This window comes from Brachycentrus maculatus, unplaced genomic scaffold, assembly GCF_059751285.1.
Source record: "Brachycentrus maculatus isolate JH-2025_06_01 unplaced genomic scaffold, ASM5975128v1 h1tg000226l, whole genome shotgun sequence".
In the NCBI taxonomy this organism is placed as follows: Eukaryota; Metazoa; Arthropoda; class Insecta; order Trichoptera; family Brachycentridae; genus Brachycentrus; species Brachycentrus maculatus.
The window spans coordinates 988,476-1,132,654 of NW_028280977.1; the positions used below are offsets into that span (position 1 = coordinate 988,476).

Genomic DNA, 144,179 nt, shown 5'->3' on the forward strand with positions numbered 1-144,179 from the left:
CGATTTTTTTATTTATGACGTTCTTGAAAGGAGTGAGCGATATGACAGAGACACCGATTTCCGCCACTTGATGAACGACCAAAAAACGACAATGAACGGACCGCCCCAAAATATATGACTGACAGGAAATACTTTATACTTATGTATATTATTAATATAAAATACAGTCTGTTAAAAATTAGGGAAAAATATTGCAATCAATGTTAATAATGGCAATATTAAATCAATGCACCGTTGTGTCATTACCATTCGAATCGTAGAGCCTATTAAAACTATTTTATGCGAGTATTTTGTCTTGTGGACGTTCATTTGGGTGATTTAATTTTTTTTAAATTATGAAGTAAATCTATGAAGTAAACAAATAATTGTTCCCATCGAGTAACTTAACTTCATTAGCGCCCTCAGATATTTTTTGCTCTTTTTAACATACTGTGATGCAATTTTTACCGGTATATATGTTATGTGTAAATGTAAAATAAAATTACAATATGATACGAGTATTTTTTTTTAAATTTTGACCTAACGATGACCACATATTATATACTGCAGGACCCATCTAGCGGTAGAATGCCGTACTACAGTACAGTAAGTTGATATCGAAAATTCCCCATACTACCAACATTTAAAAAAATACTCTCAAAAGTACCTACTTTTCATGTGAGTAATAAGTACCTACATACATACATATACACTTATTGTCTATGGTTGTGATACCAAATTTACAAACTAAAAACATTGACAGGCGCTGGATTCTGAATGAACTTGAATGTTTCGGGCCGGCACCAGCTGGCACGAGTGCGAAGTACGAACAAGTCTAAAATAATGGAATATCCAGAAGAAAGCGAATTTTTGACTAAAGAAAATAATAACTTTGAAAGGAATCTCGGGAATCAAAACAGTAAGTTACAGTGATTCATTTATTATACGAGTATGATATGTTTTTATAGTCTTGAATTGAGATAATTTCATCTGTAAATGTATTTGTAATATATTGCATAAATAGCATTAGTTTTTGTTTAGGTTAGGAAATTATTGAATAAAACAAAAGTGAAAAAATAATCAAACAATAGGGATTTCTCATGATGTTTTATTGGCAAATAAATTAATATGAAAAATCAAAAGACTATCGGTACGATTCTTATTGAAATATCTAGATAAATAAGAGAGATATGAAGGTTTGAACTCTTGATATTTTAATAAAACGAAAAACGGACACCGTTATACGTCATCGGGTGTATTTTTGGGCGTATCCCTTTAAGTGTCTGCTTTATAGAGCTCTAATAGTAGTAGTGTGGATTCGTTTCTGTGACATCATTCGTTACCAACTTACAAAAACAACGTTTCTGAAGAAGGTGAATTTTGCAAAAGAAAATAATTAATGAAAATATTTATTATATGGGCTGTTATAAACACAAAACTAATCTTACACAATCATTTAAAGGTTGAGTATGTTAAATTAGATTTTCCTCCCGAATGATAATACCCTATTCGTCATACTAGTAGTGTGTAATATCAATTACTGAACACAATTAATTTATTCCCAGTGCGAGATGACAGTCGTAACAATCAATAAAAGCTTTTATTGAAACCTTGACAATTTTAAATAAATTGTTTTAGCATAAAGTTATTTGACTGTCATAAGTTGTACAATAATTTGTTGAATAGTTCCTCTGTGGGATCCGTCTCGGAACATTAAGTAAAGGGTCCGCCAAATAACTTTTTTTTTTTTAAAACAGGGCGCAAAACATCGAGTGTAGCTTCGGCTGTGTGGCACGTAGCGCCGTCCTGTTGAAACCAAATGTTGCCAATATCCTCCTCTTCAATTTTTGTGAACAAAAATCCGTTCAACATGGCCCGATAACGATCGCCATTGACTGTAACGGCCACTCCTTGCTCATTTTCAAAGAAAAATGGCCCAATTATGCCTCTGGACCAAAATCCGCACCAAACAGTGACTCGTTTTGGGTGTACCGGCTTTTCAATGTATGCGTGCGGGTTTTCTGTGCCCCAAATACGACAATTTTGCTTGTTTACATACCCGCCAAGATCAAAATGAGCTTCATCCGAAAAGATGATTTTTTTGGCAAAATCGGCATCTTCTGTAAGTCGATCGCAGGCCCACTCAGCGAAGCGAAAACGCATTGGATGGTCAGTTGGCTTCAACTCCTGAACCAATTGGACTTTGTATGGCGTCATACCAAGGTCTTTATGCAAAATTCGTCTCAATGATGTCTCCGAAATGTTCAATTGTTGAGAACGACGGTGAATTGATGTTGATGGCGCTTCACGCACACTTTCTGCCACAACATCGATATTCTCGGGTGTACGCACTGTTTTTGGCTTTTCACGCTTTGGTTTATCGATGAGGATGCCAGTTTCTTTCACTTTTTTCACAAGATAACGAACATACGGAGCTGACGGTGCTTCTCTTCTTCCAAAAACCGTACGCAATTTTCGCACACATTCTGCAACATTACCATGATTTTCAAAGTAATGTCGCAATATTTCCCAGCGTTGTTCAAGCGTATACACAACCATATTCGCTCAGCGGAAGGATAAAACTAATTATCTGTCAAATCAGACATGAGCTAAGTGTTACCATTCACGAAATAAGCACTAGTTGAAAAAAAAAACTTTAGATGGCGGACCCTATATTATTTTTAAAATTGTTTTTTGGATAACAATAACATTATTTAATACTGCATTACTTTTACCACCCCAATCAATAACCCCATACTGTAGACTGACATAAAGCTTAGTGATTTTTTTCTAATTCTTTTATATTTAGGATATTACATGTATATTTTAATTCTATGGTTTTAAAGATGTATGTTTTTTTGTTGTATTTTTAGTTTCCAAATCCCACGTCATTATCCATTTATTACTAGCTCTTTTATAAATTCCTTGTTGAATTTATATCTTTTTTTATAATATTGATTCATCATACGTTCTAAACGCTAGGTCCATTTTTTCTTATTGTTTCAACTGTATTTTTTAAAGCTTATTGTAAGCCAAGCAGGATTTAAAATTTCATTTCTTGTTTTTTAATTTTCATCCAGTGAATTTTATTTTTGAATTTATACACCATCTGTGTACCAGCCTAAAAAGTAATCTTGGGGTACTTGAACATATGTGTGATTATAAAAAATGTCGGTAGGTGGCGAAATAAACTTTTGAGTTTGTCGTACGATAAAATAAATTTGTGCATGAAAATATTGATATCAATGAATAATTCAATTTGAAATAAATATACTTTTGAACGAAAAAAAAACAATAAGAAATATTTATGTCAGGATAGGGATTCGATCGTAGTTCCAAAGTATATGTACACTATTTTTGCACTGTTCTAAAAATGTCGGTAGATGGCGAAATAAATTTTTGAGTTTGTCGTACGATAAAATAAATTTGTGCATGAAAATATTGATATCAATGAAAAATTAAATTTGAAATACTTAAATATATTTTTGAACAAAAAAAAAACAATAAGAAATATTTATGTCAGGATAGGGATTCGATCGTAGTTCCAAGTATATGTACACTATTTTTGCACTGTTCTAAAAATGTCGCTAGATGGCGTAATAATTTTTTTGTTTTTGAGTTTGTCGTACGATAAAATGAATTCGTGCATGAAAATATTGATATCGATGAAAAATTAAATTTGAAATAAATATATTTTTGAACAAAAAAAAAACAATTAAAAGAAATATTTTTGTCAGGATAGGGATTCGATCGTGGTCCCTAAGTATATATACACTATTTTTGACACTGTGTTCGACTGGAAGCGTGGCGTCTTCTGTAATCCGGCTACTCGGAGGTCAGGTTTGGAGGATGGTCTGAGGTCGGGGGTTCTGCGGCTGAGTTGCCCGCGTTGACTGGACGTCCGCACTAAGCTTGCCATCAATATGGCCGCCCGAGAGGAGTCTCGGCCGGCCAGGTTGGCTAAGGAGGGGCGCACCGGGCCAGGGGGGAAACCCAGCAGCCAAAAGTCCCCGTGGGAGGCAGTAGTGGGATAGCGTCCGGGAGCGAAGCGCTTAGTTGTAGCCCGACCGACACGGCCAGACCCAAACCTTTTGCCAAAATTTATGAAAAACTTTATATTGTTGGGTAATTTATCAAAAATTAAACACGGTTAATGAATTTATTTACATAAATATGATAATATGTAACGCGTTTCGTCTTATTAAGACATTATCAAACACATGTGTATCTATCGTTCCTCGAATAATCGTTTTCCCGGATGTGTCGTTTATTTCTTCTATCCCGAATTAATTTCATACTAAACTAAACCGCATCGATCGTTTCTGTATCACCATTTACCGCATGTATCGTTCGAATTAAGCTGCATATTTGATACATTTTGCCTGTTTTTTTTTACATTCTTTTCAATTTTCTTACATTCAATGGCAACTTATGGAATAGAAACTATCGAAAGCTTGTGTAACCGATAGCAGGAGAGGTCGATATTGATGAAAAGGAGCCGCTGTACCTGCATTTTCAGAAGCGTGCACACTCTTTGAAAGAAAACTTTCTACAACGCACATTCAATAACCGATGCTGAAAAAAAATACTATTTGCAAAGCCGAAAATATACTATTGACTTACGAAAATAAAACAGTTAAAAAACAAAAGTATTTTATAAAATTCTATTCAGGTTTGTATTTTTTTTAATAAATACATTTGCATCTGAAACATGTATTCTACTTAGAATTTGAGCCTACGAATGGTTATGCAGATTGGGACGACGGTATCTTTACTCGGTCGTATCTATTTGCGTATTGACCTCTTAATCCCGCATTCATTGTTTACCCGCATTTATAGTTTATTTTAATTGGTCCCTTTAAAAACGATAGATAGAGGTTTTACTGAATATGTAAATAAAAGTAGAATTCAATAACCGTGTTTAATTTAGGATAAATTACCCAACAATTCAAAATGGAATTTTACCAACTGTCTGCAGTTACAATAAATATCAAAAAAAATGTTTTTACTTTGCAAATTAATGAAATCAACTATATTCGTAACAAACATTGATATCTGGAGCTGAATACTGAAATGAGCATATAAACAGAATGTCAGAAGACAGACTTCCACGTATCGCCCTTCAAGTAAACCCTGAAAGACCTCCAAAAAGGTGGAGAGATAGCTGGCAGTCAACATCCCAAGAACGACAGGCGGCGGCACAGACATATTTTGAGGAATTATAAAAAGAAGAAGAAGAACTATATTCATTCTGCCAACTTCTACTGGAAAGACGAAGCATAAATGTAGATTCAGCTGTTTAATAATAAAAAAAACTATTCAATTAATTTATTCATGAATGTGTCCCATATGTTTCTTTTTCGTAGAAATGTTTGCTATTATGCTTTTATACGGATACCTATGTAATTATTTTATCAGTACCTTTGAGATAGTATACAAAATCCTCTTCCACCGCTTTCGGTAGAGTAAGTCTAGAACTACACAAATAAAGCAGTGATGTGCTTGGGGATTTAAAAGATAATAATATTTGTCTCAATGATATCTGAATAAACACAATAATACAGCACGTATAATTTTGTATTTCAGACACCAGACTACCGTATAGTCACTCGCTATAATACAATAAAATTGACAACTGTTTCTTTGCAAATTCTTTGGGAATTGCATCAGTGCATTCATTACCTTTGTTCTACAGAAAAAGTGTGTTATAAAACAAAAAAGTTCTCATATACCTTGTTTTTCAAAAATGGCGATTAAAGGTATTTTTTATTTTATTATTATTTATTAACGAAATTTTTTGAGCATGCCAAAATTTCCGCTAACAAATGGTTGATTCGCTTTACTGGCAAGTCATTTATATCAACGTTTTGTCAATGCCTGAGCATAGATAACGACTGTATTTAGATACAATGGATCTCATAAAAAATATCAATAACAAAATGTAAAAATTATGGATATATTTCCAAATGTTTGTTTTTAAAATTCTGTTAGTAAATTTATTGATAAAAGACGAATATATTTTTAAGGATATGGAAGTCTAGTTATTTACAGGGCTCACAACTTGTCATTCGCTGGTTTAATTGATTCCAATAGTAACATTTACCCATCTTACCACGACTAACAACTACACTACTCATATTTCAAATAGTTGTATTTATGCTTGTTTATAAAATTATCATCGCAATATACCGTAGTTGCACCAAATGATCGCTAAGCGATTAATATATTTATATAGACTAGCATCCCGACCCAAATATGTAAATATTTATGTTTTACCTGAATATTGCTCGTATTCTGGAATGTCATCAAACATAACGACATTGTATCAAATGCATCTGCGACCGTTTATTCTATAGTCAGCTAATATATGTCATTTAATTTAATGGCAGTCAATGTTTGATATATGGAGAGGATAACATTCAAACATTAAAAAAAATTGGCTAGGATTCGAAAAAGGGTAAATAAATAATCTCCTTTCAACACTTATCCGCGCCCGATGGTGCATAGGGCTCTGCATCGTATTAGTGCAGTGTAATCTTGATCAATACTTACTTGAAGGCAATGTGATCCCTCCTGCGCTTTAGGGACCAGCCCCAGGGTAATATTAAATAAATATTAGAGTGTAAAATCACTAATATTTATTTTCACCCCCCCCCTGGGAATCGAGCCCAGGACCTCCAGCACGGTAGCTAAACACGCTAACCATTACACCACGGTGGCGGACTAAATAAATGATCATCATATTATTAAAACATTATAATGATATTAAGCTCACGTGATTTTTAGATAATTGATTATACTAACCGGATGAGGGTAGCATAAAAAGGGTGAGGACTGTCCTAATACATTTTTGTCACAATATCAAATTATACGGGCATATGTATGTAGTATATATATATATATGTAGTATATATATCGCTCACTCCTTTCAAGAACGTCGTAAATCAAAAGTCGACAATTTTCAGTTGTGCATGTTTTCGGAATGCCAAGAAAATGTCCTAGAAAAAGAGGCATATTTTTAACTTAATATTTACCAGCTACAGGGCAGAAAGTGTTGTTTTTGCATTTTGAAGAAAAGGTTATGTTTAACTATTTTTTGAAAAATACCAAATATTTTTCAAATAGAGAAAAAACCTTCAGGTTTACCCTAAAAAGATATATTGCACAGTAGAAAGTTCAATAAGTGGCTTGATATTTATTTTGAATAAATTGTATTTTATATTCTAAAACTTTCTCCTGAAAAATCAAGTTTTTTGATTTATGACGTTCTTGAAAGGAGTGAGCGATATGTGTCACCTACTTTCAAAATCAGCCAGATCCAATTTTATAATATTTAAAAATAAATACTCTATCGGAATGCCAATTGTGGGTTTTATTGTTTAAAATATTGAAATACTTGAAAACCCTGCTAAAAATACTTAAAAACAGCGTTGTATTTCAAACTCAGCTATATTCATGGAACGTGCCTTCTGACCCATATCGGCCAATCAGAGAGCGGGGATAAATAAAAAATTAAGATGATATCATTATCGGTGTCTCGTGTTTTTTTTTTATTCTGAAATAAAGTCCAAAAAGAGGGAAAATTCTCCATTTCATAATTTTTTATCTAATGATAGGCAAATCTTTGTAACATAAATGTTACCCGGAGAATTTGCATTTTTCGTAAAATCGACTAGCATGGATCTGGCGGATTTTGAAATTAAGCAACATATGTAATTGAATATAACGTATATATGGTTTAATTTATAATTAAAATGTAACTTTGTTTTAAAATCACTATAGATATTTTATTGACTGATTATGACTGATTATTTCTTCAGTCTTGATAAAGAAGCGGTTAGCTTCGAAACCGGTAGACATTATAATAAAATATTTATAGTGATTTTAAAACGAAATAACATTTTAATTATAAAATGAAAAATGACATAGTTAGTGCTTCAAATGTAAATAATATGATTTAATTTATATTTGAGGCACTAACTTTGTGATTTTCCATTTTACAATTAAAATGTAACTTTGTTTTAAAATTATAATGAATATAGTGATTTTAAAACTAACTTCCATTTTAAGTATTAAATATAATTTATTGGTGTCGTGGCGTAGTTGTGTAGACGCTCGACTGCGAAACCATGGTCGCAGGATCGATTCCCGACAGTGGCAAAATGAATTCAAGGAAAAAATATTTTCAATGGATCATTCTCATGATGTGTAAATTAATATGAAAAATCACAAGACTACCGATAACAAACTTATTTAAATCTGTAGATAAATAAGGGAGATACGAAGGTTTAAACTTTAGATATTTGAATAAAACGAAAAACGGACACCGCCATACGTCTTCAAATTTTACGTCATCAGGTGTGTTATGGGGCGTATCTCTTTATGTATCTGCTTTATAGAGCTGTGATAGTAGTAATGTGGATTCGTTTATGTCACGTCATGCATTACCCACTTACGAAAACAACGTTTTTACGGAGGCGAATTTTGCAAAAGAAAATAATGAATGAAAATATTGATTGTATCGGCTGTTATGAACACAAAACGAGTCTTACACAATCCTTTATAGGTTGAGTATGTTAAATAAGATATTTGTCCCGAGTGATTACCCTATCCGTCTAGTATCAGTGGTCGGCAACTTATTAGTCAAAGTTAAAAATATGCACATTATATTTTGGACTGCCATTACAAAGTCGGCGTCGTTTGATACGTCACACGTAGCGTAATGACGCCAAGTAAAAAACTCACCATATTAAAAATTAATCACACAACTTTATTTATGCCATAATTGGGCTCAATATATTCTTTGTTATAGGATAAGTACTAACCCGCAGATTGACAAGAAATAATAAAATTTATTATGTGTAATTATTATCTACTGGTCCGATATTGAAAGTGTACTGAGTAAAATAATCACTTGCACGTTTTAAAATTCAACATGGACATATTTAATAACTATTGAAGTTTTTTTGCTATTTTTTTGTAAAATAACACACTCATTTAAAATTATGTATGTTAATACTATACAAATAAAAAAAAATGTTCAAATCTTTAATCTCATGAAATTATCAAACTATAAGTTTGAAAATTTTACACAGCGCTGCATTCGAATACGTGTATTTTTACATAAACATGTATATATATGTATATATATATATATATATATATATATATATATATATATATATATATATATATATATATATATATATATATATATATATATATATATATATATATATATATATATATATATATATATATATATATATATATATATATATATATATATATATATATATATATATATATATATATATATATATATACACATATATAAATATATACATATGAGAGGTGTGACAGGCAAAAACAAGTTTTAAAAAACAGCCTTTTCCACTCCCGATGGCAGAGCTAGCTGTTTAACATCAAAACACGCTATACTAAAATTTTCTCACGGCGGGCAACAGGTGATGTCGCGTAGCATTTTCAATGATTTCTACTACATTGTTTCATCGATTTGTTAGTATTATACAGTAGACAATCTTTTTATAACCTGTATAAATTGCTGGGTATAGTAAGTGTTTTATGACAATAAAATACAAAAACTAAAATTTTATGTTTAATTTATAATTGAAGCAAAAACATTGTGATTTTACCATTTTATAATTAAAATATAACTTTATTTTAAAATCACTATAAAATGTAAATAATTTTTAGTGATTTAAAAAAAAAGTTATATTTTAATTATAAAAATATAATCAATGCTGGTTTTAAAAAAATGTAATAACTTTTTTTTTCAGAAAATAACAAGGAACTTGTCGACGATGAGGTACAAAATTGCATGGGACCAATGGGAAAATACCAGCTCTTAGTTCTGCTCTTGATATTCCCTTGTAAAATTACCACCGCCTTTCATCCCTTGGGCATTGTATTCCTCGCGCCGCGGACAGACTTTATGTGCATGGACAATGCCACGAACGGGACTGTCGGAGAGCTCAACCAGTGTCCGTGTGGTAACCCTCAGTATGACAGAAGCCTGTTTCAAGACACCATCATCATGTCTTGGGGCCTCATCTGCGAGAGGGAATGGCTGGTGAGCCTCAACCAAACTATGTTCATGCTGGGAATGTTAATAGGAAGCTTGTGCTTTGGTCCTATGTCAGACCGGTCAGTTTAATTTTATTTAATCTTCTTCTTCTACATCTAACCCTTATCCGCACCCACTGGTGCATAGGGCACTGCATCATATAAACGCAGTGTTATCTTGATCGTTAACACATGAAGGAAAGGTGATCAGCCCTCCGCTTCAGGTACCAGTCCAGGGAAATATTGAATAAATATTAGAGTGAAAAAAACACTTAAATTTACTTAATCCCCCACTGGGAATCGAACCCGGGACCTCCAGAATAGACCATCACACTACGGAGGTGGACATTTAATCTATGCAGGGAAAAGTACTGTAAGACTGGACGGCGCTCAAAACTGGACGGGTATAACTAAAATATTTCTATTTTTGGGTTTAATAAAATTATTATTTGTATTTTTAAGAAAGTGTGATGCTTCAAAGAATCATCCTAGCTTTATTACGTTCAAAGATGCTCTGATTCTTGACAGTTTGGCTTTTCTAATTGTCTTATATATGTTTAGAATTTTCGTACAGAGGATTTGGGAGTTAGATAATTTTTTTAGTCTATGATTTTAAATATGAATATAAACACCCCCTTGATACATCCAGAACTCCACTGGAGTGATATCATCCGTTTTATGAAAGAATGTGGATTTTAATTGATATTAGTAATGTTAGTAAATAACCACTCACCGACTACTTCTGTCTACCGGTTTCGAGACGTACCCGTCTCTTCGTCAGGACATACACTACAATTTAACAATCATGCGAACAACACTACACCACACCCACTTAGTACTATTCACATACACTATCACTACACATGCAAAACATGTGGATTTGTGGATTTGTTTATTTTAAACCTTACTTTTGCTGTTTTAAAGCAAAGAGTATACTCGTATAATATCGATTTATTACTATTATTATTGAAAACTTAAGTGTCCAGTACTAGAAGACAACCAAGCTAGGACACAATGCAGAACCCTCTTCTAGTAAAAGATCTTTTGACGACAGTCAACAGTCCGGCTTCTCCTGAAAAGTTTTATGTAGTTTCTTCTCAGCAATGAGCAAATGCTTAGAAGTTCCAGATTGGCCCACACTAGATTATTCCTACCTTTCCCAACACAAATAAAACATTTTTTTAGCTAGAAGAAACAAAAATCCACTTAATGAGCTAAACCTTGTACATAATAAGAAAGGTGTATAATAAATGCAACTCTTATCCATTAAAAGTACTAGAGATGTGTACTTTTTATTAAAAATTTCATTTCATTCAAACCCTTATCCGCACCCTATGGTGCATAGGGCACTGCATCATATAAACGCAGTGTTATCTTGATCATTCACACATGAAGGAAAGGTGATCAGCCCTCCGCATCAGGTACCAGTCTAAGGTTATATCGAATAAATATCACAATGAAAAAATCACTTATATTTATTTGACCCCCCCTGGGAATCGAACCCGGGATCTCCAGTATGGTAGCCCAGCGTGCTGACCATTACACTACGGAGGAGGAGTTTAATACATTTTAAATACCTTATATATTTTAAATACAAAAATGCACATTCGTATGTAATAGAAAAACAACTTGTTTTACTAATATACGTTTTTTCAGATTTGGGCGAAGGGTCATCATGGTGCCAGTGACCCTCGAGATAGTGGCTGGAATATCAGCAAGTTTCGTTACAAAATACTGGGCATTTGTTGCTCTTCGTTTCTGTGTCGGAGCTTCCATAGGAGGGACGATGATCATCTCATTCGTTCTCCTGGTAGAATTTACAGGGAAAAAATACAGGGAACTTATCTCTTGCCTGATTCAAATCCCGTTTAATGTCGGATATCTGCTGTTGCCAGTTGTCGGATACTATGTTCGAACTTGGCAGTATATACAGTTTACGTTATGTCTCCCGGCTATCCTGATGCTGGTTACTTTTTGGTTCATCCCAGAAAGCCCTCGTTGGTTGCTCGCGACTGGTGAAACCGACAAGGCGATAGTAGTCATCAAAAAAGCGGCGCAAGTGTAAGTGTTATACATATATCTTTATCCTGATAATCTGAAGATATTAGCTATAAGTATTTATGGTCCTTTGTTCCACGATTTAAGGATTTATCGCTACTTTTTTTTCAGAAATAATCTACCAACGGATGGAATTGAACGTGTGATCAAAAGATACCAAGAAAACAAACCGAAGACCGTTGAAAAAAAGGGCACTATCGTCGATCTTTTTAGGACAACTAATTTGCGAAAAAATATAATTTTCATGTGCGTAAACTGGGTTGTTTGTAGTTTTGGGTTTTTTGGACTTTCGCAGTATATTGGACAACTGGATGGTAATATTTTTATTAATGTTACGATTTCTGCTGGACTTAACCTTTTGGCTACGTGCGTTCTATATTTGTCCATAAAACTGCTGGCAAGAAAGCCCGCTTTGTGCACTATGAACATTGTAACATCGATTTGTTTGATCAGTATAGCTGTCATACCCAAAGAAGGGGCTATTTACAAAGTCGTTTTAGCCTGTATAGGTAATGTTGGAATGTTTGTAGCTTTTGTTATCGTTTACCTGTACACTTCTGAGCTCTTCCCAACTGTGGTGAGAAACGCCGCCCTGGGGACTGCTTCTATGATGGCCAGAGTTGGTTCCATGACAGCGCCGTTTGTGGTTTCATTAGGTTCTACGGCGACGTGGTTACCGCCCGTCATATTTGGCACAACTCCGATTATAGCCACTATACTGTGTTTGTTTTTACCAGAAACTAAAGGCTGTGATTTGCCGACATCGATATCGGATGGAGAGGCGTTTGGTAAAACTGATAAACGAAAGACTCGAAGTGTTGCAGTATGATATATTAAAAGTAGTCATCAAAAGTGTTCAATAAAAAGTCTTCAAAGATTTGTACGCATTAGTAGCGTTACAGCCATTTCTGCTATTCTCCGTTTCTTGCCTGCTATTTCTCTTCAATTTGCTTTCTGATTTAGCAGTGTCCTTCACCTTACGATTCTTCACTTACGTCATTTGTATGTTATCAAACATATTCCACTCTTTAGCGGAGATTGATCACCACAAAATAGTTGGCACCAACAGGTTTATTTTCGATGATTTACCCTATCCATAATTTAGGTAAAGATAAGAAAGATGCCTTATTCTAAATAACGTTTCATCTAACTTTTGTAGCTACATCTCGTTGAGCGTGACAGCTCTATGATAAAAAATATTTTTTAAATAATCGTTGTGTCGGAATTTAAATCAATAAGTAGCAAAAATTGACAATATTTTGACACAGACCCAGAAATAAAATACATATATAAATTGTTGGTTAAACGCCAAAGGGTCACAACGCAAAAAAGTCTTTATTTCAAAAATGGTATCTAAATTGTCAATATTTTCATATTCGAAAAAGACACCCATGATTCTAGCGTTAGAAATGTCCGTTTCATTTAAGAATCATGGATATCTTTCGAATATGAAAATGTTGACGATTTAGTTTTTTTTTTAAATGTAATAAATGTTTTAATTTTTTTGCGCTGTGGTCCTTTTGCATTTAACCAGCGATATGTAGGTGCTATTCTAGAAATCAAGATATATCTCCGAGAATAGTGCCTTGCGTTTTTACAGAAGTTGATAAAAATGCATTATAGATAGTACTAGTAGGTAGGTTTAAAACTAAGTAGAATAAGATTTTTTACTGCGTATATTAGTTTTATAACGGTTTTTTTATGTAAATATTCTTTACTACATTGTTATTGGGGAATTAAACATACAAATACCGAGTACTTAACCCCAAGTCCAAAGTATACAGAGATGTTAAACGAGTATAATTTTGTTGTGTATGTATTTTATAACATGTTATTAATGTTCCTTAATATACTTTTATTCAAACATATGAAATTCTAGATATGTATTTATTTTTTTATCTCCTTGTTAGATTTCTTAATTAGTTCTAATTATTTTATTTGCAATATAAATCATTCATTTTCTTGAATGTTGTGTGGCACATTTTATAAAATAAAACAACTTTGTTTTAACCACTTTTTTATTGGTACATTTTTTCTCTAACCAGTTTCTACAAAAACCTTGTCAACATCAGGGTTAAACATGTACTCGTACATGTTTGAAAACTATATGTATATATATATATATATATATATATATATATATATATATATATATATATATATATATATATATATATATATATATATATATATATATATATATATATATATATATATATATATATATATATATATATATATATATATATATATTAGGAGTACAAACTAGTTCTCCTAGAATGTTCTCGCTGGTTACTCGCAACTGGAGAAATCGACAACGTGATAGAAGTCATAAAAAGGAGCTCAAGTGCAAGTAATTTATGATGGTTTTTTAATTTTCAAACTGGAATTCACAATTTATTAGCTCGAAGCATTTATGGTCCTTTGTTTTATAATTTCACGATAAAGGCTACTTATATTACAGAAACAATCTACCAATGGATGTAATTGAACAGGTAATCAAAAGATACAAAAAAAAACAAACCAAATACATCCAAAAAAACCCAGATGCAAGACTTATCACCTGCGTTCATATAATTAATGACCAGGTTAATACTTTGTCTAACCAATGCAGTGCCCTATGCACCATCTGGGTGCGAATAACGGTAAAAAAATAAAAAGAAAAAAAATGTCTTCCTCCATAGTAGCGTTCGGCCACCTTTCTGAAAGTCCTTGGTTTGATTCTTAGGATGGTCAAAATATGTACGAGATTTTTAATCTCAATATTTATTCAATATTACCTTGGGATGGTACGTATAACTACAGTGCAAGGCTGATATTCATACAAATAGCGATCAAGTAAACATTACCTCCAGTCAGTGCTTGACTGGAGGCCTAGAACAGGACGCAGAAGCCTGGGTAGGCCCCAGACAAGATGGTCCGATGGCATTAAGAAAGTGGCCTGCACTGGAAGAGAGTCGCGTCCAACAGACAACTGTGGAAGTCCAAGAGGGAGGCCTTCGTTCCATACTGGACACAAGAAGAAGGCTGAGGTAAGTAGTAAATATTGCATCAATCTGATGTCGTGCTCAATGAATTTTTGGATGAGAAAAAAAAGTTGACAAATCACTCAATCCCAAACACATACTATCATCGACCAAAATTACCACAGCATTGTACAGGGTGGCGCAAAATTGATCATCCAATTTTGTTTTTATATAACTTTTTTTCTAAATAAAAAAAATATTTTTTAAGTAAAGTAAATCATCGTTTTAACCTTCTAATTTTTTTCTGTTCAGTGGAAAAGATGATATCCGTCAAGTGGCTGACGTTAGTATTGATACACATTTATGCTCGTTTTATCGCATTTTCCACGACTATCCTCAAGATTTCCGGTGAAAAATGATCGCATTCCAGTTCACATATCGCTCATTCCTTTCAACAGCGCCATAAATTAAAAAAACTTGATTTTTTAGGATATCGTTTTTGAAGTTTAAAAATTTAATAAAATGTATTAAAAATGAATATCAAGCCACTTATTGAATTTTTTACTGTAAAATAGATCCTTTTAGGTAAAACCTGAATGTTTTTTCTCCATTTGAAAAATATTTAGTTTTTTTTTTAAATAATGAAACAATACCTTTTCTTCAAAATACATAAACAACACTTTCTGCCCTGTAGCGGAAAAATATTAAGTAAAAAATTTGCCGCTTTTGCTGGGATATGGTACATTTTCTGGGCATTCCGAAAACGTGCACAACTGAAAATTGACGATTTTTTAAATATGACGTTGTTGAAAGGAGTGAGCGATATGTCAAATATGATTGACGTACGACATCATTTGCAAAAATTATAACATTTTCCGAAAAGTTTATTAATTTTGTGCCACCTTGTATATATTTTTGTGTTATTCACAAGTAATAATAAATAACTAGACAAAAATAACATAAAAATTTATCAAATTTTGATGTGTTAAAATAATATATCTAAACGGGCGTATTATGTAATCCATTAAATTGTAATTGATGTCAAAACATTTTGTTAAATTTTACTAACAAATTGAGAGAACGATGTAACAGGATGTGTTGGAATTAAATGGTGACATCCGTGACGAAACTGTACATTTGTATACCAGTTCACTTTGCTAATCTAGTGACCGATTACAATGTCACATTCCGGTCACCGTTCAGTGTCAAAAATACAGCGCAGTCAGGTCATGAACAAAGCTGTTTTAAAGAGAGGAGACCATGCAATTCACACCCATAAAAAAAATACACCGTTTTTTACGGACTGCAGTTTTTTCTCTTCAAATATTACGTTTTACAATTTAAATTTGGCGTTTTACAAGACAAATTGGAGGTTATATTGTATTTTATAAAAAAAGTTAGAATTTAAAAAAATTAAATTCATATCGCTCACTCCATTCAAGAACGTCATAAATCAAAAAACATGATTTTTCAGGAGAACGTTTTTAAAGTTTAAAAGTATAATAAAATGTATTAAAAATAAATATCAAGCCACTTATTGAACTTTTTACTGTGCAACAGATCTTTTTAGATAAAACCTGAAGGTTTTTTCTCCATTTGAAAAATATTTAGTATATTTAAAAATTAAATAATTAAACAATACCTATTCTTCAAAATGCAAAAACAACACTTTCTGCCCTGTAGCAGGTAAAGATTAAGTTAAAAATATGCTGCTTTTGCTGGGATATACTATATTTTCTGAGCATTCCGAAAACATGCACAACTGAAAATTGACGATTTTTGATTTATGACGTTTTGAAGAAAATGTATTGTTTTATTATTTTTTTGAATATAGGTACTAAATATGTTTCAAATTGAGAAAAAACATTCAGGTTTTACCTTAAAAGATCTGTTGCACAGTAAAAAGTTCAATAAGGGCTTGATACTTATTTTTAAAACATTTTATTATATTTTTAAACTTTAAAAATGATTAAACTGAAAAATCAAGTTTTTTGAAATATGACGTTGTTGAAAGAAAGGAGTGAGCGATATCTGCGCCTCAGGACCGCGTCAGTGGGGTGAAGTGCCCTATACACCATCTGAGTGCGAATATAGGTCAAATAAAAAATATGTAAAGAAACCTTAAATTGTCGTATTTATAATATATTATCATTGTGCGGAAGGAGGAAATAACAATAGTTACACTAATTTGATGCTGATACTGTTATTATGTTATTACAGAAAATGCTTTTTCATCATTTAAGTTTTACCTCGTTTTACTCGTAGGTACGAATTAGAATAATATACATTATTTACGACAAATTATTTTTACAGTGTTGACCTTCGTGATGTATCGGTTAACGCATTCGATTACCGTGCATGTATTCCTAGGTTCGTTTAATATTTAAAGCATTTGCTTCGTGGTTAGTCATTTTTACTTTTTTTGTAAATATGTTAGGTAATATTAGTATATAACCACTCACCGAGATTTTTATGTCTACCGGTTTCGAGACCTACCCGTCTCTTCGTCGGGACAATGCAAACAACAGCATGAAAACAATAGTACACGTCACACCCTATACGGTGGTGACGTGTACTATTCACACAATATTTATTATTTTTACTGTGGAAAAAAAACTATTTACCATTTTCTGCACACAATGGTGCATAGGGCACTACATAAAATGATGGAAATGTTTATGTTAGGAAATGTTAAAGAAAGCAAGGTGATTAATCCTTCGTTTTAGTTGCCAGTCCAGAGTTAATTAAATAAATATTACAGTGAAACAACACTTATTTGTGGTATATTTATTTAGACCTCTCTAGGAATCGAACCTGGGATCTCGCGTATGATAGACAAATACACCCACCACTACTCTATTGAGACCCACAAAGAAACAAATTATACCATATAAGTATGTATGTATAGTATATTTGCCTAACAGTCGTTAGATATGCTATAATCAAGTTTAAATCTTAATGAAACGTGATAAACTTACCGCAAAAAATTTTATATTTTGTTTTTCGATAATTTGAACTAAGTTTATTTTGGTTAAAATAAAATAATGTTTTTTAACCACAATAAATCAGTTTCTGATAACCAGGAAAACTTGATATCGAAAAACAAATTATAAGGAAGGTATCCAAAAAATTAAATCATGACAATGACTAACAAACACTAAACGTGAATTATGTCTTTGAAGTCCCTTAAAAAGATTATTTGGTTTGTATTATATGTAGTTGTTCGAATTTTACGCACAATTCCAGATTCTCATTAATTAATTGTACGTTTTCTCATTATACTCTTGATAAAGTTTATACCAAAATGATTGTTCGCATGAATATTACTAGCGTTTGCTTTTTTCATGATTGAGTACCAAAGTATGGTTCAGGAAAACTATTCCAGGTGTTAAAAATCGTCATATATCTCTTCTCCAAGTGATTCGAAGCAAACCACATGTACTGTGAACAGATATATTTTCATATCAGCACAGGTCGCGGTCACGCACATTTGCGGATGAGCTGATAAGCATGCTCGAGGGGCCAAAGAGACGCACGCGGCTCGCGAGCCACGGTTTGTCGACCACTGGACTACACCAATCATCGTGTCATTATCGGTTTAAGAGTACAAAGGACTAACATGCTCATGTCTATACTCGTGTGCATGCGTATTTGAACATGATTCACGGTCATTGGTTACTATTTGTGTTTTGCAGAATTAACGTTTTTTATTTGTAATTTTAAATTAAGTAGTTACGCTGAACGAGTTATTTTTTAATCGATTAACATCGAAAGATCGAAAAAAATATATATTAAAAAAATAACTGTATTATAATAAATTTTGGCTATGGTGCTTGGAGGTCCCGGGTTCGATTCTCAAGAGGGATCAAAATAAGCATAGTAGATTTTCACTCCAATATTTATTTAATATGGCCCTGAACTGATATTGATCACCTTACCTTCATAAAATTAACGATCAACTTAACATTTCTTCGATCTAATGTAGTGCCCTATGCACCATCGTGTGCTGATAAGATTCATTAGAGGTATTTATTAGAGATATTAGGTTTATTAATTTAGACGCACTCGTTTAGAGCATCGTCATAAACTCAAAAAACTCCAAAATATACAATAAATTTTATAGCAGGAAGAAATAAACAAAAAAATATCTAGTACTCGTACATTATGATTTTATTCACATATTATACCATATAAGTATTTTATAGTTCGTAAAATGTATGATGAAATATAGGTTTGATGTATTTTTTTTTCGTAGTCAAAGCCTACGACGAAACTACTAACTCCAATGCATATTTTAATTTTATATCGGTATGAAAATTAAGGATAAAAAAATATTTGGCTTATTATGTTAATATTCACACATTTTTTTGATTATTTGACAGTTCTTTAAAAGTACGGCAAAATACAGGTTTACTGTTGAATATTTGTTTTTTTCTTATTTTTTATAGTCCAACCCGACGATGTCATTCACTCGATTTCTGGGTTTTCTATCTGTGGATGTGAAAGAAACCCCACAACGGACCACTATTATACAAGTCAAGGACAACTTGTTAATGGGAGTCATTGGCCCTTAATAGGTCTGGTCCCATAGTTTCACAATCCCGCTAGATCGAACCCTTCCGTAACGAAGTGATTGTTACAGAATATATTATGCTGTGAACTTCGATATAATGAATCTCGAAGGGTTTTGAAAAAAGATCTATATATTGAGTAATTTGTCATATTAAGATCAAACTTGCTATAATTAAACTCAGTTTGCTTCCGGCAACACATGTTGTCAGGTCGCACACAATTATTTTTTTTAAATACAGTTTCTTGTTTGTTTTTTAGAATGTGTATGGAACAAATATTTTTATATATTTTTTATAACTTACCTTACTTTTTGATAACTCTTTTCTTTTGATAACCATATATTTATTTCGAAGATAAACTATTTTTTAAATACAAAAACTGCGTTTAAAAAAACAATGACGTCAAATGTTACCTGGGTTTAAAGAAAATTATGTTCCTATTTCACGAATACTAAGCCTTAAGCTTCTTTATATTTAGGTTTGGAGGGCTAAAAATCCGCTATATCGAGATTCCCTCCCTTATTTGTTGACCTCTATACAGCGCGTACTATGGAATCGAAACTCATTAAAACGATTAATATGTGTGGTATCAGATAAAACAGTAAACACATCGTTATTGAAATGCAGGGTGGCGCAAAATTAAACACCCTATTGGAAGATGTTATAATTTTTGCAAATGGCATTGTACGTCAATCATTTTTGACATTTGTGAACTAGACAGCAGCAGTATACAAACATCGGTCACAAACGTTTATCAACACTGGCGGCAGCCACTTGGCGGATATCATCTTTTCCACTTCCAAAAAAATTTGAATGGTCCAAAAAAATTTCCATTACTCATTTTTTTATTTAGTAAAAAGGTTATTCAAAAACCAAATTGAATGATTGATTTTGCGCCAGTATAAATCTTTTTGTATACTGCAGCTGTCTAGTTCACAAAGGTGAAATATGATTTACGTACAACGCCATTTGCAAAAATGATAACATTTTCTGATTGGGTGATACATTTTGCCCTACCCTTTATAGGCATACATATTATGTACATCCATATACTACTCGATATACATACATATATACAACTCGATATATAGATTGTTTTATGTTACATATTACTACTGTATGCATAAGATACATACAGAATTTACGTGTACATATATTTAAATATTTACATAAACTTAAACTACATAATTACTTTCTTTACATTGCGGTTTATTTACATGCTCTATATATTAGTAATGTAGAAGAATATATTTATTTGAATACTACAATTAGTTCAAGGGGATTTTTTTGTTAAATCGTTAAATCGAAGAATTTTTTATATTGAGTTTCGTTAGATCGAGGTTCCACTGTACTTCCTGTATATATGGTACAAAGAAAGAGCTAAATGAGTGGCAGAGAAGATGTACCGATAAATGCGAGATAAGGTTTAAAAATATTATTACCTACCTTAAAATGTATACAAAACTACAATGGTATTGTTGAGTAAGAATATTTTAACAATGTAATATGTATATATTTAAATAAACTATTTCTAGAATGTTGTTTAAAATGCTTTTATTTTTTTATGTAAAGATAAGGTTATGTTAGGTTATTTGGCAGTATAATAGCCGTACCAGGGGCGTACATAAAGGCGCAAAATAAGTGACTTCCCAAACTTACGAAGTTGTGCCTACCGTGCGTATTCACAGATTAAAAAAATATGTGAGAGCCTACAAAATTCCTCTACAATTTTTTAAGAGAAAATATAAGATTTTATGATAGCAAAGACCTTTTTCGGTTATCGGCTGTCAAGTTTTGTGATAAAAATTCTGACCGTTTTGTCCGACAAAAGATTCATCTTTATGGTACCGGCAATTCCGAGCTATGGACAAGTCGAAATCGTTCAATGGGTCGAATTATGGTCCCGTGGTTAGTGACTTGATTCCTTTTCTGCATAAGCCGCTAAGATTTGCCTAAAATATTATCAAATTGGATTCCGAATTCCTTTAACTGAATTTTCGGATCAGGTGACCTTTTTTGGGAATGAAAGTTAGCACCAAATAACATGGTTGACCAACCACGTTTATTTTTGTATCTTATTACACTAATATTGTAATTTAATACTTATTTTCATTTTTATTAAAAATGGGCATCAAGTAGCGGGCTCGAATATTTTTTTAAAATTAATTTAATTAATTAATTAATTAAATTAAAAATTTTAATTCCGAGACAAGGGATAACAATCCAGCTATATCTATTTACGCTACCTTGATTTCTTTAAACATCTATGCAATTTATATATTACCCTATGCACTATTTTATCATTGATATGTCTACTTCTTCAGGTTCTACGCTAGAGAACCTGAAAACCAGTATTTCCTGAAAATTATATGGTCTAATGAATTTGTTTAAAAAATATTACATTATTATCATTGAATTCATAAATAATATTATGAATTCATATTCCATTTAGTAAATACAGTATTCTATCAGTACAAATATTTAAAGGTTTTTGTCATATTTATTGATACAGACAACTGCGATGAGTCGGATTAATCAATATTGAAATTTGAAAATAAAAATTCCACAGTATTTCTAGAATAAATATACGCTTTAAAAAAGTTAGTTGTGATTTAAACTTTTCAAAAATACAAAACGAACTTCGTTTTAAATATATTTTATTTGGTACTATTGTTCCAACAAGTACCTTGTCTTCTTCGAAGATGGATTGATATTAAGAATTTTTATCTATCCCTGAAAAAGGTAAGGTATTTATCGGAACCGGTTAAAATTTATACGAAATAAACGTGTCTAAATACAAAGGCTGTGTTTTGTATTTTTATAATGTTTACATGAAAATATGCAACAATTTTTTTAATAAATAAAATCAACTTTTATAATAATTTTTTGTATTCTGAGAGGTTTATTAATTATTATTTTTTTTTACTAAAATGTGTCGGATTATGGTCCCGTGGTTAGTGTCGCGGACACTCAAGCCAGAGTTTCTCGATTCGAACCCACTCTACCACAATTTGATACCTAATTCTAATAATCAGCCGCTTGGGTCACAGAAATATTATGAAATTGAAATATTTGAGTAAATAATAATACACAAATATTTATCTTTTTTCATAATAAAAAAAATTGATAAAATGAAAGCAAGACGCTTTCATTTTTTAAACATCTAAATTACTTGCAAATAATCTACCACAGTTTTCGCTATATCAGAAATCAAAGTAGGTAATTTTGTAGGTCATCTGAAACACGCAAAAAATCATTCAGAAAAATACAGTGACAGTGTCGACACAATGATTCTAAATACGTTTTAAAGCGTGTTCGATAAAATATTGTTTACTCTGTCGAATGTCATCGAGTTGTAGGAATAAAGAGTGATAACAATAGGTAGATACTTTCTCTTAATTTCGCTCGCGGTTCGAGCATCAACTGTTTTTCAGTTCTGGTTGGGTACTGGTTTGGTAGAGATCGCGCTCACAAGGCGGGAATGTTGAATTTTGAACAGTTGGTCTTCAAGCGTCCATTGCGATACTCGCTAGACCACTCTTTCATAGTGTTGCCATTCTAAATTATATCGAATGAAAAATGCTAATTTTGCTACTGCAAACAAGCCGAAAATTCCTTCCTAGTGACGACCGATAACAAACAAAAATAACACCAAAATAGAATATAATTTTAAAATTATTAAATCATGTTTGTGGAATAGTTTAAGAATTAAATAATGCAATAAAAACTAAAACCAAGTGTTAAAGTGAATTTTTCCTGGTGTTTTCATTTAACATCAACGCTGTTAATTTTTTAAATTGAATTTGAATTGTGAATAGGTAAAATGAAACGTGAAGGTTGGTACTTAATTTGCATACAGTCATTATGTCAAAGATCACTTTTTGCTTCCAATACAAAATTTTAATTTATTTCTTAGTATCTAGTAATAATATTCAAGGTGGCTCGGTTCGGTAAAACATTCTCTCTTTCAGTATGAAAATATATCCGGTTATTACATGCATGTTCTACTATGTAATATAAAACAGAGTCTCAACGAATAAAGCCATCGAATCCTTCATTTACATAATAGTGCAAAAGTCAAGTTAAATCAAATATTGGGGTTAAAAGTTTAAAGTTAGAGTACCTCATGATATAATTTTATCTATGTAGCGTCTGTTTTCAACTACATTTCAGTAAAGTATCATAATAACAAACGAGATAATAGTACTAAATGTTTTACGAGATTATAACTTTATAACCCATTGTACATTTCACATGATCTTGTGTTTTATTTTTTCCAGAAATAATATTTATGAGTTACATTTATAACTTACAAAGCACTTGTTTTACGCGTTTATTTACATGTTCATTAAATGGATCGAAACGTAGTATTTTCGTAGGTATCTCTTTTACCATTAAAATACTTTTTTTAATACCTTAACAAGGATCAAATTTCATTAACGTAAGACTGTGAAAAACACATCCTTCTTATGTTCTGAGTAATTCAAACTTTAATATCAATAATTTAGAAAATATATGCAATAGGTAAATGAAATTCGATTCGAAGTTTTATAATTCATATGTATATATAAATATATATATATATATATATACATATATATATATATATATATATATATATATATATATATATATATATATATATATACATATATATATATATATATATATATATATATATACATATATATATATATACATATATATATATATATATATATATATATATATATATATATATATATATATATATATATATATATATATATATATATATATATATATATATATATATATATATATATATATATATATATAATATATATATATATATATATATATATATATATATATATATATATATATATATATATATATATATATATATATATATATATATATTTATTTCTTTATATATTTATAAATTCATTCAAGAGACCCAACAAGACACTTTTTGTTTCTTGGCGGTGGATTTCTTTATACATGCGTTTTTTTAAAATTGACATAATATACTCACAAAAAAAGAAAGAAAAAAAACTTTGAAAACATTATGTTTTGATTCCCGTTAATGCACGCTATTTTAACATTAATTATTGAACTCTGCTTTATTCAACTTTGAACACCACATTACTATTCCAATACCATTCCGTTATATTACATAAGGTATTCAAAACAGGAAAGTCAAAATCCTGTGTTGTTTTATTGAATATTTTCACGTTCCAATGTCTGAGGCATCAAAACAAAACGTGTTAAAAAACTGTTTTTTTTAAACAATGACCAAGCATGAATGCATTTCTTTTAAATATTTGGTTTTATTTATTGTTTCAACAGAAAAAAAGAGACAAATTTATTTTCATTTTTTAATTCATGGGTGCTTCATTCGTGAGGTAGGGATATGACATTATTAATGGTCACACATCCCCATATAAAGAGAAACGTAATCATAATATTTATTCTCGTTTATATTATAATATTACAATATTATAATATATACAAGCATGCCTAGAACATATGGTACATATGTACCATATAGAATTGCATATGGTAGTGAAAAAAATATAGGTACATATTCATCTATTGTCAATGTCAATGCTATTATATTCGTAGGTACGTATGTTGGTAAAAATAAATAATGACGTTTTATTTTTTTTATAAAAGGATATTCCTGAGCGAATCAATGCAATTAAATTTGATGATTCCAACCACAAATTTTGTGCTATTCAATACAAATAAAAATGCAAATGTTCGTTTGCTCAAAATCGTACATCTCCTAAAGTTATCCACCGATTGTTTTGAAATTTTGATACGTTTTATTTGAATTCGTTTGTAATTTAATATTTTTGACGGGGAGCACAAAAATACATCTCTTTACCCTCCAATGGCAGCGCCATCTGTTGAATGTAACAGGAAAACACTCAATACTAAACATTGCTCATGACAGATAACGTGCTTCTTGACAGCTGCTGTCACCTTATCATATCTATTGGTTTTCTGTTGCAATGTTATTTTATATATTATTTTTATATTTGATTAATATTTTAATGGTGGTGTAAAATGTAATATATTAGAAAGGTGTGCTTTGAATTTTCTTTTTTCTTTTCCATTTAAGCAGTTTAAGCCACAGCAACTCCTGGCTGGGTAAAACTAGTACAAAAAAATATATATACGGTAGTCTTCTATGTTTATTTTTGCGCTATATCGTGTTTTTTCGTGCATTTCCCGAAGAATTTGCGATAAGCCCTTACTGGCTTCCTGATAAGGATGGCGTGTAAGACTTTTTAAACACGTACGTGCAGTATATAGGTTAAGTGATCCTGTTTTTAGTGGGTCGTTTAAGAAGATGGCGAATCATTAGAGATAAATGGCGAATCTATCTCTGTAGCTACCCATCTCGCAAACGAGATAAGCAATAAATTCTCATCATGACCCTCGTATCGTATAGGTCTCGATGGTCGACACAAATTATATAAATGAGATTAAATTATTTCCCTAGAGCCAGCAATATCCTTTTACAAATGGCACTGCAAAATGATTGGGTAGAGTAACCGGTTTCGGACACCGTCTTAAGATTTTATTCAATTACTAGCTCTTTTTTATTCACAACAACTTGTAGCCGGCCACGCGTTGCTGTAGCTCAGCATGGTTAAATGGAAAAGAATGAAAATAAAGTGCACCTATTCTTTATATTATTAATATTTAAAGCATTTACTTTGTCGTCATTTTTACATATTTATTTTTTTTACAAAAATGTTAGTTATATTAGTATATAACCACTCACCGAGATTTTTATGTCTACCGGTTTCGAGACGTACCCGTCTCTTCGTCAGGACAATCACTACCCCAGCATGCAAACAATACCACCCTTCACCACCGGTCGACCAAAAATCGCATGTGTTAGACATTTTGTGTAGTTTCAAGTGTGTAAATGGTGCTATGGTGGTGAAGGGTGGTATTGTTGAAACCGGTAGACATAAAAATCGCGGTGAGTGGTAAATATTATTAACATTTTAAAAAAAAGTAAAGTGTACTCATTTTTACGTAGTAAAATTTTGATATCCTTTTATAAATTTTTCCGCCTCCGTAGTGCAATGGTCAACACGCTCGGCCACCGCACTAGAGGTCCCGTGTTTGATTCCCAGGGGGAGGTCTAATGAATATAAGTATTTTTTCACCCAATATTATTTATTAAATGAAGCGGAGGGCTGATCACCTTTCTTTCATGTGTTAACGATCAAGATTAAACTGCGTTTATATGATGCAGTGCCCTGTGCACCATCGGGTTTGGGTGAGGGTTTTGATGAAAAAGAAGAATGATGAAGAATATTTTGATGATTAATTACATTGAGGCGATGTAATCAGTTTTCTGCATCAGGTACATTTTTAAAGACCAATATATGAAAAACCTCAATTTAATATTCTTTGAACCCAGGTAACATTTAACGTTGTTGATTTTTTGCTTAAAACACGGTTTTTGTATTGAAAAAATAAGTTGTTCTTCAAAATAAATATGGGGTTTAAAAAAAAGAGTTATTGAAAGGTAAGGAGTTTAATTTTTTTTCAATATTATATTCTATAAAAAACTGATTTTAATACATGTCCTAAAAAAATGATCGCGGAGTCACGTGTGGCCCATCGCGCAGCCGGTCATTTGATGAATTGTATGTTTGCAAGTATTCCCTTAAATACACACGAGTATCATCCTAGTCGAGTAAAAAGTTACATTATCAACGTAATTATGTTGAAATTATTGTGGTTTTGAAGTAAATTAATATTGCTAAAGACCGTTGACTAAATTCACAGTACAAAACAACATTACAAATCACAAGCTTCGTAACCGTTTTTTTGTTGTTTTTGTATATCATTATTCATTATTAAATATACTTTTTATGTTGAGCGAAATATAAAAAGATTTTCATGGATTTGATGAAAAGTAACATTGTTTTAAAAATGCTGTGAAATACTTGGCATTATTACATTTTATTATCATTCACTTTTATCCAATATAAATTAATTTAAGCATATTATTATTTATTGATTTATTTCCCATATTACACATATGTAACGTTTATACATACATTTTTACGCTCGTAGGACTTTTATAATAAAGTGAATTGAATAAAGCAAGACCGAAAAAATTGTCAAATATTTTTTTTTCACGGAAACAAAAAATCTTACACGGGCATACTAGGTGGGTACCCAAAATAAAATATACGTTTGTTATAAACGTGTGTTGTGATTTTTATTAATTTTTATATTTTCATCCGTTTGCAAGTTGTTTTGGTATGGTATGAAGTTAAATATAATAATTTTAGACGTGAAAAATAAGTAGGAAATAAACCACACGGAAACACATTGAATGAAACTTCTTAGGCGGAAAAATAAGTTAACAGAAAACAGTTTTTTTTAAAATAAGGATATTACATAAATGTTAAATTGGAATCAGTACAAAGTTATATATTTTTCAATGTTCAAATATAATGAAAAATATAAAATACATAAGAGCAATTCATCCCATGCACCAGACTACTCATAGTATAAATGTCTAACACCTCCTGTAAACTCTTTGCGTTAGACAGTAACATTACATTGAGTATAGTTCTTATAGCGGAAACATAATAAATCAGTAGACGTAAATAACCTTTCCAAATAGGTATAATATAAAGAGTATTTTAATTTTCAATGCTATGTATTTATTTACATTTAACTCGGTTAAGTTGCGTTGTTAAACAATGTCAATTTAAAAGAATTTATGTAATATTTGAACTTAATGTTTGTCTATATTGATTTAATCTACTGACAGATATTTCTCCAAAAGAGGGCAATATCAAGGTACTGTCGTCAATGAATACCAAGGAATTTCAATGTCGTTCTTAAAATAATAAATCACACATCTGGTTCAATACTATACTCAACAATTTGTAAACCTCGTTATTTTCTTTCGCAATGACTTATGTAAATAGTATTTGAAAAGTTTTTTAAGCCCTACATACGTTAAATAGCAACTTAGCTTTCCTTAAACCCAGGTAACATTTGACGTAATTGATTTTTTTCTGGTATCATTTTCGTATTGAAAAAAAGTTTTTCTTTTCGTATTGAAAAATCGAGCGTGAAATGACGTGCGGTTTCTAGCGTTGCCGAACGCTGAATGAGATCTGTTATTATTTTTTTTGCCAGTTTTGTATGTTATGATCAAGATAAAAATTAAACAACTCTTCTAAAACAATCAAAAGTTCTTTGAATATAAATACTTAAAGGGCGTATTTCTTGTTACTTACTGCCTGGAGTAAATCTTCAATAGTATATTTAACTCCTGTTTGACAGCTTTTAACCCAGTTTCATAATGAAATATTCCTTGAAGACTTGACCAATATTAGAAATAAAACAGTTTACTAAGGATGCCCTTATCTTAAATTCGATAACTCAGTACGCGATAGTGAACATTCATAAAAAAAACACACCTCAATCCAGGGATTTACAACCATGTGTTCATATTGAATTTCAAAGATACGTATATGCCTATTTTTCATATATTTTCTAATTAAATAACCAACACGCTGCTTATCCGCAGGGGTAAGAAGGCCACACCGATCTGTATTTGCAAACAATCTTCGCCTCTTTCACATTCATGCATCCCCTCATACATACCCGCAGATTATTACTAGGTACTACTGACCTGAACACTTTCAAGCATTTGAAATACTTGATCATGCCAAGATTGCCTCAGTCTTCTTCTGCTTTTATTTTCAACAACATTTGCATGATAAATTTGTTTTTCTATTCTCTATTAACTCATTCGATTCACAAGACCAAACCATCTCGACATGCCTTACTTAATTTTATGACTTCACCGATTAAAAATTGCATTGCATTTTAAGAATTACAAAGTGTTCATTAACATTTTTATTTTCTTGTTTTATTACTTCTTTTAAACAATTTTCTCACCTTAGATTTTTTTCTTTGTAGTTTCACTTATTATTGTATTTAATCTGATTTTTCTATGCTCTCTTAATTTTTTTTTCACACATAATTTCTTTTCCTAAATCTTGAAACATCCTCGATCACAAAAAGGTTACGAACTCCTGCTCTAGACACCAAAAAAAAACAAACATGCTTTTTAAGTATTTTCATATATTCAGATGTGTAATAAAATTTAACGAACTATTCATCAAATTTAATTATGTTATTAGTTATTAAAATAATATTTTGTTGAGATAATCGAATATAGTTTATTTTGAATGGCAGCATTCAATTATTTTTATTTAATCAGTCGAATTACACTGTCAAGTAAGAAAAACACTTTCGAATAAAACAATAACATAAATAAAAATAAAAATATAGAAAAGATCACTGATTTATTGGTTTGGCGTTTAATTTGTAGAACTCCATTTTAATTTATGGATTAATTGTAAAATCAAACACAGATTTCTTGAGTCTACTAAGTTGTATTTTATTGTAAAAAACACATAAAAAATTTATTGAGACAATTGTTTCGACTAGTTATGGCATTTTCAAACCATAACTATGCGAAAAACTTGTCACAATATTATTTTTTATGTCTTTTTTTAACAATAAAATACAACTTAGTCGACTCAAACAATCTGGGTTTTTAACAATTAATACATAAAGATCATTAATTATATGTCATAGTAATATGTCTTTCATAATTATAGGATGACACAGATGGTAAAAGTAATAAATATTTTGTATATTAAAAGCATTTCTAACTTTGTGGTATGGTAATAATGCTCGCCTTATCATTCGTCGTTCACTTTGTGTAATACCTCTTAAAAAATACTACTTCATGACAAGTACTGTTTTTAAGTGATATTACATAAAGTGATGAATGATAAGGAGAGCGTTAGTGTAAAAAATCATTAAAAAACTTACACTGCATAACAGTACAAATATATTTTTATGCGTTTATGTTGAATCGATGTTCAGAAATTCATCTGAAAATACAATAATTATAAAAAAAAATCCACGCTTTTTTTTAATCATAAAAATTGCTTTCAATTCTGGAGTCGAGTACCAATTTATTTTAATTGTTTATTTCTCTTATTTTATTTGCTAAATTATTTTGAAATAAATTTTCGTAACATTCTTCTTATTATGTATTATTATTTCGTTGAACTATGGTCATATTTAAATAATTAACCATTTACCCCCGAAAAAAATTAAGAACGTGCAAACCGACAACTCAATGAAATTCCGTTACTTATTACTATTTAATTAAACTAATATGATATAAGTTTAATTATACTGAAAACTGAAGAAATAGCTTATTAAAAATGTTCAGAATTAAGTTTTTTTTCGCCATTGCGTTGGCACTCGAGTGCTAAGGGTTAATTATGTTTATAGTACACATATATATATATATATATATATATATATATATATATATATATATATATATATATATATATATATATATATATATATATATATATATATATATATATATTATATTGTATATATTATATTGAACCACTGGATATATAATATGATACATCTCTGTTGAGGCAATCAACCTATAGTGTTTGATATGTCTCCACGTGGACGTAACTGTGTAAACATTTCGAGAATTTAATACTTTTCTTGATGATATTGATTGATAATACGGCTATTAGACTTGAGTCTACAGCAAACGTAAACAAAATTCACACACCTTAATTCTACAATGAAACGACACCAACTACGATAAATTCCTGACTATAAATATTTTTTTGTCGTTACTGAACCAATACCGCAGAAAAGAATATGCTTTATTATAACTAACTAACTAATCATACCTCCGCTCTCCCGAATGGGTAGGCAGAAAGAATAAAATACAACACCAATATTCGCCTTTTCCACATTCATGCATCTCCTCATAGATACCTGCCGATCATTCCGACTCTTGATCTGACCACTTTCAGTATTTGAAATGCTTGATCATGTCAAGTTCCTCGATCTTACTCTGCTTCTATTACCAATTACATTCACCTCATAAATTTGTTTTACTTTTCTTTCTTCACTTATTCGATTCGCATGCCGAAACCATCGCAACAAACCTTTCTTATTTTTGCTCAAAATATACAACAAATCTACGGTTTTTTTTGTTTATGTTTTGAGCAATCAGCATACCTACAACCAGATTAATTTTTTTAAATGTACGGATTTCCTTTATATACTCATACTATATAATTGTAATACCATATTATTACGATTAGAAAATATGTTTACTGATAAAGTTAACCGATATCGTTTATTATCGAATGAATAATATTTTTTTACCACACTCTTATACAGAAGATACCAAATGTGTACTCGTGTCATCAGATAGAAATAAAAAGTGTAAAAAATATAGTGTAGCAAGATATTTACTTATAATTATTAAAATACAAAGTAATAGTATAATATTTAAGCATTTTGACGAGTATACATATATATATATATATATATATATATATATATATATATATATATATATATTATTTTTTGACATCTCATCAAAGATGAAGAAGAATATGGAAGTCTGGGCATTTACGGGGCTTACGACCGTCATAGGCTGGTTTGAGTGATCACTTTACACACGTGTAACATTCACCAATTCTACCCATTATTGATAACCACGCTACTCAAATTCTTGGAAGTTCTATATATATGAACCAATTTAGAAACCTTGTTCATGAATCTCTAGAACTTCACTAGAGACATCTATTGGTGAGATGTAAAGAAGCTTTTTATTAAGCAGAAACTCTTATATTAGCTTATAATTTGCTTATAATTAATAAAGCTTATAATTTGACCAGATAATTTATTTTAAAAAAATAATTAAAAAAAATAATATGAAAATAACTCCTGTAATTGGAGATAATCCAGATTTTGTGAACAAGTATTTGGACACACTCAAAATGTTGTGAATAAATTATCTGGTCAAATTATAAGCTTAATAATAAAAATGAAAATGGTATTTTCTGGCGTTTCTCATGTGTGTGATTATAATCCAGGTTTGGATCTCACATACTAATATAAGAGTTTCTGCTTAATAAAAAGCTTCTTTACATCTCACCAATAGATGTCTCTAGTGAAGTTCTAGAGATTCATGAACAAGGTTTCTAAATTGGTTCATATATATAGAACTTCCAAGAATTTGAGTAGCGTGGTTATCAATAATGGGTAGAATTGGTGAATGTTACACGTGTGTAAAGTGATCACTCAAACCAGCCTATGACGGTCGTAAGCCCCGTAAATGCCCAGACTTCCATATTCTTCTTCATCTTTGATGAGATGTCAAAAAATAATATGAAAATAACTCCTGTAATTGGAGATAATCCAGATTTTGTGAACAAGTATTTGGACACACTCAAAATGTTATATATATATATATATATATATATATATATATATATATATATATATATATATATATATATATATATATATATATATATATAAATATATATATAAATATATATATATATATATATATATATATATATATATATATATATATATATATATATATATATATATATATATATATATATATATATATATATATATATATATATATATATAAATATATATATATATATATATATATATATATATATATATATATATATATATATCTATATATATATATATATATATATATATATATATATATATATATATATATATATATATATATATATAAATATTTATAAATATATATATATATATATATATATATATATATATATATATATATATATATATATATATATATCTATATATATATATATATATATATATATATATATATATATATGTATATATATATAAATATATATATATATATATAAATATATATATATATATATATATATATATATATATATATATATATATATATATATATATATATATATATATATATATATATATATATATATATATATATATACATATATATATATATATATATATATATATATATATATATATATATATATATATATATATATATATATATATATATATACATATATATATATTTATGTAAATGCATATATATGTGTATATATAAAAATATATAAATATATATATATATATATATATATATATATATATATATATATATATATATATATATATATATATATATATATATATATATATATATATATATATATATATATATATATATATATATATATATATATATATATATATATATATATATTTATATATATATCCGTCCGCCTCCGTAGTGTAATGGTCAGCACGCTCGGCTACCGTTCTGGAGGTCCCGGGTTCGATTCTCAAGGGGGTAAATTAAATATAAGTGATTTTTTCACTGTAATATTTATTCAATATTACCATGGACTGGTACCTGGAGCGGAGGGCTGATCACCCTGCCTTCATGTGTAAACGATCAAGAAAACACTGCGTTTATATGACACAGTGCCCTATGCACCATTGGGGTGCGGATAAGGGTTTTATTATATATATTATATATATATATATATATATATATATATATATATATATATATATATATATATATATATATATATATATATATATATATATATATATATATATATATATATATATATATATAAATATATATATATATATATATATATTTATATATATATATATATATATATATATATATATATATATATATATATATATATATATATAAATATATACATAGGTGTGTGGGTGTATGTGTGTGTATATTTACCTACCCCCAAATGCATAATAAAATTGTATTATTTTTATTTTAGTGACAACATTATTATATTATTAATTGCTGACGAGGAATACGAAATACCGATTTTCTATTTGAATTTACGCAAATAAGGTTTTTATTGTTGATATTATTAGTACCAATTTTCTTTAATTATGTTCCTAAAAATAAAATGTCAAAAATATATTCAGAGAAAACACATCGTTGATTGATATCCACATTTTATAATCATTAGTCAAGTTTGTATTAATTTAGTCCTGTGCTTATATATAATACGTGTGTTATAATATTATGATAGTAAATGCGTTTGTTTTTATCCCCTTATAATATTATCTGTATTATGATAGATGAATAGCCGTCATGTAATTTATTCAAGATAACTTCCTTTCATCGGAGATATATTACAATTATTATTTACTGTAATACTTTATATGGATAGTATAAGATATTTTATTTTCAATATTTTGAGTGGGTTCAAATATGGACATAATTCACAAATCTGAATTATATCCGATTAGGAATTTTTTTTTTCATTTTTGACATCTCAAGATAATATACAAGTAAGTAGAATATGTAAGTCTGGGCATTTACAGAGCTTACAACCGTCAAAGGCTGGTTAACCCATCGGCACACCGGTCACCAAGATATGGCGGCTAAGAATATTTTACATTCGCATATCAGCCACGGTTTAAGCCACGCTTCCGACTGTGGTAGTTCATATTATAAAGATACAAAAGTGTTATATCTATAAATCAGTAAAGAAAGCTTTTTGTAATGCATTATTTCTTATAATTTTTATACAAATTTACTGACGACACTTGACAAAAGAGGTCCCTGTAAGGATAGAATTATCCTTTTGATTGAAATATCAACTAAAATCAGTTAATTTATTATTAGATTAAAACCAATATTTTTAGCTTTTCCACTTTTTTATTTGACCAGCGACCGGGTTTCGTCGTTACCGACATCATCAGACTGGACTGATGTCGGTAACGACGAAACCCGGTCGCTGGTCAAATAAAAAAGTGGAAAAGCTAAAAATATTGGTTTTAATCTAATAATAAATTAAAAATGCAATTCCATCACGAAGTGTCAGTGGATAATATAAATCTATTAAAATCAGTTAGAAATCGAAACTTTACATCCCAGGTATAATGTTTTATTGAGTTATTTTTTCAAGTTTTCTTGTTGAGTGATCACTTTACACACGCGTAGAATTCACCAATTGAACCCATGATTGACAAGCATGCTTTTTAATTTTTGGAAGTCCCAGATATATTGATCCATCTCGTGACATAGTACAAGTGAGTTCACAACAGCCATATATCGCTCACTCCTTTCAAGAACGTCATAAATCAAAAATCGTCAATTTTGAGTTATGCATGTTTTCAGAATGCCTAGAAAATGTACTATACCCCAGAAAAAGAATAATATTTTTAACTTAATATTTACCCGCTACAGGGTAGAAAATGTTGTTTTCTCATTTTGAAGAAAAGGTATTGTTTAATTATTTTTTTACATAAACTAAATATTTTTCAAATGGAGAAAAAACCTTCAGGTTTTACCTAAAAATATCTGTTGCTCAGAAAAAAGTTCAATAAGTGGCTTGATATTTCTTTTTAATACATTGTGTTATATTTTTAAACTTCAAAAACGTTCTCCTGAAAAATCAAGTTTTTTTATTTATGACGTTCTTGAAAGGAGTGAGCGATATGTTGGAATATGGAAAGCTTTTATTAAGGAATGACTCTTTATATTTGTATGCAAAGTCCGGATCTTGAAAGAAATGGGTAATATTTTGTTAATTTTTTTACAATAAACGTCCATGGAAATTTAGTTTAAAAAAAATTGTTTTAAAGCTGACTGAAACGCACGTGTGACTCAATTAATTCACTTGACGTTATGTCAGTTTCTAAAATCTTATTTTCTTACCCTTTACAATGCCTTAATTATATTTTTGTAACGTTAATTTTTATCTAGTATGTACGCGAATAAAAAGACGTTACGGTAAAAAGTCAAACATCAGATTTTCAATTGAATACTGAAAGCAAAATTGAGCACATTGTTTTAATATTATTTCAAAACAAACATAAGGATTAAGCGAGGTACACCTGTATAACCGTATAAATTAAATATATACTCGTATTACGTACAATGCAGATGTTCTAGATTTTCAAATCATATTTTAATATTACTATCAGTTTAGATTGTGGAATGACTGAGAACGTACCTATATACATTATCAAGTTATTTTAAGCATTTGGTATTTTAGTTATGTTTTAATATAATGGAAAACACGGATCGATTTTTACCAGGTTTATTCCTATTTTATTATTAATTTTTAACAAAAAATCTTATTTATAGTCTTTAAAGTATTTAAATCTTATTTAGTCTTACTAATATTTTATATCTTACTAATATTTCGTCCGCCTCCGTGGTGTAATGGTCAGCGTGTTTAGCTACCGTGCTGGAGGTCCCGGGTTCGATTCCTAGGGGGGGAGTTGAAAATAAATATTAGTGATTTAACACTGTAATATTTATTTAATATTACCCTGGACTGGTTCCTGAAGCGCAAGAGTGATCACCTTGCCTTCATGTAAGTAATGATCAAGATAACACTGCGTCAATTTGATGCAGTGCCCTATGCACCATTAGGTGTGGATAAGGGTTTTAAAAAATACATATAAGTATATATTTTATGTATTAATCTATAAAAATATCATTAAATTATAACATTAAGAGGCTTATCTGCAGGTAGGATAGTAAGGATAGGGATGGTTAATTTGAAAAATACACCACAAACACCCAAACCAATTAAAAATAATTTTGATCTTGAACTTATTTTTGCAATTGGCGGGAATCGAACCTGCGACGCCAGTTTCGCAGCCACGCCATATGCCCCCCGTATATACGTGTTTTGTTTTTTGGTTTTGACAATATTACGGGGCGATTTTCTTTTACTCCTCATCTTTCCTGTTGCACTGCTGATAAACGAGTAAAAATAATACGTTTTCATTTAAGTTGATATTTCTTACAATATTTTATGTAAAAATATATTTAACGTTATTTTACGTCATTACTACTTGAGTTGTACAAATAAGACTATCTTAATTCATATATATTTAACACAGAAAACGCTTTTATTGAAATTATTTATATTATATAATATATTTCGCTTGCTCCTTTCAAGAACGTCATATATCAAAAAACTTGATTTTTCAGTAGAACGTTTTTAAAGTTAAAAAATATAATACAATGTATTAAAAATAAATATCAAGCCACTTATTGAACTTTTTACTGTGCAACAGATCTTTTTATGTAAAACCTGAAGTTATTTTCTCCATTTTAAAAATATTTTGTAAATTGAAAAAAAATAATTAAACAATACCTTTTCTTCAAAATGCAAAAACAACGCTTTCTGCCCTGTAGTGGGTAAATATTAAGTTAAAAATATGCCTCTTTTGCTGGGATATACTACATTTTCTGGGCATTCTGAAAACATGCACAAGTGAAAATTGTCGATCTTTGATTTATGGCGTTCTTGAAAGGAGTGAGCGATATGTCCGCCTCCGTAGTGGTTAGCGCGTTAGGCTACCGTGATGGAGGTCTAGGGTTCGATTACCAGGGGTCCAAAAAAAGTGATTTTCACTTTAATATTTGTTACCCTGGACTAACTGAAGCGCGGGCTGATCAGTTAATTAACGATGAATATAATACTGCGCCATGACGATTGATTGCCCTATGTACCGTCGGGTGCGCATGAGGGTTTGAAGGAGAACACATATGTATTATAAAGTAGATATGAAAAATAATTACTTGTGTCAACTCTTGTAACTTATCTAAAACAGGGTGTATTTTAAGAGGGTGATTATTTCTCAAAGCTTTTTTGTCTAAAGATACAGATAGACTAAAAACAATAGTCTGTGGTTGACTAAATCACTAACGCATTCCTGTTTATTTTAATGTGAATTAATTGAGTAATAAAAAAGAATACTATATACTATGTACTTCAACAACCTTCCTGTAAGAGTGTCTGTAGACATGAAAAATTTTAAGACTTTAAAATGCTAAAAAATACATTAAATGAATTTTATAAATGCTAATCGAAGAACGAAAAAAAAATAAAATGAAATAAATTGTTAATTGTAAAACAAGTGTCAAGTCCCTCTCCAAGCACAAGAGCTCAGTGTCTTTTTTGGAGAGAACTGGGTTCTAAATTTTATGATTGTTAGAAATGTTTAGAAAATTAATTAAAATTGTAAAAACATTGTAACCGTATTAAATAAATAATAATAAAAAATAATAAATGAAAACATTAAAAAACAAAAAAATAAAATTGACATTACCACATTATACGACTAATTGCGTCAGTAAAATTATCTAAAATTTATTGTAAAAAACTGCATATTGTATTTCAAATCAATTTTAATTTTAAGAATTTTCTCCTGTAACAATGATGTACGAGTACAAAGGAGATTTAAATTGTTTTTATTTTACCATAACATCTTTTATTGTATTAAACAATTAACCAATAATATATTTAGCAATGAAACTAATTTTTCTTAATCATCGCGATCAAGGTTTATTATATAAATAAAAGTATTCACCCGATAAAACATAATATATATGATATTTATGTATGTAGAAAAAAAATAAATAAAAAAAAAAAAAAAATATATATATAAGGTAAGTGTCTATAAAACTGACCTAGCCCCTATTGCTGACCTATTTCAAAGAAACAACAGATAATAAGACACTGGTTCAATTAATACTAATTTTTAATATTACCAACACTGCAGCCATGCTTGTGTTATGTGATGACAATGTTTTACAGTCAATATTTTGATTTTTCATATTTGAAATATCAGTTATGGTTTGGACATCTGGCAAGTAGCGCGCGCACACGGAAAATCCTTAACAGACAAGCCTAATCTTTCAAGTTTTATTTTAAAGGTGTATTATTTTTATATGATTGATATTTACTAATATTTTATATGTGTTAGTTAGTTTAGTGTATTGAATTTACAAAAAACAAAGTATTTGTGAAATAACCATATGATTAATACAATACATTTATAAAATAAAAGTTGTCAGTATTACATTCACCCGAAATTTAATTAGTTTCCTTTACTGACCTATAGGTCAGTAATGAGTAAGACGAGAGCATTTTTAAAGTTTACATAAATTTGTGAAAATTCTTAAATACGTAAATTTCTTGCGTGCTTTGGATAGCATACAGTTTTTGTATTATGGGGGCCTAATTCTGACCTATATATTTTTGCTTGGTTTTATAATTATAATAAATAGTTTCAGCGGTCAGTAATAGAAACGAATCTAGATCAGTATTATAAACACATACTATTTCAGAAAAGGAGTTTCGTTCTGAGCCATCTTTTTGTGATTTTTCTTATGTTAAAATACAATTTATTTTTTCTTTTTTAACATAATATCAACAAAAAAAACTTTGTTTATTATCAAACATAAACTGATTCCACTATACTCGCATGAGTGATCACCTTGCCTTCATGTAAGTAACTATCGAGATAACACTGCGTCAATACAACATCAGTGCAGATGCAGTGCACCATCGGGTGCGGATAAGGGTTAGTAGAATATAAATATAAATATATATATATATATATATATATATATATATATATATATATATATATATATATATATATATATATATATATATATATATATATATATATATATATATATATATATGTATATACATATCAGGCACACCACCATCATGCTCTAATGTTGCACACCCAAATGAGGTTACTCCTTGTAAACCTCCAAATCCCACGATCTTAAATGTTCTAACAGCGTTTAACTGTCCCGCTCCGAAGGGGATATCAATTTCTTTACTAGCGCTGTATCTATCTCCACAGTTTAACCATCGGCGGTAGATCCCCAAATTTGCACGCGTGTGAATCGTGTTCTCGAACGCAAGCGCAAGCGTTATTTGGCAAATACAGAGTGTTTTTTTTCGTTTCTAATAAGAATTATTATTAATTTAAATTATCTACTGAAATTTCTTGGTGCAATTGCATTTTCATATTTATTTTATAAATATCTACCTTTTTACACTAATTAAATTGTCATAATTTTAATATTTACTTTACCCTAACAATGAGTGGAAAATAATTGACAGATGATATGATTGAGCAACTTCTGAGCTATACGGACACTGATGTATGTATATAAGTGATGATGAATTCCATTTAGGGTTAGAAAATAAAGATTATGCTTCCGACGCCGACTCAGATAACTATATAATCCAAGAACTTGATGAATCTGACTCTAACAGCGTCAAGCCCGTACATATGGTAGACAACAGTAGAAATGAAGAAAATTTGTTCACTTCCAAATCAGGCTACAGATGGACAGATATTCCCAAACCCAAGTCCAAACTGTTCATACAACGTAATGTCATTTTTGTATTGTTTCTCGCTATCTGATTTTTTTACCATTCTTTGTTTTTTTTTTCACCATAATATACGACAAATTAGAAACCCGCTAGTATGTACCGAGTAGTATGCTTCTCTCTCTCTCTTTCTCTCCTCACCCCCTCTAGCTTGCATCGTTTCCGGCCGAAGCGCCTAGTGTCCAGTGATGCTTAAACATTGGGCGGAATTGAAAGTCATTTCCGCAGAGAACTTCTTCACAACTATGTTTTTTTGATTCTTCACAATTATTGTTTATTGCAGAAAATTCAAATTTAAATGGAAAAAATAGAATAACATTTCGACATTAGTCGAATTTGTGAAAAACCTGTATTTTTAGCATTTTACTTGGGGTATTGCCAGTACCCCCTTCGGAACCCGCGGATTGTTTTTTTTTTTACTCTGGACAGGAAAGATTAAGCAGTCTCTGTGTGCCAGAAGATAAAGTGGCAGAAAAGAAGAAAAAAAACTGAAAATCACCAAGGGTCTTCAAAAAATCTTCCTCGTAAAAACTAAAATAAAATGAGTCCTGTATTGTAAAGTAGGAAGGGGAATTTTTTAGGAATTGTAATAAATCCCAAAAAGGATGGTTCCGCTTTGATCAAGGTCGTGGTATGCCTGAACTGGAAGTGCCAGAAAAACAGGATACTATATAGTATACTTCAGAAGGAATCATAAAAACAATTCCAGAACCGGTGTGACTAAATGCTAGAGGAAATTATTCCATTCCAGAATTACTTATTTATAGTGAGCTTAAAAAAAATACATTAACAATACATTATGTTTAACCAATATGTTTTTTTTAATAAATAATAAATTGTCACATAAGTACTTACTTTTACATTTATTTCCATTACAAATACTTATATCTTACTCCAGTTTACATATGGTAAAATATATTAAAATATGAATTTAGTTGTCTTTTCCACTCATAGTCAGTAATAGGGGCAACAGCGGTCAGTATTATGAAATAATCCATTTCGAATAGGTCAGTATTGAATACAAAGCCTTTAACTGTTTATTGCGTGGATTTTAATAAATGCACTTGACTTTTGACTATTATTTTTTTAACTTTGTAAGGATAAAACTATCCCATTAAAAAATAAAAATAAATTTAAAAAATTATCAAGCCGTTTTAATATTAAATAAATATTTTAAAAATATGGACCGGCTTAAGACAAAAACTAGGTCAGTATTATAGACACTTACCTTATATATATATATATATATATATATATATATATATATATATATATATATTTTTTTTTTTTTTATTTTTTTTTTTTTTATTTTTTTTTTTTTATACCAATTAATATATTTATATACAATACATGTTTACATACCAGGAGACGGTAAATGTTTCACATGTATAAAGCTGATCTCTTAAATTAGCCTATGACAGGTCGTAAGTCTTGTAAATTCCCAGACTTCCATATTCTTCTTCATCTTTGTTAAGATATCGATTATCATAAAATAAAAACGTGAAATGGAGACATACCTAGAAATTGAGGACAAAGATTTGGACACACTCAAAATAATGTGAAGGTTTTTGAAATGACGTATTCTAAATTGACGATTATTTATTTTTCAGAGAACAGCAGCACTGATGACACTCCCAAAGAGCAGAATGTGGACGCGATACAGAAGGCCATCGGCTCGATGGGGAAATACCAAATATACCTCTGCGTCATCATATTCCTCACCAAGTTCCCTGTGGCCTTCCATCAGCTGGGCATCGTCTTCCTCGCCCCGCCGGTGAGCTTCACGTGCCTAGACAATGGACAAAACTTGACCAACCACTGCCCGTGCGATGACAAGGAGTACAACAGGAGCGTGTTCGACGAAACCATCAACATGTCCTGGGACCTGGTCTGCCAGAAGAGATCCCTTGCAGACCTAACCCAAACAATCCTCATGCTGGGAATCTTGGTGGGCAGTGTTGTTTTTGGATCAGTCTCAGATCGGTAAATGTAATTTTTTTTCTTAAATATAAAAATGCCATTATTTTTAGGGCGGGATAATCAATGGCCTGCAACAACTTCAAACCCAGGTAAAATTTAACGTAATTGCATTTTTTTGCTTAAGGGAGAAATCGCAAAAATCTAATTTAGATTACAGGCCGCGCTATAGGTCGGACGTTCGTCCACGCATTTTTTTTTTTAATATAAAACGGATTTTTTTTTTAGAATATGTTTTGATTTTTTTTAAAATTCCTTGTCTTTCAATAACTCTTTTCATTCAAAATCGTACATTTATTTCGAAGAAAACCTCATTTTTTTCAAAACAATAACGGTATTTTAAGCAAAAAATTAAAGTACGTCAAATTCTACCTGGGTTTGAAGAGAATTAAGTAACTTGTGAAATAAATAAGGTTAAAATCTTTTTTTAAATTTATTTTATTATTTCACGTTCTGTGAAACAATCGCTTGAGAGTTAAATTCAGTATTTATGTATATAAAAACAATAAGCCTTGAGTGTAAGTCCCTCTCCAAGCACACAACAGCTCAGTCTCTTTTTTGGAGAGGCACAGCGAAACTAAAATTGTAAGATTGCCATTTGTATAAATGTATTGAAATTGTATTTAAAAATGTAACTAAATTAAATACATTTAAATAAATAAAAAACATGAACAAAGATAAGGGATTCTCGCAATACATATTTTTTTATTTCAGATATGGTCGAAGAGGTCCTCTTGTTGGAGCTGTTATTCTTCAATTGATAGCTGGAGTAGGCGCTTCCCAGGCGCCTGAATTCTGGACATTCACATTCTTGAGGTTCGTCCTCGGGGCTGCCACGGGCGGGACTATGGTTGTTGGATACGTCCTGACCATGGAGTTCATGGGAAAAGAATACCGAGAACCCGTCTCGGCTCTCTACCAGCTCCCGTTCAACGTCGGACACCTCATGCTCGCCGGATTCGGGTACTTCTTCAGAACATGGTCGAGTTTGCAACTGGCACTCTCGATACCTTCTGTTCTGATGTTAACTTATTACTGGTTGCTTCCGGAATCTCCCCGATGGTTGTTGGCGATCGGTGAAACTGAAAAAGCAGTCGCTGTTATGGAAAAGGCGGCAAAAGTGTAAGTGATATTCATTAACAACAACAAAAATACTGAAATATAATACCTCTTCCATTTTAAAATTAGACAAAACTCTATTTGTGAATGTGATGAGATGTCATCACAAGATGTCCCTTATTTAGCGTGGGTATGTCCAATTTTTGAAAATGAAAGATTTAAATTCAAAACAGAATGTGTGAAAGAAGGTATGCAGTTGACAAAAATTGATAAAACAATAGGACATAAAGATCTATCAGCGTGAGATATGTCTTTAAGAAAATATGAGAAGACGAATAAGAAAAATAAATGTGACAAATCTTGATTGATATAAGATATTGAATCGATTGTATTCTTTTTAGGTATCAATATTATTCATTTGTAACATTAATTTTGTTAAAGACATAAAAACTAAATATGCCATAAATCATTGAACATAATAGGCAAAAAAATCTAAGGTAACTAATGAATATTTTTATTTTAAAAAAATATGTAAAAAAATGGAATACGAGTATTACATACTTGTCAATTTTTTATTGACATTTCAACATAGCTGAATAAGTTAACTTACTTGGGAATATGGAAGTCTAAGTTCTGCTCATTATCTAACATGATCAGGAGGTACATATAAAACAATAGAAGCTTTTGAAATATGCATCAAAATGTATTTTACCGAATATTATAAAAGATAAACGGTTACACATCAATGTATTTATATAAATAATGGGATTAGTTATCTCAGATATAATATTAAGGGATAATGGCATCTAGTGCCTAGTAAAAATTATGATAAGAGGACAATAATCCTCTTGATCAAACAAATAAAACGTGACTTATGGTCTCCAATTATTGGGCTATAGTCAATTATACGTAATGCTTGAACTCCGCTTCTGTAGTGTAGTGGTTAGAGTGTTCGGCTACCATGCCCGAGGTTCCGGTCTCAACACAAAGTCGTTAGGATTTTTTAATGGATGCGAATTGATTCATGAGATATCATAATCTTTTTTTTGGTCATTGATTGTCCTTTAAAATTTTTCCAATGACCTTTTTTTAGCTCCCCGTGTGACAAAAGATTTATTATTCAATTCATACAGGCTTAGTGAAGGGATTGCTTATGTGATAATACTTCTGAATGGTCGGATCTTAACAACATCTACTAAAAATTATTTATTTTTTGTTGAAAATCAACAATAATCTGAGAAGCGGGCAATCTTAGCGTAAATTTTAGTAACATCACGTAGAAAAGTAGGTTCATAGTACTAATTTGTGATATACATAATAACTTTTAATGTTGTTCTTCTATCTTTTATTTGCAGAAACAACCTCCCAACAGAGAATATTTCTACATCAATCAACGAATATCAGAATACGAGAACTAAAGCGCAAATGCAGAAGGGAAACCTCTTCGACTTATTCAGAACCCCCAACATACGCAAGAACACAATTTGTATGGCCATCAACTGGCTCGTTTGTGGATTTGGATATTTCGGAGTTTCGCAATACATTGGGAAATTAGCTGGAGACATATTCGTGAATGTCGCCGTATCTGCGACAGTCACCATTCCAGGAACGTTACTGTCCATTCCACTCATGAGGAAAATGGGTAGAAAGCCATTAATGATTGGAACACTGTTATTGACTTCCGGGTGCTTATTTGCAATTGCCGTGATTCCTAAATCAGCCATTATTGGCCAAGTTATCTTGGCATGTATAGGTGATGTAGGGATGTTTATAGCATTTATTGTTGTTTATTTATACGCTTCAGAACTGTTCCCGACTGTAGTTCGAAACGCTGGAATAGGTTTATCTTCCATGTTGGCTAGAGTCGGGTCAATGGTCGCTCCCTTCGTGGCTGGCCTGGGAAGTGATGCCGAATGGTTACCCCCCGTTATTTTTGGAATTGTTCCCTTGATTGGTGCCGGTTTGTGTCTGCTTATGCCTGAAACAAAAGGGTGCCAGCTTCTAAATACTATAGAAGAAGGAGAAAATTTCGGGAAGAAGAAATACGCCAATAATTCAACTGCTATGAGTGAATTAAGGCCAGCACTGAATCAAAGTAAAGCCAATGAGTGAATAATTTACTGTGATCAAAATGAACTCTGAATGAACCTAGTTATAATTAATTATATTTTTCTTAATAAAATATTTACACAATGTTTCCATTGAATTCTGTGTGTTCCTTATTTATTTATTTTTTTTAAACCGGCACCTCCAACCTTGTTCTATGGTCCTTATCTAAACTACTTTACAACAAAAACCGATTTAAATGATTGAGAAAACATCACGATTTGGATAATGTATATATATATATATATATATATATATATATATATATATATATATATATATATATATATATATATATATATATATATATATATATATATATATATATATATATATATATATATATATATATATATATATATATATATATATATATATATATATATATATATATATATATATATATATATATATATATATATATATATATATATATATATATATATATATATATATATATATATATATATATATATATATATATATATATATATATATATATATATATATATATATATATATATATATATATATATATATATATATATATATATATATATATATATATATATATATATATAATATATATATATATATATATATATATATATATATATATATATATATATTATATATATATATATATATATATATATATATATATATATATATATTATATATATATATATATATATATATATATATATATATATATATATATATATATATATATATATATATATATATATATATATATATATATATATATATATATATATATATATATATATATATATATATATATATATATATATATATATATATATATATATATATATATATATATATATATATATATATATATATATATATATATATATATATATATATATATATTATATATATATATATATATATATATATATATATATATATATATATATATATATATATATATATATATATATATATATATATATATATATATATATATATATATATATATATATATATATATATATATATATATATATATATATATATATATATATATATATATATATATATATATATATATATATATATATATATATATATATATATATATATATATATATATATATATATATATATATATATATATATATATATATATATATATATATATATATATATATATATATATATATATATATATATATATATATATATATATATATATATATATATATATATATATATATATATATATATATATATATATATATATATATATATATATATATATATATATATATATATATATATATATATATATATATATATATATATATATATATATATATATATATATATATATATATATATATATATATATATATATATATATATATATATATATATATATATATATATATATATATATATATATATATATATATATATATATATATATATATCTATATATATATAGATATTTATATTTTAATTATCTCCTTCCATCATAGAGTAGAAGTAAATGCGCTTGGCTGCCATGATAGAGGTCCCGGCTTCGATTCCTAGGGATGTCATTTAATTTTTTTCAATATAAATATTTATTTTATATACCCTAAAGTATTACCATATGTAGCGGAAAGGTCACGAAAAATGAGCCGTCGAAATAGAAAAATTGATATAAAACAAAATTATAGCAAGATGGGTGTGCAGGACACTGCTTGATGAAATGGCTCCAAAAGTCATCCCCGAAGTGGATGTTTCCACAGAAGCGTCCCAGGAGAGGACCTCAAAGTAAAAGGTGGATGGACTATGTGGAAGAAGACTGGAGCAAGATAGAAATGAGAGGAACCTGAATTTTTTGTATTACCTAACGTCCAAGTTACTCTGAAATCTAGCTATGGCTTATGCAACACCGCTTATCATGACCCTACTCAGCCTTCAACTTAGTAATACTCGCTATATATAGGAGGAGGAACCTGAAAAATTTAGTATGTACTTATATTTTGTAGGTAGGTACGGCCATACCAATTGTTAAAATATTTTTTTAAACTGGTAATCTGGAAATAATAGTTAATTATTGTCATGTTGCTAGCATCTTTTTTATTTGAATTCTTTTATATTTGTTACATTACACAGCCTGGATTTCGACATTTTGTTGCTATGTTCACATCTTTTCCGGCGCGGCTCGCATGACAGCTGCCCGTTGTGCCCGCGTTGGTTCTTTTATTTTAGTATACAATTTGCACGAATTATTACTATAAAAATGGATTTCTCTAAAGAAAATGCTGTGATGACTTTTATAATGTTTTTTATGTGGGCGGAATACTTATGGGAAACATTTTTAACGCTACGCCAGGTAAATAAATATTATCTCTGTTTTTTTTTTAAAATCAGATATCCTTATAAGATATGCGTGTCCTCAAATATCTTACACATTTAAACATTATACTACTTCTTAAACGCAATTATTTTCTGATTTGTTGAAATTGCTGAAAGGTTTTCGTATCTATACTTTTTATTGATCCATACTCATAGACTGCCGGTTTTCGCTTAATTCCGTTTGTATAATAAATGCAACGTGTTTTTGTTTCGGTGTTTGCAAAAATAAGAATTAATCAATATTGTAACATACGTTTTGAATTATCTGTCATATAATTTGAGTGATATTGCAGAAAATCTGTATATATGAGGAGCGTTCAATATTTGCTTAGTAATATGAAGGAGTACAGCTATAAATAAATAGTTCTTAAACTTGCAGTGTCTTATCCATTTGTAGTTTATACCGAGTTTCATAAAAATTGGAAAATTAGTCAATTGGGAATTGAACCCGTAAGCTTCAGAATTGAAAGGTAAATGTGCTAACAAGCCGACAGAATATTACTAACAATTAGATAATACACAATAGTGCAGTGGTTCTTAACCGTGTTAGAGGTATCGAACCCCACCAGCTTCATATGCGCGTTCACCAAACCCTTAATTGGAAAAAATTAAATATTATTTTTTTTAATTCAAAACATGTACACAAAATGAACACATCCATTAAGAACAAAGAATTATCACTTCTCTATTCTATGTGATTCCCCGATTTCGTAAATCATATTTCGCAATGATGACACATTATGACAATAAGGCTGTCCAAACTTAAAACACAGGAAGGGACAATTTTTTGTAGTACGTTTTTTTTTTGCATTTTTGGATTAAGTAGAATCTACTTAGTCCAAAAATGCAAAAAAAAGTACTACAAAAAAATGTCCCTTACCGTGTTTTGAGTTTGGACAGCCGAATAGATCTAGTACATTTGTTATGATTTATTTGAAGTCCCATCCTAGTAACAAAAAAATCTATGATGCGGAGTGTGTGCATTGTTTTAGCTTTTGAGCTACTTGTATTATTTTTATTGCTGGATTGAAATATTCCTTTCAAATAAAATGCTAGATCTATTGAATAAATGAATATATAGAATGTCGTATAATTTTTTATAATATCGTACAATAAGTCAGGTGTGTATTTTGACCTCTACGAAACCCGAGAGACTGACTCACTGAACCCCTGGGGTTAAATCAAACCCTGGTTAAGAATCCCCTACATCAGTATATGTGGTGGAATGTATTAACGAGTGACAAGGCAGAAAATTCTTAAAATATAATGTATTTGATAAATGAAATGGATATTTTGGAATAAATGTATGTGTTGTAAGGAAATTACAATGATTTCATCTTTTTAATACAATTATCTATGCAAGGAAACTGATGTTCCTATGTTTTGGTTCCTTTCAGATTAAAGTGTATAAAACCAACAAGAAGATACCGCAAGAACTTGAAGGCATTCTGGATGATGACACATTCCAGAAAGCGCGGATATATGGATTAGACAAAGCTAATTTTGGGATGGTTAAAGATTTATTCTCCAGCATCGTCAACACTGGAGTCTTTGCTTTCGGCTGGATGGCTATGCTTTGGGAAATAGGAGAAAAGTCCGCCATTCTCTCGGGGTTCTCTCCGGAGAGCGAGATAGTTGTAAGCTGCTATTTCATGATCATCATTAATTCCTTCACTACTGTTCTCGAAATACCATTCTCTATTTACTTCACCTTTGTTCTCGAAGAGAAACACGGATTCAACAAACAAACTCCCGCCTTCTTCCTTAAGGATCGATTTAAGAGCTTCGTAGTCGGCCAATTGATTTCTCTACCTCTGACATCTATCGCCGTATACATCGTCCAAAAAGGAGGGAACATGTTTATTTTCTGGCTGTGGGTATTCTCCGGCGTGATGATTTTGGTGCTGGTCACCATTTATCCCTCTGTTATCGCTCCGCTGTTTGACAAATATTCTCCGCTGCCCGATGGAGAATTGAGGAAGTCCATAGAAAATTTAGCAGCATCGCTAAAGTTCCCTCTCGGCCAACTTTATGTGGTAGAAGGGTCTAAACGTTCAGCTCACAGCAACGCTTACTTCTACGGTCTGTTCGGAAGTAAGCGTATCGTCTTATTCGATACTCTGTTAGAAAATTATTCCAAGAAGGAAGAGACAGAAAACAAAGAAGCTACCGAAACCAAAGAGACACCATCGGATCCATCTGCATCCACCGAAGAAGTGGAAGATAAACCGAAGAAGGGAAAGAAAAAGGGTTGTTCCGATGCCGAAGTTTTGGCTGTGTTAGCGCACGAGCTGGGCCATTGGAGTCACGGCCATATTCGCTTCAATTTGGTTATCATGCAGGTTAACCTGCTGCTGATGTTCGGAGCGTTCGGATTGATGTTCCAGTATTCGGCATTATACCGAGCCCTCGGGTTTCCCGCCGGACAGCAGCCCATTCTTGTTGGGATGATTGCCGTATTGCAGTTGGTTCTCGCTCCGTACAATGCGGCTTTGACATTCTTAATGACGGTCCTTTCCAGGAAATTTGAATTTCAAGCGGATAATTTTGCTATTAATTTAGGACACGCCCAAAACCTCAAGAAAGCCCTAATTAAATTGAACATTGACAATTTGGGTTTCCCTATTTACGACCCCTTATATTCTGCGTGGCATCACTCACACCCAACCCTCTTACAGCGGATTGAGAAAATGGATAAGAAAAAAGAGAGATGAATCAATTAAGGAACACTGATGAAAAGCATTACATTTTTGTAATGACATACATTCTCTGCGTACATTTTTTATTCAATTTGTATAAGTTAGTCAATTCTGGATAATATTACTGTAAGTACAAATTGCATCCAAAGCGCATTGTCAAACATTGTATGGGAATGATATATTGCCCACTTTTCATCAAAACTTATAATGATACATTCCTAATAAGGATTGATCCACATTATCTAATTTCCACTTACCCATAAATCATAATGACATTATTTAACATCAAACTGAACAGTGTAAACTAAATTTGATATTTTATACTTATTTGAAAAACGCATTCAGGTGCAAAAAAAATTCCAGTAGTTTGAGAACTCAGGGTATGGTTTAATAACAATAAAATTGAAAACTGGATTGTTTAAAGTGTAAGTTAAAAAAAATCTAGGTTCCATTGCACAGTTCACAAAACATTTGTATGACAAAATGACCTCTAAAAGGTGCACAAATTTGTTATTATTTTTTTATTTATTTATTTATAAATATGTATGTGTACTTATGTACTTTATTGATTATTATATATCTGTTAATAGTATATAGTTAATGTAAAGACTCGTAAAATAAACTACATTATTTGTACAAATATGCAGTACTTTGTATTTCACCAATGAAATTGATTGGCATTAACTTTTATTCCAAAAATGCTATCACCATTTATCAAAATTTTTATGATTAAGTATGATGATAGAACTTTGTCATCGATGTAACAATAGATCAGGCATGTCAAACTCGCAGGTCCCATAAGTATTTTTTTTGCGGCCCGCAGACACCAGCGGTTATATTTTTCATTTATTTTAATTCTTCATTGAAATAATTTTTTGTTCGGGAACATATGATATTCTTTTACAAAATCATGAAGTTGGATCTACTGTACCTCATGTGACTGTCTTTGATAATAAATTATTCACTAAAAGTTAAATAAAAATGAAAATGCGATTTTAGGGTTTTTTGATGTGGCCCCAAAATACCTTATGTGGCCCTTAGTACCCTTTGAGTTTGATACTTCTGCAATAGATTGTACATACATGTATTGAAATATTAGGGTTTATTCTTGCATCCACTGTCATTCTATGATCCACTGTCATGATGATACTGCACCACCCATTGAAGGTTAAATGATAGGAATGCAAATTTATTGTAACTGCAGACAGTTGGTAGAATTCCATATTGAATTGTTGGATAACATATCCAATATGTATTAAACAAGGTTTATTTGGTTGAATTCTATATTTATTTATGTTTATATTAATATGTGATGGGTTTCGTCTTCTTAGGACATTATCAAACACTGACTAAAAATATTTACAAAATGTCCTTATATACTAACAATAATTGCTATTATTAGGTCTAGGAGTAGTATATAAGGACAGTTAGTATACAAGGACATTTTGTAAATATTTTTAGTCAGTGTTTGATAATGTCCTAAGAAGACGAAACGCGTCACATATTAACATATACATAAATAAATGTAGAATTCAACCAAATAAACCTTGTTTAATTTTGTATATATTACCCAACAAAGGAATGCAAATATTTCTTAGCACTTAAAAGGAGATGCCAATGATGAGTCCATGACATTTATGAACTACTCAATCAGTAAAATGTATCACAATTATACTTCAGATCACAAATATGTAGTATACTAAAACACACAATATTTTATTTAATCTCATCTCTGACTTTGTAGTGTGACTAGCATGATTGACTGCCATCTAGGGAATTCCGGGTATTTTCACTATTGTTAAATAAACGAACTGGACTGACACCTAAAGTGTGACATTAATTTGCGCAACACCCTGTGGGAAAGATAAGGGTAAGAGAATGAAAAATTGTTTGGTATAACTGTAACCTTTGAATATACAGTGAAACCTCTATCTATCGTTTTTAAAGGGACCTATTAAAAGAAACTATGAATGGGGATTAAGAGGTCAATACGCAAATAGATACCGTAAAGGTACCATCCTCCCAATCTGCATAACCATTCGTAGGCTAAAATTCTAAGAAGAATACATGTTTCAGATGCAAATGTATTTATTTAAAAAAAAATACAAACCTGAATAGAATTTTAAAAAATACTTTTGTTTTTTTACTGTCTTATTTTCGTATGTCAACAGTATATTTTCGGCTTTACAAATAGTATTTTTTTCAGCATCGGTTATTGAATGTGCGTTGTAGAAAGTTTTCTTTCAAAGAGTGTGCACGCTTCTGGAAATGCAGGTACAGGCAGCGGCTCCTTTTCATCAATATCGACCTCTCCTGCTATCGGTTACACAAGCTTTCGATAGTTTCTATCCCATATGTTGCCGTTGAATGTAAGAAAATTGGAAATAATGTAAAAAAACAGACAAAATGTATTAAATATGCAGCTTAATACGAACGATAAATGCGGTAAATGGTGATAGAGAAACGATCAATGCGGTTTAGTTTAGTATGAAATTAAGTCAGGATAGAAAAAATAAACGACACATCCTGGAAAATGATTATTCGAGGAACGATAGATAGAGGTTTCACTGTACTTTTTTAAGTGGACCTACTTTCAGAGATTTTATTATGTATTTTAATATAAAATCTTAACATATATCAGTCTTTATTTGATGTTTACGAGGTTAGATCTCCAAATTGGTTGAATCTAAAATTATGCATTAAAAAATTACTGTATATGCTTCTAATATACTGATATATTCTATGGCAAAATTTTACATGTTTTTAAACATATTAACAGTAATAAAATATATAAACTTAATTTTACAGAATATGACGATTTGTTTTTACATACAGTTAACATCATCTATCTGTGTATGAAAAGTTTTCTAGACCCCATTTCTTAATATGTATTATGTTATGTGTTCACTCTTGAAATGATGATTGAATTAGTTAAATATTTTAAATAAATAAAAGTGCATTGTGCCAATATAGTTGGTGTTTTATTTAATGTGTTTTACTTTTTATGTCTACTGCACCATGTGTATAACATAATCTACACCATATGTATACCACTGTATGGAAGCTTAACATGGACAATGGCAGCGGCTGCATGCATTTGAGATGTGGTGCTATACAGGTTCATGTTGGGGATTCATTAGTCCGAATATGTAGGGAACAATGAGGTATTAACACATTGTTTGCGGGAAACGCTTAAATGCGTCTTTTACCTACTGTTGGTCTACCAACTCTACAGCGGTCTCTCTAGAGCGGGAGACAGTTATAAGCGTTCTATTTGCTTACTTTTGGTAGAGTGTGAGATGCCAAAAAACATTGTACAGATCAGAATCGGGATTTGAAGTCCCTTGTGATTAATATACGACCCTAATTAGCATACTTAAGTTCCAGGTTGGAAAAAACCACCTAACAACAATGTGTTGAACAGGTCTGGGGAGTCTAGATGCTTACTATATAAAGTAACACAACAGCGAGCCAAATGGATAGGAATTAATATAAGACACCGAGGCTTGCTTCTTTTGATTGTGTAGGGCATGTGGGAAAGCATAAACTACAGAGGACGACACCACTCAAACTACATGGAACAAATTATGTCTGACGTGTGCTGTAGCGGGTACGCCGAGTTGAAGAGACGGGTGGAGACTGACTGTGAAAAAAGCAAACCAATCATCACACAGATTGTCCCCACAAAGACGGCACCATAGTTCTAGAAATTTGTAAAGTAAACTTCACAGAAATTCATTTAGACATTCTTCTCTCATCTCTCGGTTTTCATTTATTTTACGTGTATTAGAACCTTCTAATACTGGTCTCCGGCTGACGTCCCTAAAAAAATAAATAGTCATTAGTCATTTTGGTATCTACATGAATGATGTTGAGATGTCAAAATGTAAAAATAACTCCTCAGTAGAGAAAGCCCACATTTGTGAATGAGTATTTGGACACCCTCAAAATGTGATTTAGAATTTTGCTGGAATTACTTGGTATTGCATTTTATTCTAAAATAATTTTGAATTCTTAAGGATGTACATTTACATATTCAAGGAACTCAGGACACCGCTGTAAATATTGAGAACATCTTCAAACTCAGACTTCAGATCAGAACAAATAGCAACACTAAAATAACCTTACTTTTCATAGTCCTCCACTTGTTGTATTGTATCTAAGAGTGGTCTTCCTTTAGTATCTGGCAAAGGGTAAAGGAGAGCAGTCTGTATCACAGTCAATATGCTGAGCAGGATGAATGGGGAAGGGGGTGATAGTTTTTCCAGATATATAATAAATGGTGAGACCATTGAGCCAAGTCTTGAAAACATGGATGTGCAACCGACACCTGTATTTCGTACAACTGTAGGATATATTTCTCCCGTATAGAGATATAATGCTGGCAGAGCTACCTGTGAAAAAAGATTTTGTTATATTATGTCTCTTTTTATAATTTATTAAACTGTGTAGGTAAAAATCACAAATTGATCACAATATTTCCCAACTTGTTAATTTATTTACTTTTATCAAACACATAATTACAATTTATAATTATGAGCCCTCACTGAGTTTTCCCGTGCCTCAGGAAAAATATCTTTATATAAATACATTTGTAGAGTTCTGTAGAATCCCGTTGATTTTGTAACAAGTTTTCATTTATATTATAATATATATAGTGCTATAAATTCTAGCAAAATTAAAATAATAACACATATCGCTTACTCCTTTCAAGAACGTCATAAATAAAAAATCGTCAATTTTCAGTTATGCATGTTTTTGGAATACCCAGAAAATGTACTGTATCCCAGCAAAAGAGGCATATTTTTAACTTAATATTTACCCGCTACAGGGCAGAAAGTTTTGTTTTTGCATTTTGAAGAAAAGGTATTATTTAATAATTTTTTTAATTTATTAAATATTATTTTAATGGAGAAAAAACCTTCAGGTTTTACCTAAAAAGATCTGTTGCACAGTAAAAAGTTCAATAAGTGGCTTGATATTTATTTTTAATACATTTCATTATATTCTTAAACTTTAAAAACGTTCTCCTGAAAAATCAAGTTTTTTTATTTATGACGTTCTTGAAAGGAGTGAGCGATATGTGCTTTTAATAAATTTTGTATGAAGTATAAATATTTAGGGTCAAACTGTGTGATAATATTTTCTCCCACCGATTCATCAACTACCGTTACAGGGGCACGTTGCGGTATGAAATTGTATGTTGTGGAAAAGTGAAATGTGAAAAATCTTTTTTACAAGGCAAAATGTAAGCACCCTGATGATACCCTTTGTAATGGAGGCCGATAATACACAATATAATTTTTAAAACATGTTTACCATTAATTGTGATCATAAAAATCTACATTTATATTGTTTCAAAAACAATATTTTATATAACCTTCCTTGTTGATGATAATAGCAATTTTGTTTACCATAATACATATGAAGAATTGGCTTAAGAAACTGATCTTAAGAAACAATGTAATGTAAAGATTTATATATTTTCAGGCAAAACATTTAAATTTTAGATAGATATACTAATTCCAATCTGAATTCACTTAAAGAATTGTGTTTCATATCTTCGATTCATTTAGATACTGTTAGTGGATAAAGCCACAATTTGCACTTATTTTCTATAACATCACTTAAATATTTCATTTTACATTTATTCCAAAAAACCTAAGTTACAATTAACTGTTTGTACTCACTGAAAGTCCAAAAATTCCCAATCCAGAAAACAGAATCCTAGGCCAATCTTGCGGGTATAAATTGACGGGTACTGTGATAATCAATAGAAAGCACGAAGCTGTTAGTATTTGAGATGCAACAACTGTTGTTTTGCAACCAAATTTTTGGACCATGGGTATGCATACCAGAACCCCGGGAACTGCAGTAAGACCGCCTGCTGTCACTGTTAGAAATATGTTTTTTCCAACAAGACTCACATGTTGTGAGAATGCAAAAAAACATAGACCTCCGATAAACCTTAAATAATTAATATAAATTCAAGTTCAAAGAAAGATTGTATTAATAATATATCAAAATGATAATACATATTTCATTTTACCTACCATTCAACGCTTAAAATAATGGTCTTCAATCTCATATTTGTAGACTGTAAAACTTCCTTCAGTGTAGTTTTTTGTTTTTGTTTTCGATTTTCCAAGTTATACTTATTATTTATTGTACTCCTAATTGATGTGGTTTGCCGGCCATTGAAATTTGCTATTTTTTCAAGAATATCTATAATAATATTATAAATAATATTTTAGATTTTTATATACAATACATATTGGTTTAAATATTCAGGGATAGAATACAGTATAAAAAAAATATTACCTATTGCCTTATCATTTTGTCCTGTAGCTAAAAACCATCTAGGGGATTCAGGTATAAGGAAAAAGAATAATAAATATACTGTAGAAAATATTGATAATGCTAATTGCAAATTTCTCCAATCTCGTAACACATAAGCCATTCCGGCCATTATAGAATTCCCTAAAGCAAATGGAATTTGATATAATATTGGTATTATGGTTCTCCAAACCCCTCCAACGACCTAAAAAAAACACTTTTAAAAAGAAGTATGTCTATATTTATATGTATATAAATATACATATATGTATATACATATATATATATATATATATATATATATATATATATATATATATATATATATATATATATATATATACATATATATATATATATATATATATATATATATATATATATATATATATATATATATATATATATATATATATATATATATATATATAAATTTATACATAAAGTTTTTTTTTAAAACAAAACAACCAACCTCGATACACATGACAAAAGATATAACAGCTATTCCCCCTGAAGATAAAGCCAGTAAAAACCTAGACACTATAAAAGCCGATAAAAATGGACTGAAAGCTGAAGCGAATCCAGAAATAGTTTGTAATGCTATGCAGCAAAACAAGAATTTCTTTGGCCCATATTTATCAGCCATCAAACCAAAGAAAATGTTTCCAAATAATACACCGAGCATCAGGGTAACTTGTGAAACCTAAAAAAAATATGTAATTTAATAACTAGGTACATACATGAATTATTCATAATTTTAATTGCTGCCATCTAGCAACACTGTTATTTTGGGCGGGGCATATGTTTTGATTGGTTTGTACTCATTTTGGCGCCTTTATATAGGACAAATTATTAAATTTGTTAAATTAAATTAAATTAAAATTAAATTAAATTAAATTAAATTATTAAATTATTCAAACACACATATTTAAATTTCGCGCTAGTATTAACTAGCGCGAAATTTAAATATGTGTGTTTGAATAATTTTCCGAAAGAGGACGCCTAAAAAAGATTGGCCCAACCAGATTAATCAGAACATAAAATCTGGTGGTGTCAAAAGTCTATGTAATCTGAGGGCATGTATGACCAGATGTATGGGTGTGAAGGAAGCTAGGAGTGTATGTCAGAACAGAAGAGTGTGGCGTTCTATCCTCTCTGCCTGCAGTGAAACGGCGTGATGATAGTAGTAGTAGGATTTCAGTTATTTGCAAAAATACAGTATGACACGGAGGGCAGTTCATTAAATGTAAAATATAAATTTTGTCGAAATTATTAATAAAATTAAAATACTTACTTCTATGTAGTGTTGTCTTGAACATACTAGATTCCATTCACTGACAATAGTTGAAGTAAATACTGACTTATCATATTCAAATGCCGTACATGGTTCAATAGGAGTATCAATGTTACTGGAATAATTTCTTGATAGTAAAATTTCGGGATTGTATATATCACAGTGAGAATTGCTAGAATTCTATTAAAAAAACAAAGGTTTATGTAGATAAATTAATTATAAAAATAAATAAATTAAAAATATATTTAAAGCATTAACTCTGTTCTTAGACATTTTAACAAAATACCAACGCACAACTCGCCTTGAGTTTAGCCTACCGGCGTACGAGACGTATCCGTCTCTTCGTCAGGACGATTACTAAACCAGCATGCAAACACTTTCATACCACTATATTATACACACACGCACCTGCGCAAAATATTTAGTCCCGGATTCGATTCCTAAAGGGATGTGGGTAATAATAAATATTAGTGATTTTTTCACTCTTATAAAACATATAATATCACCCTGGACTTGATCAGAAGTGCAGGTCTAATAATCTTGCATTCAGATAATTAATTGCGTCGATTGGATGCAGTGCCCTGTGCACCATTGGGTGCGAATGAGGGTTAGAAGAAGAATGTAATTTAATAAGATATTTTTACAATTCTCTTACAATTGAATAAAATGGATTTAATCTTCTAAAATAATCTAAAACAATCATGCATCAATACATATTCGCATTGCGTAGGTTTAATTTAACATAATGATTATTATGTTAATCTGTATGGATAATATATGGAGATAACAAACGAAAAACAGTTTGTGAGAAAAATATTATGTAACGTACCGGTTTAGAAATTTGTATCCATTCAGCGTTAGTAATATTAGCCATTATTGGAGGTTTTTCACACCAAAACTTCTGCGGTGGAGCGAGAAAAACAATACCCAGTTGGAACCATGCTATCGACAACTTTAGAAAACCCATAAGTACGCTGATTCCAAGCTGCCATTTCCCATAATCTCCAATTATATGACACAGCACGTCCTTTTTACATTTTATATTTCCATTTTCATTGTCACGGCTCATTAGTTTCTCAATTACGTGTTCTAAAAATTATATTTAAATCATTTATGCAATTTCTTATTGTGATACTTATACATATTATATTATTTCTTTATTGGATTGACATATACCTACCATGTAAAATTCCACAATCGATTGTAACTAACATAAATTAAAATGTTAATTTTGATTCTATTTATTTCTGTGACAGCTGTTTCGCCTTGCATCTTTAAACTGTGTTTGGTTTTTACGAAACAGTTTTGTAAAACCCCCTCAAGGTAAAACAGCTGTTATAATTTCCTTTTACCATAAATACTTAACTTAAGAAATAAAATATTTTATACCAAATACGTATTTTCATTAAAAATCTATAATTTTTCTTTCATAACTATGAAATTACTATGTTCTAATCCCAATTTTTTGAAATACCCAAAGCAATATTTAATTTCGGAAGGTTGAAATATTAAATATCTTTTATTATTTTTTCTTTCCAAATTGCTGTCAAAGAAATATAGACACATAATAACATATTATTAATAAATATAGAACGTAACTAATATATTTAAATGAAAAAAAATGTGCACAAAAAGACATGTTACCTGACATAGTAAAAAATTGGAAACTGTAAACGTTTTTAATGTCCCTTCAAACTTTCGTAAAGCCTTTATAACTTTTTCACGTATTCTACCATAAAATCACACTTAACATTACTGTTTAAAATTCCACAACACGGGAAATTAATAAAGTATTATTGTACTGTAGATAAAGTAAGGTATTATAGAGGATGTATTATAGTTACTTCATAACTCGACGAGGTTAGTTATGAAACTGTGTTTGATCTTCTTTGTATACCTTCGTGATCTTTTCGTATTTCCCTCCATTCAAGTATAGGAGCATTACATACATAGGTAGGTTAGTTTTAACTTTGGATAACCCAAATGGGGTCCAATTTTCCAAAAAAAAAAAAAAATATGTTTTTAAATTTAAATTCCTGCAACCCTTATCCGTACCCAATGGTGAATAGGTCTCTGTATCGTATCAAATATACAAGTATTATCGAGATCGTTAAGTACAAAATTTGGTGAATTCCATGTCAAAACGTATTGAAGCAGTAATAATTAAAAAAAAAAAGGAACAGCAAAGTACCTACTAATTATGTTTGGTTTTAAAAGTATTAGTGTTAAAAGTATTAAATAAATATGTAGTTTTTTTTAATTGTATAAGCATTTTTAAGATTTAAAAAAATCGAAAATCGGCAAATTAACTATAATTAATTAATTAATTAACTATCTTTACATCTCACCAATAGATGTCTCTAGTGAAGTTCTAGTGATTCATGAACAAGGTTTCTAAATTGGTTCATATATATATATATATATATATATATATATATATATATATATATATATATATATATATATATATATATATATATATATATATATATATATATATATATATATATATATATATATATATATATATATATATATATATATAACTTCCAAGAATTTGAGTAGTGTGGTTGTCAATAATGGGTAGAATTGGTGAATGTTACACGTGTGTAAAGTGATCACTTAAACCAGCCTATGACGGTCGTAAGCCCCGTAAATGCCCAGACTTCCATATTCTTCTTCATCTTTGATGAGATGTCAAAAAATAATTAACTATAAAATTATGAAAAAAAAATTGCTTATTAAATAGGCCAGTTTTTTGGTTTATCATCTTTTTATCAGTGTTGCTAATAATTTGTAAAAAGAAGCTATCAATAAATCACAACAACAAAAAATATAATCAGGCTAATTGAAAAGAAATATTTCTTGAATTTATTTTGCACTTGGTGTGAATCGAATCCGTGACGCCAGTTTCGTATCCGAGCGTCTATATACACTACGTAGATAACGCGTTTGTTATTCTGCGGCTGGTAATAGTTGAGGTTGTAGTGAAAGTTTAAATTTTCTGTTAGGATTGTGTGTTATTTTCCGCTAAGATCGTCTTACGTAATACTTTCCAGTCACTTATTTGCAACACACTGCACTAAGATGCAATGATTATTATTGCACTTAAAACAAATCATAAGTTTTATATCTAATAGGTTATTTACCATGTAAGTATTATTCGTTTCGATTCCTGTGTGGGGGTATTGGGAAAAATGTGCTATTTTGATTTTATAAAATAAAACTCCAGCTTTTTTTTCAACCACTTTTATTTTTGGCAGTTTTTTCCAACCGGTTTCAACAAGAACCTTGTCATCTCCAGAGATGGATGTGAACATTTTATTTTTATTTGTGTACATATTTTAAAAAAAAAACTAGTTATCAGGTACCACCCGAATAGACATTAGTCAAAATCCGAATTTTATTGCTAGAGATTACATGCAGATTTACCTATTGATTTACAGTTTACCCGGGACGAAAAATGTGTACCTTCTCCATATTTTAAAACATTATTTAAAAATATTTTAAACCGTAGGTATATATGTATTTAATTTAAATATTCATTAAAACAATAATAGAAAAATAATGATGAGAGAATCATTTGGTTCTGCAGAAAAGCGTTAGTTTTTTAAAAATGTCCCATGTTTTCTTCTTATCATTAAAACGGCACCTACAAAATTACATGTATTTATCTCCGCATAGTAATAAAAACAATATAAATAAATTTTATGAAATTTCGGAAAAAAAACTTTTATGTTCATTTAGAATAAAAAAGAAGTAGAAGAAGAATGAAATGAGTATTATTTATCAATAACTTTGAAATGTAAATAAAACTTCAACACATAAAACACTTGGTACGTGTTTTTACAAATTTGATGACAATTTTAGCATCCTAAAGTCTTTTGTCCGCTTCCGTATAGTAATGGTCAGCACGCTCGGCTACCGTTGTAGAGGTCCCGGGTTAGATTCCCAGGGTGGGCTCAAATAAATAGATGTGATTTTTTCACTCCAATATTTATTCAATATTACCCTAGACTGGTACCTGAAGCGGAGGTCTGATCAACTTCCTTTATATGTTAACGATCAATATGACACTGCGTTTATATGATGCAGTGCCCTATGCACGATTTGGGTGCATAGAGCATTGCATCATATTCGGATAAGAGTTTGAATGAATGAATGAAAGTCTCAGCACCCTAAATTCAACTTTTGAATTGTATTCCAGCGTTTCTTTTCGTTTATAATACAGAATTTCCAAATTTATATTACATATCAAGTGTGGTTTATAATGAAATAAAATGTTTAAAATATAAAACGTTACGATTTAAAAAAAGGCCTGTACAGAATCCAATTTTGACAAACGCGACATCACAATGTCCATCACAATTTGAGTTTTCAACGACTCAATGGAGACGTTATTGATTTTTCCTGGTATTATCTATAAGCCTAGGAAAAAGAATAACAAACGAAGTGCGGACTATTAAATATTTTATGCTTAGTACAAATAATTACCCTTATTATTTTAAATATAAATATTTTGGCTCCTTTTTATGTCATAGATCTTAGTAGAAGTAATTATTATTAATGGCAACATCGAAAATTTATCATTCAAATCATTATTTTTCTATGGTATATATGGCGGCCTTGATTGGCATATTGTGAAGTGAGACTGTCTGGTATTTTCTTTGACAAAATTAACAGAAATTATAATTGAATCAATAAGAATATGCCACTGGCGAATTCTGTTGACCCATGGCAAGTCCAAAATATCGCGGAGAGCGTGGTAAGTAATTATTCCGTAACGTAAATAAAAACTAGTTGCTTGTCATGTCAAACATCTTTATTGATATTAGTCTGTTTAGCTCCTGTACATTTTAATATTGACGTATACGAGTATTGTTGATGAATTAATTATATATATTTTTTTTAATACGCAGTTGAAGTTAGACTTGTTATTAAAAATATTCTTTCTTGTATTTAATTATGTAGGTAGGTATGTTTATCATAAATCCAATTTAGAAATACCTGATACCTTATAATGGGCGTTTCGTAGTTTCCTAATGGTGATATCACGATTGCCGATAAGTAAAGATAATATTTATAAGTCCTTTACACCGTATCTCGTGTTTATTTATTAAACTATTTCAATTGAACACACCTATTTCTTTACATACTTCAGACATACACTCCCAAATTTCTTGCATGCTCAGATATTATTACGACGAGATATAACGCATTTAAATCACATTAATATCGTGACAAACGAATATTATTTTCCCAAATGAAATAGTTTTTATTGTGGGCGACAGCTGGTAGTATTGAAAAAAGTCAGATACATAAATATATTTTTTACAAATATTATAGAATTCATCCATGAATTAAGCTTTTAAAATTGTGGGTGTTAAAAATTCTCTAATCAATTTCTCGGCTTTTACTTTTTTTGGTTCAGATATATGTCTGTGTAGCTTAATGAATTAAGCACCTGAGCAAATGTTAGAAGACCCCTGGTTTGAATACTAGGGCAGACCGCTTATATTTTTCTGTAATGATTAATTCATATTGTCGTAGTGATTTTTCTCTTGTTGATTGTTAAAGATATGTATGCATTAAATTATTTCTTCCCGCTTTTCTCATTTTTTGTAATAAAATAAAATATTCTCAATATTATTCATATTTAAAGCATTTACTTTGTGGTTAGTCATTTTTACTTATTTATTTTTTTACAAAAATGCTAATAAAATTAGTATATAACTACTCACCGAGATTTTTACGTCTACCGGTTTCGAGACGTACCCGTCTCTTCGTCAGGACAATCACTACCACAGCATGCAAACAATACTACCCTTCACCACCATAGCACCATTTACACACTCAAAACTACACAAAATGTCTAACACATGCGATTTTTGGTCGACCCGAAGACCAACATGCACTAAAGTTTTCAATACAGACATGCGTTACGAGCCGAGGTTTATTGCACGTTTAACCTCGGCTCGTAACGCATGTCTGTATTGAAAACTATATTGCATCTTGGTCTTCGGGTCGACCAAAAATCGCATGTGTTAGACATTTTGTGTAGTTTTGAGAGTGTAAATGGTGCTATGGTGGTGAAGGGTAGTATTGTTTGCATGCTGTGTTAGTGATTGTCCTGACGAAGAGACGGGTACGTCTCGAAACTGGTAGACGTAAAAATCTCGGTGAGTGGTTATATACTAATTTTATTAACATTTTTGTAAAAAAATAAATAAATATAAAATAAAATTTAAAAAACATTCATAACTATTAATACTTCATAATTAGTTTTCATTTTTCCACTGTGAAAATCCAAGTAACAACTTCTCTGCACATTCATGGTCTATACATATATTTATTATCATTAATATTATAATTAATTCAATACTCTTACATACCATATGTTTTCCACCTTTACAAATTAATAAGTTAAAGAATAAGGAGACAACACTCTGATTATTTCCTAACTGTAGGTTTATTTGACAATTCCAAACAGGTTATGATATCCTGAAAATTTAGGTTAGGTTAGGTTAGTTTTGTTTGAATGGGAGGAACGACATGCCACAAATGTTTCAGACCCCTTCTCAGTTCGAAGCAAGAGAGATAGATCTGCCCAAATGTTGCTTGTTCAAGTCCATTGTCCAGGGTTGCTATTATAAAATAAAATAAAATACAGCGGCACCTATGTGGCCGGTAAAATCTACAATTTTTTCCTCCATTTAAAATAATCAAAAAAAGAAAATAACCTGATGCAAAATGTCTTTTCTTACTGAAATATCATTATTGTAGAAACACCTTTGTTAGCTTTTTAAATGATCTTTTTAGAGTTTTTTCATACTATAATTAATTCACTGTAAAATTTATCCACCTCCGTAGTGCAATGGTCAGCACGGAGGGATCAAATAAATATAAGTGATATTTTCACTCTAATACCTTGGTCTAGTTGGTACCTTACCTCGGACTTGTTGGTACCTGAAGGGGAGGCCTGATCACCTTTCCTTCATGCGTTAACAATCAAGATAACACGGCGTTTATATGATGCAGTGCCCTATGCACCATTGGGGTGCGGATAAGATTTTGAAGAAAATTTGACAAGGCATCATAGTTTGTTTCTGAAAAAATAAACTTTAAACCACTTTTAAAATAGTTTTTTTTAGCGTTGATATATTATTTATTTAAATATATGTATGTAATTTGTTTTCCGTTGTTCATATCAACCAATATATTAATCAGAATGTGGTAAATCTTCTACTTGTTTTCCTTCATACATGCGTATTTTATTTCCCACAACATGATTGTGTTATGTATGAGTCATGCTAACTGGAATTCTATTAAACTAGTGTTCATATGAAAGTCACTGAACAGGAAGTATTTAGTAGCTATCCAACCAGAGCTTAATGAGGAGTGCTCATTAAATTTATTTTATTGAAATACCTTTTTTTTTAATCTTTCAAATGTTGCAAATACTCTTAGTTGCTGAAGGGACAGTTAAGGTATTTAACATGATCTTATTAACAAAATCATCTTAATTTTACAAAGAAATAGGTGATTACAAACACATTGGTATCTCAGTTGCTGGCAGTGTGTCTGTGAGTGACTGAGAATACTTGTTATTAATTGGTTCAAGATGGCCAGTCTACTCATAGTCAATACTTTGTCATTTCGGTTTATTGGGGGTCTTAATCCGGTTATACTTTTGTGTGATGCCCATGACAAGCCTGCTGAATCTTACGAATTGTTTTTGATATTTCAAAGTTTGACATAAAATTTTACGCAATGCCGGTGTCGTTTTGCAAGAAATGGAAATGTACCCGTTCTTTTGACATAAATTTGGTGGATGCAGTTATGATTGATTTGTATCTTTACGGCTTAGTGCCGCATAATAATCTGCCAAACTTCTCTTTGCCATTTGAGTTACATTGCAAGTCTGGTTTTAGTGCGCCTCTTCGTCCCAGTCGGCAGAAAGCCTCCACATGGCTATAGACGGGGATACTGCGATAGCGTCGGATGGCAACCATAGCTTGGACCATGAAGTTTCGGAACATGAGATCGAGCTAAAGGATGTCATCAAGGAAGGTCACGAGAAGGCCGATCCCTCTCAGTTTGAACTGCTCAAGGTCCTGGGAGAAGGATCATTTGGAAAAGTCTTCCTTGTAAGAAAAGTTGTCGGGCAAGATTCAGGAACATTATACGCCATGAAGGTAGGTGAAAATAGTTCATCCGTTTCAGCTGAATTTTTTTTCATTGGTCGGAATCGTATTAATGGAATGTCACCTAGTCAGATACTGCATTTAATACAGCGGTCGGGGAACCGGTGTAAATTACCCCAAATGGGGTTAAAATGTTTTTTTTTGGGGTAACAAGGAAATTTTTCTAGTTTGCTTTTCATAAACGTGTTAGTATTTTTACAAACTTAAACAATTCAGAAATCGATTAAACGCCGAAAACTGTATTCAAATTGCTCTTACATCCAATTTTGAAGTAATTGTATCAAACATGAAGCAACATCATTTCTCCAAAAACTGAAAAGGAAACCTATTCAAATTGCTCTTACATCCAATTTTGAAGTAATTGTATCAAACATGAAGCAACATCATTTCTCCAAAAACTGAAAAGGAAACCTATTCAAATTGCTCTTACATCCAATTTTGAAGTAATTGTATCAAACATGAAGCAACATCATTTCTCCAAAAACTGAAAAGGAAACCTATTCAAATTGCTCTTACATCCAATTTTGAAGTAATTGTATCAAACATGAAGCAACATCATTTCTTCAAAAACTGAAAAGGAAACCTGAAAACCTGAATTTTAGTTTGATCCAATTTGAGAATTGTATTTTGTTTGTCTATTACATATTTACTATTTTCATGTAACTTTATTTTTATTTTTTGTGTAAATTAATTCAATAATTTTTTTTTATTTGAAATATACATAGATTGTCTTCTTTTCAAAATGGGGGGAGGGGGTAATATCGCCTTAAGCAAAAATATTTTGGGGTTATGGTTAAAAATGTTCCCCGACCGCTGATTTAAAAAATGTATTTCTGAGGCAGATGTCTCCTGATATTAGAGATATTAATGATATGAGATAGATACAAAACTATCATCAATAAATTGTATATACATCTAATGTGGGAATCCATTAGTTTAAAGCAGTAAACTGCCTCAAGTTTCTGCAGTGAAATGAAATATAATATATAATTTTGTACATGATATAATTTATAGTTCTTTTTATTTATTATACCAATTTTTTTTATTTATTTATTATACATAAAACCTGGGATGAGATGCTCCTTTATACTATGTAAATGAACATATCACAGGTTTTGCTTCCATTTGCTGGAGTGTTCGTTTAAAAATATACATGTTTTGTAATTCTCAATAAAATGAATGGCTTGATTTATAGGTTTTAAGAAAAGCAACACTAAAGGTACGCGACAGAGAAAGAACCAAAATGGAACGTAACATATTAGTAGATATGGGCCATCCTTTCATTGTCAAATTGCATTACGCATTCCAAACAGCCGGAAAGCTATATTTGATATTAGATTTTCTTCGAGGTGGCGACTTGTTTTCTCGTCTCAGCAAAGAGGTTGGTCATATCCTGTTTATATTGTATATTTTATATTCAACTGAATATTTTTGAATATTTGAATATGAAGAACCACTGGACTCTTTTTTTATGTGTGTTTTATTAAAACAAATTCGCTTATCTTTCCCTTGATCTAGATAGAGCCGTCTAAAATTACCATAGTAGCAATATTTATCGCTACTTGTTATATTACACAACTAATTCTGTCATTTCTTTTAGGTTATGTTTACGGAGGAAGATGTGAAGTTTTATCTGGCCGAGTTAGCGTTGGCTCTGAACCATGTGCATTCCTTGGGGATTATTTACCGAGACTTGAAACCGGAGAATATTTTATTAGATCAAGATGGTCATATAGCGCTGACGGACTTTGGCTTGTCCAAATTGCCACAGAATGACAAGGCGTACAGCTTCTGCGGCACGGTCGAGTATATGGCTCCAGAAGTTGTTAATAGAAAGGGTCATTCCTTTGCTGCAGATTGGTGGTCCTTTGGAGTGCTGATGGTTAGTTGTGATAGAAAACATGGAAATAATATAAACAATAATTTATATCAATTAAGCTTGTCCAAATCTTCATATATTGAGATAATGATACTTTTATTATCATTTGGTCTTGAGTTTAAAGAGTAATTAATTGACAACAAGATGACAAAAAATAATAATAACTAAGATCATGTTATTTTTAAAAAAATGGGGGAGCGCAGTGTACATATTATTTTTTTTTATCATAAACTTTTTACTTACAAATGATATATTTATCAAATGTGAAGTTATTGATACTGAAATAGTCGATATTTTTTTTAGAAAGAGAAACATTTGTGGTCTTATTCTAGGCCTAACCAGCCCATTATTAAAACTCTGACTCGGTGTTCGCGACACTAAACATTTGACCACATCTCGATAATAATTGCTATTGTAAATACACATTGACAACTTATGCAAACAAAAGTGATAGGTTTTCAACAGTAGTATTTGAACAGAAGTATTTGGTTGACTGTTTATGCTTCATCTAGTATTTTATTTACTGTAGTTAAAAAAATAATGCTTCAACTTGAAAATGTTCAATTGTTTTTCGAATCCTGCCATTAATTGTTCCCTTTTGTTTTCAGTTTGAAATGCTGACGGGTAATCTACCATTCCACGGTGCAACACGACACGACACCATGACACAAATACTGAAAGCTAAACTTGGAATGCCTTCCAATCTAAGCGAAGAAGCGCAATCTTTACTTCGAGTTCTCTTCAAAAGAAATCCACATAATCGGTAATATTTCACTCATACGTAATAATTTGATATTATGTATAGAAAGTTCAATCAAACACTGATTTTTTTAATCTACTAAGTTGTATTATACTGTCGAAAAAACACATAAAAATTTTGTGGCAATTGTTTCGCCTAGTTATGGCATTTTCAAACGAATGTGAAGATTAAATGGACTGACGGTCCTTATATAGCTAAACAATTCTAGGTACTTAGGTAATAGTTTTAACATGTGCAGTAATAATTTACGGGAGACAACAATAAAATACAACTTTGTAGACTCAAAAAATCAGTGTTTGATTTAACATTTAATACATAAATTAAAATAGAGCTCTACAAATTAAACGACAAATCTATAAATAATTTGATATTAGATTATAATGTTCTGTGATTTACACAATTTATTTTTTTATTTCTATGCAGCCTCGGTGCTGGTCCCAATGGGATTGAAGACATCAAACGTCACGAGTTCTTCTCCACTATCGACTGGAAAGCTTTGCTAGAGAAGACAACACGACCTCCATTTCGACCCGCCGTATCACGAGCTGACGACGCATTTTACTTTGACTCGGAATTCACTTCCCGTACTCCTAAAGATTCCCCGGGTGTCCCTGCGTCAGCTAATGCACATGAACTTTTCAGGTAAATTAAACTTAGTTTATTGATCATACAAATATTCATGAAAAAAAAACTTTTGTCATGTTTTGGGTAGTATTTAGATATTTTTTTCATTAATGGATTCGGCTGTCAATTTGTGGTAATATTTATCCATTTACCTTATCCATACAAGATTTTAAATACCGCTATTTTAAAATAGCGGTATTTACCTAGTGAAATTAAAAATTGAAATGAATAGATATTACCACAAATTGACAGTCAAATCAGTTAGTAAACGTGTCAGAATAGATTTTAATAAATGGTGATTTATCAAATAAGATTTATATCACTTACGACTAGACCTTTATTTCATTAGTTTACTTTTAACATTTTTTTTAAAATTTTGGGTGTGCAATATATGATCTATTCGCTGATCTAAAATTGTAGTATAGCGAAATATGACCTATTACTAGTAGTATAATATAAAATTTAAGTATAAACTGTCAACCAACCTATGTAGGAGAGTGCATATTTTTATATGTTGAGTTTATTGTTTTTCATTTTATGATATTTCGATTTTTCAGAGGATTCAGTTTTATCGCTCCGTGTTTATTGGAAGAAGGGAATGATAAAACAGTGACAAACCAATCTGCCGCTGCTGCTACGACCCAATCCAGTACTAATCCTAGTCATGAAACTTTCTGGAGTGGTGCCATTAATAGAAATTATTTCATTGACGAATACAGGTATGTACTATATTTAATCGCGCTACTAATGAAATTTCGTTTGCTAACACATTGACTGCCATATTAGAAAAAAAACATCCTTGGGGCCACAACTGTAAACAGACTGCATACAAATGTAAAGTTTGCGTTTCATTTTTTTGTTTTAATGTTTTTTCATGAAACACGAAGCAATAAAAATGTAATGATAATCTGTCCTGGGGTCCACACGAAAAGTGCATACATTTACATTACATGGCAAACGTGATGCGTATCCAATTCACGATTGAAGTTATATTTTACTCACACAATCTCTTGACCAAACACAGCGTGAGTAACTCACACGGCGTTTGACTTGTTGAAAATCTTAAATTTCCTATAGTTACTATACTGATTGCTTTGATGTTTTCATACAACGTTGCATTCAAATACATATGCATTTTTATACACCTGAGAGCCCTTTTGACTGCAATGGCAGCGCTACCTGTTGAATGTAATGAGAACACACACAATACTAAACATCGCTCATGGCAGACAGGGTGTTTCTTGGCAGAAGCTGTCACTTGGCAGTTGCAGTTACATTATTATTTTATAGATTATACATATTTTTATTACCTCTCAACCATTGTGAAATGAAATATATTAGAAAGGTGTGCTCTCTTTTTTTATTTCTTTTCTTTTTAATCAGACTGCCACAGCAACGCATGGCCGAGTACAGCTAGTAAATATTAAATGTGATTAATTGTATGTTTGTATCTTAATTATTTTTTTTAAATTATCATGAGTCAGAATTATATATTTCATAATCAATTGTAATTAACTTTTTCTATTTGTTTTTCAGATTACTAGGTGAACTCGGAACGGGATCATTTTCTGTGTGTCGACTTTGCGAACACAAAACCAGTAAGACACAATACGCTGTTAAAATTATAGATAGGACTGTGTATGATCCCAGGGAAGAAATTGAGATTTTATTAAGGTTTGTTTCTTGTCATCTTACATGCTAATTGCCCTTCCTTGTTATTTTACATAATGCTGCTTGATTTCAATGTGTCGAGAGAGAAAACTATCTGAAATGTGATAATAATAATAACAATCATTTGGATAATTTTTAAAGTCTGATTTTCGTAAAATACTACCTCAAGGGAGCTTATGACTTGGAGGATAATAGGATAATGATAATAATGATAGATAATAATTAAAAAATAAAACGTCATTAATCAATCTCTGGTCAAACGAAATCATCCGAAATGTGTTTATACGCAGGGAATGATTCCCCCGCACCGATAGTGGTGATATTGAGTATGATTGAAAGGTGGTATCGTTTTGTCTTCAGGTACAGCCAGCATCCGGGCATTGTGTCCCTGCGCGGGGTGTACGAGGACGGCAAGTGCCTGCTGCTGGTCACGGAGCTGCTGCGCGGCGGGGAGCTGCTGGAGCACATCACGCAGCGCGGCCGCCTGCCCGAGGCGGAGGCTCGTGCGCTACTGACGCACGTGCTGCGCGCCGTGCACTACCTGCACCAGCACGGGGTCGTGCACAGGTAACCAATACTTGTGCATACCGCTAGCCAATACTAGTGCATGGTGCCGGCCAATAATAGTGCATACTGCTGGCCAATATTAGTGCGTACTAGTGTCTGATATGTATAATGTTTATACAATATTTTGAGCGTGTCCAAATACTTGTTCACAAATCTGGATTAACTCCAATTATCAGTAACTTTGTACTAATATTTTTTAATAATATTAACATCATTGTTTTTTGACAACATAGATGGCTATTGTGAACTCGCCCATACTGTTTTACGAGTTTAATTAATATATCTAATAATTTTATTTTAATGACCTGATGATGGAATGATTATTCCAAAACTGGTAGTCACAAATTAGTGTTAATTAAAGTGGTATTACACAATGTGAACAATGAATTATAAAGAGAGTGTTGAGAATATGGAAGTCTGGGTATTTTGAATTGTTAAGTACATATGTATACTTGTTACTGTTGTGAACTGATACGTACCTACTGTCTCATGAGATTAATCATATATAGAATAAAATAACAACTAAGTAGTTTTTTTAACATAAATGTGGAACAAACGTGTGGAAAAATACAATTCATGTGGAAAAAACTACAAATTTGTTTTTTTATTCTATAAAGTTAAGTTCCACCAAGAAATGTCAGTACAAAATATTTAAAAAAATGTATCTAGAAGTTCCGAAAATTTGAGTAATGTGGTTGTCAATCATGGGTAGAATTGGTGAATATTACATGTGCGTAAAGTGATCGCTTAACCACGCCTTTGACGGTCGTAAGCCCTGCAAATGCCCAGACTTCCATATTCTTCTTCATCTATGTTAAGATGTCAAAAAAATCATGTATTTATATTTTATTTTATTCTAGGGACATCAAGCCTTCCAACATTCTGTTTGCCACATCGGACCGCAAGCCGAGCGACATCAGACTGGTGGACTTTGGTCTTGCCAAGCAACTGCGTGCGGAGAACGGGCTGCTCATGACTCCGTGCTATACGGCCAACTTCGTCGCACCCGAAGTTCTCAAGAGGGCGGGATATGATGCAGCTTGCGACATCTGGAGTCTTGGTATGTTGAATATGACTTTTCTCTAGCCTCAAAAACTTAAAATTAACGCATTGCTCTCTGGACGCATCAAAACATTTTTTCTGAACCTTTCCTTCCCGGTGATGTATTTACCACAATTCGACTCAAATAATGAGAATATCCAACGAAACTCCGTTTTTCTCTATGCTGCTTTACAGTCATAATTAACCTTCCTCTCTCGGTTATATGTATTTACTACAACTTATAAAACTACAACTGAAAATATCAGTAAAAATATAATAGATACGAACCCAAAATTTTTGTATTCCTCTGAAATATAATTACACATTACATTATAATACATATAAAGTTATTTATTTGCAGCAACTGAAATAAATAATTAGTGAAAAAATCGAGGATAGATTCACCAATACACAAACGTTTCTTAGTGTGTCCGTGCATGCCATGCTTTGCGTATACGTGCACGCGGCTTAATACTGTTGCCTCCAACTTCCTTTTAGTAGCGCACAAGTCGTCCTTCAGGGTGGCCGTGCCGCTACGTCAGCCATGGCGGCTACATGCGGTGTATTTTTTTTCTCGTTTTCAGATACTCACCAGAGATAATATTACAAAATCGTTACATGTCAATAAAAGCAACAATTAGAAATATTCACATTTTTCCCATTTTTAAATCACATTTTCATATGGTGTACAAGATACATATCATTGTTACACGCAGAAGTTTTAAGCACCGTAGGAACGTTTGTGCACTACACGGAATTTTACCGTCCGGCACCTCAGTTAGCGTGATAAAACGATGATTGGCTTGTGCTTTTATCCATTTTTCTTCGGATCGGTGCTCTTGATTGGTGCGTGAACATGTTGCGTGTAAATTCGATCACGCTAAACTGTCGTCACTTTTATTTTTAAAAACCGGACTGCCGGATGGTAAAATTGTGGGTAGTGCGCAAACCCCCTAAAGAAAAAGTTAAATTGTACCAAACAGCCTTGTGTGGAACTTTTTGATTCTGTTTTTAACATTTTATATTTATTTTTCATTTTCTCAGGCGTACTGGCATATATTATGCTAGCAGGGAAAACACCTTTTGCATCAACGGGCGATGATTCTCCCGAAGCCATTTTAGCAAGGATCGAATCTGGAAAGGTATTTTTTGTTTAATTATACATAGTTGTATCTTAGTAATCTTAGTAAAATATTTATTAAAGGAACTCAAATTACTTTTTGTATTTTGCGGCCCTTTGATGGTTAGTAAATTTGTCTCTTTGACCAAGTATTTTCTTTATTTACAGCTCATTATAAATATTATTCGCCTTTGCAGTGTGGTAGTTAGCGCGTTTGGCTACCATGCTGGGTTTGATTCTGGGGGGGGGGGGTCAAAATAAATACATAAGAATTCATTGCTTGATTTGGCAATCACTTTGTGGTAAAATCTATCCATTTTTAATTTAAGTTTTACTTTTTTATTTTAGTAAATAGGTACAACAATTTCTAAAGATACCACTAATACCACTATTTAGTATTTAGTATTTAGTAAGCAAAATTTGAATTAAAGATAAATATTATATATGTATGATTTTTTACAATTATTTTTATTTAATATCACCCTGGACTGGTACCTGAGGCGCAGGAAAAACCACCTTGCTTTCATGTAATAGACAATCAAGAAAACACTACATTTATATAATGCAGTGGCCTATGCACCATTAATTGCAGATGAGGATTACATTAGGTTTTTTTTTTAAATACCTAAGCAATCTATCAATGAGCCAATGTGTGTACACGTATGTCTCTCTCGTACTATAATATAAAAATTGTTTCAGGTGGAATTGAACACTGGTGTATGGACTACGATAAGTACCGCTGCACGGGCCTGCGTGAAGCGCACGCTCCACGTGGACCCCACGCGTCGCCCCACCGCGGCCCAGCTGCTCGCCGACCCCTGGCTGCAGGGAGACGCTCCTCCCATTCAGAGGACACCAACACAAGTATGTTGTTTGACCAAAAATCTATACTGGTTATAAGATTTTCCAACAAGTGGACACATCAGATGTCGGAACAATCTGTGTCCTTGTATGAGGAGATATATGTATACTTGGAAAAGGTGAAGCTTGTGTGGACACATACAGACAGAGTTTGCGATCTATCCTTTATTTAAATAAAATCATAGAATAAAGTAATTACCTACTCTGGGACTCGAACATAAGATTTTCAGATGTCGCTCACTCCTTTCAAGAACGTCATAAATCAAAAATCGTCAATTTTGAGTTGTGCATGTTTTCAGAATGCCCAGAAAATGTACTATATCCCAGCAAAAGAGGCATATTTTTAACTTAATATTTACCCGCTACAGGGCAGAAAGTGTTCTTTTTGCATTTTGAAGAAAAGGTATTGTTTAATTATTTTTTTAAAATACTAAATATTTTTCAAATGGAGAAAAAAACCTTCAGGTTTTACCGAAAAAGGTCTGTTGCACGGTGAAAAGTTCAATAAGTGGCTTGATATTTATTTTTAATACATTGTATTATGTTTTTAATCTTTAAAAACGTTCTCCTGAAAAAACGTTTTTTGATTTATGACGTTCTTGAAAAGAGTGAGCGATGTGTCCGCTGCTCTAATGTCTAGGCATTCTTTTTCCTTAGTTGAGAAATGAATCATACCTCATTAAAAAAGTTGTACAAACTTTTAAATTAACAAAGCATGTTAGTAATATTATTTTAAGATAAAAGTAATCAGAGATACACCATTCGATCATAAATAAACAATATGGTTGGTATGTCCCATCAATTTTACAATTTATTTTCTGATAAGAATTTTATTTTGGTTTTCAATTGTCTCTCTGATTGAATTTTTGCTACAATGATTTATCTAATGCTCAATGGCAGCGAGTAATTATTTAAGTAGGACCAATGACAAAAATATTGAATATACATTTGCGGGAATTGAAACGTTTCAAATGTTAGTTTATATGCCACTTTATGCCTGTATTACTTGCATTAGGTACCGAACGTGACTCAAACGAATGCCGAGAGTGTTTCGGGATTGAGGAAGGCTGTGGACAAGACATTCCAAGTGATGAGCACCTCTCCCAAGCAGCCTCAGTGCCTCGGGCCCGTCAGCCTGTCCCACTTGGCGCAGAGAAGAAACAAGCTCAACTACGCCCCCGCCTCGTCCGGCAAAGCCACGCAAGTTTAGTTGCAAAAGTACAAATTTTTGAGCCTTCTCAAACGCAGAATGGTGGAATTTGTGATATTTCCTCGAGCGAATAGCCGGAATTTTATTCCCGAGGAGGATGATATATCCAAAATGTATTATATTCGCTGAACGCTAGCGAAAGAGTCAACTTTATAATCGGATGTATGTTTAATGAATACATCGAATGTGGCAAATATTTGTCAGTTGTTGCCCTCACTCCCAGATGGTGTATATTTTGAATAAAATGTTTATCAGATATTTTATATGTATACATAAATGTTGCGCATTAAAATATACACGCATACTACTTGTTGAATGTTTTGATAAACGAGATTTGAACTGACCGAGGTTTTCTTGACTCAAGAGTCAATACTAGACGGTTAAATAAAGTATATTAAATATAATTCTATTTCGCTTTTGATCACTTTAATCCAGGAAATGGCGACAAAGTAGTTTTATTCACCTTAATGTGTATCCATAGAGATTATTAATTCTCTTACTGACACATTTCATTTCATTAACACGTTTATCAGGCATAATGTTAACATACTCTTTATTAGCCATAATTGCACTAAATATTACTTCACACTCTTATTTACAAATGGGAAATTCCATATATTACGCATTTTAAATAGTATTTTACATTTGTTTGAATTATATTGTTAAATTGTACGAGAGCCAGTCCCATAGTTGTTTTGGTACTGTTGAATTTATCTATAGAGTTGTATACTTTTTTTGCATTTATATTATACGCATCAGTTCTTTAAATTTTTTTGTTACAAATTTATTGTTGAAGTATGTATATATTTAGAAATTATTTCTAAAGTAGCTTGCCTTAGGTATGGTACATAGATTACTAATAGAAAGTAAATATATGTATGTTTTCTGTAAGAAAAGTGCTGAATATGTAGTTCAAGTCTAACCATTATTAAAAAAATAAAAAAAATGTGTAACAAACTTGTTAAAATATGCTACCTTTAAATTTAATGTAATGTTAAGACAGCTATCAAAATTTTTAAGTCATTGAATTTTTACATTTTTTGTTCACAATAATGCTGAAAACAATTCATTACCATTGAATGAAAATTGGTTGATGACATCATGAGACATTCAATGCGGTGGAAAAAAAATACAGTTTGTTCCTCAAACAAAAAACTTGCCAAGTGACCTAACTGATCTAACCTTGAATTACAAGTGTGCATTGTGTTGCCAATTGAGAAATAAATGCTAGCAATATCATAATAAAGTACTTAACATTCTTCATCGGGTATACATACATTTCACCACTTTTCTTATGCTGTTTTGGATATACTTAGCTTATTACAAAACTATGACTTTTTTGTATCCTATAAACTCTCTCTCTCTCTCTGGTCTCAATCCTGCGGATTGGTCTGTAGCAGCAGATGACATCTCTTTCGCCATTCTCGCCTATTTTCGGAAGTCCTCTTCAGCTCCTCATACGTCGAGCAGCCCATGGCTTCGTATAAGTCGCTTAGGTATTCGCAGCATCCGCGATCCATTCGGCGCATCTTTTGGAGATAGTTGCGAGTAGGTGCTTCCTTTTCTTGATCAATCGTAATACCTCATCGTTGGAGATGTGGTCTCTCCAGTATATCCCGAGCATTCTTCTATAGATCCACATCTCCAACGCATTCAGCCTATTCTTATCTCTTTCAGATAGGCACCATGTCTCGCAGCCATACATTAGCACACTCCATACATAAGTTTTGACAAGAAGTTTGCGTAGTTTCAGATCTATGTTATTTTATTGGAAAATCACTGATTTACTGTTTCATGAAATCTTGCTTGGTGTATGCGACTGTCAATCTCGCCTTTTGACCAGCCATCCCAAGAGATCCTGCTTCCGAAGTAGACAAACTCTTTCACATTTTTTAAGAGTACTCCAGACATGGACACTCTCGCTCGCTGTTCGGTCCGGCCGACGACCATTACTTTGGTTTTTTATAAACATAATTGCTATAATTAATAAATATTTTTGTTTTATATATTTTTTTTTGAATATCTCTATACCTTTTTGTCTCCAAAGGTTATATTCACTAACAAACTTGCGCTTAGGAAAACTTGGCATCCATACCAAAAACGTATTGTTTATATAAATTCTTGTTTCCCCCGTAAATAACAAAATGTTTTATAATTTTCAAAGTTGTGATACATAGATAATGAACGACTAATTTACTACTTACACATTCATAAGTGAAGGTATATAATATACTAAATGTACCTGATCTTATCGCAATTAAATTAATATCCGTCTCTCCTTCGTTGTAATCGCCACGCTTATTTTTAGTGCAAGTGATTATATAAAAAAGCATGACAAAATAAAAAAAAGACTTTTGTTACAACCACAATTGATCGATGTTGCCAGTAAAAGGAATTACTGCTTACGTAAAAAATATATATTTTTCATTTAATGAATTTAAAAAATCTCATCAACCTGTACTACTTAACTTTTCTCTCTCTATGTATATATTAATGTATGTCGCTACGAATGATTCGTAAGAATTCGTACATTCGTAAGAAAGTACATTATATTTTATCTATTCTTACTCTTGTTATATACTTATATATTTAATATAAAATCAAGTACAATGTAATGTGAGAAACGTTTATTTTTCCACTTTCTTACCTTATAACATTATTATATAAAAGTTTTAAATTTGTATAATTATATCTATTATCTATAGAACAAAACTATTTCTTAATCTTTAAAAATGTATGTGTTTTAAATACATGTATATCCTTATTTATTCATATATAGTAATATGCGTGTTGAAATACATATATGTATTGAGTAAAAAATTTAAAAAAATATTATTTTGTCAATAGTTGATTCTCTTTTTATATTAACTTTTTTTACACTTAGAAAAAAATTAACTATCTATGTATATATAAACATTACAAACAAGAAATGTTGATTAATTGAGGAAAAGAAAAGAAATTTAGATGTTAGCAACCTTAGTGAGTCATTAATCAAATTTATTATTAAATATTTTTTTTGGCATACAGATATATGAACTAAAATGGATTATAAAATATTATTTATTGTTATGTATTTATATATTTATGTAAATGTTTACAAAATACAAAGTTACAAATATAAATCACAATTGAAACGCCGAACAAATCATGTACACAAATTAACTTGGCCTTTGTAAAACAATAAATGTATGCTTTACACATAGAATTGCACTACTACTATTTTTATAGCAATGTTAAATTAAAGTAAGTACAACGGGCAAATCATATCTAAATATACAGTAAAAAAGAACATTTAATAATACATTATTATAAAATTAGATGAAAAGTATTATTTTGTTAAGCTAGCTTTCAAAAATGTAGCATGTATATTTAAATATATATTAAATTTATTTATTAATATATACTTATTTGTAAACTACCTTTTTCTGTATTATAATATTTCTTGTCTTCATAATATATAATTCCTCGCATAATGTTTCATGAGAATTACATTTAGCGTTTTAAATCTTCCAAATTAATTAGCTTAATTTACTGAACCTAGCATAGTAGACACCAAAATTGCACAATTTGCATGAAATTTCAATTTCCGTAAATATTTTTTTTTGGCGTATTTTATATTATTATTTAAATCGTAAGTAAAATATATCTACCGTATAAAATTCAATCTTATATCCAATGTGATAATCAGGATTTTATGCAATTGTGTAATATTGAGATTTGTTAGTCTAGTAAGAAGTTCTGGGAATATTTACATTATTTTTGAAACTTTAGAATGCAGTGAATTGATTTACATATAAAGACGCAGAATTTGAAAAATAGCCTTTTATTTACCTTCATACTATTCGAGTAAAAATGTAAATAATTAACTGTTTTTATTGTATTTTCTTGAATCTATGCTTGCTATGTATATACATATAATTAAGCATATGTTTGATAATGGAATTGTATATTATAGTGTAAAATGTTTGTAGAATAGAAAACATTACAAAATTGTTTTTAAATAAAATGTCAAGTTTGCCATTTTAGTCATTTAATTAAACAGTGCCATGATTCAGTTTACCTTGATTTTACAATATAATCTGTGTATTTTTGTATTACTTATTGAAATGTTTAATCATTCTTATACAATGTGTGAAATAAATTTAACATTCCGAAAAAGGTAAAATTTATTTTACACATTACTTTAGTCCACATTTGATATAATTTTTATAAAGATTGAATTATACATTTGTGTATATTATTTTTTATTGTTTTATATTTAAAAAAATCAATGCTTTTCTTTAATTAGGAATAAACTAAATATATATAAAACGCTTCCAGGACGTAAAAGAATTGTTATTAAAAATTGTTATTCCTGTATTGGAAGTATAGATCGATATGGCCGTTTTCATTCTCTCTTTTGTTCATACTCTCGTATATTTTAAAATTATATGAGAGTTGATCTAATTCTTAGACCCCCAGACTGTGGGGTAGTAGGTGCAGAATCTACCGTGCAGCCATTTCTAATCAATTATAATTGATCACGCGGAACGGAAAGTCAGTTTTCTTAGGAAAATTTAGGAGTTTAAAGGGTTTAAAAAATTAGAATAAAGTTTATATTGATGATATATTGGAGTACCTTGGATTTGAAAACATGTTATTTACGCTTTTTAAAAATTTAATTTAGAAGATGTAATACATAATGAAATTGAGCATTATAGAATTTACATTGGGTATTTGACCCGCAGAATTCGTATGTTGTGTAAAAATATTTTATTGTAAGCTTTGGGACTGTGAGCATAAATTGCTCAAACAGTAAGTGCAAATTTGGCCATAGAAATTTGATTCCACTCATTATTCCTGTCGCAATTGTTTTTGCTTCCTTTCACTGTTTAAAAACAGTGCATATTGTGTCAATTTAATGTTGTGAAATGTTAATAGTGTTTTATTTTATTTTATTTTTTTATTAAATCAGAAAAGCTGGTTTATTTAGATTGAGACTTGCTAGTTTTTGTAAAAGCCCCTCTTGATATATTCTTATCGAGAACCTACCCTTAAATGAATATTTATAAAATTCATTAATACTTATAATATTACGTAGAAAAATGCTTCAAATTGTGTATGTGAGAACTCTAAAATAGCTTAACATATTTGTATGTGTGATCTTTGTGCTTTACTTATTCTGCTATACAGATCCTAAAGCGCAGTAAAAGTATGGTGTAGGTATTTGGAAGAGGATTCCAAAGGGTTTAACAAATAAATAGATACATATAGCAATGTTGCTGTTGTTAAAACCCAAAAAAAAAAAATCATAGCCATATACTTGTTCTTTGCGCTCCTTTTCCAAATACCTATTACACATTCTTACTGCGGTTGGGCTCTGCATGGTAGTATTGTGTTTAAGATGACTTTATACATAAGATCACTTCCATATCACATAATGAATTACAAAATAAATTTTAAATATATGAAATTCATTAAAAAAACTTATTTTTGTATGCACTCCGCAATGACACACTCAATTTCGTACATAAAATGATTTCTTTCTGGTTATATTTGGATATCGTAAAAAAAAAATTAAAGTTGCGTATTATTATTATTTTAAATGCTAGAAAATAAATATAGTTATAATATAATTTACTAATGCAAGTATTTTAATGTCACATTATTTTACTATGGTGCAGGTAAGGAAATTCATAATAATTCCTAATTATTTCGGAACTACTGATTTTATTCAGATATGATATCGTTAGGTTATTGCCAAAGTCACAAAAACACGATAGTCCATTAACATTATTTTGAAATGCTGAAGTTAGATGTTTAGAATAATTCTATTTAATTAATTTATATTGTAAGAAAACCAGCTTCCTGATGTAGCTTAATGTCTATAATTTGAGATGGCTAATTGAAAAAAATATAATATTTAAATTTTTTGTCACATTGTTGTAAAAACTGGGAATTGTAGGTGTGGAACATTGGCATTGGCATAAGTATTTAATTTTCTTTATTTATAGACTTGGCGTTTAATTTGTAGAACTCCATTTTAATTTATGTAATTTATTTTAAATCAAACACAGATATTTTGAGTCTACTAAGTTGTATTTTATTAACCAAAAAACACATAAAAAATTATATTGTGACAATTGTTTCGCCTTGTTAGGGCATTATCATTCGTTTGATAATGCCCTAACAAGGCGAAACAATTGTCACAATATAATTTTTTATGTGTTTTTTGGTTAATAAAATACAACTTAGTAGACTCAAAAAATCTGTGTTTGATTTAAAATAAATACATATATTTAATTTTCATTTACGAGTATTTAATTTAGATATATGACTCTTAAAAAATGCTATCTTATAAAGTTTCTCTGAAATGTAGCATTTTACACATTTCAAATGCATTTATTTTAATTTTATTTTTCTCATTAAAATTGTTCTTTCAGTTAGTTCCGCGTGCCGCGAGTGCTAAAAATATTAACTATTTCTTTCCAATTTTTTCCGGGTCATTATGCCATGTTATTTCCACAATGTTCTGTAGCACTAATGGTCTGTTCTTAGCCTAGAATTATTGCCAGAAAATAATGAATAACATAATAATCAGTATCAGAACAATTGAAAAGGATTATCTATCTACGCCATATGAAATGCCAAACCAAACTAATAATTCATAATATAGCATTTCAGCAGACTTTCAATGCAAAATGTCATATTTGGTCCAAGAACTGTTGCAAAAAGGAATTATAACGTATCATGAATTTGCAATTTTCGGTATAATAATATACATACTGTAAAATATATAATTTTAGTTCACTCTTATTATCTTAGGTGCTTTAATTTCTGTGCCATGTAATCGTACTTTGTTATATTTTAAATTTAGATGCCTACTCATTTTATGGAATTGAATTTATCTTGCTCAAATTTGTTAGAAATGAAATCTTTTTATGAAGAGCATATTTTTTTTATTGCCAAGAGCCATGTAACAATAAAATGTTTTACTATAATATGACACTCAATGTCTCAATTCAAAGAAAAAAATCTCATTTTCTTGACATTAATGAAAAATGTTTACAGATTGAAAAAAGGTATAAAAAATAAACTAATAATGAAATGAGATATTAAACAGTTACATTATTTTTTAATAGAAATATGCTCAGTCAAAGTAGATTATCATAATCAACAAAGTATATTAATTAGCATGGGTTGTGGGCTCAATTATAAAAATTCTTGAATAATTTGTTTTTGTGAATAAAAAAAGGTACATTTTAAAAACTAAGGAATTGCAATTTATTTTGGATTGGTCATTTACCTCTATTGGAAATATTTTTATTGCATGTAGAAACTACACTACCTCACAAATTTTCATTTTACCTTAGTGATAATAATAAAATTTGTTTTTTAATAAGTTAGTTTTGTTTGCATTAGGTACTTTGGTGACTTCATATAGTGAGCATTTTAAGGTTTTATCTTTTCACTGGTGGTGGAAAAGAATCTGTCAATATCCAATAGTTTATTTAACTATAATTATATACCATTTTTTTGTAAGTTAACTCTTTTTCAGCAGACAATTGCTGAAAAATTCTCAAGAAAATAAATTGTGTCAATTGTTTGTTATTATTAATAAAAATATATAATGCAATATGAAATAATGATGTGTTCTGACATTGATGAAATATAAAGTTGAATTATTATAAAAAATATTGAATCAGAACTTCAATGATAATTCATATAAATATATTTCATTTAGAATGACAAGTACACTTAGGTCTTATATCTGGATTTAAAAAAAATGCATGTGTAATTTTGCACTATACTTTATGTACCTATACTAATGAATTGATAGATAAAATGAATGGATTACTATTGTGGACTTGTTACAAAAAAAATAGAAAATTTAAATAGGCTTAAAAATATATATTTAATCCTTTTATTTGCTGGCTTCCATATTTGTATTGTTAAGAATTTTCGTAGCCAATATTGTTCAAAATATTATATATAAATACATAATACGCTAGATGTTATTACATACAAGGGACTTATTAGTACTGAATTGTTAATCTAATTATAATGATAATTACATTAATACCTGCCCTTTTTCTAGCATTAACAGTATCACAAAAGCACTTCTATTTCTTAATATACGTGATTCCAAATGAAATTAAGTAGAATCTATATATGAAACTCACTTCCTGACTTTTGCTTTTTTCATAATCATGATAATTCCATAATAAATCGTTGATCTTTTTAACCGTTGGTTATCTTTTTATTTTGGCTAGCAACCAATTATTCTAATAAAATACCAAGAAAGCTAAGGAATTGACTGTAGCTGATCATGACCTGTACACAAAAACTTTATTTAAGAAATGACAAACATATAATATTTTTTATTAAGCAGGGTTTTCCTTAATGCAGATTTTAATTTCTGTTTTATTATAAATTTTTAGCAAAGCTTTGAGTCTTTTCATTGACACATTTTATTAAAATCTTATGTAGTATTATAATTAAAAATATAAACATAGAAATACTTACATGTATGTATTTAATTGTTAAGTGTTGACAAATAGAATCTGCTGCTGTTATAGTAACATGATTCCATATCAAATATTTTTCCGAAATAAATATTTAAACTGAAACAAAGTTTTGTTTTATTTCTTGCTTGCTAAGTATTTTGTCTATGAATTTGGCATCCATCCATTTCTAATATAAATTATTTACCATGGGGGATTGGTGAGGAAAATTATGTAGTTGACCAGGTTAGAAATGGATCTTCCTCGAAAACTATCTAGAGAAAGACCAAGGAATTCACGAGTGAAGCAGAAAGATAACATGATTCAAAGGCACGGCCTAGGTGACGTTATCCAAGACAGAAAGACATATAACCTGAGGACGAGGAGAGCTGACCCCAGCAGCCTACAAGAACAATAAGCTGGGATGTAGCTAGGAAGAAGGATTGGTAAGGAGAGAAGTATATTGAAACAAGTAAAATATTCTAAAATATTTAATTATGTTCCCTGTGAGCAATAAAAAACAGATACATAAATACTTACATAGGCCTACCAACCAGCAGTACTCAACTTCTGGACCACACATCATATTCACAAATCCTGTGGATATTTAACCTAGTTAGGGAAACTCCATTAAAAAGATTAGGACAGTCTTTATGTCCTGTATCTTCAGTTCTAATCTTCATAATCTTACCTTGCTCTAGCCCCAGGTGTCAGAAACCAATAGCATAAGCAGATTCAGAGTTTTGTTTCCAGTTCACTTTTTTGTTGGAAAGTAAACAGGAAACAAATCAAAGGCGGTTTTTCTTTCTGGATACTGATAAAACCTTGTTTATTGAATGATCCAGTTTCATAGATTTTTTTATTGTCATTGAAAAACATTTCCATTTGAAAAATATCTATGAGAAAAAATCATTTGATTTAAATGTCCAATTTCATTTACTGCTTTTCTTAGTTTTTCAAAAAAAATGTAAATTACATTCTTTCAAAACTGTATTAAATACATACATTTGAAAACAAAATCTTCATCTTTGATGAGATGTCAAAAAATAATATGAAAATAACTCCTGTAATTGGAGATAATCCAGATTTTGTGAACAAGTATTTGGACACACTCAAAATGTTGTAAATAAATTATCTGGTCAAATTATAAGCTTAATAATAAAAATGAAAATGGTATTTTCTGGCGTTTCTCATGTGTGTGATTATAATCCAGGATTCGGATCTCACATACTAATATAAGAGTTTCTGCTTAGTAAAAAGCTTCTTTACATCTCACCAATAGATGTCTCCAGTGAAGTTCTAGTGATTCATGAACAAGGTTTCTATATTGGTTCATATATATAGAACTTCCAAGAATTTGAGTAGTGTGGTTGTCAATAATGGGTAGAATTGGTGAATGTTACACGTGTGTAAAGTGATCACTTAAACCAGCCTATGACGGTCGTAAGCCCCGGAAATTGCCAGACTTCCATATTCTTCTTCATCTTTGATGAGATGTCAAAAAATAATATAAAAAAATGATAATTGACAATTATAATTTCTAACTGGTAGATGGGCCTAAAATATATCATACATAGATGTGGCACTAGGCGCTTTAAAATGTCTCTAAATTTATGCTCAAATTGGTGCTCATGGTCTCTAGCTGTATTGTCGGACTAACAGATTATAAGACTAAAAGTATAACATCTGGTCCCCTACCACCCCTCCCCCGTACTCGTAAATGATTTTGGTATATTAATGTTCAATTTGGAAGGCAACTAGGCTGACCAAAAAGGCGATTTAGTTGGCTTGGCCATATACTCCGCATGCCTCCCAAGAGCCTTAATCAAGCTTGCCTCTTTTACAACGCATCAGGTTCACGCCGCCCAGCACAACCACCGCTGACAATTTGTCAGCAGTTCTCGCCTGAACTTCGTGACTTAGACCTTAGACCTGACTTGGGAGGATGCAAGGAAGCTGGCAGCCGACAGAAAAGCCTGGAGACACTATGTGAACTCGATAGACTCCACATAGGGAGGGCTTAAGTTTAGTTGAGTTATGTTCAATGGTTTTGTATTGAGTATCAACTATATAATATTGTTACATTTCTCGCTTGGGAGTCAACATCCCAAGAGCAACAGGCGGAGGCACAAACAGATCCTTAGGATCTACACAGAGAAGAAGAAGAAGAAGACATTTCTCACCTATGACCCCAACAGCCCGCTAGAGGGGAGGGCAGAGGTATATGCAGAGATTGACACAATGTAGACAGAATATACTTGTTCTTGTACTGTCATACCGACCTGTAGAATAAATTTATTGATTTTTAATAATAATCAGTAAATCAGTTATAAAGTTATTTATTACTGATGCCTTAAGCTGTAATAATAATTAATCGGTTATAAACTATTTTAAATAAACAATTTGCTAAAAATTAAATAAGCAATACATCGCTTGTTAGCTCTTGGTAATATGTAGCGGGTGATTAACCTCTCCGGGAGTATGGAAGTAAATGAACATCGGTGCAAACTTTACTCAAAGGAGTATCGATGTTAATGAACTTCGAAGTCTGTCTATCAGTTGGGATGATGTAACTTGTATAGCAATGACATCTGTTGATATTTGTATGTAATTTTGTTATAAAATAAAACCTAAAGATGGTGAGTTTTATTTTTTTATTATTATTTTAATATAATTTCTATATTCATAATATATTGATTCCGTGAAAAAAAATCATGTATGTAAAAAAAAAACCATTCCCAGAGAAAGTCAGACATCAATTATGATACTCCGGAAAGGTTAAAGTACTTTACATGACATGTACGCATAATACCGAGTACATATATGTATTTGTGCTACTCGTCTATGTACATGCTTTTGAGGTTTCAGGGTTTTACGAGAAAATAAACAATAACACAGTAAGGATTTGTGATGTATTTTCAACAAAACACATTTTAGTAAATCTTTGAACAAAGTAAGATTACATGGTAATAAATTATATAGATAAATTCAAAATACATAATATGTATTCTATGAATGCATTTCTACTTTTGCTTTATTATCATACATACATATTCATATGTAAACAGTTTACAATTTTTGTACCAATTTACTTACGGAAGGCACAGAATCTATTCCTTCCATTGAGTCATTTCTATAACAGCGATACTTTTTCTTTAATTGTAAGAATCAAAATATTGAAGAATATTCTCATTAAAAAAAAAACTATGATTTATTTATTTTTAGAACAATTGATAAAATTATTTAAAATATAGATAGAAAATAAACTTATATTTACATTAAATAAATGATGTTGAGATTGCGTGAATGTATTCTTCTATAGAATTTGTATGAAAGAAAATATTATTTTTAATTATAATGGTAGAGTTGTAGAAATAATATAATGTATACGTAAGATAGATCTTTTCAGTTCATGAAGTTAACAGTGATATTCCTATATATTTACATAAATTTCAAATAACACAATTCTACGTGAAAAAATTATATACAATAAAGTATACTTTCCAATTTGAGAAGAAGAAAAAAACAGACTGAAAAAAAATTGCCCTGCTAATAAATTAAAATCAGTATTACGCGGTAAATTTAAAGAAGCACTTTTATAAATAATAAATTATTGTTGAATGTATTTGTAAAGTCTACCTGAAGTATTGGATAGTGGTTAAATATTCACTATAAGGTTGCAATATTTTAAACAGTACATATTTATAGTATGAGAGATATCTTGTGAAGCTTCCTAAACAGATGAAGGTTTACATAAGTTAGAAGTTAAGTGATTAAAAAATTAAAAAAAATAGTGTTAAATCAGGCGAACTGTAAAAAAATAAATATATACATTATTATAAACAATTGGATCGAGACAAGAAACGATCTAGTCTATATTTATGTGTATCAATGACACAAACCTCCAAGCTGTAAAATTTTTGCATAAACAAACCTACAATATGAAAAATCAACAATCTTTCAATTCAAGCTTTAAACATTATACAGACAAAAGTACAAAGTTGTACATACATATGTTAAGAAAATATTATTTATGTCAATATTTAATAAGGTTTGTGATAAAGACTTTATGAGTATAGATTAAGTTTGTCGAGAGGAGAATATGTAAGTCTGGATTTTTACAGGGCTTATGACCTGTCATCGGCTATTCACATTCATGTAGCGTTCCCCATTCTACCCATGATTGACAACCACTACTCAAATATTTGGAGCTATATATAAATCATACATCGCTTCATGTGTGGGTTAGCGACAGTGTATATGGTTGATTTGAGTAAGTGTTTTATATTTAGAAGAGATTTTATATACTGTGTAATATAAAATATTACACGCAAGATTGACAACCATATTACCCCAAATTTTGAAAATTTGACATTCCGCAAGTGTGAAGATATTTTTTTTAAATAAAACTTTAAAGGTGGCACTTATGGTTTTAGCCAGTCAGCAGAAACCTCTATTAATGCAAGTGAGATTCTTTCAAAATACCATTCCAGCATTATTGCGAAAAAGTTTTATACATTCAGTAGAAAGGCCTCTTGTAAAGACACATCATCCATATGTCAACGTATCCATTTACTTTTGTATGACTTCCTCAACCGTCCATAAAGAATATTCAAAGTTTGGAGACCATCACCAGCGAGTTTCTTCAAACCATGTTTGGATGCGTAGCAAGTCTGTGTAATATAACTCTGCGCATCGATTGTCGGGATAAACTTGTAAAGATTTCTCATAAAGTGTGAAGTATTTACTTAACCATAAATTAACGGAGAGGTGAGTCATGCAAATTTTACTTTTGTTTATAAAATTGATAACTTTTGTACAAAACATAATCTTATAAATTAAAAGAAAAACATTTAAAAAAAGTAATCTTAAATACAAATGTACATTCGTAATTAAAATAAAGTTGTTTAAAATTATTTGTATTCTACTAATAAATCTTTGATGCATAACATTTATATTAATTTATGGTTTTAATCATTTAAGTATCAAATGAAAAAAAAAACTCTACAAAATGGAATGATACCATAATTGCCATGTTTAAACGCTAAAAAAATATTGTTGATACAATTACTGATAAATTCATGATCAGTAAGAGGGGAGATTTTATAGGATAAAAAAATAACTTTAAAATTATTTGAGTGGTAAAAATATTTACAAAGTGTGCTAAAACACAATAGTATAGATAAATCACACATACCTATGGCATTCCTAAATAAAATGCTATAACAGCCCCGATAAAAATAAGAATAAAAAAAACTTTACAAAATATAAAAATATGTTCTGTAACTTTCTGTACAGCCTTAATTAAGGGCATCGTAAGCGCTTCACGCGGAATACTGCCGCCTTCCTTTTATTTTGGTAACGAGGTTACAGATCTTTAGCGCCGGCCCGAGTTTCAACCCCATGTACTTCATCATCATGTCGGAGTTCAGGAGGAGAAGAGCCTTTCCATCAATTTCCTGAAATTGACAATTATTGACATGTTAAAAAAGAACTAGACATTTTACATATAGACCAACCCCAACATATATGAGGGTTCAATATGTGGATTCATTACACAACCACATAACGGGTAATAGAATTTATAAATTGCAATGTTGTACCGGGAGAAATTGTAATATTTTGATACAAAAAAGATAAAATGTATGTACAGTAAAAGCTCATAATAAAATTAAAATATTTTAAGTTTACAATTAGAATCTTTTAATGAATTTTGGTTCTTAACCGAATTTGATCAAGCTTTAGCTGTGCATCACAGAAAAAACTCCCTACCTCGATACTTAAACCTAGGATCTTTAGTAAAAAGATGGTCAGTATTAGTCTACCTAAAAATGTTTCGGAAAAAAAATTCTATAGAAGTTGCGAAGTGATTACATACAGAAGCTATTAATTTCTTAACGCAGGTAACGGACATTTAAGTTCAATCTTCTTCTTCTTACCCATCTGTACCCAATGGTGCATAGGGCACTGCATCGTATAGAAACAGTGTTATCTTGATCGTTAAATACACGAAGCAGAGGTGATCAGCCTTCCGCTTCAGGTACTAGTCCAGGGTCATATTAGACTGAAAAATCACTAAAGGTGGGGACTGACCGGAGCATTTTGTCGTAATGTCGTTCGCGGCAAGTATCTGACTTCGGATGGAGCACTCGGAACGTTGTACTGACTATACGAATGCTCACATCGTAACGTGTAACGTTACGACGAAATGACTTCGGTCAGTCCCCACCTTTATATTTGCAAAGATACATATGGTAATCATACAGTCTGGCTCAACACAACATGCCTAAAGAGCAGTAATACATATAGTAAATTTATATATGAAATAAATATGTATATTTGTATGTAACTATGTATTATGAAATAAATTCAAAAAATTAAAAAAATACAAAAGAAAGTGACCAAGTGCGTTCTTTACAAAAACGTGATCATTGGTTATTTGATATCTTACTAGCTTAAACAATTCCAAAGGACTTTAAACTTGGAAGTATATTGACTTGTTCAAAATGACTAACTGCATTGATGTTTATTTTCTAGCCAGCAAAAGTGACTTAAATGGCCCTCCTGAACATTTTACATTTTGGTAATTGGTCACTTTCTCCTGTACGACTACGCTATAATAAATATAAAAAAGCCCTCACATGTTTAGTGAAGAGATCAGCGTGGACCGCCAGCGCGGGGTCGGAGGCGGCGATGAAGCCTATCACGTCCTCTATGGTCCAGTCCATGGGGTGGTGGGGGGGCTTGTGCGCGGGGGGCGCCGAGGGGGGCGGAGGCGCGGGGGCGGGGGGCGGCGAGGCGCGCGGGGAGGGGGGCCCCTCGCAGGGCGTGGTGGAGGTGGCCGGCTCCGGGGACACGCGGTTCACCTTGGCCGGGGTGGCTGCCGCCGTGGGGCTCTCCGTGCGCTGCCCGTCCTGGAAGTGTCCGAACAGGTTGACAATTATATAACATATGTCATTAATATGGACGCAAACATATTACTGTTGCTGTGACTCGTTACGGAATTTAGAGTAGGTACCTAAACAAAGAAACAAACCCACCAGGTTGCCCGCATTGTTAAACCTACTAGGATGTTAGCCCTGTGTACTGAACGCAGGAGAATCCATAAAAACCCGTATACACATGCAATAATTTTCTCACTGCGTTAAACGGAACTTGTTTTGTTAATATAACTTTATTTTATATTTTATGTTTGAATATTTGTAAATTCAAAATAATATTTTTTTAAATTAATGTCTCGTCACGGGTTCTGCCTAAAGAGACGTTCATGAAAAAATAAAACATGTATTGTAAAAAGTAATAATAAACAAAAAATAAAATGTTCCTCTTCCTGCATGATCGTCGCTCTAGACAATTACCGCCAGCGACCACAACCTTCGCGTAATGAAATTTTTATCAGCTAGTGACTTTTATTATTATTTGTAAAAAATAGTTTTTGAGTCCCTACTCATATTGAATTTTATAACATTAATAAACTGTGATCTGTGATCAAATAAGTTCGTTTTTCATTTATAGGCAATCTTCTGATGAGCCTAAGAGAGCTAGATATTTATACATCACACCACACATACAATATTTTACTTTTTTATTGATTAATTATTAATGATCCGATTCATATCACATAAAATGAAGAAAAAAAACCAATACTGATTAGTGTAAATTATTACAAGGTTAAATTCCAATTTAAAAGTTTATAAAACAATACCTCATTGTGGCGTTTGATAGTTGCTGGTCTCTGTGGTGTTGAGTTGCACTTCATACAGATCCCGGCAACTGGTTCCACCGCGAAAAGGCCGGGACAGTAGCCCAGACAGGAGCTGAGAGTCTCCATCCACGTGACCAGACCCGCTGTCCCTTCCACCGCCTCTATTGTGGGAATCTTCAATGTGTACGTTTTGCCCCCAACCAAAATCTGAAAATGTTAAGCCGACCCGATAAGACAATAGGGTAATTAACACACTTGGGACGGGAAAGGTATTTCTACCCGTTCGGTCGATTGATGCTTAAGGACTGGAAGGGTATTTTTACCTTCTGCGTCGGCCTCATTTCAAAATTATGTGAATATTATGTACCAATCTCTTTGTTAAGGTGGAGACTGACCGGAGCATTTCGTCGTAACATAACGTCACAACATCGCTCGCGGCGAGCATCATCGAGCATCCGAAACTATGGATGGAGATCGAGATCTCAACAAGACAGTCAGGACAAGGAGTCTTGTCTTAATGCTCGCATCGTAATGTGTTATATTACGACGAAATGCTACGGTCAGTCTCCACCTTTAAGGTCTAAACTATATGTACACAATTATCGAACCACGTCGCCAGCGGTCCGCAGTAGTAATAAACACCTGTCCAAATGTGTTAATAATAAAAGGTACAATAATAATGGTGACATATTTTGTTATTGTTGTTGTTCATAAAATGATATATACAAAGCAATACAGGCATAATAACATGGCGAACAATGATTAACCCATATTTGAAACCATTTAATACATAATTTACCCAGGAAACTAAATTATTTATTTATCTTTATTCCAAACCTAGAGGTAAAGAGTGCAAGGCTCTAAGGTTCATATGGTATATACATTATTTAAAATATAACGAAAATATATTTAAGATTTAATTTCACCTCTATCGGTAGGTAATCCGACTAAATGACATCATATATATTGTTGAATTGATCATATTTGTTGATTTCCATAACTAAGGTCTTAAGGCTCTCTTTTATAAGACAACGATCTGGTTAACTTCCGTGAGAGTCACTGACATATGTAAATGATTCTGAACTCAAATATAGGATTCAATTGATTCGCATGCGAATAGTGTATTCAGACAAGCATTTAAATATTATTTATTGATTTGGCAGTCACTTTGCGGTAAAATCAAATAAGTAAAACTTAAATGAATAAATTGTGTCAGGTTGTGGTACCGTGTCGCGGACTCTAGAGTCAGAGTTTCTAGGTTCGAACCCACTCTATCACAATTAGATACTTATTTTTAGTAATGAGCCGCTTAGGCTCAAAGAAATAGTATGAAGTTGAAGTATTTTTGTAAATAATAAAAACACAAATATTTCTCTTTCCTTTAAAAAAATAAAAGCAAAACATAATTTTAATCGAAATAAATTATAAAGGATTTTTTTAAAATTAATAATATATATAGCTCACTCCTTTCAACAACGTCATATATCAAAAAAATATGAAAAAATGTATTAAAAACAAATATAAAGCCACTTATTGAACTTTTTACTGTGCAACAGATCTTTTTAGGTGAAATCTGAATGTTTTTTCGCCATTTGAAAAATATTTATTATATTTAAAAAAATAATCAAACAATACCTTTTCTTCAAAATGCAAAAACAACACTTTCTGCCCTGTAGCGGGTAAATATTAAGTTAAAAACATGCACAACTGAAAATTGACAATTTTTGATATACGACATTATAGAAAGGACTGAGCGATATATGAGGAAGTAAATACCTGCGTATCAAACCCCTCCATGCTGCTCATCTGTGACACAACGGCCTGGATATCGGTAGAGGCGGTGAGCAGCTCCCTGAGCAGGCGCCGGGCAGCGCAGGCAGGCGAGGGCGCCGCGATGCCGCTCGGGGGCAGGGCCCCGCTGCGCAGCAGGGTGCCCGCCACGCAGTCCTGCCGCACAGCCACCCGCACCACCGCACCCGCGCCCGGACTGTCCGCCTCGGGCAGCGCCGCCACCGCAGCACGGACCTTGAACCTGGAAGGTATAAGGTTATAACAACAGTTTTTTAAAAATATTTTAAGCAGTTTGCTTCGGTGATTATTGATTTACACGTAAAATTTTTCTATAAATAAACAGACGGGCGCCATGGCGTACTTGGGTAGATGCTCGACTGCGAAACTGGCGACACGGGTTCGATTCCCGCCAATTGCAAAATAAATTTAAGATTTTTTTTTTCAATTGGTAGGGGTGTTGGTGATGTATTTTTCACATATACCTTCTCTATCCTTACTATTCTACCTGAAGACAAGCCTCTTAAAGGCCTCTTGCGGATTATTCCTTTAAAAAAAAAAAAGTTCATTTTAGACTAGCGCTTATTTTAAAAGTTTTCTTAAACTAGAGTAAATTGTAGGTATTGATGCCAATAGTCACTCTAGAAATTTTTAAGTATGTCAGCTGACAGTAAATTTATGTCAAAAAAATTATTACAGGAAAATAAAACGCAATGTATTGTAAAACGTGTTGTACAACGATTCTTACCCAGAAACCCTTGGCGTTGAGTAGCTAGCTCATCAAAAAAGTCAAGAGTTGCGAGTACTTGTGAGATTATACTACAGGAAATAGGAATCGGCAGTTCGTTTACGACTTACGGACACAGCATGAAGGCTGTCTGTAAATTGGAACTGTATTTGATGAAGAGCAAATCCCGCATACTCAATATCTGCATCGTACCTTTTCTCTTATTGGGATGTGAAACATGCCACCTTATGATGGCCCAGAGAAGGTGCGCTTTCAGAATAAGTTTCAGGTATGGTGGGTTGCTTGGCGATGAATGTGTAAATAAGGAATTAGACGTCACATGTCATGGCTTCAAGTGTCACCAAGAACAGATGATTCAGTTGGGTAGGACTTGTAATATGAATGCCTCCTGAGAGCCTTAGTCAAGCTTTCCTCTTTTACAAGGAATTAGGTTTCCTTCACCCAGGACAACCACTCCAGTCAATTTATTAGCTGGACCCGGATCTGACTTAGGTGGACGCAACAGAGCTGGCAGCCGTCAGAAGTGAAGTTCTGATACCAATACCCATTGCGACAACCACATGGCTGCTAGGATCTCATGAAATAACATTAGATTATTTCTGAAATTTAGTGTTCATTCAAACCCTTGTCCGCACCCATAGGCCACTGCATTATATAAACGCAGTGTTATCTTGATCGTTAACATACAAAGAAAAGGTTATCAGCCCTCCGCTTCAGGTACCAGTCCAGGGAAATATTAAATAAATATTAGAGTGAAAAAAATCGCTTATATTTATTTGATCCCCCCTGAGAATCGAACCCGGGACCTCCAGAACAGTAGCCGATTGTGCTGACTATTACACTATGGAGGCAGACAATTTGTGTTTAGTCTAATTTAACCACTTAACAGTCAATTTTGGCGAGAAAATTTGCCAGTGCAAGAAACCGCAACCAACAAGTCGAAATAAGACTGTATGAACACCGCTCGGGTTAGTCAATAAAAACAAGAGCATAAATATATATTCGGGTCAGGCAAATCGATACCGAGAAGTCAGAGGACGATTTTCCAGAGCAACAGTCGAGCTCATCATTACAACGCAAACTCCTTGCCTGAGTCACACTCGAGCTTAACTAGGAACTGGTTAAAGGGCATTTTTCCACAATATAGTAAAATTTTAATAAAAATATCTCTACAGTATGCACCTGTTGACGTTTCGGGTGAATCAAAATCTATATTCAGTTGGGATAAAGATTATTTTTACAATATTTAATTCCGTTGGACAATCAGATTTTCTTGTTTAAAAAAAAAAACATGAGAAGAAAATATTACTTTACAAAGTGTAATTATAGTAATGATAAACAATTGTTATAATAAACAACAAGGCAAATGTCCAGACATTTTTCGATGATTTGAAAAAAAATAATTGTAAAAAATAATGGTATTTTTTTACTGAATTCTTTGTTCTATTTGAATAAAAGTACATAATTTTTTTATTTTTGATAATTATTAATAGACCATAAATCGTGTGTTAAATGTGGTAGGTACAGCCATGGAAATTTCCAAGATCAGAGAAAAACTACATTTTCTTGTTCATATCTATAGGCTGAATGTATTATAATAGATTTATATTATCCACTGACACTTCGTGATGGAATTGCATTTTTAATTTATTATTAGATTAAAACCAATATTTTTAGCTTTTCCACTTTTTTATTTGACCAGCGACCGGGTTTCGTCGTTACCGACATCATCAGACTGATGATGTCGGTAACGACGAAACCCGGTCGCTGGTCAAATAAAAAAGTGGAAAATCTAAAAATATTGGTTTTAATCTAATAATAAATTATGAATGTATTATTATTTTATTATGACTCTTTTTAGCTATGATACCAATGGAGAGAATAGACAACATACATTATTCTAAATATATTTTGGTAAATATCATCTCCGTACATAAGATATAAAAAGAAAAGAGTTTTTTATACATTTAAATTGATACCTCGTATGAAAAATCGTAATTCAATTTTTTTTTCTTCGTCATAAAATTAAAATTGTATGCATCTATTTGAATATGACAGATATTAGTAGATGGTTATCAATAAAATTGCGTATTTTATTTTCAATGCCAACAACACGAATACAATGATGCGGGATGTAAATAGTATTCATTTTAATAAGTAAAAAATTTGATTATTTATAAGTACAAAGAAAAAGAATAAGTACCTGCTAGTTCCTTGAACAGTTTTCTGTCCGGGCGGCTGCATGGGGTGTCCGGAACGGGCGCACCAACCCACCGGAAAGATATCCCGAGAGTCAAACCGACACCAGTAATCGAAGGCCCCCCTCCACCCGTCAAAAGTCACGTGGATTTGGTTTTGCTTCACGGCCCCCACGGTCGCCGTGCAGATCAATTGCGGATTCTTCTTATCCACAGCCTCCAACTTCTGTCCCAGAACGAAGAGATTGCTCTCCGGAGTCGGAGGCTCCTTTTGAAAGACTTTGGCGGGTGCCATTTCAGCTCCGTTCAACGTCTTCAGTAGAAACATTGGCCAACTACTCGCGTTCATGCGAAAACCTAGAGGAGGTTGCAACATGTCGCCGTTCTTTTCGCAGTGTCCGATGGGATGGATGTCGTTAGAGTCGACCAACCTCCAGAAGTCGTTCTTATTGTCGCTTCCGTCGAGTCTGAGCCTCAACCGAGGTCCCAACACTCCTACGACGGTAGCGATACAAGTCGAGGTCAAGTTCCGCGGATCCAGCGCTTCCAATTTCATTCCGATCTTGAAGTCATTGTGAGGAGGAAGAAGGGCTTGCTTGAAGCACTCTTGCGCCGCCGGTACGCTGTTCGTTTCCCGCAAATACTCCGTCCAGTCGAATATCTGACAGGTCTCGTATTGAAACGGCCCGGCGGGAGACGCGGCGCTGCCGGGATGATCAGCTCCGGTCGGCGCCACGACCGACAAGGGAGAATGGGCCGCCTTGTCGGTTTTCTTCTGATACTTGTTGAGGCAATAAGTGGAACAAAAATCTTTGCCATTTGACGGAGTGTTGCCTCTGATAACGTTGTCGCAAAACATGCAAGCTCCTTTGCTATAAGCCTTTCTGAATTCTGACAAGCATGTCTCCGAACAGAACTCTTTTTTTCCGTTCGGAGTAGGGAGTACGAACTTGAGCGGAGTTTTACTCTCCGCGCACCACGTACAGGTGACGACTTTCTTCGGAGGCCTGCCGGGGCCCCGTACTTTGCCGGAGCCGATTGACGTTGCGGTGACGCCGCCAGGAGACGACATCCTAGGATGTGTATTTAACGGATATTTTACTGTTTCACATTAGCTTCGTTAGTAAATCGACAAAATAATTAAAATAATACAATCACATTGACATTTGATCACTGTAAACTTGATTATGACAGCGAAGCGACATTATCTCACTTTTTGCGAAATCTTGGACGCCATATTTGAAAATTTTGCTTACAATCATTAATATTCTTTATATGGCAATAAAATTCATATTTTTGTTACTAGAGTATGTTCGGTAAGTAAGAACTTTTTTCATATAATACGTTTTAGAAATGTGACATACCAACAATTAAAAAAATTAGGAGGAAAATTAAAAAAAGCACACCTACTCCATTCAAAAGTGAAAAATTCATTGGTTAGAAGAAACGGTGTAAATCTTTATACTAAAGGAACTTTATAATCACGAAAAACTGCTATAAAAATACATAAAGTTATGCAAACTCACACGTTCTTTTATTTGAGGGATTTTATCCAGACATTAAATAAAAATCTCTCATTTGGCAAAAACAAATGAAATAACAATTAAACAATATCTTAAAACTTTTTGTTTGGCATTTTTTCAACTTACGAATTTGAGTAAGGAAAATTATATTGTATTTATTATTAACGATTTCATTCCAGTATATGGTACTTGTTATTACTCAAATCGTGGATTGGATTGCTGAACTCGAAAAATAAAGGCAATACGATTATTATTAATTGCAATACCTGAATATTACATAAGAGGGATACATTAATAACATAAAAAGTTAAAGTACACTGGCATTAGCAATTTGATTATTAGGCAAGTTTATCAAAAACAAATAACGTTTGTTACAGGTTACGTGTGATTTGCTACAATGTGCATTGATTTATTATAATTGTTATTAATATATGCATATCTTCTACTTCATAAACCGCACATAGCATAAATTTTACCCGATTTCCTGGTACCACATACGGGCAAGAAAAATGAGACATTGAAGATTTGCCGGTATCTGGTAAGAGAACCCTAGCGCAAAATACCTCGAGCTCATTTTTGCAAATTTTTTTTGCGAGGTGACAATTAAATTAGTAATTATGAATAATTTACATAGCGCCATTTTCGTGTATTTCATGTATTCTCGAGGGATGCTTTTGTATGTAAGGGCTAAAGGGAATTCCTTTGCCCAGTGTCAGTATTATTTCGTATACTTTGAAAGTATTTAAATATTATATATTCGAAATGATAAAATTTAAAAAAACTCCTATTTTTCTAATACTTTTTTTAAAGTTTTGTACTGATATTATATGTTGGAAATGCATTTAATATAATGAAACAACTAAACAACAGTTTTTTTTCCAAATTCATTTTATTTGACTAGTGGCCGGGTTGCGTCATTACTGACATCATCAGACTAGTAACATGGAAGTTGGATGATATCGGTAACGCCAAAACCCGGTAACTGGTTAAATTAGGTATGAGTAGAAATCCTATCAATTTTACACTTGTATAATACAACTCAATGAGTTTCATTTCATTACATACGATTATTCATGACATTCCACAAAGTTAATGCCGAATCAATAAATAATACGGAAAAAAAAAACTTTAAGCCTACGTGTCGTATGTATTATTAAATATTTGAAAAAAACATTCGGAAAAATTTAAAAATCAAAAACTCATAATAGTAATTTCATTCACTTCCCTCTTTTTTGTATTTGCAAAAAAATCAAACAGAACTAACAAAAAATGAAAAAAAAGAAGGAAAAATCCTTTCGGTTCAGGAAAACAAGAATAAAATATTTATCTTATACAACTTTTAGGTAAAAGATAAAAAAAGGGTTTATGTCCTTCCATAGAGACTGTAAAAATGGACCCATAATGCAAATTTGACATTTCATATTCCATAGAAAAACATTGTTTATAAATACAAATACAAAATAAAATAATCAATTTACACCGGTGGTCGCTGTCAGATTAAAAAAAGAGATTCTTATTGATTCTTCGATATCTGAATAAAAACGATAAGATGAGTCGCCGTAAAAAAGTGAAGGTTGTAATAGTGTATTTAAAAATTCAAAATAACTGCTATGGTATTATTTAAAAATTTTGTTTATAATTTGTTTAGGGTTATGTTTGTATCATTAGTAAATCTTTTGCAGGTTGATGGTAAGGAGATGGAAGATAAATTAAAGGTCCCCGAGGATTCTGAATCCGATTATTCTGAAAAAAGTAAAATAGTCTCAAGCAGTCCGTTGCTTGTACAAGAACCACCTTCAACCAGAGCTCCATTGGACAATACTCCCAATGAGGAAACACCGCCTAAAAATGATGAAATACCAGTATCCGAAGAGAAGGTCGAAGAACCTGAAGAAGTCAATTACAGGGAAATGCCATCGGGGTAAGTGACTAATTTTTTGTAGTATTTTTGTTATTGTGCAATGTTTTTGATTGATAATTCCTGCATTAACACGTTGTCGGCGGGACACGGCATTTGCCGTTTTTCGCGGACAGTCGGTCAACTGCGGGACACGGCAAATGCCGTTTTTGTCGACTGTCGGTTATCGGCGGGAAACGGCAATATACGGGTTTGTTATCAGCGTGAAATAAAACGCATTGAAGGGTAATCTGCTACCTGGGTGCTAGGCGACAGTCTGTTGACGTTATTTGAGATGCCTTGTCCGGATTAGCTAGTGTGTCGCTTGTAAAGACATCGCCGGAATATCTAGAGTTTTTATGCAATCTCAATCTCCAGTTTAGTTTGAGTCATTTCAAGTATTGGACTATTTTTCATACCGCTCGCAGTTTAGAAACTGTGTCAATTTTAAGAAAGCGATATATTTTTGCGCTAATCGCGAAAAACGTCCGCTATAGGCTAGAGTCTATTGTTCGAAGCGCCCGACTACAATGTGTTAATATATCTTTATTAACCCTAGAATCATAATTTATTGTTTCTCAGGTGACTACTTAAAAATAAATTTGAACAAATTATTGGCACGCGATTTTTTCTTCAACCCCGTCCCTAATTAGTATCGATACTGATTATTGTCGTATACTAATCACATGTAACCTTATCACAAGTAATTGCAAACCCAACTCTAATCTTAACAATGTTTTGTGGCATCTCGCGCTCTACCAAACGTAAGCAAATCGAGCGCTTGTAAGCATCTCCCGCTCTACCAACAGTATGTTAAAGACATTTATATATATATATATATATATATATATATATATATATATATATATATATATATATATATATATATATGTATATATTTATATATTTTTTATATTTTTTATTATAAAAAAAAAAAAAGATATTTGTGTTCTTATTGTCAACAAAAATACTTAAATTTTGAACTATTTCTGTGAGCCTAAGCGGCTCATTATTAGAAATAGGTATCAAATTGTGATAGAGTGGGTTCGAACCGAGTAACTCAGACTCACGAGTCCGCGATATTAACCAATGGACCACCACTCGACACTGTATAGAGTATAATCAATATAATACAACAATTGCACCTTGTAAAATGTTTTATTACTGAATAAATAATAATAATACAAAACACAATATATTAATTAAGTATGTTTTTAGTCCGCCTCCATAGTGTAATGGTCAGCACGCTCGGCTACCATTCTGGAGGTCCCGGGTTCGATTCCCAGGGGAAGTCAAATAAATATAAGTGATTTTTTCACTCTAATATTTATTCAATATTACCCTGGACTGGTACCTGAAGCGGTGGGCTGATCACCTTTCCTTCGTGTGTTAGCGATCAAGATAACACTGTGTTTGTATAATGCAGTGCCCTATGCACCATTGGGGTGCAGATAAGGGTTTGAAAAAAAAATGTTTTTAAAACGATTTAATACGGGGACCGCCTTTCACTTTCTTCTGTTATATCCTTATTTTATTATTCTCGTATATTATGTTTGTAAAAACCTGATTGAAAATCATCGATCATATTTCTTTTGATTGTTTTGGAAAAGATCCTTCTTCTTCTTTGTGTACCGTGTTAAGTCCCCCCAACGTTGGCTTTCACTGTGGCAAAGGTTTCGCGATCCTACGCCATCTGGAATAACTGGAAAAGATGCAAATTTTTTGATATGACGTTTGGTAATGTAACTTGTTTAATATTTCAGTCTCGAGGGTGCAGCGTTCCAATCCCGCTTACCGTTTGACCGTCTCTCTTCTTTGGAAGCGGGCTGTTTCCCAGATATGACTGGACCAACATTGCATGTGTTCATTCAAATTAGAAATCGCCTCTTGAGAATGTGGGTGGAGAATCCTAAACTACAACTCACTGCTGAGAATGCTATTCAAAATATGGAGGTAAATATTTTATTTTTTTATTATTTAATATGGATACAAAAGTTTTTAAACAAATTTTAATTCATTTTCTAAACATTTCTGCTCACAATCTTTCAATTAAAAACACAGTTCTCTTCAATAAAGAGACTGAGCCCTTTTGCTCTGAGAGGGACTAACACTTGTTGATTATGTTTGTTGGTAATACAATTTGTTTTTTTCCCCTTTTTTAATTTTTTTTTGTTCTTAGATTAACACATATAAAACTAATTTAATTCATTTTTTAGCGTTTTGATGTAGAAAGGTTGTCGAAGGACTTTGTTCTGTTGAAATTGTTTGGCATTGCATTTTGGTATTGTAAAGTCATGTTTATATCTCAAAGAGGAACTTTTATAATTAGCAATTTTCACCCTTAAATAGTTGGAGAGTTGCAGTTTTTTTAAAAATAGTTTCTACATTTGTTACCTTTGGGCTACTTTTTTTTTTTAGACATAAGTAGCTTCTTTAAATTTATAATTCATATAGTACATACTTATTGTTAACATTTTTTATTAATTTTTTGTTTTTGTTTTTTATTTTATGTTAAAATCAAAAACTTGTAGTTTATATGTATTTGCATTTTTATAAAAAAAAATTAATTTGTCACGAAAAACATAAAAAAAAAAGATTTAGTTACTAGTAAACATATTTAGATGGTATCGTCATTGCTAACATGAAAATAGGATATATACAATTTCAATAAGTATCAGATATTAATTACGTATGATAACTGTAGCATCAATAATGGGCGCGGGTCTAAATACCCTTTTTTGTTTCACCTTATTATGTAATACATAATTATGAAATTGCCTTGTAGGCCCCATACGATAATGACCCGGGATTACTGAATCGAGTACACAGCTTTTTGGAGAGGCACGGTTTCATCAACTATGGAATTTATAAAAGACTTACTCCGATTCCAACACCCAGCAAAGGCAAAACCGCTCCTAAAGTAATCATCATTGGTGCAGGTAATGAAAACATATTTTGTAATTCAATAAATTATGTGCTAAAATTATAACAGTTATATGACTGAGTTATGTCATAAACAACAAATATTTGATTTTTCTTTTCTAAGCATTAATTGCACAACTTCTTAAATCAAGGAATAAGTTGGCAAAATTATACAATATCGTAATTCTCAACTCCTCCTTTGAATTGTATATTTTTTTTTTTGTGTAGTATCCATGTAATAAATGAAACATTAAATTATAAATCAAATATTGCGGAAAAAAACTGTTAAGTTGTGTTAAAAAAAAATGTGAATTGGTTAAATTTGAAACCTTGACATTTTGAAATATAAATTTCTGGCAGTGAAACGAAAACATCAGAATTGTAGAGAAATATGAAATAATTTCATAAATTGATTCGGCAGTAATATCGTATAATGTTTAATTTAAGTTTTACTTGGTAAATATCACTATTTCTCCCTCTTCATCCTTTAACATCCCAAGGACACAACTCTAAAATTTAGCTTAGCTTCACATATGGTGTTTGAAAATTATGCGGAAAGCATGAAAACACATCTCACAATGGATTTTAAGAAAAAGTGGTATTTACGGAGTAAAATTTAAATTAAAAATATATTATTACACATGCTTCCATGCATTCCTCGCCATTTGAAAATGATGTGAAATGCATGGAAATATGTGTCACAATAGATTTTAAGAAATATAAGTATTTACCATATGAAATAGTTTACTAACTTTCTAAAACACTTTTTATACCGTTTGGTAAACAAATAATAAATCTTTATACTTACTGTTACATATCTGAATCTGGAGCACAGTACTGATAACCCTGCCATCATATAATTACAATTATTATTGTCACAATTCCATGCAGTTGCCATACACCTCCTGGGTGCAGATAGATACACCATCTAGTTCAGGCATGGGGAACCTGCGGCCTTAAGGCCGCATGCGGCCTTTTGGCTATTCTTGTGCGGCCTTTTGACTGATGCCATTTTTTTGTAAATAGGCATTTCTTCCATATTTTTTTAATTGCATTTTTAACAATTTATATTGTGATATAATTAAAATATTTAGTTTATAGTGGGGGTGTCAAAGTTTTCTTTACTGCGGCCTCATGTTGAATGAGTTAAGTGAATGTGGCCTTTTGAAATAGAAAGGTTCCCCATGCCTTATCTAGTTGAAAGGTGTTCCATATCTATGTGAGAGGGGATTAGACTGATCACCTCGCTTGCATGTAATTTACAATCAAAATGGATTAATGGTTTTCTAAACATTTCTCTTCCTTATAGGAGTGTCTGGTCTTGCCGCCGGAAGGCAGCTTCAATCGACAGGATGTGAAGTGATTATACTGGAAGGGAGGGACAGAGTGGGGGGAAGAGTTGTTACGTACAGGAAAGGCCCCTTTGTTGCTGATCTGGGTATATATATTTTAATCCTTACAGTATTGAATGCATTTCTTTAATTTTAATTTTTTCAATTAATTTATTTGGGTTAACAACAGCAACATATACAAAACAAAACATTAAAAGAATATACATTAAATAAAGCCAATACTAGTTAACCATAGAAACACAAAAAAATAGTACAGAATATTTAGTGTAGATCTAGCAAATTAACGCGTATCTATGAGAGGGGGAATGTGTATGTGTGAAGCGTGTAAGGGGGTGTGTGATTTTGATTCTAGTGGAGACATACATGAGATAGATTAACCCTTAGAGTGCGAACCGTCGATATATCGACTCTCTATTAATGCGTATAAAGTGCGGAGCGTCGGAATACCGACTATTGCGCAATTTGATTTAGGTATCGACCTATACGGACGTGTCCTAGCGCGCGCATGTATAATGTTTTTAATAAGTTAATAACATTTATAAATAACCATTTAAAATTATATTGCTGTGAATTTAACATTGATTTTTGTATTTTTTTAAGTAAAGTTTTTTATTACTACCTACGAAATGTCAAATTCGTCAAGTAGTGATGATGAAAATCAATTAGCAATTTATGTGAAATATGTGAAAATAAGCTCAGCACGGTGAGGGTTAAAGATCCTCAGAGGACAATATGCTCACCATTCGACTTTTAAACATAAATTTTCCGCAGTTGAAAACGTCAACTTGGCTAAAACATGAGTTATACATGTAATCATCAATAAATATATATTATTATGTAACCTTAATTTATTTCAATGTTTCAACAAAATTCTATTACAGGTGCAATGGTTGTGACTGGTCTGGGGGGCAATCCTGTCACAACGCTCTCTCTGCAGATGGATATGGAGCTGCACAAAATTAAGCAGAAGTGCCCTCTTTATGAAGCCACCGGGAACCAAGTCCCAAAGCACAAAGATGAAATGGTACTTCATTTGTCTTTTAGCCTTGAAATTTTTCAATTAACATGTCTTATACCCACTCAAAAAAAAAAACCTTAATAATATTCAATGTGTTTTATAGAATTCCCTCTCGAAAACAACATTCAATGTGGATGGGATTGGGAATTATGATAAGATTTCTTTTAAAAACCCATTATTTTTATTCTTCTTCTATACATGTCAAAAAACTAACTAACTAAGGACGTTTGTCCACTACACGGAATGTTACCGTCCGGCACTTCAGTTAGCGTTTTAAATCGACAATTGGCTTGGATTGGCATGTGCTTTTGTCAATATTTTTTCGGATCGGTGCTCTTGATCGGTGCGTGAACACGTTGAGCGTAAATCCGATCACGCCAAACTGTCATAGTCACTTTCATTTTTCAAAACCGGACAGCCGGACGGTGAAATCCCGTGTAGTGGATGCCCTATTGATCATGCTGTTTCATCGCAGGGGTTTCAATCTCTCTTTGTAAACAATCTTAGTTTCTTTCACATTCATGCATCTCCTCATACTTACCCGTCAATTATTCCGACTCTTGACCTGACTACTTTTAAGAATTTAAAATATTTGACCATGCCAAGTTTACTCTGGTTTTCCTCTGCTCCTGTTTCCAGCTACATTCGCCTCATAAATTCGTTTTACTATTCTTTCATCACACAACTATGATACAAGATTTACACACAACGAAGGTTTAATAGTCCCAAGAATTAACAATAAATATGGGAGTCAAACACTGCAATATATCGTTCCAAACATTTTAAATTCGTTGCTGAAAAAAGTAACAGGTCAAAATAAAATATGGAACAGAGGCAAAATAAAGGAATTTGTGTGTATATGTATTAGGTTAAAATGGATGTAAAAAGAACTCCACCGATAAGACACAAAAGGAGACTTGGTGGGTCTCTGCAAAAAATATTTTTAATGTGTTAAAAATTATTCTTTAAATAAATGTATACTATTTATTTAAATAAAACAAATTGTTTCACATGCCCAAATCATCTTGATACACATACATGTATATGTATACATACAACATTTTGCATATTGTATTACATTTTTACTCAATTGTCATGTCCTTTTTCCAATGATTTATGATAATTGTGACATTACAGGTGGAACGTGAATTCAATAGACTTTTAGATGCGACCTCTTACATATCGCATCAGGTGGATTACAACTACTTCGGTAATACGCCAGTCTCCTTAGGACAGGCTCTGGAGTGGGTGATCAAACTGCAGCAGAAAAATGTTAAGCAGAAACAGTGCCAACATTTGAAATCCGTCATTGAGTTGCAGGATAGCATTAAAGAAAATCAAGCTAGGTATTTTATAATGCTTTTATCATCTACGGATTTTGAAACTGATTTTATTTACTTGCATCGTCAGTACAATATCGCATTTGGTTATCGTGCAAAAAGTTCTGGTGTTCATTATTGGCAAAATTACCAAGAAAATAGTTTGTAATACATTTTTTTATCATTTAATATGGTTTACAAAAGTTTTTTTTATAATTTATTTAAATTTTCTGAACATTTCTACTTACAATCTTAGAATTAGAAAGGCAGGCCTCTCCAATAAAGAGACTGAGCTCTTGTGCTTGAGAAGGACTTGCAGTTGTTAGCTATGTTTGTTGGTAATACAATTTATTTTTATTATCATTTAAAAAAACTGTTTTTTTTCTTTCTTATATTAACAAAAATTAAATATTTTTTTTACCATTTTTATGTCTTCTATTTTTTTTAAGTCTGTAGGAAGGTTATTAAAGTTCTTATTTCCCAAATATTCAAAGTTCTGTTGAAATTGTTTGGTATTGCATTTTGGTATTGTAAATTCATGTTTATATCTCAAAGATAAACTTTTATTAAGATTTAAGTAATTTTCACTCTTAAATAGTTGTAAAATAGCGATTTTTAAAAATAGTTTCTATTTTTGGGACATAGAATATTGAAAACAATAATTTTGTTAGAATTATACTACATTGAAATTTCATGTTACCTTATTATCAACTTTTAAGTTAGTTAATAATAAGGTAACCTGGACTGGTTAACTAACTAACTAAAGGTGGAATTGATGACCTTGCCATAATTTTTGTTTCATTAATATATTATTTTTTGACATCTCATCAAAGATGAAGAAGAATATGGAAGTCTGGGCGTTTACGGGGCTGACGACCGTCAAAGGCTGGTTTCATTGATTTTAAAGATTTTGTGAACAAGTATTTGGACACACTAAAAATTTTGTAATTTCATTAATATATTTTTTTAATGATTTGTTTTAAAATATTATGCACGGCACATCTGACAGTAATGTGTGTCTAAGCATGCACAGTATTTAATTTGTGAATATGGCAAATACAGGTCAAATCTCAGTATTACGAACTTCACGGGACCAAAAAAATATTTCGCTATAATGAAAATTCGTAACACTGGATGTATAGGATATGACACATTTTAAATTTATTTTATCGCTATATTAAACCCACTCTTAGAAAATTAAAATTATTTGTTACTGTTACACTATATGTACCCGATCTTCCGGCCAGTGATCAATACAATATAGGTACCTACCTACTACAGGGCACAACAGAAATGAAACTTTGATTTACAAACTGTGAGACTTTATTGAAAAAAAGAAATTTATAAGCAATGAAAGAAAAGTGAATTAAAAAGCAATTTAAAATAAGTTTTTAATTTTTGATTAAAAAAAAAAAACGAAAATTTTCTTTTGGACTTCTCAATGTTTTAAAATGAATTGTGACATCATTTTAAAAATTTGAAAAAAAAAGTTCGTTATTCTGAAATCGGCTTCCCTACATTGAATTTTGGTTCAGTACATTTTATATGCAAGTTTTCTGGGGACGAATTGCAGATTCGTTATACTGGAAATTTTGTTAATTCGGTATTCGGTACAAAGAGATTTGACCTGTACTACTATGCATCTGATAGGTCTTTCTAGAAAATAGTAATGTTAGAAATTTTTATTCAAACAATACATAAAAAAACAGTCCTAACTTTTAAAACCTTGTATGTAAATTCATTCTTTATTCAATAAAAATAGTTAAATATTATAGTTGCAACTAATTAGCAGTACGTTAATACAATACCCTTCTGAATTTGAATAGCATGGTTGTCAATTATGGGTTGAATGGTGAATGTTGTACAGTCTATGTTAAGATATCAATAAAGGCCTTAATGTATTTTTTAAGGATGCTGGAAACCTACGAACTTCTCAAGTCGATGAAAGTGGAGAAGGACATACTGGCCAAGTTGAAAGGAAACCCTAGCAGCGGCACGTGGGGTATCGTCCAAGAATTCAACTGGCGTCGCCTTCACAAGGAAATGTCTTCTCTCTGCAATAAGTATGATCAACTAACTGCCCAACTGAAGACAATTGAAGATAGTTTGGAGGAGCTAGAAGCTAATCCGCCTAGGTATGTAAAATCACATAAAATTGCTAAAATAATAATTAATATCAATTGGTCAAATAAATATAAGTAATTTTTTCACTCTAATATTTATTCAATATTTCCCTGGACTGGTACAAAAGCGGAGGGCTGATCACCTTTCCTTCATGTGTTAACAATCAAGATAACACTGCTTTTATATGATGCAGTGCCCTATGCACCATTCGGGTGTGGATAAGGGTTTAAAGACTACGAACTACTTATTACTTTATTTTACCATATTTAAGTGACAATTACTGCCATTATTAAGTGTGACATCATTAGTTGTTTAGTTGTTTCGACCATAAGGATTATATTTTCAAACCTTGAGACTCTTATTTTACAGAGTTTACTGTATCCTACTAATGAACTTCATACTGCAGGTGGGTAAACTGATACCGTGGGAACTTTGCTTTAACAGCTATGCTACCAGTTTTCCAAAACTATGTATATGCGTGATAATGTAACACATTACCAACTTACTGAGATGAATCATTTTGAAAGGCGAATTTTGCAAATCTTAATTATTAATTGAAATTATCGATACTACGAATTTCCATGAATTCAAAAAGAAACTGAAAAATCTTGTTATATACAGAAGGTTTTATTTGATATTTCTGTGGTTGTTAAAATACTTTTACAGGATCACAATTATTACTTGATTTGATATGGATAATGTAATAACTTGCATCCATATGTGTACTATTTTGTTTGCATCTGTAATATATAGGTAAGTAACTGACATGTCGCTCACTCTTTTCAAGAACGCCATAAATCAAAAATCGTCAATTTTCAGTTGTGCGTGTTTTCAGAATGCTCAGAAAATGTACTATATCCCAGTAAAAGAGGCATATTTTTGACTTAATATTTACCCGCTACAGGGCTGATAGTGTTGTTTTTGCATTTTGAAGAAAAGGTATTGTTTAATTATTTAAAAAAAAAAACTAAATATTTTTCAAATGGAGAAAAAACCTTCAGGTTGTAACAAAAAAGATCTGTTGCACTGTCAAAAGTTCAATAAGTGGCTTGATATTTATTTTTAATGCATTGTATTAATTTTTTAAACTTGAAAAACGTTCTCTGGAAAAATCAAGTTTTTTTATTTATGACGTTCTTGAAAGGAGTGAGCGATGTATGAGAATAGTGTAGAATACATTAGTTATGATTATGATTTATGTTTCTTGCTTGTAAGTCAATACAAGTGTAATTATAATAATGTATTTTGCTAATATTATAATACAATACATGTGTATTGTATTATAATATTCAATATTTCAATAGAATATTATGCCGAATACCAAACATAAAACTACACCGATTATACTGAATATGAATAATAACCAAATAGTCGATGCATCTCTAGTGTTCACCTCATGGTGAATTTGTGTCCTATTCAGAAATATGTTTTGAATGTTTTTTTTTTTACAGTTCGGTTTATTTGTCTGTACGAGATCGGCAGATACTGGATTGGCACTTTGCAAATTTGGAATTTGCAAACGCTACTCCGCTGGGAAATCTATCACTCAAGCACTGGGATCAAGATGATGACTTTGAATTCACAGGAAATCACTTAACAGGTTAGTGGATATATATTAACATATAGGGGAGAGGCTCGTACCTTGGTCCGTTTTTTTTCAAAGTCTCATAAAATGTTTAATTGATAAATTACCTCAATTTTTTTTACTGAACCGAAAAGATCGATTATTTAAAATCAAATTGTTAGAAGATACCATATGCTCATCATGCATAGTATACATAGGAATGACATTTTACAAAACCTCTTCTCTTGGCCCAAGGTACGGTACGGTCGTTTTTAGATTTTTCAGTTTTTTCAATTGTTGCGCGGTATGATCGATAATTCTGAAATTATCCGGAGTATTGGTCTGTATGTTCTCGATAGTTACCTAAACCGATGGTTATGCCTGTAGGAAGAGCTACCGCTATGTTGAACAATATCACATTGGATATTGATCTGTTCCATGTGTCCGAAGGAGTTTTCCGAAGCGGGATTCTTCTACACATTTAACAAGAGTCTTCTTGCTTACTTTTTAATTTGTTTTTTAATGTAAATGCCTTAAATGTTAGTTTGTATTGTATATATTAATATTATTATATTATTGAATAAATTAAATTGAATTCAATTGAATACGGTCCCGTACCTTGGTCATATAAAACTTGGTTCAGTAAAACTATTTATATAGTTTATAATGTGTTATATTTCTTAATTTTTTTCAATAATTAAAGGCATACAACTTCTTTGAATGCTTTTATAACCATTAAGTGAGAAAACAATATTGTAAAAATCAATCAATTTTCTTTGATTAAATTACGATTTTGAGGTAAGTAAACTCTTGGCTGAACTGATGGCTCCAATCACTGCTTATCAACTGTATTCCATATAAAACATATTGTTTTTCTCCTTGCCATCCTTAAATCACAAAAAAAGAAATGAATAAAAACGTCATTAAAAAAACATACTTTGGTCATGTCCCAAGGTACGGTATCCTGAGATGGCCCAAGGTACGGGACATATAGTAAAACAATTAAATTGAAAGTTACGTTTTTGAGGGTTTATTATTCTTGAATATAAGATGTTTTTTTAATAGCCAATGCAATCAGTAAACAGATGCATGCAAATAAGTAACAACAAATTCTTTGCCTTAAATTCAAATATTACCGGAGTGTTGGTTGAAAATTTTACTTTTGATGCACTAAATAGCCGGGAAATTAATAAACTCAACAAATCTTTTAGAAATGTTGACAAGTGTCTTTTGAAGAATAGTAGGAAAACAACATATTTTGAGTCAGTAATGTCCTCTATCGCTAAAAAAAAGACTTGTCAACCAGCCTTAGTATGGATCGTATTATATTACAAAACATTTTGTTCATTGTGATATTATTATCATTGCCTCTTAAATTTCAACTTTCAAATAAAACGCATTTTAGGCAGGTGAGGAGATAGAGGATGACTTTGTGTCAAATTATAAAGTGATCGGTAAAAACTGTACTTTTAAAATTTACAGCGGAGATGACCGGTCACGTAAAATGTTATAAAATCATTTATACAATAAAATTCCTACAGATTTTTTTTTATACAAATATTAAATATTGTTTTTATGAGAAGTATCCCTGTGAATTTTCTGTCTCCTACTGAAACATGGTGTATGTTTAAATTTGTAAGAAGGAGCCTTTTTGGGACTTAATTAAAAAAAAAAAAAAAGACTTTAGAAAATGCAGTACAGTACAACATCTCGCGACTTGCGTACATTTTCATTCGCGTAAATGCAGTCTGAATCTATCTTAGATAGGTACTGGCACAGACGCCTTGGCACTTACACAGAAGGGAGGGGAGAATGATATGTTAATATTAATTGCATATTTGCGTCCCTTATCAGTAAGTAACTCAAATGTCTGCGTTTGGCCAAAAAATTTGGACCTTTCCGTAATTTAAAAAGTACATTTTTATTTTACAAATAAATTATGCCCATTTTATTTCGAAATTTTATGTTTTTCTTGTTTTTTTCACCTACTTTTCTGTTTTAGTATGATAAAAATTGGGTTTATACCACATAATCGATTCTATGTTATACCGACGCAAAGGCATATAACTTTTTTGTTTATTTATTTTATATATTATCATAAATAAATACATGTACTTTAAAATTGAAATGTGAACAAAAATTTATGAATAAATAAATAACCAATGTTTTAACGAAAACCTTACAAAACCTTTTAAAAACAATTCTTTAAAAGAAATAATATAAAAAATATATCGCTCACTCCTTTCAACAATGTCATATATCGAAATTGTCAATTTTTAGTTTGCATGTTTTAGGAATGCCCAGAAAATGTACTATATCCCAGCAAAAGTGGCATATTTTTAATTTAATATTTACCCGCTCTAGGGCAGAAAGTGTTGTTTTTGCATTTTCAAGAAAAGCTATTGTTTTATTATTTTTTAAAAATATATTAAATATTTTTCAAATTAAAAAAAACATTCAGGTTTTACCTTAAAAGATCTGTTGCACAGTAAAAAGTTCCATAAGTGGCTTGATATTTATTTAAAAAACATTTTATTATATTTTTAAACTTTAAAAGCGATCTCCTGAAAAAAATCTAGTGTTTTTATTAATGACGTTGTTGAAAGGAGTGAGCGATATATGTATTTGGCAGTCACCCAGTGAGAGAATGTTTCTGCCAGTATCCAGTCTTATGTTTATTTACAAACATATGAACAAATAAATCAATTTTCATAGTTTTAATGCTGTTTAGCTTGATTATTTTAGAGATTGGGACTGCAATTCTTGAATTAGGTTAAGAAAATCCTTCCTTCCTTTTCCATGTTCGCTCCCTAGGTGGAGCATATGGCCAACACGAGTCGTCTCCAAGTCACTCTGTCACGCGCCATCTCCTTGGCTTCCTCCCAGGTCAGTCCGGCGTCTCGAAGTTCCGCTGAGTATAGTCGGTGAATGGTCGTCAGCGGCCTTCCGGGGCGCCGGAATCCTCGGGGTTGGAAGAAGAGACATGAGGGGTTGATGCCCTCAGGTGGCATTCTAAGGACATGTCCCAACCATGTCCACCTTCTTCTCTTCAGGACTTCCAGTATGAGGGGCTGTTGAGTTCCTCTCCTCACATCGTCATTCCTGACGAAGTCATACCACTTTATACCCAGCATTCGCCTCAGGCATCTATTTTCAAAACTTGCCAGTTTCTTGCTTTGAGCTTTGGTGAGGTGCCACGACTCACATCCGTACAGCAACACTGTGAGGATGCAGGCGTTAAAGAGACGACACTTGGTTTTTGTCGAGTAAAGCAGTGAGTCCCAGACATTGCGCATTTTATTGAATATAGCTCCTGCCATTCCGAGCCGTACATTCAGTTCCTTCTGGACACTACCATCCTCCACCATGAGTGTTCCAAGGTATCTGAAGGTGTCGACTCGAACGAGCGCTCGTCCCTCACAAGTAAGATGTTGATCTCGGTCCGGACAGGCTGAGTTGCACATGACATTGGTCTTTTTGGCGTTCACTCTTAGGCCTAACCGAGCGGAGTTTATTTGGAGGGAGTCAATTATATCTTGCAGGGCTCCGATCGATGTATCTATTAGAACTGCATCGTCCGCATATTCTAAATCGCATAATTTCTGAGCAGGACTCACTGCAATTCCTCGATCCGGTGGAAAATAGGGTTGATATATTGGGTGGGGAGTTGAATTCCAGCCTGTATCAAGCTGATTAGGTTGTTATCCTTCTCTCTTGTGAGAGGACACTGAAATAAAGTACTACTAAGCTGTATTTTATCATTTCATCATCATCAAAAAATCAGCGTTTGATTTAACATTTAAAACATGTATTATTTTACACAATTGTTACATAAAATTATTGATTAATTTATAAATTTGTTTATAAAAATAAATAATGTGTCGGGTTGTGGTCTCGTGGTTAGTGTCGCGGACACTTAAATCATAGTTTCTCGGTTCGAACCCACTCTACCACAATTTGATACCTATTTCTAATAATGAGCCGCCTAGGCTCACAGAAATAGTAAATAATAAAAACACAAATATTTCTCTTTTAAAATATACATATATATATATAAATATATATATTATATATATATATATATATATATATATATATAAATATATATATATATATATATATATATATATATATATATATATATATATATATATATATATATATATATATATATATATATATATATATATATATATATATATACAGTATCTACTCAATGAATTAGGGCCACCCATTATTTTTTTGAATACTCTGAAATCTTTTGGATTATTATATTTATTTTACATAAATAATTTAAGTTTTCTATTGACATCTAATATCATGTATATTACCTTCAATAATATGTAAAATACACCTGGATTATTTAAGCCTTTACAAAATTTCATACCCTTTTTCTGAGAAAGGTCTCTAATTAGCACAGGTAGACAGATAGTTGAAAGTTCAAAAAATAGTCCTATCTCATTTATTAGTGATGTTTCTTGAGTTCTGGTTGTTGTTTTGTTCAGAGAGGTTATATAGTTATCGTGTCTTGTGAAAAAAACTTGATTTTTAATTTTTGTTCATAAAGTAAAAAATTTTGTTGTAAACACAAGAGTTTTTTTTGAAAAGGACAAAATGGGAAAAAGTAAAGACATTTCTGAGGAAAAAAAGTCTAGTGTTATAGTGCTACTGAAATTAGGAATACTATCTAATAGAGAAATTTCAAAAAAAGAAAACGTTTCTCGTCAAACAGTGGACAGAATTTCAAAATCAATAAAAAATCAGCCACCCGCCACCAGCAATCGGCGAAAGAACTGTCGTAGGATTAGAAAAACAACACCGAGGACTGATCGAAAAATCGTTCAAAGTGCCTTAGAAAACCGTAGTGCATCAGCAAAAACATTAAAAATAAAATTGGAAGAAGAGGGTATAAATATATCGGTATCAACACTGAGGCGACGTCTTTACGAAGTAAATCTGAAATGCAGGCGCCCTGTAAAAGTACCAAAATTGACACCACGAATGAAAGCGGATCGATTAAAATGAGCCAGGCTACATCGAAATTACTCGGTAGATGATTGGAAAAAGGTATTTATTTAAATTGAATTTTCAACATATCATTTTAGTAAATAAGCTTATATTTGAATTAAACTTAAATTTTCATTATTTTTCAGGTCATCTTTAGTGATGAGTGCCGGTTAGAAGCCGTGACAGAGAGCCGTCGATTCGTCAGGAGAACACCAATGGAACGTTACAATGAGGCCTGTGTGGTAAAAGTTATCAAACACCCCCCTGCAACAATGATATGGTCATGTATTATTAACAATTTACCTGGGCCGTTGTTTTTCGTGGAAGGAACAATGAACCAAAATTCCTATAAGCAGGTCCTCGAACGAATTTTATTGCCCTTCTACCATACACTCGACCCAACAGAAGGTCCATACACCTTCATGCAGGATGGGGCACCTTGCCACCGGGCTAAATCAATAATAAAATTTTTGTCTAACAAAAATCTGCCTTTGCTCCCCTGGCCTGGAAATTCTCCGGACCTTAACCCTATAGAAAACGTATGGAGCATGTTAAAAATAAGGTATACTCATTTCCAAATCCGACAGTAGACTGTCTAAAAAAAAATATTCAAAAAAATTGGTCAGAAGACGAAGAAATAAAAAACATGATAAAACAGTGCATTTTAAGTATGCCAAAAAGAATTGAGGCAGTTATTTCTTCCAAAGGTGGAAATACTAAATACTAACTATATTTATATGAAAATTTATGCATAATTTAAGCGTAATAAAGTGTTCATGTGTAAATAAAATTCAATGTTGTTTTATTCAAGGTTTTCTCTGAGTTATTCCTGTTTGAATTGAGAAATTGCGCGAAATTCTGCGTGGCCCTAATTCATTGAGTAGATACTGTATATATATATATATATATATATATATATATATATATATATATATATATATATATATATATATATATATATATATATATATATATATATATATATATATATATATATATATATATATATATATATATATATATATATATATATATATATATATTATATGATAAATATCTTTGTTTTCGCTTTAATTCGATTTAGATTATGAAGTGTGAAACAAATGATAAAATATCGATTTCTTTGTTTTACTGGGATATGCACCAGTGAATCGAGAACCCGTTTCTCGGAACTACAAAGCCAAACTGACACTTTTAATGCTCAATCATGCTGCTACCACGTTATAGTTTGATCGTGGTCGGGAATTTTGTGATTTAATTCGAGTTTAATGTGAACAATGGGTGGAGAGAGAATCCGCTTCATCTATTCGAGGAATTGAACCGCTAACTCGATCCAGTCAATCGTGGAAATGTGCCCAGTATTAATACTGAAATACCGGAGAAATATATTCAGTTAAAAAACCGCAATTAGCTTTGATAAATTTTGTTCCCAACTTTTGGAGGTGTCCAAATAGAAGTTATTTTACATCTCAAGATAGATGATGAAGAATATGGAAGTCTGAGTATTTACAGGGCTAAGGATCTGTCATAGGATGGTTAAGTGATCACTTCACACGCGTGTAAAATACGTTTCCCGGCATGTAAAATAATCTGGTTTTGGATTTTTCAAACAAACAAAAAGGTCTCTGATAAATAACAACTTTATTAATTCAATCATAGATGGCTGTTGTGAACTCAATTGCGGAACGTCTTGAGATTGTTCATATACGTATGGCATCCAAAATTTGAGGAGCGTGGTTGTTGTCGATCGTGGGTAGAATGGTGAATGTTACACGTGTGTAAAGTGATCACTTAACCAGCCTATGACAGGTCTTAAGCCCTGTAAATACCCAGACTTCCATATTTTTCTTCATCTTTATTGAGATTTCGGTAAATTTTGACCATAATTACGATTTTTGGATTAAATTGTAGCCACTGGCAATGAAATTGCAAAAATGACTGCTGACATACTGACTTTATATATTTGAGAGTGCACACTTAAATATCCCACTCACCGTATTCAAAAGCCCCGAAAATGCTTATCCGAGATTTCATAGCGTTGTACAAAACCACTCTTCGACATGGCTTGCATTCGTCCTATTGGGACCAAAGGAGACAACCATTATTAATACCTAATAAAAGTAACATTACAGTAATAATTAGAGGTCCCACTTACCGCCTTGAAAAGCCTTGAAAATGTTTATCCGAGATTCCACAGCGTTGTATAAAACCATTGTTCGACATGGTTTACATTCGTCCTATTGGGACCCAAGGTGACAACCCTTATCGATACTTAATAAAAATAACCATTACAATAATAATTAGAGGCCCCAGTCATTGCCTTGAAAGGCCTTGAAAATGTTTATTCGAGATTTCACAGCGCCATATAAAACGAGTGTATATAATGTGTTCGACATGGTTTGCATTGGTCCCATATGATATACCACAGGTGATACAGCCGTAATTAGATTTGCCGGTCCCTTGCATATATTTTCCTCACTCGCAGGCGTGTCATTGGACGGCCATTATAACGCGTTTTTCTACGGACAACATAAAAAGATACCAATTTATTTGTGAATTGTGTCTAACTTTGTCATGTACCGCTACCAACAATGAGCTGCGGAACAATGCGACTCGTTTTGTGAAGGAACGCGTTGTACATTTCGGCGTACAAATTTACTTCGTTGTGTTCAATTCCCATACGGGTCTTTGGCTTTAATTCAGCCTGCTTTGATTTGAACAATAAATAATGATTGGTATGGCGTCGTAATGAGGAATAAGAGAGAAGTGACGAAGAAACTTTACGAGAGATCTAAAGAAAGATGTCAAATCTCAAATATATGGCTCGATCAGTTTTCGTAAATAAAAATGATCGTTTTATTAAAAAAAAAACTAACATACAAAATGATTCCAACAACAGTGTATGTATACATCTTTCAAAAATACTTCATTGATATTCATTAATGAGCAGAATGGTGAACGCTATATAAGTGTACAAAGTGATCAATTAAGCCACCCAAATACCAGGTCGTAAGTCCTGGGATTCTCAGACATTTTTATTTTCTTTCGTACAAAAACGATGGTTGCTTCGTCTGAAGTGTAAGTGCATCTATAAAATACGAGTATAATGATATATCATCCGTGGAGTTATTTTAAAAAAAAAAAACTGCTGAAGTAAATTAACTACATTTTATACATTATTTACAAGGTAAGAGTCAAACATCCATTTATGAAGAAAAAAAAGTACTAAGATCCAAAGTTTTTTTCATTCTGCCGAATTTCCAAATTTTAATGAAACACCGAAATGAGGTATGATATATACTCGTATTCTACAAATATTCACTTAGGCATAAAATCCATCATGCAGAGTTGCAGCGATAATTGAGAGATTTTATCTCGTGGTATTCTGATGCTAGTTGCAGGTATGGATACGTATAAGTCAAACATGCATCAGCCATAAATTCATCGTATTCATTTCCATATTTTGATAAATTACGGGAAACGCGAAAGCGCAATAAACGCGTATTGTTTAGTACGACATTTACTTGTTAATTGACAATATCAGCATCTCGACCGAGAAACTAGTGTCTACAAGATTCTGCAATGGGAACAAATCAATATTATTTATGTAACAGTTCGATGTATGTAAAGAGCACAAAATATCTTCTGGCGTGATTGATACGTATAGGTCGATTTCTGTCATTTAAGAGTAGTTTACTAGCTAGCAGTTTAACAGGTGGTGGGTAGGATCCGGTTGTTCAAAAGATCCGCATCAGTGGATCTGTATGACTTCAATGATCCGTTAACTAAAACCGGATCAATTAAACGATGGATCTTTCGTCGGACACAAATTTTGTCGATGATAGCTGAAAACCAAAAAAACGCGTGCTATCACTAAAGAATCAGTGAATCGATAAATCTGTGAATTAGTAAGCCGGTGAATGCGTCAGCGTCCGTGATTCACTCAAAATTGGGATCCAATTACTCAATCAACTGTATATGAACGGATCATTAAGATCCGGTCATTTAAACAACCCACGTCTACTAACAGGTACCACATTAAAAAATCGTCCCATACTTTAGTGGAAAATTCGTGTGGGAAAATAGTTTTCATATGAATTTAGGATCAAGTTTAAAAAAATTGGTATTACCTCGGATATTTTGATCGCAAGAAAACTGGTTGTATTATAATTGAAATCTGTAAAGAAATAAGCCGGATATACAGTATTAAAATCTCTAAATTTTCAAATGACGAGAAACGTTGCTACGGAGTGACGTCAAGGTATCGGACTCGCTACATTTTGACTCAGCTTCTTACAATACATTTTGGCTATTCGCAGTCAGATGTAGCGCGAATAGAAAAAGATTGATATTTTAATAATACATTTTAGGAAATAAATGATATGTTTTTTTTTCTTCATGATTTATCATACTCCACAAAAGGGTTAAATTATTCCATAATTTTAAGACCCACTGGAAGTGGAAATTTGAAAATAATGATGAATGTACGTCTAAAATTTACTATCGTGATGATTTTAACGACGTAATTTCGTAGTAGGATTGTTGTGGTTTATTACCCAGCCCTAGAAAATCAAATTATGTTGTGCGCTATGAAACTTCCTCATCGACGCTCACTCACCAAAGCGCCATAAAACGGGAATATTTCGCCGGCCGAGGCTGTCTGGCTTAGGGCAAAAGGAAGTCAACATTAGAAGCCATTTGTTCAATGGACATTGCCGAGCTTTGAATGCGATTACGTACCCGTATTTTGCAAAACGCCGATTATTATTAAAATCGGTTTAAACGAAATCGTTTACAGAAATGTGGCTTTCTATTGAGCTGACTCACCGGTTATAAAAGTTACTTTCAAAATTCCTACGTAACTGTGTAGGTACATTATAAAATTCAGCGTAGATCGCGAAATCGAATTATAGCTCTGTAATTGGGTAAAATGCTGTTATTAATTTTCAATTACTCGGTACAAAAAGTGCGACATATTTTTTCGACCTCATTTTGAATTTGAAATATTTTATTTTGCGCTCGAATCTGTGCACAGACAATAGATTGAATCTCACAAGCACTTGTTATTAAGGTTTTAATAAATATCTTAATACAAACGAAGAATTTATTGTAATGAAAGTATGAAATACTGTGTATGGATTTATTTAAACGTAATTTACAGAAAAAAATATGTACATTGGCGGGCTTATTGCTAAAAATCAATATCTTCCAACCAAAAACAGACTAGTGATATTGGTCAAAACTTTTGACACGTTATAGCTGTTTGCAATCAGAAAGTAGATACTTAGTGCTATTTACTATTTTTATTATAAATGTGGCTAGTGAATAATCGCTTTTTTGCCACCCTATTGGGATAATATTGCCCAGTTTATTTCTTTGACAGCTTAGGTTTTTAATGACGAATTGTTATTTTTTGGGATCAAGAAATACGCAGTACGGAACCAAACTTCTGCGCTGATTGGCGTGATTAGCTTTAAGTGATAGGTTCCAAAACCCAAGATCTAAGAACTTCAGAAATGAGGAAATTGAGGCGGATAACCGGAATCACGTTAAGACAGGGGTTCCCAATCTTTTTCAGCCCGCGGCGCACTCACAAACATAGTATTTTGTCTACATTAGTAAGCTATTTGGAATAGATATAGTGACTATATAAAGGGTCTTTCAATAAAGAAATTCAAACTTTCACAGTTAATAGCGACCATATTATTGATGCCACATCTCTGATGCACAATTTTTTTTTTAAATTTAAAGAAGGAAAGCACTTGATGAAAGAGTGTAAATTATAGTCGAAAGAAATAGGTACCTACAATAATAGTAGTTGGGTAGATAGGCACAAAAATTAAAACATCCAAAATATGAAATTGAGTTTTATTGTATTCATAACAATTCAGAATTAAAACAGAGAACAACATAAAAGAAAATATTTGTGGTTTCGGATAATGATAGAGGATCGACTCAAGGCGCCCCTCTTTACTTTCTACGGCGCACCAGGGCGCCGCGGTGCACACTTTGGGAACCCCTTCGTTAAGATACCGAATATGGAACACGGAAATTCGGAAATGTCTAGTACGAGGATGTAGTGAGACGGGGAGGACAGCCAAGACGATTCTGGAATGCCCACGTCAATAGAATACTAGAAAATGGACTGTCCCGTATTTGGTATTTAAGAGAACCTAGACGGAAGAAGACCACCTCGAAGACCTCTAAAGCGATGGCGTGCAAGCTGGTAGTCCACATCACAAGAGACGGATAACGGGACAGACAGATCCTCGGATCTATAAGTAGGAAGAAGAAGAAGAATCTTAAACTGACTGAAAAAAGATCGTTATTTGATTCGATCGCCATCACTGAATTTTCATAAGAACTAAAAAACGTTAAAAAATAGATTGAATGCAGTCGAAATGCGTTCTCTCAGACGACTGAACGGCAAAACGTTGTATGGTCCCAATGGTGATATAAGAGAGGAATGCAAGGCTGAGATAAGCATTATCGATAAAATTAAGTAAGGTGTGTTGTGATGGTTTGGGGATGTAAAACGAATGAGTGAAGATTGGACAGTTAAACAAATTTATGAGCCGAATGTGGTTGGTAATAGAAGCAGAGGACGACCGAGGAAACTTGACATGATCAAGTATTTCAAATGTGGTGGTGTCAAGAATGGGAATAATCGGCGTTTATGTATGAGATGTACGAAGATGTAAAGTGGTGAAGATGTATGAAGAGGTGAAGATTGTATGCAAAGACAGATTAGTATGGCGTTCTATTCTCCCTTCTTACCCTTGCAGGAAAGCGGCGTAGTGGTTAGTTAGTTAGTTATACCAAATAAACGATTGATAATTATCAAAATGTTCAAAGTATATCATATAAAATACATATCTAGTTCAATATTCAAACATCTCGGAACACCTGAAAGATCTTCACTGTTTGAAGAGTCTAAGATCTTTCACACTTTGCTGGACAGATTGGTGTGGAATTCTGTTCTCGAACACCTGAAAGAACCTCACTAGTCGAAGAGTCCAGAATCTATCAAACTTTGCTGGACTGGTTGGTGTGGCGTTCTGTTCTTGAACACCTGGAAGAACTTTACTAGAGGAAGAGTCCAGGATCTTTCACACTTTGCTTGACAGATTGGTGTGGCATTCTGTTCTCGAACACCTGAAAGAACTTCACTAGTCGAAGAGTCCAGAATCTATCAAACTTTGCTGGACTGTTTGGTGTGGCGTTCTGTTCTTGATCACCTGGAAGAACTTTACTAGTTGAAGAGTCCAGAGTCTTTCAATCTTTGCTAGAAAGATTGGTGTGGCGTTCTGTTCGCTTATCCCTGCGGGAAAGCGTTGCGATGGTTAGTTAGTTAGTTAGTTAGTTTTTTAAAAGTATCTACTTTTTGTTTCCATGGCGCGGGTTTCTAAATCACGTTCCGATGGCAACGTCGATATTGACCTCCCAACACTTGCCGTCGGCCGGGCCAGTATCTTTTCATCTGCAGATTAACTCGCCACGATGCGAGGGGCCTCGTTTGTACATCATCGGCGGGCATTGCGGCCCGAGTTATTGGTTATTTGGGAGCACGACGCCAGATAGCCGATAGTACCCCGGCCGGCTTGTCAATTAGGGAGAAATATGTGATTGCGCTACCCAGCGACCAATAATGCGCACGCGAAACTCTGCTAACACACGGCTCTACACGGCCCGGAAGCTCCCATTCGACGGGCCTAGCTTCCTTGTATCTTGCGCCTTGTGTTATTGTATACATAACATATGTTACATGTGAAACATATCGCTCACTCCTTTCAAGAACGTCATAAATAAAAAAAACTTGATTTTTCAGGAGAACGTTTTTAAAGTTTAAAAATATAATACGATGTATTAAAAATAAATATCAAGCCACTTATTGAACTTTTTACTGTGCAACAGATCTTTCTAAGTAAAACCTGAAGATTTATAGTATATTTAAAAAAATAATTAAACAATCCCTTTTCTTCAAAATGCAAAAACAACACTTTTTGCTTTGTAGCGGGTAAATATTAAGTTAAAAATATGCTTCTTTTGCTGGGATATAGTACATTTTCTGGGCATTCCGAAAACATGCACAACTGAAAATTGACGATTTTTGATTTATGACGTTCTTGAAAGGAGTGAGCGATATGTTACACATATGTATATGCCTATTCCGCTACCGCTCTCTTAATCTTTGATTAATAATAAAAAAAAACTATCTGTGTAATCTGACTTCATCCCTTACACATACCATATATCTTACATTTCGTATATAGACGAAGTCATTTGTAATAAAGGGATATGGGAGTCTGGGCAATTATAGGGGTTTCGACCTGTCATTGGCTGGTTTAAGTTTTCATTTACTAACAATAATCATTTACTAGCAGATCTATATTCATCTCTTTCAAAAACCATAACCAATGTAAAAATAAATGCACCAGAGACAATTCATAAAATTTTATAAAATGTGCCACAAAGTATCTGCGGAAAACATTCAAGAAATTCATCAAATATTTGGATAACTGCAAAACGTAAAATTACTGTAAATTGTAATGAGCCCTTGAGGTGATTTCTCACGAAAACGGCGCTGTATAAATTGGCCATATTTATTATTATGCCTTTATTATTATGCCAGGGTAGGGTGTCTTTGGTTAGTAAATGGTTGTCTTTACCGGCTTATCCCACCGTATGTATTTTCATTATCGCGTAGTACTAAATATTACAGTGTAGAAAGTGCATATATCGAACGGCCGATAGTATCAGTATAAAATATGAAACAACGATAACGATTCAAGAGTCTATTGAGTCATTTTACATGGAGTTTGACCTAACTGCATTAGGGTTATTTATATAAACATTCACACTTTTTGAACTTATCGTAAATCGTAATCCATGCAAAAGTGGGAGTTCAGTTAGAAATATATCTTACGTAGGGGAAACTTCTGTACCTGTCGACAAATTCCCGATTTTAAAATAAAACATTCTGCTTTTCTGCCTGAGCTGCGATTCCATACGGAAGTTAAAGTTTTAACATCGTAGTGTAGAATAAATTTAACTTTAGTTCTATTCAGTAAAGCACATGTATTCATAAATTGACAATATGATATTCTTTACAGTTCCGACCCACAAGCGGTTTTACTATACGAATGGTATTAGAATCCAAATTTCAGAAGTAAAGTTAAAGTTATCTAAATAACATAGTTAAATCGGTAACTTTTCACTGTAATTCCAACTCTGGAGTGACTATTTTTTATTTATTTTTATTTAAAACAAATGATTAAAAATAAATACACACTTTCATAATATCAGTCTCAAATTACAGTCGATGTGCTTGCAAACGTTTTACAAGTATGTGTACTCAAAGATATTCACATCCGGTCAAAATACTAAATTTTCTGGTAAATTATTGTTCAACACACATGTGTCTAAAATTTAAAGCGCGCCCAGCCGCTTTCTTTATGTTTGAGGAAACAATTCAAAACAATATTTTGTTTAATTGCTTTTAAATTTATCGATTCAGGATATATTTAAATCGAAGACTTGCTAAATACTTTATTATTATTTTAACCATAGTGTAATAATAAATATAAAATATTTCATTTATGTATTTTAAATCAAACACAGATTTTTTGAGTCTAAGTTGTATTTTAATTTAAAAAAACACATAAAAATGAATATTGAGATTTAAAATACATAAATTAAAATGGAGTTCTACAAATTAATCGCCAAATCAATCAATAAAATTTCAATTTATTTACCCTTGATCGCTTTCTGGCCAATATCAATTTATTGTCTCATTACATCGAACATTGTAGGCCATCAAATAAGATGACGGCTATCGACTGACTGTTTGATGGAACGGTATGAGTGCGCTTGAAAGAATTTCTTTACGTTAAAACTGTCATTTAGCATGTTTTGTATCATTTCAACAAAATATGCACAATATTGAGAACTATTGCCTTCAGTTGTGGACCCATTCGCCACTGCAGTGTTCTCCTGTCTCCGTTTCGTTGTTCTATTTGCGCCGAGTTGATTGATGCGAATCCATACACTATTAAGTTGGTCAACATTGGATCTGGTAATCGTGATCTAGTCTATATAAATACCTAATAACAGGAACGTGAGTGTCAATCCGTTATTTCCCGATACTCGATACTTTAAAACATGTTATCTTTCGAAACAAACCACTTAATCATTGTTTATTTCCTTTGTACAAATACTTGTTCTTTCAAGTTATGCCATTTGAACTGGGACCCGAGATCCTAAATGTTTTTTTTTCATTATACAACATAATAAAATTACAAATACAATACATATATATATATATATATATATATATATATATATATATATATATATATATATATATATATATATATATATATATATATATATATATATATATATATATATATATATATATATATATATAATATATATATATATATATAAATACCAAAAAAAAAGATACCACAAAGGCATGGCCTGTGTGTGGGTATACAATATAATTTAGGCCATAGTAAAGGGCACTGGCAAGAATACAATAGATATTATAAGAAGTAGAACTAGAATAAAAGTGGTAATATAAAATACAAAAAATACAAAATACTTGACTAACAGAAAACAAAAAAAAAATCAAAAAAATATCTTAAAAAATAAAAAGGATGAAAATGTAAAAAAGTATAGTAAAAAGTTAGCAAGCATGTACTACATGAGTGATACGTCTACAAGAAAAAGGAGCTTAAATCTGTCTCTTCAATAAACAATCTAAGCAAAATTTTAAATCGAAACAAACTTAGGTAATTAACATCTAACACATAGTTTTTGTGGAAATTTAACAGTTTTGTGTAACGTATTAGTTTTTGAGAATTTCGACGTCTGTCATTGGTTGATGAGCGCGTGTCACACGGATTCAAATACTGTTATAGGCCCTTATAGGAATAATTTATTCTCCGTTTTACTCCTCATTACTGAGGGTTGTGACCCTTGTTGAAACAGTGACTCTTCTCCAGTTATCCACTGCGCTGCACGTAGCGCTCCAACCACCGAGGTGCCTGCCGCTGCCGTAACTTCATCGGTCCACCGTGTGGGAGATCTTCCTCTCCCTTTTTCCTCTCCAGGCTACCATTCACAACCAGTCGTTCCAGACTATCGTTGCAACGTGTCCAAAGAACTGAAGAATCCGTCGTGTACAGACACTGGCCAGAGTCAAGCCATCCAAGTGTAACTCCTGACGAATAGACTCGATGGTGCTTCTAGCTGTCCATGGAATTCGGAGCATGGGAAAAGTATAGGAAAAATACGTAGTAGATACATATTTATGTCAATTATTGTATATGTCCAATATTCGACACAAATTATTACTATGGATTGGCAAATTTGGAGTACAGGGTTGATCTCCCTGCCTTCATATAATCAGCGATTAAGTTAAAACTGCATACTTTCGATGCGGTGGCTTATGCACCACTTGGGTTTGGGTAGGAACCAGAATGAAAAATAATAAAAATAAAAATATCCGTGTCGTGCTCATTTTTTGTTTATCGGTAGTCTGCGATCTGGTTTCAGTAATCCCATTCTTCGGATTAAGTGGTTGTTTTGTGATAAAAAGTTATTATTTGTTCAGCAGGTATAATAAATCCGCTATTTTGAAGTGGATTTTTATGGCATTTCAAGGCCTCTGTCCTGATTACCGCCATATTTATTGTATATTGTAAAATCTTAATTATTGGTTCAAGACAAACGACAAAGGTCAGATATGAAATAGTTACTTTCAAATAACGGTTGCGTCATCAAAAGGTTCCCAAATTTGTTTTGGGCGGGTACTTTTTAATCGCTATCTCGTTACATTCAATTCATCTAACTTATTTTACAATAAATATCAAATGGGCTTTTCTGCCTCTATAATGAAAGTCAGTAACTTCACCATCCTTAAAAAGTTTCATTCTTTGCACCTAGTTTAACACCTGAGAACTTATGAAGATCTTTGTCACAAACAATACTGTACATAAAATATGAGGGTACCATTATCTTATTAAAAATCTAATTTTGAAAGTCATACACATGTGGAGGTCCTCACCCAAAAGTTATATTTCCAATATTGCACAAATAATCCTTCAAATGCAAATCTATTTTGATTACTGTATTCTATCGAAATCTTAATTAAAGTTGCGACAAAACGGGACCAATTCTGTATTAAACCAATATGAAATCATTAAATCGCACCAAAACGAAACAATTTTACAAACAAGAATTCCTGATAACTTCAAATTATTCATAATAGAAATGTAACGTTTTGGTGAGACCTCCACATAAACATATGATCAATCTCATGACGTTCCGCGATTGAGTTCACTACAGCCAGATTTGATAGGATTTAAAGAGCTTTTATTCAGCTGAAATCCCTTTATTTAATCATGGACCGTCATGAGATTGATCATATATGTATGACTTTAAAATGTTGAGTAGTGTGATTGTCAATCATAGATAGAATGGTGAATGTTACAAGTGTGTAAAGTGATTACTAAACTAGCCTATGATAGGCTGTTAGCCCTGTAAATAAATATCCAGACTGTCATATTATGTATTTTGTTTATTAAAAGCATTGTTGACTTTGTGGTTTGGTAATATAACACAAGTTGGTATTACACAAAGTGAACGGTGAATGATAATGAGAGTGTTATGTTATCATATTATTCTTCATCTATATTGAGACGTCAAAAAAGTAAAAACCACTCCTAAAATTAACCCCAAGTATTTGGACACACTCAAAATGTTGTGAATACTGAGATACTGGGGAAGTACAAATAAGTATTTAATGTAAAAAGTGCGATTAGGTTTGATAAATGTTGACCAAAATAATGATTTTAGGATTAAATTATAGCCACGGGCAATGAAATCGCAAAAAAAGATTACTTTTTCTTATGCAAATGCAAAAATGATACGCAATGCGTAAAAATTTCAAATGGAAATAATAATTTTTACTTAGTAAATACCACTATTTCTCAATGAATGGAAATAATAATACTAGTACCCATGCAGGAAAATGGGAATAAGTCATGATTTATAACCGATTAAGCGTGTCATAGGATTATGCGTGAATTCTACATTTGGTCCAGTAGCACACAGTTGAGATGTAAAAAAAATGTAAAATTCAATGATATTGAGCATTTACCAAGCCCATATGATTTCGAACGTGCTGTTTTGCCAATATCGATCATGTATTATTTGGAATCGAGTTCACAGTACTAGTGCACTGTACCTAGCTGGCCGATGGCACACAGACCAAGATACGTGATTTATCTTCCTGCTTTCATAATAAACGGTGCGGCTAACGGGAGCCATTACGACTCGGGGGAATGGGAACATTTCACACGAGCTATTAAGAGATGCTGCATAGAGATTTGTACTGTGATATTGGAACTCGAGCCAACACGAAGTGTACCTACGGCCAATCAAACCGATCACCGGTGCAATTCTGATGCACCCTGCGCTCTGAAAACCCCGATTCGTCTCTGAACTGCAGTGCTTACTCCGGAAGTGATTGAAAATAATTTGTATTTATTAATTCAACAATATTTTTGTTTGTGTCCAAACCTTTTGATCACATATGTTGGATTTTGCTGCTAAATGGTGAATGTTACACAGTATTATTTTATAATATATATATATATATATATATATATATATATATATATATATATATATATATATATATATATATATATATATATATATATATATATATATATATATATATATATATATATATATATATATATATATATATATATATATATATATATATATATATATATATATATATATATATATATATATATATATATATATATATATATATATATATATATATATATATATATATATATATATATATATATATATATATATATATATATATATATATATATATATATATATATATATATATATATATATATATATATATATATATATATATATATATATATATATATATATATATATATATATATATATATTTCCAGGAGTTAACATAGATGAAGAAAAATATGGAAGTCTGGGTATTTACAGGGCTTATGACCTATGATAGGCTGGTCAAGTGATCACTTTACGTGATGGTTACGCACGTGTAACATTCACCATTCAACACATATTCAAAATCACCTAAAAATCGAAAATCATGTTTTGAAGCATTTTTCAATATGTAAAAATAATCTGAAGTTCGTATCTTGCAAGCATCCAAATACAAGGGTCTCTGCTAAGTAAAAGCTTTCTCAATCCAACAGATATGTTGTTAACTCATAAGTAGTGTATCATGAGATTGATCATATATCTAGGAGTTACAAAAAAAATTGTAATGTGGTTTTCAATAACGGGTAGAATGGTGAATGTTGCACGTGTGTAAAGGTATCCATCCCTTAACCAGCATGACAGGTCATAAACCCTGTAAATACCCAGACTTCCATATTGTTTTTCATCTATATTGAGATGTCAAAAGTGTAAAAATAACTCTCGAGTGGAGAAAATACAGATTTGTGAATTTGAAATGTTATATATTTATAATTTATTAGTTCGACTTTTTTTAGTGTGTCCAAAACTTTTGATCACAATTATTGAATTTTGCTGCTTACTCATATGTTCTGCGTCATGATAATGATCATACATGTAGGTGTTCCAAATAAATAGTAGTGTGGTTTTCAATCATGGGTACAATGGTGAATGTTGCACGTGTGTAATGTGATCACTTATCCAACCTATGATAGGTTATAAGCGCTATTAATCCCCAGACTTCCACATTCTTCTTCAACTATGTTGAGATGTCAAAGAAAAGTTAAATTTCATTTTATTTTATTGTGAAATTCGGGTTAGAATGGCCTCATTTCATTTTATACGCCGGCATTCCTTCCTCTTTCATTTAACATCGTCTTCGTCTCATCCAAATTGGCCGAAGCGATCTAGCGTGAGAATATTGTTTCAAATTATGTATGTCGACCCGTAGATCTGCAACAGTTCTATTTGGTTGGCGAATTGTTCACAGAAATGCTCCATAAAACACGTTCACATTTCACAAAATACGTTGCAGCAAAACTTCAAATTATCCTTTTATCGCGAGCGCCGTTATTAAGGAACACAATTATTGTTAACCGCAGAGTTATGACAGAATTATGTTTTCACCTTAGCGCATTGCATATATGTTGATTATTACTCAATATTTAATGGGTGTAATATGGACTTTTCGCGTTATTTATATAAGCATATGTGTATACGTAGGTATATTTGTATGTTGTAATAATAATGTTGGAACAGGTAGATGATTTCATATATATGGGTAGTATGTTTTCTAGGGATGGAAAGATTGATAAAGACATAGAAAGGAGAGTGAATGCTGGGAACAGAGTGAATGGTGCACTAAAATCTGTTTTAGCAAATAAAAATCTATCAGCGGAAGCTAAACTGGCAGTACACAATGGAGTTCTGGTTCCAACCCTTATGTATGGAAGTGAAGCATGGAGTTGGCAAAAGAAGGATGAAAGCAGACTGAATGCAGTCGAAATGCGATCCCTCAGACGAATGTGTGGCAAAACGATGTTTGATAGATGTTCGAATGATGAAATAAGGAAAGAATGTAAGGCTGAGATAAGCATTATCGATAAAATTAAGAAAGGTGTGTTGAGATGGTTTGGACATGTGGAGCGTATGAGTGAAGAAAGAACGGTTAAACAAATTTATGGGGCGAATGTAGTTGGAAAAAGAAGCAGAGGACGACCGAGGAAAACTTGGCACAATCAGGTATGTCAAATACTTGAAAGCGGCCGGGTCAGGAGTCGTAATAATCGTCGGGTATGTATGAGGACATGCATGAATGTAGAAGAGGCAAAGAATGTTTGCAAAGACAGAATGGTGTGGCGTTCGATTCTCTCTGCCTACCCCTGCGGGGAAGCGGCGTGATGGTTAGTTAGTAAGTAAGTTAATAATAACATATTTCATCCTTAATTTATTGATACAAATTTTATTGTATTTATTAATATATTTTAATTTCATCATATTCATAATAACAAATTACAATAATGTTCTCTCATTGAGTTTTCTCGTGCCGAGGGCACATTTTAAAATGTTTTTTTTTAAAATAAAATTATAAAGAAATAAAATCTCATTAATTGATTCGCCAGTACTTTGTGGTAGAATCTATCCATTTTTAATTTAAGTTTTACTTAGAAGATACCACTAATTTCTACGGTGTTTGAAAATGTTGCAGATCGCATCGAAACAAGTGTCACAATAGATTTTAAGAAATTAGTGGTATTTACTAAGTAAAACTTACATGAAAAATAAAAGAAAATCGTTTACGCAATCAAATACGACATGGCCTTTTATGATATAACTTATCATGGGTAGAAAGGTAAATGTTACACTTGTATAAAGTGATCACTTAGATGACCCGATAACAGGTCGTTAGCCCTTCAAATATTATCAGTATTCACGGAATATGACATTCTTATTAATGACCGCGATATTGGATATCGTTTCTTATTTACAACATTTTGAGTGTCTCCAAATACTTGTTCACAAATCTGGATTATCGCCAATTATAGGAGTTATTTTTAAATGCCCAAACTTCCATATCCTTCTTCATCTTTGAGATGTCAAAAAAATGTTTTTTATTTGCTAACTTCATAAAAGTGCTACTATGCAATGTACTCGTATATGACCATAAAATTAATGTTTTTAATAAATTATTACTTTTTTTTTTTACAAAAATGTTAATAAAATTAGTATATAACCACTCACCGATGTGAGTGGTTATAAACATCTGTGAGTGGTTATATACTAATTTTATTAACATTTTTGTAAAAAAATAAATAAGTAAAAATGACTAGCCACAAAGTAAATGCTTTAAATATTAATAATATTGAGAATATAATAAATTATTTTTTATAGAGAAGCTTCTAAAAAATGTATTTTGAAAGATGTTATCGACCATGAAACTGAATTTGGGAAATCAATTTGTCGGATTCTGTATTATTACACGTATTAATGTTAATTTATTATGCCTTTATTATGTAATAATTATATGGAAACTCTGAGGTTTGAAGTGGTATTTTATTAATAATTCTTAATATCTGCAATTTTCATTACGCCTTGTTTAATATAAAGTGTGGTGTAATTAATCCGTTGTATTATACATGATTAGAATTATCAACGCAATCTTTGTGATAAGCCGCTTCAATTCTATTGTTTATAAAGATTAAAGGCGCGAATAATGGTTTTTAAGACAACAAACTTTTTTAGTCATTCTGCATACGGAAGTTATCAAATGATTTTAACACCTAATAAAATCACGTTTCAATTTAAGTTATTATAAAAATAGAACAATCGCAGATACCATTTTTTGACTTTATTGGTGTAAACACGACTAGTTTCGGGCACTAAAAACGTTCTCATCGACAGGTGAAAATACAAACTAAACACGTTTAGGTTGTTTGTGTAACTGTTGATGACCAGCATCTGTATTTCTCAAAACTAGCTGTGTTAACATTAGTCGTTTAACAAATCAAATAATCGTTTTATACAAGTGTTTTATTTTCATATTTAAATCATCGTGTTATTCTACAAAGTTAATGCCAAATCAATAAATAAAATAGCATATATTTTTATTAGATTTTATTTCGTACTGGTAGTTTTTGGTCAAACTCCATTTTATGTAAGCAATAAAACAATCAAATAGCTTTTTCTACTTTTATTTTATTTGATAAGCGACCGAGTCTAGTTCTTACTGACATCATCAGACTGGTGAGAGACTATACAAAATCATATATCTATAGAGGTGGGACTAATGATTAACTGTTACTTTTTTGATTATACTATTAGAAATATTACGATTTTTTAAAACAAAATATTTAATTTTGTGAAATCTTTCTACGCGGATACTGGGTTAAATCTTACAAGGAGTTGATATAAAGATTTTTTATTTATTAATATCTCAATACGGATGAAAAAATTATTGTGATGGTAGTATGAAATATTGGTATTTACCCATTTTACTTTAGATGTGCCTAATGAGTAATCGTTTCTCATTCGGTTACTCGATTGGGATGGTCATCTTTACTTTTTATCGGATTATATTCCTTTTCAGCTTATGTTTTTTTATGTCGATTTGGAAAATATATTATGAGCTACAAATACGCAATATGCAACCAAATTTGTACACTGATCGGCGTAATAAGCTTTAAATAATCGAATAAAAAAATGAATTAAGAAGTGACTTCTTTTAAATAGATTGTTATTCGATCGCCTATGTGTGCAAAACAAGGCAGGAATTGAAAACCGTTTTTCTGACGAAACAAATTTAAATTGAATAATGCAAAACTATTTTGACCAACTTACCTTTTGCATCTGGTGCGCTTGTGAAACGGTTGTTAAGTTCACGCATGTGCTTATCGCGAGTTACTCAGGGCAGTTTCAATTTTATAAGGATGCGTCGGCCGTTCATCGCGTCCGCTCACTCAACCGAAAATTCAATTAAGGCAGCACTCGTTATGCAATGCGAAATGCAAAAATTAAAACGACGAACAAAAGTGCAATGCTCGACTTGTCGGCGAGTTTGCTTTGCGGCGTTTATTCGAATGCAATATGCTGATTGGATTTTTTTTATTTTTTCTCTAGCGCAATAAAGGAATGTACACATGTGTTTAAAACATTCCATAAATGCACATACGTGTGTATTGAACAGATAGTAATTTTTTTCCAATTCCATTTATTTTTTCACCCATGTTGAGGTGTCACAATGTTAAAATAACTCAAAATAAGCGAAGAAACCCAGATTTGTGAACAAGGTTTTGGACACACTCAAAATGTTGTCACACAAGTAGTAAGAGTACAATTGTGCAATTCCGTATGTATGCTAATTATTGCCGCTATTACCCTTTCTTTCTCTTGTAATTCCTACTATTTCTCCTCCATTTTCTTTCCTATAGTATATGGCAGTGAATGACAAAAAATGAAGGACACAGTTTGATTTGACATTAACTTTGTGGAATAACATCATGATTTAAATATAAAAGTAAAACATTTAAAAGACCACTTTTTTGAGTTAATTAATTTTAACCACTAGTTTCGAGAACGGGTGACTAGGGGTAGTTACCCAGTCGACCGCGGTTGACGCTTTGGCCACCCCTGTTATGAATGTACAAGAACATATAAGATATTTATCTGTCCAATAAGTGCATTTGTAATTTTTGCTTCGCCTTATATCGAATTTATTCCGAAGCTTCCAGAAAAACACGAGGTTTCAACGCTCGACTCTCGCAATCGGCTGTACATTTATGTTCATACTCTTGTAAGTTCCTCACATACAGCGAACCGATCGAGTTGGCAGGCCGTATAAAGCGTCGATTCTAATGCGACTCGGGTTCTCGAAACACACGTCCGAGCCAGTTGTTACAATCCCAATATAAATGTTAATTCACTCGAAAAATATACGGAGTAATGGCGATGGCCGACGCGGAATAAAGCCCGGACGACGACTGGGCCTTGCGCCTTGCAGGATGGCCATGTTGTGTCTGCGAGCGAGGATGTTTGTGCTCACGTACTTATATCAGTTATTGCACGCATAACTTCTTAATTTAAACGTATTTCATGTTTTTGGTATCGTGTAAAAATTGTACGACGATATTTATTATGCCTTGATTCAATCCTAACATACACGATAATCATTTTACTCATTGCGATAATGTTCCTTTAAAGATAAGTAAGTAGTACCTATATATTTTTATACATACGAGTGATACATACTAAGTCTCTCGGCTAGGCGCTGATAGGCAGCCGGCGAAGCCTTTCTCCCGGTTTAAATAGATTCCTAAAGTCTGTAATTTTCTGCATACATAGAAATATTACGATTGGCGTTCATTTGAAATGGTTAAAAGTGAAAATTTTCTTAAGGTTAGTTGTTATTTCAGAAAAGTGCATGAATAATATCATCATTCCATCATTTATATAGCAATGCACGTCCGAGTTTGGTTATAGGTTTTGGAGTACTGATTCCAGATTATGTTTTATCCACGTAGTGCAGATAACTCTAAAATTATTTCTGGACTATTATTTCTAATGACAATAGCATTTATTGACTCCTGAGTCTCCGTATTGTATTATCAGGATGTTTCAGTTGATTGTTTTTTTTAAACCGTAAGAGGCATTTACCTACGTAGTTTAGATTTTAGATGGTGTTAATATTATCTAAACTATGCAGCTAATACGCAATATTCCGTATCTAATCGATGTTATGAACATTTCTAATTATATGGCATTGCGTAATTAATTTTTCTTATAAATAAATTAAGGTCTTATCATCTCAAACGACCCTCTTTCCTATACTTGTATTGTGTATTATATGATAGCGTTTGTAAATTTCTACTTTAATGTAATGTCTAAACGTAAACCATGTTGCTTGAAAGGTAATATTTTCTAAAGCCGTGACCGTTTGTTGTAAGTCAAGAGGCTATGTTAGGTACACGACTTTCGTTTCGTACGGTGATCGATTATTTATTATTTTAAACAAATAAAATATTTATATAGTTTTTGAAATAAAAAAATATAAATATTTCGAGATAAGCAACATCGCTCAGTCCTTTCAACAACGTCATGTATCAAAAAACTTGATTTTTCAGGAGATCGTTTTTAAAGTTTAAAAATATAATGAAATGTATTAAAAATAAATACCAAGCCACTTATTGAATTTTTTACTGTGCAACAGATCTTTTTAGGTAAAATCTGAATGATTTTTCTCCATTTGAAAAATATTTAGTATATATAAAAAAATGTATAAAACACTACCTTTTCTTCAAAATGCAAAAACAACACTTTCTGCCCTGTAGAGGGTAAATATTTAGTTAAAAATATGCCGCTTTTGCTGGGATATAGTACATTTTCTGGGCATTCCGAAAACATGCACTACTGAAAATTGACGATTTTTGATATATGACGTTGTTGAAAAGAGTGAGCGACATGCCAGTTAAAATAATCTCACCACAAAAATCCCTTACAATATATTTTTTTGATATTTAAATTTCGCTTGGTAAATACCATTCAAACAACCAGTCAAGCACTTTATTTGTCCATCTTCATCATGCTTGACTTGAGGCTTGGAACAGGACGCAGAAGCGTGGGTAGGCCCCAGACAAGATGGTCCGATGACATTAGGAAAGTGGCGGGCCTGCACTGGAAGAGAGTCGCATCTAACAGATAACTGTGGAAGTCCAAGAGAGAGGCCTTTGTTCAATACTGGACACAAGAAAAAGGCTGATTTGGAAACACGTTCATTTTTTCAAATCAATTTGAATGTTTATAAAAAAAAATGTATGCTTACATTTTGAAAACAAAAAAACAAACATTGGTGTAACATTTTAGAGTTTAAATGAAGACACAACTCGTTTTGATAATTCAGATTACTTAGTTCTCGAAACTAGTTGTGTCTACATTAATAAACTCAAAATTTGTCTTGTAGAAGTGTTTTTCAGAATCTATTTAAGTGTTTATTTAAAAAATATATTTCAGTTATTATGTTATTCCACGAATAGATGGAAAATCAATGAATAATATTTTTGTATTTTGTTCAAATTTAATTGTATGGATTATTCAGATATATGTGTATTATATGGATATGTTACGATTTCCTAAAATGTCGCCCGTGGTTATTCGACAGAACTCTTCTTCATCTAACTCGTATTTGCACCGAATGGTGCATTTGGCACTGCATCGTATCGACGTAGTGTTATCTTGATTGTTACTTATATGAAGGCAAGCTGATCACTCCTGCGATTCAGGGACCAGTCCAGGATAAAATTAAATAAATATTAGGGTGAATCACTATATTTATTTTCACCCCCCCCCCCTGGGAATCGAACCCGGGATCTCCAGCACGGTAGCTAAACACGCTAACCATTACGCCACAGAGGTGGATAGAACTCTTAGCCTTACTAAAAAGATCTTGAGGAAACGTTGTATGAACTGAAATTTATTTATTTTCTTAATGAAGCTATTTTATATGAAGTGCTTCTACGACATTAAAAACTACGTATTTGCTCGTAATAATGTACAGTTAAAAATTAATGGCGCATTAAATGCCTGCAGTATTATGAGACAATTAAAGTATGAAGCGAGGCCGACCTCTGCTGGAAAGGTACCCGTTCGCGTTCATATTTATGATTATTTGAGGAATATGCTCGACTCCAAATGAGTGTTATGGTCCACAAATCAGGCGAGCGTTAGCAGGCCATAAAAGCAATGGTCAGGACTCCGAATTAATAACGGAAAATGTGTAATGGTCCCGCACTTCCTATTCACGGTGTTATTGTACTCGGTTCCGTTTATTCCGACTGCATTTTGGCCTGCACGACTCCAACATCATGAAGTAGTGCAATTTGTGGGGTTAAAATTTCATAGACTATATCGTAGTCATACAAGAGAAAGTGACCAAGTGCATTTTTTCAAAAATGTGATTATTGAGTATTTGATATCTTACTAGCTTAATATTGCCCTGAAAAAAATCTAAAAGTATTTTAAACTTAGAAGTATAATAATTCGACTTGTTAAAATTGACTCGCTGTATTGATGTTTATTTTCTTGCCAAGCAAAAGTGACTTAAATGGCCCTCCTGAACATTTTACGTTTTGTTAGTTGGTCGCTTTCTCCTGTACAACTTCGATATAATATCTATTTTATTTTTCTTTTATTTAATTTAATTTATTAATAATGTAACTAAAACTAATTAACTAACCATCACGCCGCTTCTCCGCAGGGGTAGGCAGAGAAAATAGAAAGCCACACCAATCTGCCTTTGCAAACAATCTATGCCACCTCCACATTGATGCGCCCCCTCATACATAACCGTCGATTATTCCTGACCTGACCGCTTTCTCGAGTATTTGAATACTTGAGCATGCCAAGTTTTACACGGGTCTCCTTCTGCTTCTATAATCAACCATATCCGCTCTTATAAATTGTGTTACTATTTTTTCTTCATTCCTCCGATTCATATGCCCAAACCTCCTCAACACGCATATACATATATGTAAACATACAATATTTTGCATTTTAGGTGACATTGTTACCCAATAGTCTAATGCGTGAAAACATTCCTGTGTCTTCGAAGAATATATTTATGTTTATGTATTAATTTTAAATCAAGCACAGATTTATTGAGTCTACTAAATTTACTAGACTCAAAAAATCTATGTTTGACTTAAAATTAATAAATAAATTAAAATGGAGTTCTACAAATTAAACGCCAAATTAATAAATAAATATGTTTGTATGTTATCATATTACTAACATATTTCGTTATCTTCGTCTTGACCTTAAAAAAATAATTTCGATTGCCGGCAAAGAAGTTTTACGTCGTTATCGCTTGTTTGTTTGTACTCGTATATCGTTCGACCGATTTGATTTATTCGCTTTTTTTCCGAATCGGCAATAATAATCTGTACGTGTATCGCAAGGCTAACATTAAATCGAGTACCTATTTTGCTGTCTATCACCGGTAGTGAAAATGCAGCGCGTGTCTGCTGTTCACGTGAGATATCCCTCCGGAACAAATTCTCTGTTGACTGCCTTCTCCTCTGCATACCAGGATACCATTTTATGGCGCCCAATCCGTCTGAAGGAAGTCTGGACATGTCCTAGCGCGTAAAGATGTCGATAAAGATTGCGTTTGTTTATTGAAAGACATAGGATTACGAACACACTGCTTATGTGCGTGATCTGACGGGACAAACCCATTTTGTGTAGTGTAGAGGAAAAGTACCCAATAAACCGTGAAGTGTAATAAATTTTATCCTAGCGAGAATCGCACATTCGATACTAAGTAACACGCTGAACTCAATTATTCAATTGATTGATACGGTTCACAATATTTATAGTGTGTTCATATTCTCGTTCACGCAGGATTTTCTTCAGTAAGGAGTTATTTAAATTTAAAAAATACAAAACAATATAAATAAAGGCGTTTTCTGGTATCTGAAATCATTCAGAATGAATTGTGTATTCACGAAGATCTCTGTTAATCTACCAAAAAGTTAAATTTCATCCATAGGTGTCCTCTATGAAGTTTGGTTTGGAATAAAAAAGCTGTGTGTGACTTGGGACTCTATGAAGTTTGGTTTGGAATAAAAAAGCTGTGTGTGACTTGCGACCCGGATACCGAAATTCGAGTAATGTAGTGGTCAATCATGGGTAGAATTGTGAATGCTGCACAGTGTATAATTTGCTATCTTAAACTAGCTAATGACAAATTGTAAAGGATGTAAATATCTAGATTTTTTAATATCATCTCAAAAGACTCTTTTATATTTGTTGAGATGTCAATTTAAAAAAAATATGATATTGTAGAATTATGCATATAATATATAAAATTTTGAACGTGATTGTACATTTTATGTATTAAACTTTTTGTACACAATAAATGTACATTGGCGGGCTCGTTGTTAAATAGCAATAACTTCCAACTATCCAAAAACATACAAGTGATACTGGTAAAAGTGTGAATCTTATTCAGCTGATATAAGAGAGCAGAAAGTGTTTGTACATAAGTATAAACGAAAGAAAATAATTTAATTTCATCGTAGTGTGAGTGAACAAATAAATAATAAAACATATTTATTTTTGCAACATAGTTTTTTTGCCATCCTTAGAGTTTTAACCAACTGCCTTTTAAAATTATACGAAAATAAATAAATTACTCAGACAAGATTTCACCTCGATTACTCTTTTTTCACTTCTCTAATGAATTATTTGACGTACTGTACTTATTGGATACTTCTTCTTCTTCTTTTTTTGATGGCTTTTCACCCTTCTTGGGTGTTATAGCCAGTGTCGAGTTATTACTTATTGGATACACGCTTCTTATCATTTGCATGATTATTTTATTTATTTTATGTATAATACAATTTAGTTCGTTCTCTTAACCGATTTGCTTCAAAATATTTCCGATTTGCTACTGTGATCTCAATTTATAAGTTTTCAAATTATCTTTCTCACAAGTCACAAAAAATGAGATTGTGATTCGTGACATGTGACGAACTCACTCTTGTTAACCGCCCAGAAATCTTGTGACTATTCAACTTACCGAATTTGAGGGTAAGCGAAAACCAGGGACGGCACTCGTTGCGTTATCCACGCAAAAAAAAACTTTTAACATATTTACAGCATTTCTGTCAAGTATCATAAAATATATTGGTACGTTTATGTCCGACGTTATTTTATTTGCAATCATAATATAAAAATCGTTTTATTATATTGCATTTTCATACTATCATAATAATATTTAAATTCACATAATATCATCTTCGATTCAAACGGTTTGACACCGTGAACTTTGGTTGTGCGTTGGTCGTAAAAAAAGATGACAATTATTACTGTTTAAAAAAAAAAGATATCGATACCTAAAAATATGTGGCCCTAAAAGAGTTATGATCTCATTCGGGGACTATCAAACGATCGAGACGAGATCGTTAACTTGCTGTCTCGTATAAATGATGCGGCCCGTTGTTGCTGCGAGGCGCTACAGCCGACGTTATGGGGGTTTTAAATGGTGACGTGTGGTAGCCATCCTACTGTTCGATTTTTGGCGTAGGCAGAAAGAGCGGCCGGGTGTGTAAAACACCGAAAGGACGGAGCTTTCGCGTGACCACTTTACAAAATTTGCAATTCAAATAGTTCCAATGCCTGGTCCTATGAAATAGTCAATTTATTAAGGGAGTCCTTTTTCCCACGCGAGACATTATTTATTTCTCAGAATTTTGTATAAACAAAAAAAAATATTCTCCAATAAACATTTTATAATTGCAATAAAACGAAAATTGTACTGTGCACATGATACGGTATAATTCACATTTTAATAAATAATTTCCCTAGTGTCGAATGTCTGCTTTTCCACAAAATTTCTTCGCTCGTTGAGATTACATATTTTACGTTACGTAACATAACATATTTTGTCTCACGGACAGGGTAATTTGCAGGAAGGGAATTATTTATGCAGATGTAAATATTGATGGTACGTTTTCCAACTAATCAAGATGTTACAATGATTAAAGAAAACACTTGTTTTATACCACTAAGTGGTATAAAACAAGTGTTTTCTTTAATCATTGTAACATGTCTTACCAAAAAGGTAATGCCGAAACAATAAATAAAAAAATCAAGATGTTAATTAATAATTTGGATGTTCGAACATGTGTAGAATGGTAAATATTACGCAAGTGCATAAAACGATCATTTGAGCTAGCCGATGACATGTAAGCTGTGAAAATGTTTAAAAAAATGCTTTTACATTCCCTTTCCATCAATTGCTTCTGCTCAGAAATATCCATAGTGTATATTGCTAACAATGTTTCAGGAGATTAAACGAGTATTTGTGTATTTAAATATAAATTAGACACTTATATAATACCACTTTTTTGAGTTTGTTAATGTAAACACGGCTTGTTTCGATAACTATAGACGTACTCATTAACAGGTGAAAATACAAACTCATATATACAACTGTTTTATGTTTTATACAAGTGATTTTATTTTTTATGTTTAAATCATCATGCTATAAAGGTAATGCCAAATAAATAAATAAATATTCTAGAATAATAAAAAATAAACTTAATGAATTTTTAATCAAACATTATACAAATTTGCAAAAGAGGCCATGTTTATCAAAATTTAGAAATATTGATGTGAATGATTAAGTTATTGATTTGATACTGGATTATGATATCGTACTAAATATAAAGCTTTTTAATATGTAATACTAGTTAATTAATAAATTATTTATTTGGCAGTCACCCAGTGAAAGGTAAGTAATACTAATTATGGGGGTAATTTGTACCCTTATTCGTTTTATGGCGGTTAAACTACTGTAGGAGTAAAGAGGGGGTATGTTCAGTATTGGATCTTGTTTACTAAGAATTTATGATTTACAGCACGTCACAAATTCAACAGTTCAATTTCGCCTTTGCCGTTCGAGAACTGACGCTGAATTGTCTCCGGATTGAGAAACATCACATCAATTATTGTGGACATTGTCCGTATGGGCTATTCATAGTTTATTGTCCGTTAAACTTTGATCCACCGCTGTATTTTCAAAGCAATCCATGAAATTGATTTATGTAGCATATAAAATACAAAATATCATGTCTTATAGTCAATACTTGTTACTCAAAGTTTACGAATGTTTTACAATGATTACTAGTTTTTCCAAGCATTTTATGGGTGTTACACAATGATATTCTCAAATATCTGTATTTCCTATCGTGATAACTAACATCGGATGCAAACTAACTAAATAACTAACCATCATGCAGCTTCCCTGTAGGAGTAGCCAGAGAGAATTGAACGCCACACCACTCTCTCATTGCAAACTTTCTTCGACTCTTCCACATTCATGCATCTCCTCATACATACCCGCCGATTATTTCGACTCCCGACCTGACCACTTTCAAGTATTTGACATACCTGATCATGCCAAGTTTTTCTCGGTCTTCCTCTGCTTCCTTTTCGAACCACATTTTCGCTTTATAAGTTCGTTTTACCGTTTTTTCCTTATTCGTTTTTTTCACATGTCCAAACCATCTCAAAATAACTTTCTTAATTTTATCGATAATGCTTATCTCCTTGCCTTGCATTCTTTCCTTATTTCACCATTCGAACATCCATCATACATCGTTTTATTTATTTATTTTATTTATTTAAAAAAAAATTGTTTTGCCGCGCATTCGTCTGAGGGATCGCATTTCAATTGCAATCAGTCTTCTTTCATACTTGTAGATATTTGTATGTAATGTACGTATAAATCGTTTCTTTAACAGCGTAATAATATTTTCTCTGTTAAAGAAACGATTCCTGGATGGGATTTTGATTTGGGACGGGATGAACCATTTAAAAACAAAGGA

The 144,179-nt window shown here is 31.7% G+C and overlaps 7 protein-coding genes and 1 non-coding gene across 11 annotated transcripts; 6 read left to right on the top strand and 2 right to left on the bottom strand.

Moving 5' to 3' along the window:
- The first annotated feature begins 754 nt into the window (after positions 1 to 754).
- Positions 755 to 14,001, top strand: LOC148306790 (organic cation transporter protein-like). Of its 2 annotated transcripts, none has more exons than XM_088264410.1 (4): positions 755 to 898; positions 9,780 to 10,146; positions 11,722 to 12,126; positions 12,235 to 14,001. In XM_088264410.1, exons 1-4 carry the CDS (start codon positions 757 to 759, stop codon positions 12,950 to 12,952), a joined length of 1,632 nt encoding a protein of 543 aa, XP_088120536.1. In that variant the 5' UTR covers positions 755 to 756; the 3' UTR covers positions 12,953 to 14,001. The 2 variants fall into 2 exon arrangements, with proteins under 2 accessions (XP_088120536.1, XP_088120537.1); XM_088264411.1 differs by lacking the exon at positions 755 to 898 and adding an exon at positions 5,648 to 5,738.
- LOC148306791 (signal recognition particle RNA) lies at positions 3,775 to 4,071 on the top strand. Its single transcript, XR_015837951.1, has one exon.
- Positions 14,002 to 23,158: 9,157 nt separating the features above from the next.
- Positions 23,159 to 46,063, top strand: LOC148306792 (organic cation transporter-like protein). 2 transcript variants are annotated; one of them, XM_088264370.1, is made up of 4 exons: positions 23,159 to 23,496; positions 42,432 to 42,804; positions 43,513 to 43,920; positions 45,213 to 46,063. In XM_088264370.1, the coding sequence occupies exons 1-4, from the start codon at positions 23,484 to 23,486 to the stop codon at positions 45,967 to 45,969; spliced, it is 1,551 nt and encodes a 516-aa protein (XP_088120496.1). In that variant the 5' UTR covers positions 23,159 to 23,483; the 3' UTR covers positions 45,970 to 46,063. The 2 variants fall into 2 exon arrangements, with proteins under 2 accessions (XP_088120496.1, XP_088120495.1); XM_088264369.1 differs by lacking the exon at positions 23,159 to 23,496 and adding an exon at positions 36,585 to 36,700.
- Positions 46,064 to 48,116: 2,053 nt separating this feature from the next.
- LOC148306793 (CAAX prenyl protease 1 homolog) lies at positions 48,117 to 51,440 on the top strand. The gene is made up of 2 exons (XM_088264390.1): positions 48,117 to 48,316; positions 49,737 to 51,440. Exons 1-2 carry the CDS (start codon positions 48,224 to 48,226, stop codon positions 51,051 to 51,053), a joined length of 1,410 nt encoding a protein of 469 aa, XP_088120516.1. The 5' UTR covers positions 48,117 to 48,223; the 3' UTR covers positions 51,054 to 51,440.
- A 394-nt stretch (positions 51,441 to 51,834) lies between these two features.
- Positions 51,835 to 59,542, bottom strand: LOC148306794 (organic cation transporter protein-like). Its single transcript, XM_088264406.1, has 8 exons — positions 59,498 to 59,542; positions 58,669 to 58,848; positions 57,847 to 58,077; positions 57,360 to 57,579; positions 57,092 to 57,263; positions 56,729 to 57,005; positions 55,167 to 55,432; positions 51,835 to 54,860 (listed from the first exon to the last, which is right to left on the bottom strand). The coding sequence occupies exons 1-8, from the start codon at positions 59,540 to 59,542 to the stop codon at positions 54,764 to 54,766; spliced, it is 1,488 nt and encodes a 495-aa protein (XP_088120532.1). The 3' UTR covers positions 51,835 to 54,763.
- Positions 59,543 to 63,253: 3,711 nt separating this feature from the next.
- On the top strand, positions 63,254 to 77,760 carry S6kII (Ribosomal protein S6 kinase II). 2 transcript variants are annotated; one of them, XM_088264381.1, is made up of 13 exons: positions 63,254 to 63,433; positions 66,600 to 66,863; positions 68,068 to 68,253; positions 68,473 to 68,754; positions 69,360 to 69,514; positions 69,935 to 70,153; positions 70,693 to 70,854; positions 71,672 to 71,809; positions 72,167 to 72,373; positions 73,234 to 73,433; positions 74,459 to 74,556; positions 75,234 to 75,398; positions 76,411 to 77,760. In XM_088264381.1, exons 1-13 carry the CDS (start codon positions 63,377 to 63,379, stop codon positions 76,603 to 76,605), a joined length of 2,328 nt encoding a protein of 775 aa, XP_088120507.1. In that variant the 5' UTR covers positions 63,254 to 63,376; the 3' UTR covers positions 76,606 to 77,760. The 2 variants fall into 2 exon arrangements, with proteins under 2 accessions (XP_088120507.1, XP_088120508.1); XM_088264382.1 differs by lacking the exon at positions 63,254 to 63,433 and adding an exon at positions 66,057 to 66,155 and having other exon boundaries at positions 76,411 to 77,551.
- Positions 77,761 to 89,481: 11,721 nt separating this feature from the next.
- Positions 89,482 to 98,768, bottom strand: Scm (Polycomb protein Scm). The gene is made up of 5 exons (XM_088264394.1): positions 97,533 to 98,768; positions 94,570 to 94,825; positions 92,794 to 93,000; positions 91,730 to 92,002; positions 89,482 to 90,547 (listed from the first exon to the last, which is right to left on the bottom strand). The coding sequence occupies exons 1-5, from the start codon at positions 98,597 to 98,599 to the stop codon at positions 90,413 to 90,415; spliced, it is 1,938 nt and encodes a 645-aa protein (XP_088120520.1). The 5' UTR covers positions 98,600 to 98,768; the 3' UTR covers positions 89,482 to 90,412.
- Positions 98,769 to 100,476: 1,708 nt separating this feature from the next.
- LOC148306797 (lysine-specific histone demethylase 1A-like) lies at positions 100,477 to 111,287 on the top strand. Its single transcript, XM_088264407.1, has 9 exons — positions 100,477 to 100,623; positions 100,733 to 100,971; positions 102,711 to 102,900; positions 103,733 to 103,886; positions 105,179 to 105,307; positions 106,103 to 106,245; positions 107,377 to 107,585; positions 109,469 to 109,693; positions 111,134 to 111,287. Exons 1-9 carry the CDS (start codon positions 100,600 to 100,602, stop codon positions 111,285 to 111,287), a joined length of 1,467 nt encoding a protein of 488 aa, XP_088120533.1. The 5' UTR covers positions 100,477 to 100,599.
- Positions 111,288 to 144,179: the final 32,892 nt, after the last annotated feature.

Bases quoted from the DNA above. Each gene is read 5' to 3' on its own strand.
- LOC148306797 (XM_088264407.1), top strand. From the start codon at position 100,600: ATGAGTCGCCGTAAAAAAGTGAAG. The intron at 100,972-102,710 runs GTAAGTGACTAA...TTAATATTTCAG, and splicing joins TACAGGGAAATGCCATCGGG to TCTCGAGGGTGCAGCGTTCC. The intron at 105,308-106,102 runs GTATATATATTT...ATTCTATTACAG, and splicing joins CCCCTTTGTTGCTGATCTGG to GTGCAATGGTTGTGACTGGT.
- LOC148306790 (XM_088264410.1), top strand. From the start codon at position 757: ATGAACTTGAATGTTTCGGGCCGGCACCAGCTGGCACGAGTGCGAAGT. The intron at 10,147-11,721 runs GTCAGTTTAATT...ACGTTTTTTCAG, and splicing joins TTTGGTCCTATGTCAGACCG to ATTTGGGCGAAGGGTCATCA. The intron at 12,127-12,234 runs GTAAGTGTTATA...CTTTTTTTTCAG, and splicing joins ATCAAAAAAGCGGCGCAAGT to AAATAATCTACCAACGGATG.
- LOC148306794 (XM_088264406.1), bottom strand. From the start codon at position 59,542: ATGGCTAATATTACTAACGCTGAATGGATACAAATTTCTAAACCG. The intron at 57,580-57,846 runs GTTGGTTGTTTT...TGTTTTTTTTAG, and splicing joins CTTTTGTCATGTGTATCGAG to GTCGTTGGAGGGGTTTGGAG. The intron at 55,433-56,728 runs GTGAGTACAAAC...CTTTTTTCACAG, and splicing joins TGGGAATTTTTGGACTTTCA to GTAGCTCTGCCAGCATTATA.
- S6kII (XM_088264381.1), top strand. From the start codon at position 63,377: ATGCCACTGGCGAATTCTGTTGACCCATGGCAAGTCCAAAATATCGCG. The intron at 68,755-69,359 runs GTTAGTTGTGAT...TTTTGTTTTCAG, and splicing joins GGTCCTTTGGAGTGCTGATG to TTTGAAATGCTGACGGGTAA. The intron at 70,154-70,692 runs GTAAATTAAACT...TCGATTTTTCAG, and splicing joins AATGCACATGAACTTTTCAG to AGGATTCAGTTTTATCGCTC.
- LOC148306792 (XM_088264369.1), top strand. From the start codon at position 36,673: ATGGAAAACACGGATCGATTTTTACCAG. The intron at 36,701-42,431 runs GTTTATTCCTAT...TTTATTTTTCAG, and splicing joins CACGGATCGATTTTTACCAG to AGAACAGCAGCACTGATGAC. The intron at 43,921-45,212 runs GTAAGTGATATT...TTTTATTTGCAG, and splicing joins ATGGAAAAGGCGGCAAAAGT to AAACAACCTCCCAACAGAGA.
- LOC148306793 (XM_088264390.1), top strand. From the start codon at position 48,224: ATGGATTTCTCTAAAGAAAATGCTGTGATGACTTTTATAATGTTTTTT. The intron at 48,317-49,736 runs GTAAATAAATAT...GGTTCCTTTCAG, and splicing joins CATTTTTAACGCTACGCCAG to ATTAAAGTGTATAAAACCAA.
- Scm (XM_088264394.1), bottom strand. From the start codon at position 98,599: ATGTCGTCTCCTGGCGGCGTCACCGCAACGTCAATCGGCTCCGGCAAA. The intron at 92,003-92,793 runs GTATTGTTTTAT...GGACACTTCCAG, and splicing joins CTATCAAACGCCACAATGAG to GACGGGCAGCGCACGGAGAG. The intron at 90,548-91,729 runs GTGAGGGCTTTT...TGTCAATTTCAG, and splicing joins CTGATCTCTTCACTAAACAT to GAAATTGATGGAAAGGCTCT.